The 144,179-nt window shown below is 43.0% G+C and overlaps 1 protein-coding gene across 2 annotated transcripts; it reads right to left on the reverse strand.

Annotated features, from left to right (window-relative positions):
• Positions 1–27,908: 27,908 nt before the first annotated feature.
• Positions 27,909–71,819, reverse strand: CACUL1 (CDK2 associated cullin domain 1). 2 transcript variants are annotated; one of them, XM_081193056.1, is made up of 9 exons: positions 71,246–71,819; positions 68,831–68,957; positions 61,655–61,757; positions 44,447–44,542; positions 39,824–39,926; positions 36,704–36,793; positions 35,476–35,548; positions 33,372–33,415; positions 27,909–32,539 (listed from the first exon to the last, which is right to left on the reverse strand). In XM_081193056.1, the coding sequence occupies exons 1-9, from the start codon at positions 71,613–71,615 to the stop codon at positions 32,499–32,501; spliced, it is 1,047 nt and encodes a 348-aa protein (XP_081049182.1). In that variant the 5' UTR covers positions 71,616–71,819; the 3' UTR covers positions 27,909–32,498. The 2 variants fall into 2 exon arrangements, with proteins under 2 accessions (XP_081049182.1, XP_081049181.1); XM_081193055.1 differs by having other exon boundaries at positions 35,476–35,614; positions 71,246–71,815.
• Positions 71,820–144,179: the final 72,360 nt, after the last annotated feature.

Below are 144,179 nucleotides of genomic sequence, written 5' to 3' on the forward strand. Positions count from 1 at the left end.
GCAAAGGGCAATACTAAGAGTCCATCCAAACTTGCCCACAGAATCCACATTTTATCTAATCCATTTGTTCCCTGGCAGCCCATACCTGAGCAGCTTATATCTGGATGTGATTTTAACCTGGCGCTTCGAACACCATTCTCCCCATTTTTCAGTCTTTGCTGTTTTGACCAGCCCCGCCTCTGCAGAAGCTGTTCCACATCAAAAACACCCACATTAAAACAGCAGAAAAATCTGTGCGCAGAAAGCTGGCAGGAGAGCTTTCAAAGCAGAACAGATGTCCTTTTCCTTTTATGAGTTTGGTCTAGTGCTAATAGCATCATTAAAGGATGCAGAAAGGAAACTATTAAGCCTGCCAAATTCTCGGTTGACCTCCATAGTTGTGCAACTAACAGAAGCTCCATCTACAAACATTCACAGGTTGATAATATTTACATTTCTATACTGCAAAAAGCATCATGTGCTGATTTTTGCAGCTCAGAGTTCCTAAAGGCACAGCAGGCCAGGCCATTGCTTTGATGAATTAGATGACCCTCGTGGTCCCTTACAACTCTACATTTCCATGTTTAGGCAGCACCCCTAGCAACATGTTGCGTATGCACCCCAAGCCTGATTCTACTCTTTCCTTGTGCAATTTGTGGGCCTTTTTTCTTCCATAATGCTGCACTTGGCTTGCCATGTTGCATTTCAAAGTGTCCATTTTTATTCATCCTATTGCTTTCAAATGTGCAATATTAATAACCACAATAGTCTAGGGCCCCTATCTGCTTTTAAATTTCCTCCTGTCCCAGAGGATTGTAGTGAGCATGCCGGCAGAGTGCTGTGCTTCCAGCATATTATTTAGGAGCATTTCTCTCCTTCCAGACACTCTGTGCCAGTTTTGCTGCTGAACAACAAAGATTACTTTCCTTCATATTAAGTAAGTGCTGAGGGTGACCTCCTGCAGGCTAAATAATTATGAAGAAGATGTGCCAGTCAGTGTGGGCAATGACCTCTGAAGTGAGAAAACAACAGGGTTTTCTAAATGCTTGCTTGGGTTATTAGCAGAGGAGGTGAATATACACTGAAGACTCCTGTTGTTGTGATATAGTTCAAAACTTGAAGTTGCTCTCAGTGCTTTCTCTTATCAGTAGAGAATTACAAGACAGAGGTGGCCTTGAAGCTTAAGAACACATAACTCCATTAGTGGGGAGAAGGATCTGGCACATTCTCCCATCGCTAGTGCTTATAAACTCTTATAAGTGCTTAACTGAATCTCTTTTGCTGCATCTTGTATTTTTTTAAAAAAAATAATATTTATTGCTTTTCCAACAATTTAAACACTACAAAAAAACAAAAAAAAGAATAGACAATACAGTACAATGCAAAAACACTACATAACACTAACACTAACACATAAAACTAACAAAACAAAACAAAAGCAATTTAAAACACATCAAATAAATTCAATATCTTATCTTTCATTCACTTATTTCAGCGACCTCCTCACACCTCCCTTTTTGTATTCCACTTCCGTTAATTATTTCAGCAATTCCTTTCCATCTTCCTCTGTTTTCTATCCTAAAATTATCTTAACATTCTGACCTTATTTTCCCCCTTTAATATTCTATTAATCTATTTATACTTAATTCCTTATAACATTTCTACTAAAGCCATATATCTTCATTCCAACATTCTTCTAACATTCATTAATTTTGCAGTATTTCGGTAAATAGTCATAGAATCATAGAATCATAGAATCATAGAGTTGGAAGAGACCACAAGGGCCATTGAGTCCAACCGCCTGCCAAGCAGGAAACACCATCAGAGCACTCCTGACATATGGTTGTCAAGCCTCTGCTTAAAGACCTCCAAAGTAGGAGACTCCACCACACTCCTTGGCAGCAAATTCCACTGTCGAACAGCTCTTACTGTCAGGAAGTTCTTCCTAATGTTTAGGTGGAATCTTCTTTCTTGTTGTTTGGATCCATTGCTCCGTGTCCGCTTCTCTGGAGCAGCAGAAAACAACCTTTCTCCCTCCTCTATGTGACATCCTTTTATATATTTGAACATGGCTATCATATCACCCCTTAACCTCCTCTTCTCCAGGCTAAACATGCCCAGCTCCCTTAGCCGTTCCTCATAAGGCATCGTTTCCAGGCCTTTGACCATTTTGGTTGCCCTCCTCTGGACACGTTCCAGTTTGTCAGTGTCCTTCTTGAATTGTGGTGCCCAGAACTGGACACAGTACTCCAGGTGAGGTCTGACCAGAGCAGAATATAGTGGCACTATTACTTCCCTTGATCTAGATGCTATACTCCTATTGATGAGGCCCAGAATTGCATTGGCTTTTTTAGCTGCCGCGTCACACTGTTGGCTCATGTCAAGTTTGTGGTCAACCAAGACTCCTAGATCCTTTTTACATGTACTGCTCTCAAGCCAGGTGTCACCCATCTTGTATTTGTGCCTCTCATTTTTTTTGCCCAAGACTTTTTCCAGTCTTCTTCCACCAACTCTTCTCCCTGGTCTTGGATTCTGCTAGTCATTTCCGCCAGTTCCATATAGTCCACCAACTTCATCTGCCATTCTTCCTGGGTGGGTAAATCTTGTGTCTTCCAATACTTCGCAATGAGTATTCTTGCTGCTGTTGTTGCATACATAAAAAAGTTATATCCTTCTTTGGCACCAATTGGCCGACCATGCCCAGGAGAAAGGCCTCTGGTTTCTTCAGGAAGGTATATTTGAATACCTTTTTCATTTCGTTATAAATCATCTCCCAGAATGTCTTAATCCTTGGGCATGTCCACCATAGGTGAAAGAATGTACCTTCAGTCTCATTACATTTCCAACATTTATTCTCGGGCAAATGGTAGATTTTTACAAGCTTGACTGGTGTCATGTACCACCTATAAATCATTTTCATTAAGTTTTCTCTTAAGGCATTACATGCCGTGAATTTCATACCTGTGGTCCATAACTGTTCCCAGTCAGCCATTATTATGTTATGTCCAACATCTTGTGCCCATTTAATCATAGCTGAATCCAATCCAGCCTTGGATAGTGTCCCTCTTTCTGCAGGATTCTGATTGTTGGATTACCGAGATGACAGCAAACTTCCTGCTTAGTGTGATGAAGAGGAAAGCGGCACCAACGTCTTCTTTAACACCACAGCTGCAGTCGATACGCCGCACAACCAAACGAAGTCCCAAGTACAAGGACAATCGAACTAGGACATATCTGAGGAGCTGAAGGACCCTTTAACGGTCCTCCTCCAGCCTCAACAGTTGTTGTTTTTTGTTTGTTTGTTTGTTTGTTAAAGTAATCGCCCAGGACGATATCTACCTTTACCTCCCCACCCCTATTTTATGTTGTTATCTCAATGTATATTATGCTATGGCCACACGGCTAATGCAATAAATAAAAATAAAAGATTTTTTAAATAATCATAGCTGATTTCAAAGATCTGTAATATCTTGAGGTCAAACCATCTGGTCCTGGAGATTTACCTAATTGCATATTCTGAATGGCCCCTTCCACCTCCTGATCCGTTATTTTGTGGTTCAACATTAGCTGTTTTTCCTGAGAGATTTTATGTAGTCCATTTATTTTCAAAAATCGATCAATGTCTATTTCTTTCTGCTTCTCCTGTGTATAAAGTTGTTTAAAATACCTCTGAAAACACTTCCTGATCTCCACTGGGTTCTGTATATTCTTTCCTTCCACTTCCAGATTCGTAATAGTATTGAGTTTTTGTCTTTTTTTCATTTGCCAGGCCAACAATTTTCCACACATATTTGCCGATTCAAATGTCTTTTGCCTCATCTGTTTAATCTTCCATTCTATTTCCTGATTCATCAGCTTCATATATTGTACTTGGTATAACTTTATCTCTTTCAGGATCTCCTGTGACTTTGGTTTTGCTCTCAGTTTCTTCTCTCCTTCCTTTATTTTCCCCAAGATTTTATTCTTTTTTTCATTCTGAGTTCTCTTCTTAATTGCATTCTGTTGTATTAGGAATCCTCTCATAACCGCCTTACTTGCATCCCAAATTACTCTTTTTTCCACTGTAGTATTCATGTTTATCTCAAAATAGTCTCTTAGAGTTTTTTGGGCCTTCTTGGTCACCTCTTCATTCCTAAACAAAGTATCATTCATCCTCCATCTAAAGGAACCAATTGGCGTCAATTTCATTTCCATCTTCACAGCATTATGATCAGAACAAATTTTAGGGCAAATCTCCACTTTACTGATCTTTGGAACCAATCCCCTGGTTACCCAGATTTGGTCAATTCTTGTCCATGTCATTTTAGCCTCAGAGAAGAATGTTCCCTCTCTTCCCAGAGGGTTCTTCATTCTCCAAATGTCAACTAAATCCATACTTTCAGTCATGTCAAAAAAGGTTTTTGGTAGTCTGCCATCTTTAGTGACTACCTGTCTTTGAGCTTTGTCCATGTCTGTGGACACCACTCCATTCATGTCTCCCATCAAGATCATATTGTAGTCCATGTAGTCCATCAGGGTCTCATGTAGCTTCTTAAAAAACTCCGATTTCCCTTCATTTGGTGCATAAATACCTACAATCAAAAATTTCTCTCCTTGTGATTGAATTTCAATTACAACAAATCTTCCTTGGTCATCTTTGAATATGAATTTCGGTGATAGGCTCTCCTTTGTGTAAAGGACCACTCCTCTTTTTTTAACTTTGTCTGATGAGATAAATTCTTGGCCCAGTCTTTTATTACTCAATATTTTCCTGTGTAGCCTTATCACATGTGTTTCTTGTAAACAAATCAAGTCCAAATGTTCTTTTTTCAGTAAATGAAAGACTCTCCGCCTTTTTTCAGGAGAGTTCAGTCCATTCACATTCCAGCTCAAAATCTGCAACACCATCATGTAATTACGTTGATATTCCTCCAACTGCACCCAATGCTTGCTCTTCTTCTGTTGGTGGTGGTGGTGACATGTTCACTGAAAGATCCAATCCAAAAGATAGTGTTGATATATCCAATATTCCCCTATTTGGTGATCTTCTATCCGAAGCTCTTGGTTATTTTCCAAGTTCCTTCTGCAGATCTTCTTCGTATTTATACAAAAACTTTACTTTATCTTCTACTGATCTTATTTTTATTTTCCTTCCTTTGAAACTGAAGGATAGACCTTGGGGAAACTCCCACCTGAAGATGATTTTGTTCCTTCTCAGCAGGGCAACAATATCTCCGTAATTTGACCTAAGATCCAAAAGATGTTTCGGGATGTCTTTAAAAATTTCCACTCTTGACTGATGTACTACTAAGCTCTTCTGGTAGTGCCAGCCCAAAATTCTATCTCTCTCTTCTTTAGTTTGAAGGGTAATCAAGCAATCTCTTATTCTATTCTTCTCTTTTTTCCCTCCTCTTCCAAGTCTGAAGGCCCTCACAATTCTAAACTCTTCTTGACCCAAGTCCAAATCCCAAAAGGCAGCAAATTCCTGTGTAAGAAAGTCTGTCAAGCTTTCCTTCTCCAATTCGGGTAGGGCTCTAATCCTCAGATTCGTATGTTTTTCTTTAAGTTCAATCATAGCAAGCGTCAACTTATGGTCATCAAGTTGCCTCTGCAGGGCTGGGACTCTCTCTCTCTCTGGTTGTGTTACTTTACATTCAGCAGCAGTAGCTTTCTCCTTGGCTTCCTCCACAGTCTGCCGTATCAAAGTAGATTCCTGTATCAGTTTCTGGATAGTTTCTATATTAGTGTTCACCTTTTGTCTCAGATTATTTATACTTTCTGTATTTAAGTCGATTTTAATAGTTGCAGCATCCACTTTCGCATTCGTCGCATCCACTTTCACATTTGTCGCATCTGCTTTCTTATTAAGCTGTTCCAATGAATCATTTGTCTTACTTAATGCAACCGCTAAGGCCTCTTCTGTCGACATTCCTCTTGATTTTGAGTGTACTGGTACGGAAGCAGCAGCCGAAGAAGCAGGGAGGCCTTGTGTTGAACCTCTCCTAGTTTGCTGCCATGTCTTCCCAGATCTTAATGTTTTTTCAGCAGTTAACTGGTCTGTTTTTTCCTTTCCATTTGCCATAACACTTAAAAGATTCAAGGTTAGTCCCAGAGTCTCACAGTTTTTTACCTTGCAGCTGGAAATTTCCCTAGCCCAGCTCTTGTAAAGCCACCAGTTTCAAAGGCTTCCGCTAGGGGGAAACAGTTTCTATTTATATTAGTCAGTGATGTCCTCTTTTAAACACAGTTCAAACAATCCGAAGTTAGTTTCAGTTCTCAGTTACTTTTACTTCTTTTTCTTAAAGGCAGCCGGGGACAGTAGAAACAATGTATTACTCTTATGCTAGCTGTCAATGAACGTTCTAAACACTGTCAATGGACATTCCACAAGACGTCAGTCCTGCTAGCAGCCCGTTCCCAGGGTCAGAGCGGCGGTATTTTAACTCTCTTCGCTCTCTCCTGCAGGCACACTCAGTCCACAACTCCCCCCCCCCTCTTCTCCTGCCTCTGAGGGGGGGTTTAATGTTCTTTACCGATGGAAATTTAGTCTTTTACAAAAGGCTTTCCAAGACTTCAGCTTGCAGCCTTATTGCTTCAATCTATTTACAAAAGGGGAAGGCGGACTTCCTGTGTTGAACTTCCCATTTCGATACCAAATTAAATGTTTCAAAATCCAGTTCTCCCGCTTCAACACTACTCACGGGTAATTACTTTAAAGCCAAATTGTCCACAGGAAAAAGTCAGACTTTTGCTGCATCTTGTAATAGGTGAGAGCACATTCTCAAATGTATGTTTGACTGTTTATTGCTGAATTAATTGATTGCAGGATTACATTGTGTTTTGTTTGTTTGTGTTGTTCCCCACTCTTGGATTATTATTTTATTAATAATCAGCTAGAGAAGATGGTGCCTGTTTAACTGTCTATTCTCTCCACAATGGCTGAGAAATAAAGGAGAGCTGAAATGCAAGACCATGGTATTTAAATCCTTTTCTCTATTCAGCCCTTCTTTAATTAAAGCTCAATTAAATCAGCTCTGGGAGCAGTTCAGACCACAGGGTCATTCAGAGAGGTTGCCATCCTCCTCAATTCTCAAAACGGAATAATCATAACTTTTAATGTTATGGTAATGTCATAACACTACTTCAACAGGCCAATCCTTTTGATACGGGGATAATAGTGGAATCTAAATTAAGACTTGCGGCACAATCCTAGGTGAAGCACAGTTGCTATGTGGCTGTGATGGAATCAGTTTTACCTAACCATAATACTCAGCGTAGGTAGGCTCAAAGAGCTGATCGGGACTCATTCCACATCATCCTAATGCATAAATCTGAGTTATATAGCCATTTTTCTGAAGAGGGGAAGAATGTTCTGTCCTTCAAACATGGGTGAACAAGAGGGACTGTGAATTTTACAGCTATTCTGATTAGAGGGTGAAAACAGTAGGATGAACTTTTTAACTGACAATATGCTGACCTGCTTTTGCCTCTTGCTGCTGGTAAACAGGGGCAGTTAAGAGCTCCTTCCATCTTTCTGCCAACTCTGTTCCCAGTTGAATTGCCAGTGAGGGGACTGCTGCCAATTCCAGAGGAGGATGGGAGTTGAAACAGCCAGGGCAAATTTACCTGCCTCTCAACCTACAAAGAAGTTAAGAGGGTTGCTGCCATGTGGCATGAGGCTACTGGGGAGCCAACCCCAGGAAGTAGACCCGGGAGAAACATGCTGACCCTTCAGTGCCACCATGAGGGTGCTGCCCTCTTTCATTTTTCATTGTTGAATTTACTAGCCAGCAGAAGAAAGTGAATGATGTATTATTGGGCAGTAGATAGAAGGCCTGGGTCGTAATGTTGTTATGTGTTGCAATGTTCCTTAATACCATTCAGTGGGAAAAACTGCTATACCATTAAGGCCCAACCTGGGTGGGAGACAATGAGGGAGCAGTAATGTTGCTCTTTGCATCATATTGTTTTTTCCTAGCTGGAAATGAGTGAATACCCTTGCTGTAAATTGTGCTTAATGCTTATTATTGTTGTTATTATTGAGACCAAAGTGATTAGCTTTGTTACTTGATATATATGATAATGAAGCTGGCCCTTCATAACATCCCCTTATGAATAGGAACAGGTAATGTTGTTGCACAATTATTTTGAACTCCCTTCGCAAAGTAAGCCTGCAGATCTGGCTTGAAAAATTCTAATTGAAGTAAAAAGGCTTTTTCGCAGGAAATATTGGTTCTAACAGCATTTCCACTTTTGTGAAAATTGGCTTTGCTTTTGGTGAAAGTGTTATTTCTTTTTCATCAGCACCCAAGGCAAAAATCATAGAATTACTTTTCTGGGTAATAATACGATGAGGTGGGAATTGACAGAAGGGTTCGGAAAGAAACATGTCAGTCTTTTAGCGATTTTAGCAAGAATAGCTTCATCACTGATGCAAAGAATACCTGCAAAATGAAGAATTTACGTGAAGTAGGCATTTCAGTTGTCTTTCTCATGACAAGGCAGTAAATGTTTAAAGGAAACCTAAGAGAAAAAACAGAACTGTGGGAAGCACAGTGGGGAGCAGGGATTTGCCTCTCACTCTTTTCTACCTTCATATAGTTAAGAGGAAGCCAAGTCGACTGCATTCTTAGTTGTACATGCTTTAAACATTATCAGATTCACACCAGCTTTTCTGGTAGTTGTGGTGTTGGGAGGGGGTGTCCTCCAATAGACGTTACAGTGGTACCTCGGGTTAAGAACTTAATTTGTTCTGGAGGTCCATTCTTAACCTGAAACTGTTCTTAACCTGAAGCACCACTTTAGCTAATGGGGCCTCCTGCTGCCGCCGCGCCGTGGGAGCACGATTTCTGTTCTCATCCTGAAGCAAAGTTCTTAACCCAAGGTACTATTTCTGGGTTAGCGGAGTATGTAACCTGAAGTGTATGTAACCCGAGGTACCACTGTACAAAGTAAGACTATCCTTAATACTGCCTGTGAAGTGCCGAAGAGCTCTCAGTGATTTTTCCCCCCCAAACAGAGCAGTGGAGGATTGGGAAAAAAAGATAAATTCAGCTTTTAACTTAAAAAGCAAACAAAAACGCCCCACTCCACCTTCTGCTTTTACATACAAGTAAAAATCATCTAGAGCTCTTCAGTGCTCTATAGGAAGCATTTAGCCAGACTCACTTCTTGCAAAGCCCATGAGGATCATAGAGGATCATAGAGACATAGAAAAGCAAAGATTTAGTGCACTGAAAAGTAGAGAGTGCATCAAAACAGAGTGACTGAGTAAACACACAGCTTTCTGGGGGGTCCTAATCAAACCTGGGGAATGTGTTGACATCACAGTTTGTTTCAGGGAGAGTCACTCTGAGTCAGTCCAATTTCCCTAGTTGTTTTTGCCCTAGAACTGAGCGGCTGCATGTTCCTAGCAAATATTGCATATGACAAGGAATGGGTTAGCACAGGAGTAGCCAACCTTTTTGGACCACTGGTGCCTGGGGGCACCAGTCACAAAATGACCGTTGTGGGGAGCAACATAATACAAAATTAGAGAAAGTACTGTTGCGGTAAAGCTTTCCACACAGTTGTATTTCCATACTAGAAAAGTATGAGTTCCTGCCTGCCATACAGCTGTTAAAGACACAAGAATCCTGTTTGCCAGCTCTTAACTAAAGCCTAGGTCAGGCTTCCTCAGCCTCGGCCCTCCAGATGTTTTTGGCCTACAACTCCCATGATCCCTAGCTAACAGGACCAGTGGTCAGGGATGATAATTGTAGTCTCAAAACATGTGGAGGGCCGAGGCTGAGGAAATCTGAGTTAGCCAATCAAACTGCAGAATAACAAACTGCAGGAAGCCAAATAATATACAGTAGTACCTTGGGTTACATACGCTTCAGGTTACATACACTTCAGGTTACAGACTCCACTAACCTGGAAATAGTGCTTCAGGTTAAGAACTTTGCTTCAGGATGAGAACAGAAATCGTGCTATGGCTGCGCGGCAGCAGCAGGAGGCCCCATTAGCTAAAGTGGTGCTTCAGGTTAAGAACAGTTTCAGGTTAAGAATGGACCTCCGGAATGAATTAAGTACTTAACCTGAGGTACCACTGTATTAGAAATCTTATAGTGCAAAGGAGAATGATACTATGAAGCTTTTCCAGTTAGATTTTAGCAGAATGAACAGTGGGCTGTTCAAAATAAGTATCAAATGGCTTTAAGTGTCATCTTCTGCTTTACTTGAAATAAAGTGTATACTTTTACTGAGGGTTCTCAAGAAAGAATTCATTTTTAGGAGATAAGGTTGAATCATATTATTTTCTTGAAAGAACTGAGGGAATCTCAGTTAAGTTTGTACAGACTGTTCAGTCTCCTAAATAGTTCCACGGCCTAGTGCATCTTCCCCCCTTCCCAGCTCCTGGGTTAACAAAAAACAACCTTTGGTATAATACTTTCAAGACAATGGGTGTGAGACTTGTCTAGCTGTAATATTGGCAACCCTGTAAAGTAAATCAGTATAATAAGTATCCCCTATACTACAGTTGGGGGGGGGGGAGACTGAGGACGAGCAGTTTGCCTTAGGCCACCTAATAAGTTCATAGTAGAGATGAGATCCAAACTGGGACCTTCCAATTTGTATCTCCTAACCACTAGATTATCCTACCTCTGGCTCAGCCTTCTTTCCTCCATCCAGATTCTCTTTCACCATATGCTGGTCCTTGCAACATTCATTCCACCTGTGTGTAGAAGACAAGCAGTTTACTACCTCCTGACCCACGTTTTGCCCCAGCTTTATCCATCCAACATAGCAGCCTGTCCCACAACTTGATATTGTCGAGAAGTACTTATTTAGTTATGAAAGGCATTATGACTGGACATTTTCAATCACTTAAAAGAGGAAATTATGGCTTATTCGAAATGTCAGTGTTCCAAAATAGCTCTTGGTTCAACTTTAACTGCTTCCAAGTGCACCTTTTGAACACTTTTGGTCAGAAACGGTCAGATGTTTTTGAAGAGCTCTTAATAAAATCATACATAGTGGTTCCACATGCTTCTACCCGTAATCTGCTTGCATCTTTTCTAATCTCCTCATGTTTCTTGCCCGGGAGACTTTGCAAACTGTACTGCAAATATTAATATTGTGAAGCTTGGAATAATAGGATGCATGAAAACTGACTCCTCTTGGAATAAAAATTGTTCAGGTCGATAAATAGGATTCAAAACGTTACTAACCAGAACTTTCTTCGTAACAGGTACAAAAACAGTGATACATCCAAATAGCTCCATGAGACACAAGCTTGTTAAAGCATAGGTTCATCTTTTAAGTAATATTAGATTACTGTACTCCAAACAGACCTGAAATCAAAGGTCGTTCTCTCCCTATGGCTTCCATTAGCCTGGAGTTGTTTTCTGTTTTGGAGAGACTCATTAACTCATCTTTCTCCAACTGCGGCTGGGAACAAAAGACCAAAGGCAACTCCCTTCAAAATGGCAATTTGCAATTGAATACTCTACTCACATGATCTAAAGTTAAACACCACGTGTAAAAGCAGAGAAAATCAACAGGTAATCATTAACTCATGTAGGTGAATAATAATAATAATAATAATAATAATAATAATAATAATAATAATAATAATAATAATAATAATCACAGCAATAGTAATAGTAATAATAATTTTAGTTTCTCAAAACAGAAAATAAATGTTCTTTTTTTAGAGAGACAGGGCCACAAAAGCACACAGAAACTTATCAAGTCTCTGATCCACCTTCAGATGCCTTGTTAATAGTGTACTCTGATTTGGAAACACAACTTCATCAACCCCCACCCCAATCTGCCTCGCCATTTAGAGTACAAGAGTTGATGCACACTCATAATATGTAGTAGTCACATAGACTCACTACCAGTCATGGTTTCCTCTAATCCACGGGTGTCAAACACAAGGCCCGTGGGCCGAATCCAGCCCGTCAGACCTCATCATGTGGCCCGTGTAGTCTGGTCTATATATATCTGTGAGGGAAGCTTGGGCTACGGCGCGCGCACAGGGCGCCTCGGGTCCCTTCTGCGCAGGCGCAGGCCTCCCCCTCCTCCAGCTACCTAGCCGAGACTTATTTGACACGGCGAGGGCGGGGTTGGATATGGGAGGCCGCCACTGCTGCTCTCAACTTCTTTTCGGGCTCGCCGGGGTGAAATAAGTCCCAGCGGGAGCCCAGCGCACCTGCGCGAGGTGGAACGCAGAGAAGGGCAGAGCCGGCTTCGCGCGCGTTGGAGAGAGGGAGACCGAGAGCGCGCTTGTGTTTCGGGAGCGCACCCTGTGAATACTCGGGGCAGCGTGCTTTTGCTTTGCTTTTCTTTATTTATTTCTTTAGGCGCGTTTCCGCGCTGCCCAATGAACAGCATCCTCTGCCTCTGGGGATTCGCGATTCAAAAGCAAATTTGATACGCAAGTGCATGTTTTGTAAATAACGTCAGGCGCAGCTTCCGCAGGGTGCGCATTGCAAAAATTTATATATGGAAAAAAAGCTGATAAGGAATTGGTTTATTTTTTAAGGTATTTACACATCATGCAATTTTTTCCTCAATGTTATTACAGGGTCCGGCCATCAGTTCCCACCCTCCTCAAACGTTTAGGGTAGGTAGCAAAGGGGAAAAAATCCAAGCAAATGCTCGATTAAAATTTGGGGAATGAGAAAAATTAAAACCTGCACATCTTGTGTAACTTAAACACCAAGCCAAACACGAAACAATTTTTATATTCATATATGTATTCAAATGAAATCAAGGTGTAGTGTTCCATGAGCCAGAAGCTCTGCATTACTTAATCCAGCTGTTAAAGGTGTCATGGGCTTTGAAGACACTCGAACTCGAACCGGCCCTTTGAGGGTGACCAAACTGCTGATGCGGCCCCTGATGAATTTGAGTTTGACACCCCTGCTCTAATCTGTGCACAGACATATGTGAAACTGTCACATGTATCTATCCATTATTTTATACAAAACACTATATGTATTCCTATATGAATTCCTAACTCCTTATTATAGATTGTGGCCTAGTTTTCTTACATTTTCATAACAGCAAGAACAGGCAACAGTGACACATTCAGGGACTTATTATCATGTTTGCTGCTGATATTAAGTTTCCTTTCACTCTGAAATAACAGTTTTCGTATGAAGCCCTCACCCCAACCCCTGTGCTTCTCAGGCACGCTACATTTCAGTTTCTGCTCCCTGCTCTCACCTCTGGTCTCTCAAGCCATCCTGTTTCCATTTGGCCTGTTTACCTTGGAGCTGAGTTCTTGCAAGCAAAAAAGGGGAGGGGGCAATAATTTCATTTTGCTTCCTTGGAATAACATGTCATCTGGATTTGTGAGCTGTGCAAGTGTAGCACTTAGTATCTTAGGCAAAACGGCCAGTCTAGTATGACTGAACATTTCATTTGTTTCTTTTCATTTAAGTATACTTTTACTGCAGCTTTCTCCCCTCACTGACCTCAAGGTAGCAAGCATGCTTATGGAACTCAGCTGGTCTCCCATGTGGTCTGCCCAGATCCAGACGCACTTAGCTTTTGGCAAGGTGTCTGCATTATGGTCCCTAGCCATGGTCTGAGAGCACAACTGATACCGTATCTTTCGCTCTATAAGACGCACCAGACCACAAGACGCACCTAGTTTTTGGAGGAGGAAAACAAGAAAAAAATTATTCTGAATCTCAGAAGCCAGAACAGCAAGAGGGATTCCTGCGCAGCAAAAACAGCAATGCCTCTTGCTGTTCTGGCTTCTGTGATAGCTGCGCAGCCTGCATTCGCTCCATAAGATGTGCACACATTTCCCTTTACTTTTTAGGAGAGAAAAAGTGAGTCTTATAGAGCAAAAAATACGGTAATTATTCTACTTGATTGGTATCATATGTGTGGGTAAGTGATAGCATAATAAAAAATTTCCCGGAAATTAACCTACATAAGATAAAATCTTGGAGGCATAATTGGCCAGAATTAATAAGCCTGAAAGCTTTGGCAAGGAGTTTGAAATTATTGTGTGTGGGTTTCTCTCCCCCTCTCTCTGCCTCCCTCTCATCTATGGGGGTGGGCAGAAATCAGTACAGTGGGAATTTTATATTGAGAGGATATTAATTAAAGCTGAAAGGCCATGACAGAGTATTTGTAGAAGATTCCAGGTTCAATCGGTATCTCTCTTGAGTAAAGAGAAATTCATAGGCGCAACCAGGGCAGTAATATGATATGCTGAAGTTGCTCCTCAAACACCTGTGTCCCTGTTGTGCAAACATAGACTGGTTAATACAGAGCTGTCAGTGCCAATTGGAGGGGGCCTGAGCCTGGGCATCCCTTCCTCTGCCCCAACACATAGGCTCTATGGTAAACTCCGAGGTGGTGGACTCTCCTTCCTTGGAGGTTTTTAAGCAGAGGTTGGATGGTCATCTGTCACGGATGTTTTAGCTGAGATTCCTGCATTGCAGGCGGTTGGACTGGATGACCCTCAGTGTCCCTTCCAACTCTGTGATTCTATAGAGCCAATCCTATGTTCTTTCTACAAAAGAGCATGCCAAGCTCTCTGGCTTGACCCTGTGCATCCAACAGTTTTATGAACGTTAGATTTGCAACCCTTGTTACTTCCGTAACATAATCAACCCTATAACATCTAGAAAACTATTGTCCCTATAGAACCAGAAATAATGGAATGGTGATGCTATGACAAATACCACCTGTGCATGTTATTTTGTACTATTTACTCCCAGTTCCCCCAAATCCTAGGTTATGTGACGGGCCACCTTCATCTACCTCAGTTGTTTCCTTAACCAAAATATGGCTACTTTTCTGTAGCCCCCAGTAGACGTATGCTGAAATTTACCTGGAGCAGCATTCAGCTATGTTGTCTAAACTAGGGGTGAGCACAATTAATCCTTTATACCCACCATATAAAAGCAGCTCAATTTGCTGCATCACACAGGCTAAATTTACTCAACACTTTAAATAATATTAATAATCTACACTCAAGGCACATACGTCTCTAGCATTTATTTATGATTGACTCCATACATCTGTTAGTCTTTATGCTACAGACAGCAGATGGAAGGGGGAGAAAATTTCCAAGCAGTCATATTCATGGCTGGCAAACCAAATTGTTGCAAATGTGTGGTCCTGTCAGTACATGGGTACAAGTATCATATCTGGGGGGGGGGGGGGTGCATGAGCTTTTTGTGAGCATCCTCTGAGAAAGCTCAAGCTCCTCAACTATTGAGCCAATTTGGAGTTGAGCTGAGTTCACCCAGCAGTTTTTTGAAAACTTAATCTTGACCTTATCCTTTCAAATGACATTGCATTTCCTACTGTTAAAGAGGAGCAACTGCAGCTTGAGCGTGACCTTATTAGCATTTTGAAATGCTATAGTGAAAAGATTGTTTTAAATGATCTGTCAAAAGTGTCTCATTTTCAGAAATGGCAAATGAAAATAGTCCTAAGACCAGGATTCAAGTCTCTTTCTCTGCCTTTCGGTGTGCCTGCATGCTAGATAATGGACAGTGCTCTGAAGACCAATTGCTATGGTTACATCCAAGCAGTCTGCTCAAGTTTCCATAGTTATTTTTTTTAATGCATTTATTAATTGAATGGGAACTGATCTCTGGGCAAAGCCCGATATGCTTCCCTTTTCTCTAGGGATGAAAGAATGTCCTTGGAAGTCACAAGTTTGCCTAATTACCAATTTAAAGGGTACAGATCAAGAAAGGAAAGCATACACAACATTATCCTGAATCAAAAGAGCTAAATGGCCTTTTATTCGGGGCTGGGGAAAGGCAACATGGGGCCCAAGGTAAGAGGAAATCAGCTTTTGCTGAAACCCTGCTCACCAACCTCTTTTAGCTCCTCCTCCTTTGTCACCACATCAGTGATGTGGGTGCTTCTCTGCGGACATCTTACCCATATCTCACTCTGAGCAACAGCGGGTCTTTCCTCAGAGTGAAACGCCCAGGAGAATCCTTGCAACAAGTGGAATTTGGATATAAAATTTACAGCATGTTATGGTTTAAGAGGAAATTATATGAAAATAATATATAATTGGTATCTAACACCAAGTAAACAGGCGAAAATGTATAAATCTAAATCAAACAAATGTTGGAAATGTAAAGAGAAAGAAGGTTCTTTTTATCATATGTAGAGTAAGATTAAAGCTTGCTGGGAAATGATATATAATGAATTGAAAAGGATGTTCAAAATAACTTTTATAAAAACAAACACCCAGAAGCCTTTGGGGGTGGATTATAGGGACAGAACTACCTAAATTGTATAGAAATTTATTTTTGTATGCTACTACAGCAGCAAGAATGTTACTTGCCCCAAAATGGAAAGAAGCAGAAGTCCCAGTAAAGGAAGAATGGATACAAAAACTTATGGAATATGCAGAAATGAGGAAACTTACCAGAGGAATAAGAAGTCAAGATAACAAACTTTTTATAAAAGAATGGAAATAGTTTATTGAATATTTATAGATAAATTGAAAACAGATAAAAACATTAGCAGGATTATTGTAATAAACTGCAGTTTTATAAGAGCATATATTTACAGTAGATAATTAAATGAACAAGTTAAATGAATTTGGATATGTAGAAGATATTAAAGAATAAATTTAATGAACTACGGAAAGAGGGGGAAGGAAGTCAAATTTTGAAATGTTAAATAGATTGTAAAACCAATGAAATGTATAAATTTGAAAAGTATAAATAAAAAAACTATTTTAAAAAGAAATAATAAAAAGAGAGAAAATACTTGCAGCATAACCACTTTGTGGTGGCAAATACTATTTAAAGTTTTACAGTAGTAAACTGTGAAACGTTAAAACAGGTACTCTTCTGGGATACCTTGCCCACAATGTCTCACTCTGAAAAAGACATTGTTGTTGTTTAGTCATTTAGTCGTGTCTGACTCTTTGTGACCCCATGGACCAGAGCACGCCAGGCAATCCTGTCTTCCACTGCCTCCCGCAGTTTGGTCAGACTCATGCTGGTAGCGTCGAGAACATTGTCCAACCATCTCGTTCTCTGTCGTCTCCTTCTCCTTGTGCCCTCCATCTTTCCCAACATCAGGGTCTTTCCCAGGAAGTCTTCTCTTCTCATAAGGTGGCCAAAGCATTGGAGCCTCAGCTTCAGGATCGAGAACACTGTCCATAGGGTGACCCAAAGTACCTTTTCAAAGCGCCACAATTTCACTATAGCAGAAAAGCAGCGTCAGGGCCCTTACAGTCCCAGGCAGGTGAGCTACAGTAACAAGCCTGCCCACTCAGGAAACAGCAGCAGATCATTCCTCAGGCAGATGGAGATAAGGCATGGATCACTAACCATGGCTAATCCCATAGGAGCCAATTCCGAGGGGCTGTGAGGACTGCAGCCACCACAATAAAATATTTGAGAAGGCAGGGCCTCCACAAAGTTGACGGGCCTTCCCATTCAAATGGTGTGGGTGCACTGTGTCATGTGATCGATGATGTGGGGCGGGGCTGACCTGGGCCCCCACAATATTTTATTCAAGTTGGCATCCCTGGCTAACCCTGATCCACAGCCTGAGATGAGGAGTATATCTTGGCTAATGGATGAACCAAAATTGCCTTTCTTATGTTTGTGGTGGGTGGAGAGGCAAATTTATCTGCCCATGCCCTGCATTCTAGCAACATGTAGAGAGTTTTGTGATGCTTATAGAGAATGAAAGAGCTAAGTGATTCACTGGTTCTGTTCTATACACAATGCATCCACCACTTTTAATTTTTTAAAAGCTAATTTTAATTTAGATTTTAGCTCAAGCTGCCCTGTCAGAGAGTGTTGATAGGCTATGGAATTAGGCATAATCCTTCTCAATGCGAGCAAAACCTTTACGTCATCAGAACAGAAGATTTACTGGTGCCGCTTAGTCAGAAATCGTTTATTTCAGTTCTGCACAAGAGAAATTCCACAAGCAAATTGCAGACCCCTGGGGGAATTCCAAAAGTTATTGTTTGGGGCACCATCCATCAAGAGGTTCTCATTATGCTCTGAATTGCTCGTTCTGCCCCTAAATCCAGAAGAATGTGATATTATTGGCACCATCTAGCTATATCTCACGGCTTGCTCATAACTGACATTCCTGTAACATGTGAAGTGTTGGCATAATGAAAGCTTTCTATGTTCCATTGCAGCCTGTTGACAAAACTCAAGGAAGATAAAGAGGAAAAGGGGAGAGCAAAACAAAGCTTGTGGTGCAGAGAGAATGGGGGACGGGTGAGAGAAAGGGCCATAGCGCAGTGGTAGGTTTCCGGTTCCATCCCTGACATCTCCAGGAAGGGCTGGGTGAGATGCCGGTCTGAAATCCTAAAGCACCGCTGCTAGACAGTGTAGACAATGTTGAGCTAGATGGACCAGGTAAAGGGAAAAGGGACGCGGGTGGCGCTGTGGTCTAAACCACTGAGCCTCTTGGGCTCGCCAGTCAGAAGGTCGACGGTTCGAATCCCCGCAATGGGGTGAGCGCCCATTACTCTGTCCCAGCTCCTGCCAACCTAGCAGTTCAAAAGCACACCAGTGCAAATAGGTACCGCTGTGGCGGGAAGCTAAACAGTGTTTCAGTGAGCTCTTGTTTCTGTCACGGTCCTCCGTGTGCCAGAAGCCATTTAGTCATGCTGGCCACATGACCCAGAAAACCGTTTGTGGACAAATGCCAGCTCCCTCAGCCTGAAAATGGAGATGGGCAGCGCACCCAAGTCACCTTTGACTGGACTTAACTGTCAAGGCAGGAGTGCCAACTTGACCCTGCAACTCTGACTGTCCAGGGCCATGGGTGCCCTGCAGTGTGCATGGCCTTGGCACTGAAAGTTGTGGGTGCCTGGCCCCTTCATGGGGAATTTTGTGGGTGCTTGGGCACCCAGGGCCCCAGAGAGTTGGCACCTATGGTCCAGGGGTCCTTTACCTTTAACCTTTAGATGGACCAATGGTCTGACTTGGTCTAAATCCATTTCCTATGTTGGCCGCCATCTTTTGAGTAGTCCCTGTAACTATGCCTTTAAAGACCACCTGGATGTACTGATATTAGCAGGTGATAATGCTTAGCTCTGTACTTTATCTACTGGGTTCTGCATACCAAGCAGCTGTTAAAGACTGAAGAGCAAGCTAGGCTTTTGAACATTAAAGGAAAACTGAAAAACATAAAATACAGGGGGCAGGGTAAGAGATGGGGCTGAGGGGGGAAGCCTCTGGGTGGGGAGGGAGAAAAAAGCATGCAGATTAAGGCAACCAAGATAATCAACAGTCTGGAAACCAAGTCTTATGAGGAATGGTTGTAGGGGCTGGGTATGTTTAGTCTGGTAAAGAGGAGACTGAGAAGAGGTATGATAACCATCTTCAGATATCTAAAGGGCTGTCACATGGAAGAGGGAACAAGCTTGTTTTCTCCTGCTCCGGCAGAGAGGACCTGAAGCAATGGCTTCTAGTTACAAGAAATGAGATTCCGACTAAACATCAGGAATAACTTTCTGGCAGTGAGAGCTGTTAAACAGTTGAACGGACTCCCTCAGGAGGTGGTGGACTCTACTTCCTTGGAGGTTTTTACACAGAGGTTGGATGACCATCTGTCATGATAATTCCTGCACTGGACTAGATGACTCTTGGGGTCCCAACTCTACAATTCGATGTTTCTATATCCAGCCACAAAGATACCAAAATACAATTCATCATGACAACAAAAACCAGCATCAGGACACAACTCGGGAGCAAGCAGACAGCCACAAGTGGATCTTGAGGGTTTTCCTACAGGGGCTTGTCAGCATAAAGAGAGTAGAGTGCGCCGTACAATAAAGTGCAGTGAAAAAGGGGAAAGAGCATTGATGATGTACAAGAAAAGTGGAGAAAATCTCACATACCTCATGAGGCAGAGTATGCTATAGAGTCAAAAGGGAAGGTCAACAAAAGGGTTCAGAGAAGTAGTAGAGAGAGGAATTCGTCACCACTTCTGTCCCCCGGGAAGTAACCAGGCAGTGTCTTCACTCTCACAGCCCATGGCAGGGAATTTGCTTTTGCTTTGTGAACTGCATTCATGGGAGCCACTTGCATATTAGACAGACACCATCTCTGCTCTCTTTTCAACATTTCTCTCTTTTCAGACCCTCCCTCTTTCAAGATCTTTTGAAAGATCCCTGGAATTGTTTAAAAGACATTTTATTGTTTTTTCCACTTGTTTGCTGTCCTGGGCTCCTTCAAGAGGAAGGTCAGGGTATAAATTTAATAAGTAATAAATCCAGCAGAATAAACCTGGCAGTCACCCTTGCTGTTAACCTTCAGGTATCTCTTGAATCCTTTATTATATGCTGACAAAAAGTCTTTTATAAGTTCATTGTTGTTGGTTCGTTCGTTTTTTAAGCTGGATTCAGCCAAGCTTGGCCAGAAAAAAAGAATTCAGTGCAATAATTAAAAAGAAATCGAATCAACTGTATCTCAATTGCACCTGACACACATCTCAATCGTTTATAACCCTTGTTAGGCTTTGTTGGTACAGTTATTTCATGTAATTATCCCTTTGACTCTTTTACTGTTGTTCTGTACAATGGTTGTATAAAAGAAATTTGTACAAGGAACAGTATTTAAAAAGAAAGAATTAATCTAGGCACTACTTCATTTTCAGATGTTTGTCCGAAAGCTGTAAGTGATCCAAATGCAAAGACAACATTCTTTCCTTAAGCGATGCAAGGTTATTCAAAACGTGGCAATCGTAGAATCGGAAGGGATCTCAAAGGTCATCTAGTCCAACCCCCTGCCACACATGACTAAATCATTCTGTGGATCTATGGCACAGGCTGAGGAAATGTAAAACATCTGCAGTGACTCTGCAGAAATGTCCACTTCACACTGATGAGTTGCTGAAGGTCAGACTCCTTTGAGCAAACGGTTGCTAAAGCAACCAACATTGGCCGCTTGGATGAAACCTTTTGTGTATAATACATGTTTATGGAGCGGTAATTTCATTAGTGCTGTCAAAATAGATACTTGAGAGCACACAGCTGCTCACCAAACAGCACTGAACCTTCCGTAGGACCAAGAGTTCGGTTGATAAGCCGAAGTCTTGAACAGTAATTGACATCAGTTCCTGGAAGCAAAGATGGTAGCCTGGGGGAAGCCATTTGAGTTTCTCACAAAGCCTTTCAGTAACAGATTCTTTAAAGGCGAGAGGGGGAAGTGAAGTTGATTTGGCACTAGAAGTAAATTCAAAGATAAAATGGTTTACACTGGCTATGTGTGTACCACAAATTAGAAGGTGAATTGCAGTAGTTTGGGAAAGGTTCTTGCTAGTGCTATTTTTCTGGGGGTGCACAAGGGCACTTCCTGTAACAACTTCATGATGAGTACGAGCGCAAAAATATTTGTTATTTAACTTAATTAGAAGACTCAATTAGCAAATTAATCACATCATCGAGAATTTCATAGAAATGAAAACAAAGTATAAAGATGAGCATTGCCTTGGAACTTACGATTTATAAATAATCTCCAGTGTTCAGTCAATCTATTTGTTACCCTTCAGTCAATCTATTTGTTACCCACAAATAGCATTTGTGATAAATGCTATTTCCCAAACTCTTTTATACCACTATCAGTAGTTTTGAAGATTGCCAGTTGCTAGCAGTGACTTGCCTAGCTGCTCTTATCTAATATTCTGTATGTTTGAGATCTGATTCTTCAACCATTTCTTTTAAATTGCCAAAGGGAGTGGTTTTGCTGTCCTTGGGATATCATAACCAGTAATAGCTTCCATTGTATTCAATATCTCTCGCACAAGTCTTGAGCACAAGTCCAAAATAAATGTTACAGGCTTGCAGTTGACATCTCCAGTGATTATCATCCTGAAGATTGTGCTTTCTGCAAATGGACAAACATCAGATACTAAGTTGCAAGTTATATAAATTCTATTTTAATGTCACTGGAATCAGATTTATACAACCACACCCATTCTTCTGCAATAATTGGTTTACCAAATCTTATCTCCATATACCTTCAAAACTATATGTGTGATCCTGACTTCAGCAGTTGAAGCCATTTAGGTTTATCACATTGACAGCAATCAAAACAGCATGTTACTTACATCCCTTGAGAATTGATAAGTGCGTCAGGTAAAGAAGTCAATGCAGTGGGATTGCAATGCCTAGCAAACTGTACGTTTTGTTATTTTCCAATCAACACTTGTCAAAGGCAAGAAACCTTCTAGAGGGAACAAGGAACCAGAGGAGTCAATCACACTTGATACAGCAATGTGCCTGCTTATATAACCAAACCCATGCATTTTACCTGAAATTTGTTGACAGACAATGCCATTTATCAGGTGAAGGAAAAGCTCAAGAGGCATTGTTCTGAAGCTTAGTAACTTGGGTGATGCATCACAGATTGGCTTTCTTTTCAAAAATGAATCTGTGGTTCAAGAGAAGCTACACAAACATCTTCAATCCAATGCCATTCTAATTCCACTTTTTAAAATGCCACTGCTTATGTAGCCTGTAAAGAGGAGAGGAGATATAGCCATCTTCTACACAGACAAACTCCGGCCCTCCAGATGTTTGGTACTAATAATAATAATAATAAATTTTATTTATATCCCGCCCTCCCCAGCCGAAGCCGGGCTCAGGGCGGCTAACAACAATAAAACAGTACAAAAGTACAACATAAACAACATTCTAAAATCATTCATTATAAAAATTAATTAATTCAAGCCACTGGCAACCATTGGGCCAGAGCTCTGCGAAGATTGCCGAGGGAGGGAGTCAGGCTGTGCCCTGGCCAAAGGCCTGGTGGAACAGCTCTGTCTTGCAGGCCCTGCGGAAAGATGTCAAGTCCCGCAAGGCCCTGGTCTCTTGTGACAGAGCGTTCCACCAGATCGGAGCCACAGACGAAAAAGCCCTGGCTCTAGTTGAGGCCAGCCTAACCTCTCTGAGGCCTGGGACCTTCAAGATGTTTTTATTTGAAGACCGTAGGTTTCTCTGTGGGGCATACCAGGAGAGGCGGTCCCGTAGGTACGAGGGTCCTAGGCCATATAGGGCCTACAATTCCCATCATCCCTAACCACTGGTCCTGTTAGCTAGGGATGATGGGAACAGTTGTCCCAAACATCTGGAGGGCTGGAGTTTGCCTATGCCTGATCTAAAGGGCTGTCACATGGAGGACAGAGCAAGCTTGTTTTCTCTTGCTCTGGAGGCTGGGACCCAAACCAATGGATTCAAGATAAAAGGAGATTCTAACTAAACACCAGTAAGAGTTGTTCAAAAGTGGGGCCAACTCTCTCAGAAGGTGGTGGACTCAGCTAATATAAACAAATTTGCAAAGCCATTTCCCCTAAAATAATGCATTTATGTGTGTGTGGGTGGTTTGAACTACTACAGTAGTACCTTGGTTCTCAAACTTAATCTTTTTCGGAAGTCCGTTCCAAAACCAAAGCATTCCAAAACCAAGGTGTGCTTTCCCATAAAAAGTAATGCAAAATGGATTCATTCCAGACTTTTAAAAACAACCCCTAAAACAGCAATTTAACATTAATTATATTAACATGAATTTTACTATCTAATGAGACCATTCATCATAAAATGAAAGCAATAAACAATGTACTGCAGTCACACAATCAATCAATCAGTAGCTGAACTGGGTTCCACACAGTCACAAAAACAAAACAAAAAAGCAGCAAAAACAAAAATGCAAAATAAATAGCAAAAACAGACAGACCTCAGCGTAACACTCAAAACCGAAGTGTAGCACTCAAATCGGAAGCGTAACACTAAAAATGGAGTACGTTCAGCTTCCGAAAAAAGTTCACAAACCGGAACACTTCTGGGGGTGGGTTCCAAGTTGTTTGAGTACCAAGGCATTTGAGAACCAAGGTACCACTGTATATGCATTTTTAAGTGCATGTACCTGTCAAACAGACACCTGTCAATGACTGGACTACTAACTGGGCCTTTCCAACTAATCTCAATACGTGGACTGGATGGTACTGGGAGAGGCACCTTTTATATATTACATTAGAAGAGACCCCATGTGTTTCTTAATGCCATCATAGATTAATCTTAGAGAAATGAGGCTCTGGCTTCTGTTGAGAGCCAGTGTGGTGTAGTGGTTAAGAGCGGTAGTCTCGTAATCTGGGGAACCGGGTTCGCGTCTCTGCTCCTCCACCTGCAGCTGCTGGGTGACCTTGGGCCAGTCACACTTCTTTGAAGTCTCTCAGCCCCACTCACCTCACAGACTGTTTGTTGTGGGGGAGGAAGGGAAAGGAGAATGTTAGCCGCTTTGAGACTCCTTAAAGGGAGTGAAAGGCGGGATATCAAATCCAAACTCTTCTTCTTCTTCTGTCACAGTTACCCTTGCCCCGCATATCCAAGATGTGGGAAGTTCCAGGCCACAGAACTTACCTGGAATTAGCCTTCTTCAGAGATTCAGACTAAACATCAGGAAGAACTTTCTGTCAGTAAGAGCTTTTTCAACAGTGGAACCGATTCTTGTGAGAGGTGGTGGACTCTCCTTCTTTGGTGGTTTTTTAACACAGGTTGAATGGCCATCTGTCACGTATGATCTAGTTGAGATGCCTGCATTGCAGGGGGTTAGATTAGAGATGACCCTCAGGACCCCTTCCTACAGTTCTATGATTCTAAGTCACACTAAGAATGATGCTAAGAATGGACAGGGAAACTCCCCCCAATACACACACACACACACACCAAATGGACAAGTCAAACCCTATGGGAACAGAGCATGCTCACTGGACACAGAATGCTGATAGACGGTTGAGAGGGAGATGCAGAAAAGTGGGTGAGAAAATGAAATTGAGCAACTGGGAAAGGATGATCAGGAAAGTGAGGCAAGTAGAGAGAGATGAAAACGTTCTCACTGCTGCCTGGTCCACAAGAGAAAAGGCCATTTTTAGATGCTCCCTGAGATGCCTAGAAAAATGAGAGAAATTCAGGATTTTCATTTAGCTGCCATTGCCCATTCTCACACTGAAAATGGAAGGGGAGGGAAACCTCACCAGCACCCAAATATGCTCAGTGAGCAAGAAATACTGAGGGTTGGAGAGAGAACAGTTTTAGATTTGATATCCCGCTTTATCACTACCCGAAGGAGGTTCAAAGCGGCTCCTTTCCCTTCCTCCCCCACAACAAACACTCTGTGAGGTGAGTGAGGCTGAGAGACTTCAGAGAAGTGTGACTAGCCCAACGTCACCCAGCAGCTGCATGTGGAGGAGCGGGGAAGCGAACCCGGTTCACCAGATTACGAGTCCACCGCTCTTAACCACTACACCACACTGGAGATGACAGGGAGAAACTGAGAACAAAGGGTAACAGAATGAGGTAACTAGCATTCTGAACTGAAGCTGCAGGCACTACTTTCCCCTTCCAATAGCTCATTGGCTGGCTCAAATGGGTTGGAAACAAAATGGGGCTAACTGTAAGAATACAGGTTTCTGCATATCTGGGGGACCCTGAGCCATGCAGATGTATATGGCTTCTAAAAGAAACCTACTCCGTTAGGACTATGTGCATCATGGCTGGGCAGATAGCTCACTTAGGCAGGTGCAGCAACTCAGTGGTGGTGGTAGCCCAGGTCCTGGTGCAGGGGATAATACTGGCTGCTCTGAAAGGAACAGAAGATGCTGCTATTTTGGATGACAGAGTAGGAGCATGGATTGATAACAACCCTGTGTCTGGTGGAATGCATGAAAGCGGTACCTAGAGCTTGCAAGGTGGTCCTTGTTTGACAGCCAAAGGAGGGAGGGAAGGATGGCATGTGGTGAGCGGATGCAAGAGATCCCAATGGACACAGAGAGTGGGGATGGGGGGCAGTCTGAGTTGGTGGGCAGAAAGAAATGGAAGAGGGAAAGTCCTAAGGCTATGTCTGTGTACACACAAAGGGCAGGGATGTAGTTTGGAGAGCTTCCTGCAGAAGAGCAGTGAACAAGCGTATCTGAAGGTGTTGGCTGTGGCTTTTATAAGTCTACTATTGAGCTATAGAAGTAGCCCTCGAGCAGATTCATTTCTCTCCTTGCCAACTGAGGATTTTCAGTTTATCATTTGCTGGGTTGGAAGCAACAGTGATTGACAGTATCCGGCAATTGTTTCTGACCTATGTGTCCCTCATGCCTACAAGGGAAGTCTGGTATATATGCTAAAGCTCTAAAGTTGGGTTCAGAGTCTGAAAACATTTACTAACAACCTGATCCTGTGGCCTATCTACTAGGAAACAGGCCCCACCTACTCAGGAACAAGGCACATTATAATGATTTGTACAACAAATTTTACCTACGCTGATACCCGTCCATCATCCCCCACCACTGCTTTCTCTTCAGCAGCTAATGCACCAATGCCAGTCAACCTGGCAATGAGGATAAACTTTGTGGCTCCCACCCAATATCCAAGAGCTAAGGTAACTCAATATGCATGAGACCCCGCTGCCACATTTTGCCAAAGGGCCCACCTGTTCACATCCTGTCTGACCACTGCCCTCCACCTCACTCACATTTGTGGATAGGGCCTAATGGAGCCACTGATTCTGTTGAAAGGAGAAAGGAGTAAAGAAAACTTGGTAGGAACAGTCAACCTCACCCTCCAACCCAGGATATAAAGAAGTGTATGTAAGTATGCCTGTTTATGAGGGGGGAAATTGGGGTCGTTATTAGATGTGAACGTTGTGTATGTACCATGCAAACTCCATCTGCTCTCTTAAGTTTTAAGGGCAAGCAGGAGGTGCAATCACATAATTTACATCACTAGAGCAAATTAGTAGGTTCCCTTCTTACAATAGTGGTTGTCTAAGCCAACCCACCACGTTCACAATTAATAAATCCTGGTAAAATGCCACAGCAACTATAGCAATCACTGCACAGTGGTACCTCTAGGCTAGGGAACCTCATACATGGGACTAACCCCAAGGGGACACATTATATTTTTTGCTGCTTGCTGATAAGAAATCTCCCACCACTATATGACAGATCCCTCAAGAGCATTAGCCTTCAGCTCTTAGGGGTCAGGACTCACTACTGGGTCACAGCACGATCCAAGGTGGTTTGCAACAGCAGCACTACCACAATACAAATATATGATAAACGATTAAGAAATGGGCCACCAAATCTATCTTTGAGTTAAAGGTGGGTCTCAGATTCGGAAATAGGAGGCTATTGATCTAGAGAATACAGTTCCAAGGTTACCTCATTCCATCAGCAACAGAAAGCAATCACTAACATTATATGGAGGAGAGGGGGAAGCCATCCTAATCGGCCTAGATAGATGAATTTTTTTTATTTAAAAAATTGTTTCAGAATAAGGGGTTTCTAGCCACACAATCACCCTACCCTAGCAACAAAAAACTGGCTGACAGCTTTAGAAATTAGAAAGGTTCATCCAGAGGGTGGAAATACATGAGCAAACAAGCCACTGAGCAGTGAAGTGGCTAAATCACAACACTTTTTGTGATGTCTTAAATATGAACTGCTGTTCCATTACCAGCAAATGTAAACTGGCATAATTATGTCTGGCAGACAAAATAGGGATTCAGGAAATGAAGATCAAAAGATCACTATATATGCAAAGCACTTTTCATAGCTCTCCTGCAGCCTAAAAAAAGCAGCCAGGTATAAGACTGATGCTGAAAATTTGTTCATGTCAGTGAATGGCGTGTGAAGAGTTCGAACAGCCTGCAACTCCTATGTGCACTCTGCACAGTAATATATTCAACAGTATAATATTAGGAACCTTTGCACAATAGATCTGAGATGGAATTCTCAGAGAAAATAATATCATTACTTCTCTGGCTGATTACTGCAGAAGCATCCTTCAAAAGGCAGGCAGAGTTTTCCTTGGGACACTTCTGCACTCACTGTGTAATGCCAGCACTGTTACTGGCCATCAAAGTCTCTCTCAGCTGGGCAAACCAGTATGGATAAGTGGATGCAAGTTAAAAATGGAAACTTCAAAACCAAAATGTTTGTCTAAAAATATTTTAATAGAGCAAATTTCCCAAGAAACAAATCTGATATATAAGATGACACCTGATGCATAAAATTTTGCTATTTAGGTCTCATTTGAGGGGGGAAACAAAACACACACACACACATACACATGTGTGGCAAGTTGTCTGATTCACAGAAGCACCATAGCGAAGACCATGCTGCTTTGGTTAAGTCATGGCTTTAGAGACCTGACACACTGATTGACCAAGAAAGATGTCTACAGATTAACCATTGTTTCATATGTTTTGTTGTGTTCTTTCATGCTCAGCTCACAAAGATAAAACCCTTTGAAGATAAGGAAACAAATGATTTCAGCATTAGATGCCAAAACATACAGAAATCTTAATACTAATTTACAACATAACACAACTTTTTTTTTATTTTTACAAAAAGTTTTCAGTATCCTAGTCAGGCAAGATGCTACATAGGGCTAAAACATTTTTTCCCCAAAGAATGTGTAGAATATTGACATTAGAGGAAGGCTTTGTCCTAACTTTTAGAGAAGGACTGGTTTCAAAAAGGTAATGTCCTAAGACTCAACATTCAATGACACAAATAAAATTATATAACCTGAAACAAAAGTTGCACTCTACAGGTTATTTACAAATCACAAATTAGATACGAGTTTAAAAAAAAAGCAGCCCAACATACATAATAAACCTGCACTCTTGGAAATCAAAAGGGTGTTTTATATTAACATTCTCATCCACTTGCTTCTGGTAGCTCTAGTTCTGCCAACAACAAAATATCAAATGAGAATCCCATTCTAATCCGTAGTAACATAGACTATGTGGAATATATTCAGTCTCAGACAGTACCAACACTCCAAATGAAGGGAATTCCATGGCAATGGTATAAGTCACCATGAATACTTTCTGCTTATGTTTCCTTATTGTAGGGGTATATCTCATTGGTCAAAGCAAAATGGCAGAAAGGTGGAAGATTAACTACATGGCCTTTCTAGTTAAACAAGAACCACAAATCCCAGGCATGATCGTCAACCTCCCACCCTTTCAGTGGTACCAAATATTTCACTTGTGCTTCAGATGGCTATCCTTCAGATTACTTTACCTCTGACCACTCTAAACGAAGATAAAGTGGACCAAACGGCAGAGGACCATTGGTAGGAAGTATATGATGGGTTATACTAAGCAATGTAGTGCTTTACCAGGGCGATCTGTAGTGCAGTAGCGACATTAACTGGGGAGGGCAGAACAATATGGGTTGCACCCAACTAAGCTGCCCCATGAGCACAAGGACTTCCACCTGTGCAATGGAACTTCCCGTCTCTCTCCTCGGTGCCCCTCAAATCTCTTCTGGAGGGTTGGAGGGGAAAGCCAGAACAGATTTGAAGGGGAGAAGGAAAAGGAAGGAAGTCCCACTGTGGAAAACCTTGCACTAATGAGATGACTTCAATGGATACAACTCTTAGGTTTCCATCTTTTAGAGAAGACCCAGTGCCACGGAATGGCTGTAAGCATGGTGTTCCATATGCTTGGCTCCAGTCCTCATTCACTAACCAGAGCAGGGATGAGGAACCTATAGCCCTCCGGATGCTGTTCAGACTACATGTCGGCATGTTCCCCACTCCTGCTCCAGAAGTTGCAGCTCTGCCATCTCCTGCCACACAACTAAAGCCTGAATGGGAGGGTTCTGAGGAGAATGCTACAACAATAGGAATCACCTGGATGTAGTGAAGTACCCATCCTTAAAAATAAATAAATCATAAAAATTATTTTCACAACTGCGGAAGCAAGTAGCTTTTATATCAGGGATGTTGGGTTTTGTTTTCTTCAATCTGTTTTTGTTTGGTTACTAAAACTACTAAGTTGTGCATACATTCTGCACGCTCCATTTTCCATATCCAAAGGTATACTCAGTCAACTGGTGTGAGTGGCATTTGTACAGATACATTCTGCATTAAATACAGTATTGGATATATATGACCTCCCTACAAAAGATACCCCCCAGATCTTTTCAACATCAGAAGGCCTTATGTGAACTCTGTCCTTGAGGGCAACTGAGGTCTGGTGGGTGGGGTGCCAATCTGGAGCAGATGCCAACTGGGCTAATGTAATTCTAGTGGCATGACTATGTACTTGCTCATCACATTCAATGACTGGGAGCTCAGCGTGCAAACTTATGGACACTGAGTGGGATGTCACAATATACTGCTCATGGTATCAATTTGCTGGGGATGAAACCACAAAAAATGTTACACTGGTAAAGGTCCTAGGTAGTCCATTGTTTCTAATGGAAAACATTCCACAGCAGAATCTGCTCTAACAAAATTATACCCGCCTCTCACTTAGTACTTTTAATCTAATTAATTGTTTCAAAGAAAAATACTGAACAAACCAAGAACATGCAAGGGATTAATTTTTAAAACATTTCAAAAATTAACAATCTGTAATTTCCTAGTGTCTTTCATTTGAATATCAAAAGAAAGGAGGACAGCCTATGTAAAAGTAGAAAGGAATTTTCTTGCCATATCTACTGTCATGGTTTCTTTGAAGTGATGCATAATTTTTGACCATTAACTAAGAGCCCAGTTTTCCCATCAGGTCTAAAAGATTTTTTGATATTGCAAGGGTTTTGTTGTTCTTTTTAAAACAAACCAACACTTTATCCAAGTACCATTTTGCTATTTAAGATTATGCTCTCACACCATAATGGACAAACATATCTCTCAAGAGTCCTACCCAATGAGATTTCAAAACTGTGCAGGGCACTCTGTGCACCAGATAAGCCCAGTGTGACCAGTGCACAAAAGTGGGGAAGGCATGTAATAAGATTATTTTTTTACTAATAAAGAGAGCTGCCATTTATTACTTCTGGAAATGCAAAATGCTTCCTCTCCATGGCCTTTCACGGGCACAACACTTATATTAAAGGTTCATTCATAATGAACTTCCCCTGAGCACTAACTTCTCAGAACAACTGCATCCAGTTTGGCTTTACTGTCTCAGTGGCAATCGATATCTGCACTTACCTTTTATTGCAGAGAACGACCTACTCTTTCTATTAAAAAAACCTCCTCATTGTGTGATATCCAACTAAATCCTACCCAGAAGGGACCTGATGAAATCAATGGACTTTAGTCATGACTAACAAGTCTGCTCTATGGATCTACTCTGAGTATGACCTAGCTGGTTACCACCCATAAGACACAGGGGATCCCTTAGTTCTCTATGCATGCATGGTGCTTCTTCATAGAGAACACGGGGTGGGTGGGCAGGACAGCACCTTGTGACTTGCCTCTGATCTGGGACCAGAAGTAGAATACAGGGATCCAAATTCATCCCATATGAGGTACAGATTGCTGCATATATATTCATACCCACAATGCAGTGCAATCTATTGCAGGACGTTCAAGCTTTAACAAGAGGAAAAAATCCTTTACGTGCAAATCAAGTACACAATTCACTTACCTTCTGAAAAGGGTACAAACTTTTCATGGGTGTATAAAATTGACCTAGAGTACCTTGCTACCTAGAGGTAAGCTACAAGCAAAGTTTCAGCTACGTTCTTTAAATCTATTATAGCAGTCCAATAACAAGGTAATCAAACAAACAGATTACTTAAAACCATAAAGAAAAATCTATCTGTACTGTCACAGCCCAACACGGTAGATGTGAGCCAATAACCTGACCCACAATGTCTTGTCAAATCCTTCTATCTGTATGTACCAGCGTTTCAACTCTGAATTGAAATCGCATGTGGGAACCGCTTTCTATCTGGTGTTTAAGCTTTTGCAATCATTACTGAAGCCAACAACAAAATACAATAAATGCTGAGACTTGCATTAATACTTCTCATGTGGAAGGAAACAGGGGACATAATTGCAATTTTCGTTCACTCTTGTTTTCCTAAGTGATAGGTTGCAAGAAAATCTTGCAAATTTGCAGCATGTTTAATCAAATCACAGCTTAAGAGAGACAAAGCTGCAAAGCACACAAGCTGAAAGCAAGGAGACTGAGGGCACAGAAGGACCTATTAATGGATATCTGAATAAATGGGGGGGAATAGGGGGAAGGGGGCTGAATAGGTGAACCATATAGATCTGGAATGTCAAGAGCCAATAACATAAGACTGACTCTAGGATGCAAACTTTTTGTGGAACAAAAGAAATACTGCCAAGCGATCAATTTTTATTCTTTCTAAGCAAAACATTCCAGACAAAACCTATTGGGCACAAGCTCAGCAATGTCCACACATTTAGAAAGTGCAAAGTTTCTTTCAGAGGAAGCTGCTTTTTTTTTGGCTACCATGTTTTAGTATGCACTGGTCTTTTTAAAACAGAAACAAGAAGGTCTGCTCCTCACAGGATTGCCCAAGAAGAACTTGTCAAGACTGGTCACATTGTTCCAAGTTAGCCCCCAAATAGCAGCAAACAGATATTTTATTACATGGCAAGAAACATGTCCAAACTCCTCTTGTAGGTATAGCTTGCATCAAAGAACCTGAGTATCAGTAGAGCCCAACTGGGCCTCTGGATACCCTCCCTTCCAATGTCACTCCAGTGTCCGCTCATATTGAGAATAAAATACTTGTTGCAGTCACTATCTGCATCCTCTTGAGCTTGCACACGAAGCGGAACCATCTAAAACGTTTAAAAAAAAGTTTAAAGAGAAAAATGATTCAAGGTAGCTTTGCTGGTGCCCTCCCACCTGATCCATTATCTCAAAAGACAAGCATCCCACCCATTATTCTATGTGTACAAATACCCTAAGAAACTTAAAGGGCATCTTTCCATATGCCAGAAAAGTACATAGATGGCTGTTAAGCCCTAAAGACCACCATATTATACAACACACTATAGTAGTTTCATCAGTTTGGAGCACCAAGGACTGCAGAACGACACTGTTTGGCAGAACAGACCTGCAAGATAAGGCCTAGGTATTTCTGATCCTGCCAATTCAAGTAGTATCCATTCACTGATATCATGCTGAAGGTAAAGTCAACCTACACCTACACACACACACACTTCAGTGATCCAATACTAAATTTACAACTTCTTGAATCTTGTTTTGCTCATCTCTACAAACTTTATTATGGGCTCAGGCTACCAATATTTTAGAGATGTAGAGCAGGCATAGGCAAACTCGGCCCTCCAGATGTTTTGAGACTACAATTCCCATCATCCCTGACCACTGGTCCTGTTAGTGAGGGATGATGGAAGTTGTAGTCCGAAAAAAAAACTGGAGGGCCGAGTTTGCCTATGCCTGATGTAGAGGGAAGTGGAACTACAGAGAGCCAGTTTTTCTTACTCCTCAAGGTTACATTCCAAACCTTCTGCACCCTGGCACCTTCTCTTTGACCCATGTTGCAAGTTGCCATACACAGGAACTTAACTTGTTGGTGAGAAGGAGTTGTTTGCTTCACTGCTTCTGTTGTTAATCAAATAATTTATAATGGTAATCTAAATTACTTACTGTAGGTTAATTCTTCTCCAGCTCTTTTACGTGACTGGTCACCTCTAAAAAAGAAGGTAGCAAGGGAAGGAATTATAGAAAGTTAGCATGAAGCCTGACATCAATATAGAGTTCAAAAACAATACAAGTAAAATATAATATTTATCTATGCCAGAAGAGCAACAATAACAGAAGGAACAGAATGTACCAGAATCAATTTATTCTGCCTGACAAGTATTATCCCTAATATTTAGGGCCAAGTTTTGAATTACCTGTGTGTCAGGGTTTTATTTCAGTATGGTCTTATTCCACACCAGCAGTTATTTGAAACGAGCAGCTGCAAAGCATAAGCAAATGATGTGCTTACTTCCCATGCTGGCAGCATAACGCTCTGTGGCTAGTAACACTGGCATGTGAAGCAGAGACAAAATCTACCTATCCAACACAATGGCCACCTTTCTAAATGTTACAGGGACGGATCCAACCATGCAGAAGTAGCTATCCTACCCAAAAACATAACATGCGATTGACACCTATGGCAACTTTCTTTTGGAGGTGAACAGAAACTTCAATGAGGGGCTGTTTTCATTAGGATGCCATAACCTTTCCCATCCATGCTGCTAACAGCCCAGAATGGGCTATCTAAAAAAAATAATTATAATAACCAAGCATGTTAGCAAACATACATATATTTAATGAGCCATCTAATTTTGCCTAAAAGATCTGAGACACAAGGAGCAACCCTGCCATTAGTCACAGGAAAGCAGCTTTATTTAAGCAGCTTATTTAGAAACTGGGAAAGGGCAACAATTACTAACATGGGGAGTTTCATTTGGCATTTGTGCCTCAGCCATCAGACTAGTTAGTGTCTTGATGAAATTTCTCAAATTTACTATTTCTCCAAAGGGGTTTGAACTGAGCATCTTGAAAACCACACTGATAAGCTACTGAAAGAAATGCTACCAAGCCAACATTGTTCCATTTAGTGAACAAAATGGAAGAGTTAACATTCCTCCAACATATGTATGACTCATAGCTAAAACTATTTTGTATTGTAAGTGACCTCTAGCACTACAGCTAACTTATCCTCCTGGAACATTGCTAGTGCTAAATATCAGCCCCAAGGCTAAATTTACCCAGAGTCACTGGGGAACAGCAGTTTAAAATTCAAAATGAAAATGAAACAAAGCACTTGATCAGATTTCCAGGCTAAAGTGATTAGGTGTAACTGCGCAAGAAACCTACAGCCATTCTGCAAGGGTTCAAGTACAGTGGTACCTCGGGTTACATACGCTTCAGGTTACAGACTCCGCTAACACAGAAATAATACCTCGGGTTAAGAACTTTGCTTCAGGATGAGAACAGAAATCGCTCGGCGGCACGGTGGCAGCAGGAGGCCCCATTAGCTAAAGTGGTGTTTCAGGTTAAGAACGGACCTCCGGAACGAATTAAGTACGTAACCAGAGGTACTACTGTACAACCTTTTAAGGAGGGTGTTGAGAGAACTCCTGCTTTTCCTGGCAAAAGCTGAAAGTGTGCACACACATACATAAGAAGGACATATAACAACAAACAAAGCAGAACAGTAATAATTCCCATCCACTCCGCCGTCACAACATTCAAAACTCTGGTAGCTGGTTTATCAAGGCTATCATATGGCTTTAAGCAGACAGCTTTGGGTGCTTTTGTAGCAGTTGTTCAAAAGGCAATGTCTTTGTTTTGTCCTTGTTCGCAGTCCTTGAAAACTGTCCCCATCCCTGATAGCTCCTCAGTGAACACATTCTCCACGGTCAACACCAAGGATGAGAACAAAGAAACACGTGCTCCTTCCCCAAAACATTTACAGCAAACAGACAGTACAGGGGCAGGTAATCAGTTGTTATTATTTCACTTTAAACTCAACTCTCAGGGCAGTTCATAAAATGTTTGCTTTACACACAAGCTGTTCTGACTTTTCTGGGCAAGTACAAGGACTGCTGGCAGCAATTATTCTGACTGTGGCTGCACTTTATTTCAGCTCATAGTAATAGCCATGACTGACCCCACTCCCAAACCCCAACAACATCAATTCGAGAGACTTGCTGAAAAAAACTAGGTACTAATTTTTAAATGCCAGGGTTATTACCTGGAAAATCCTTCCTGAATAAGTTCTTGTTGGAGTTTCTGGTCTTGAGCAGCATATTCCTCAAGCTCAGATTCTACAGCAGGAGGGAGGATGTTTGGAATAAATTTAGAAAATAAAGCTGGTGCCATCTGAACCCATTCTGTGTAGAAATGGAAAGCAATAGTGAATGAAACAAAATCACTCGCACACACACACACATTAATTCATATGGCAGGCCTGTAACATCCTAGCACTGAGCTTTCACACAACATAGAAAGGATAGCTCAGTTGGTTAGAGCGTGGTGCTCATAATGGCAAGATTGCAGGTTCAATCCCGGTATGAGACAGCTGCATTTTCTTGCACTGCAGTGGGCTGGACAAGATGATCCTCAGGGCCCCTTCCAAGTCTACAACTCTATGATTCTATGAAAGGGTTAAATATTATCTTGCTGCATGCTAAATGCATGTACAAGGCACCAGACTGCTTAGCTATGGAAGAGAAAGATGTCTGTCAGGGAGCAGCCTGGAGGAGTAGGTGTTCCTAGTGTTTCAACAGCAATCATAATCACAAATGTACCACAAATGCATCCAATTCCCCATGTGCCACACAGTTTAACTACACACCTTGACATTAATGGCTCTGATCTAGGACTTCACCTGCAAGTCCACAATCTGGCCAAAATAGATTATAAGAAAGGACTGTAACACAGAGAGAGAGGGGGGGGGGGAGGCGCCTTCTTGTTGATCTGGTTATTGAGACTTGCCTAAAATATACCGCTCTTGAAGGCTTCAAAGCCAAGCCCTTTCATTTTCTGCCATGCGTACATAAGCCAGGCCATGATGTCAACAGGGCAGAAGTCACAGAATCATGGAATTGTTGGAAGGGACCCTGAGGATCATCTATCCCAACCCCTTGCTATGCAGAAGAATGCAGCTGTCCTATCCAGGGACCAAACCTTCAACCATGGCATTATCAGCACCATGGAGACAAAGGAACTTGCTGCTTGATTTTCCAGGGACATCAGTCCTGTAAATTATAGACTATTCAAAAGAAAAATGATTTAGCTCATTTCCTATGTTTGTATTCCTTCTGTGAAGCGCAAGATACACTACGTATCAATATTCTTTATATCTACTATCCATCAAAATGTGATCACCAATTCTCCCTCATTGTGTTATTGTTTTCTAAACGATGTGCAAAATTAATAGAGTATTTAAAATAATAATAAAAATAACAATAATAATTTACCTGGCCTAAGCATATACAATCCTTTGACAATGTTTGCCATAGTGGAAGGGTCTATCCAAAAAGGCGTGGTCTGAGCTTCTAGGAGTAAAGCTGAAATGATAAAATAAACTCACTTAACATTAATTGTATGCCAATTAAGCAGGTAATGGTGGCATCCAAATAACCTTTTCAGAAGACAAAACTGAATGAACCATATTATCAATTGTTACTAGTTCAGAAATGAGGAATATTCTAATATTTTCCAACAACCTTTTCTGAAGATAGAGACAACTGCCTTTACCATCTTTATTAACAACAGTATGAAAATACTGGATCGTTCCAATATCTATTGATACCCCCACATGACACAGTAAGAACTTTAAAGCCTGTTAAAACTTCCCAAGATGAAAACATTTTAAGCCTCTTAAAAATAAAATCAAGTAAGATACCAGTTGGTATTAAAAACAGAGGAAAATCTCTGTATGCAATGCTAAGTTAACAGAAGAGTTTGAAGGTAACCATGGGTGGGTTACGGGTACCCCCTGGTGTCCATGGACCACCAACTGGGAACCTCTGCATGATGAACTGCATGGAAAATGTACTCACCCATTAATATAACTGGGTGGCCAAGATCTCTTTTATTATGAGAAAATGGGTGAGGAGTTGGCTAATAATAATAATAATTTATTATTTATACCCTGCCATCTGGCTGGGTTTCCCCAGCCACTCTGGGCAGCTTCCAACAAAATATTAAAATACACTAGTCTGTTAAACATTAAAAGCTTCCCTAAAAAGGGCTGCCTTCAGATGTCTTCTAAAAGTCTGGTAGTTGTTTTTCTCTTTGACATCTGGTGGGAGGGCGTTCCACAGGGCAGGTGCCACTACGAAGAAGGCCCTCTGCTGGGTTCCCTGTAACTTGGTTTCCCGTAGTGAGGGAACCGCCAGAAGGCCCTTGGCACTGGACCTCAATGTCCGGGCAGAACAATGGGGGTGGAGATGCTCCTTCAGGCCCATGCACTTTCTCCAAACCAGACATACATTTATAAACTGCTATTGTGTTTCGATTGTCTTTTCTCCATACTAGAAAACCTAGCACGTCAACCTTTTGATTGTTCCAAAAAATCCCTTATATTTACTGAGGTGACTCAGCCTTTTAATGTCTATTGATTACGCCCAATAGTAGCACAGGAAATTACTTCTTGACTTTTAACAATGCCTTTACATCTAAATGCCTTGACCTTTACACCTAAATAAAAAACTGCTGCCATATGTCAGACGCATGAGTCAGTCTCACTAAAATTATAACGTTAATGATTTAGAAAAAGTATCGGTTGCAAGTACAGTGGTACCTCAGGTTACAGACGCTTCAGGTTACAGACTCCGCTAACCCAGAAATAGTACCCTGGGTTAAGAACTTTGCTTCAGGATGAGAACAGAAATTGCGCAGTGGCGGCGCAGCAGCAGCGGGAGGCCCCATTAGCTAAAGTGGTGCCTCAGGTTGAGAACAGTTTCAGGTTAAGAACAGATCTCCAGAACGAATTAAGTTCTTAACCCGAGGTACTACAGTAAATGGAACTGACGCTGAAGCACTAAACAGCAAAAAGGTAGAATACTACAAAATGGCATTGCTGGGTGTTCATTAGCTGTGGACTGGGATGTAAGAAGTGAAGAACAGACATTTCCTTTTATTGACTATGATCAGTTGTTTACCTTGATTTGATATAAGGGAATTTTAAATAAGTGCTATTAAACTACTAGCAGAAAGCATTTAGATGCAATACTTATGGGACTTTAGGGTGTATCTAATAATTCTTACTTACACCTCGGTTGGGCCGATACAATGACAGTAACAAGTTTACCTTAATCAAAGCTGATACAGTCAAACCTCGGTTGTTGAATGTAATCCGTTAAGGAAGCCCGTTCTGCTTCCGAAACATTCAGCAACCAAGGCACAGCTTCCAACTGGTTGCAAGAGCTTCCTGCACTTAAGCGGAAGCCAGGTCAGACGTTTGGCTTCCAAAAAACATTCAAAAACTGGAGCATTTACTTCTGGGATTTTGGGATTTGGGAGCCGAAACATTCCAAAACAGAGCCGCTTGGGAACCGCGGTTTGACTGTATAGGTTCACAAAAAGCAGGTGGTGCAGCTCTCCTAAAGACAGGCATGGAAAATTGCATGGTTCATGCTTCCACACATACAAAAAAAAATGAAATATGTAACTCATTATATGCAGAAAACTGGTGACAGTTTATGAAAGTGTTCTTATTTTCTTACTGGGTTGGTTCGAATCCACAGATAGTTGCTGTTTTGCCAGTGTCAACATTGACATCTGAAGAGGACTGTTTCCATTTATAGCAAAAGATTTGTAAAAAAAGTAACAAAAAGCTGGATGTTGTAGTAAGAACAAATCAACAGTGAACTCTGTGGCTGCAGACTTCCTGGCTTACAATGGTTTTTTGTGAATGACCAGCATGCTACTGTATGCTTCCCAATGTTCCCACTAAACTCCTTTCCAGGCATGAGCAGGACAAACAAACTCGGAAGCCCAGATCTAAACTGTGGATCTCCTTAACTACCTCGATGAATAACCTTCACTTCCCATGGCTTAAGGTTAGCTAGAGATCAAGGCTTGCTAGGGAGAAACAAATCACAACCCCCTGTTCAGATGGAACAGGAAGTCTAGGCTTTCTGGTTAGTATATCCTGCTCATATCAGGGATGGAGTGCAGTGGAAGTGACTTGGCATGCTGCTTGTTCACAATAAAACCACAAAAAGCGAGAAAATCTGTGCATGGAGCCAGTTTTTCCCAGTGATGCATTATGACTGTATTTTAGTACAACTTAATACTGTCAAAGACATCTGCTTCAAACCTCTTCAGCAGCTAGCTGTATTTATTGAAATAATCAATCATATTGCATTTTCTAATATAGGCCAGGAATAAATGACATCCATCATCTGGTCTTCAAAGCCTATTTTGAAATAAGCTATTAAAGGTTCCTTGATATAATATTTGGTCTTAGAATTTTTACCTGTTCAATTTCCCCATTAATATTGAAACTTCAGCATTTTGTAACTCCACAATACAAAAGAAGCCAATTAACTTAATATTTTAGAAAACGTAAGCCCAAGAACTTTACTTACGCATTAGGCTGTAAATGTGCTTTTCTGCAACATGTTCCGTAAACAGTTTTATAAGGTCATTTTTTAAGTCTCGATTAAGCTTGGTTTCTATGTAAAACTTATTCTGAAAAACAAAACAAAAGAAACCATGTTAACTGTTTTGGATTTACAGCAACACAAAAAAAAGGCCTGTGAAAATCTTCAGAAAAGCATCATTCATCATCACTCCTTAGAACCTTTGTTGTTGTTGCTTTTGAGCACTGTATTTCTTCAGGGATAAACTGTTGGGGACCACATGGTGGTGGTAGACATGGGCTGTACTAGAGACACAAGTGGCCCAACTTCTATTATTATCCATTGTTGTTATTACAAGGTATTTATAGGCAGCTTTCCTGCATGATACCCATTTCAAGGGGAGAGAGGAAATCAACAATACAGAAGTTAAAAACCACTAGATCACCCCAAGATTTAGGAATACTTTTCTCTTTCTCTCTCTGCCACTCCCCTTTCCCTTGTTTGCCACATGCATGAAATTAGGCCAAGGGCTGCTTGAAATGAAAATGAGGACTGCATGTTGCTCATACCTAATATTAAGTAAACATAGCTTTCTTTGAAAGTGATTCTAACAACTTTTGCTACCCCATTACAGTACATAGAAAGTGTTCACAGAGTGATAAAACAGTTCAATGTAAAACCACAGTAGAGATATCTTGCTTATCAGTACTGCAGGTATCACATATTTCTACAGGAGCCATTTCCTGCTTGTATCACTGCTGTTCTTCAGGATCACACATCAGTTGCCATTATGGTCCTCCAGATAGCAAGCATATAAAATGAATATTAATGATACCTGTCAAACACCAGCTCTGCCCAGCTGTCCCCACTATTACTTATTTAGTTAATTGCATTTCTATACCACCTTCTCCCCCAATGCACATAGCTCTCCTCCTCATTTGATCCTCACAACAACCCTGTTAAGTAGGTAAGACTGAGAGACAGTGACTGGTCTAAGGTCACCCAGTGTGATTCATGGCTGAGTGGGAATTCAAATCCTGGTCTCCCAGGTCATAGCCCAACATTAACCATTATGCCACACTATATTCTACCACTATCAAATGCAACCTAGCAGATGTCAGGAGACAAAATGTGCTGGGGCTTCTAAGGTGATGATGATTTTTTAACATAGAGCAAAGAGAAAAACACATCATGTTTTGAGTCCTCCATCCAAATGGCTCCTTAAACCAAGTTACATTTACCAAAATGGAATGTCTACTTGTCATTTTGGAGCAAATCAGCTCGAAAGTCTTATTTTTCAAATGATGGACTGCCTGTGATTGATTATCTGTTAAGCATCTGGCTAGTTCAGATGACAACCTTCAGCTGGGTTAAAAACTCTGAGGACTTAAAGAAGAAACATCACTTGATCCAGGGACAGTCCACATATATATTGACCTATTCCGACCTCTTTTTCTTAATGGTGACTGCTCCTGCTCAGGCTGCACAGAAAAAGCATTTCAGTTCCTGAAATTCATTCCAAGTGTACAGATGAAATATATTTGATAGAATTCTACAGGATGTGGTATTAGGGTGTGAAAACAGTCCAGATCCAATGATCCTCAGGCTTGAGTGCCATTGGGAGATGAGAATACAGAAATTATTATATGAATTTAAGCGAGTGAAGTCTATTGGATTCAGCAGAAGCACACGGTTGATTCAGAGACAGAGCAAAACGAGAACCAAGACATTGAATCTGACTAAAGCAACAGTTAACACACTGCCCACTTCATACTCCATTTAGAATCACTACAGACCTGAACATACCACCCAGAGATTACAGCCAAATACAGGACACCTCCAAGCACTTCATTTTTTCTTGAGAGAGACACATGCTTCAAAACAACTTCAAAACGTTCCTCACAAAAGGTCAATTGTGAACTACTAGCACATGTTCTGATAACACTAAAACCCTTCAGTACCATTCAGAATTTTTATCATTTAGTCAAAAGTCATTTAAAAAAATCAAATCAAGAAATATTACAACACAAAAGAAAGGCTACATAATGACCAGCTCAGGTAGTTTTAAAGGACAACACAATAATCTTTACAACATTCATTTTAGTTGTCGCCATGGCAAATAATATAACCCTCCTAATGTGTGTATCATTATTCAACACTATGAAGGATAGCTAATGGGATGCTCTCTAAAAGCAATGGTACCAAGGATACCAGCTAATCAGTTTTCTGGTGACAGTTTGGAGATGTGCCTAGATCCAGTCATGGGAGTTACAAATGGCCTCCATGGACCAAGAGTTTTCTAACAGCTTAGCTTGGTTTGTCAGCTGAGATTTCTGGAAAGAAACATAAAAAGCACCAGAAAAAATTTTAAGTCACTGTATTTTTCGCCCTATAGGACGCACCGGCCCATAGGACGCACCTAGATTTTTTGGGGGGAAATAAAGGGGGGGGGAATAATCCCTGGGGCGGGGGAAGCCTGAGTTTCCCCCGACCACAGCCCCCAGAACGGGACCCAGAGCCATGCCGAAGCTGTGTGCAGCTTCGGCATCGCTCTGGGAGCTTGCGGGGCTGGGGGAGGGGGAAGCCCTCCGCCAGCCTCCAAACCAGGTCGGGAGACAGCGGGATGGCGCGCTGCGCCTCCCCACTGTCCCCCGAGTTTGCGGGGCTGGCGACGGGGAGGAGCAGGCTTCTCCCCCCCCCCCCGCGCCAGCCTTCTGCGCCTCCCCACTGTCCCCCGAGTTTGCGGGGCTGGCAACGGGGAGGAGCAGGCTTCTCCCCCCCGCCAGCCTTCTAACAAAGTCGGGGGACAGCGGGATGGCGGCATTCCGCCTCCCCGCTGTCCCCCGAGCTTGTGGGGCTGGCGGTGGGGCTCTCCTGAAGCCTGGAGAGTGAGAGGGGTCGGTGCGCACCGACCCCTCTCCCTCTCCAGGCTTCAGCGAAAGCCTGCATTCGCCCCATAGGACGCACACATATTTCCCCTTCATTTTTGGAGGGGGGAAAGTGCGTCCTATAGGGTGAAAAATACGGTACATATCTTTAAAGGCTCTTAATGAAACACAAGTTTGCATTGGTCCAGTGTTCTTTTAGGACTACAGATAACATGATCTGAAGTCAAAGGGTTCTAAACATTCTCTGTGGTACAGTCATTTAAATCAAACAAATACTAAGCAATAAAAGTATGGCACATATTTGTAAATCTTATCTGTGATCTGCCAATACACTTCTTTTTAAAATCTGAGATCTAGTAACAGTTGACTCTACGTGGGTAAGAGAGTTTTGACAAAACCCAAATCATAACTGTGCATAAACAAATCCTATTTTTGAGATGGTGTGTTGACAGAGGGTTGTTTTTAATTACAAGCTTATTTTGGTACATTAAAAACACAGCTAGAGCCAAAATTCAATGAATGAATGAAGTGGTCTTGCAATAATAAGCATTACAACTTCTGCTTCTCGGCATGGGACCAGCAAAGTAGATCAGAACTCTCTTGATATGCATAGTTATCAAATTTCTCAAATCGGTTTGCAATGTTTTAGCTGCAAGACATTTTAGAACAGAACCCATCTAATACCCCTTCCTCATGTAAATCACATTAACATAAGCAGTGTAAGTGCATGTTTTGAATTAAATAGTCTGATTATGTAAAAAAAAAACCCACAAGAAGCAAACCTTACTGAACCAGGAAAGATTATACAAGATACAAAATGTCTATAAATATGAAAGCCTGGTAACCCATCTGCAAAAAAATAAATGTACATACACTCTTAAGCTTAACACACCAAGCTAATGGCAAAACTGATTCTTCCAAATGAGTGCTTATACCAATTTTAGAACACTCATGAGCAATGCTTGATGCAGTACAACCATACTCAACCCGAGTGGTTGCCATGCAACTCCAGGCACTTTTAGATGAGATTAAGTTAACTGTAACCTTTGTTATGCAAGCATGCCCTCTTTGCTGCACCTTTCTGCAGTCCCTTATAAAGCCTCCCAAGCAGCCAAGGGGAAAACGGGCAAAAAACAGGTACGGACAGCTTGTAAGAGCCAAACCTCATGGCTGCATTGCAGACTGACCAATGCTGCTGGGTTTCAATACCATCAGCCATGGCACGCTTTTGGACAGGCTTTTTGGGTTGAGAACAGAATGCACCGTGTTATGATGGTTCTGTTCCTAACTGGGTGGTTAATTTCAGAAGGTGCCGCTGGGGGATAAAAGAGTGCAGCACAGAAATACCTCAGCACACTAGGCGAGGTTCTGTTACGGCCTGGGCTTTAATTAAACTGGTGGAATAAGTCCAAGTGAGCCCATGAGGGAAAGCTCAGTTGGTAGAGCATGAGACTCTGAATCTCAGGTTTGTGGGTTCAAGCCCTACTTTGAGTGAAAGATTCATGCATTGCAGAGGGTTGAACTAGATGATCATCGTGGTCCCTTCCAACTCTACAATTCTATGATTCTATTCTATGAGCAGAGAGAGGAAATCTGTGGTTCTAGCAGGAGATCATCCCACTTAACTCCCAATTTAAGTCTTCAGGAGACTCTAATTGCTGACCACTGCTATACCTCGCACCTAATCAGTTCCTTCCTTCCAGACTATGCACAATTTGAAAAAAATAGTCTAAAAACTTACCATATATATGAAAAGAGGCACAATGCTCTGTAATGCTCCCATATACTGTCCAAGTGCTATGTTAAACCTTTCGATGTAGATGTCTGGAGGGCTGGCCTGCAAGAAAGAAAACATAGCTGCCTTACTAGAATGAAGTAACCAGGTTGGACTTGCAGGTAAAAAACAAGACTAAATAAGGTGAAACAATACAATATCTAGGGTCATATTGGCTAAATGCACTACTAATTTGTCCTTAAGTGGGGGGAAAGAGCTTGCTCAAAAAGAGAAAATGTGCAGGGAGAGCCAAAAAGAGCACCACTGTATCTGCTGATATAATATCATATTAATCAGTGATGGGTAGCCTGCAGCTTGCAGGCTTCATTAGGCCAGCCAGGATGTTTTGAGTGAACCAAGGACACTTTTCCATGCTTGATATCCTATGATATCAAGTGTGGGAAAGTTCAAGAAAGAATTCAAGTCATGGCAGGAAAGAAAGAAAAAAATCTTCCTTTACTGCTATGAGTTGAAGTTTCAATTATCTGGTGCCAGGTGATTAGCAGGTGGTTGATTACGCTCACTTTTCCAAGTGGTCTGTAGAGTGCCACTTTTAGAAACCTGCTGTATACCAACAGTGAAATCACTCCATGAGTGCGTAACCTTATGTAACCAAAATGGGAAGTTATCAGCAGGCTTGGGCAAATCCCCAATGTTTGTAGGTAAAAAATGTGGTGGGCAGGGAATACTAAGGAAGGGAGAGGACCTGAAACCAAGCCGATGAGGACTGAGCATGCTCAGTAGCCACAGAATGTCAAATGTCTGTTGCAGGGGACAGGGGGATGGTATGGAATATCCCAGAAAAGGGCATGGCTCGCTGGAATCTGGATCTGAGGCAATGCACCATAGTGGTCCAGGTTCTACTTGCTCCAGGTTTTATAAAGCATGAAGAAAATCAGTACACACACATTCTATTAGACTTTTCAGGGGGGAGGGGAAATCCGGTTAAATTATTATTTATATTCAAGCAAAAGAATGTGTGTTTGTATCCTAATTTTCCTAAAGAGCATCTAAGAATTGTTGAAGGAATCATTATATCTGTACTCTATTCTGCACTAACATTACAATTACTGCAACACTTACTGACCAAGAAATGATTTTAGCAATCATAATTGGGTCTTGATGACGTCAAGTGTGGGAAGGTTTAAGAACAAATTCAAGTGATGGCAGGAAAGAAAGAAAGAAAGAAAGAAAGAAAGAAAGAAAGAAAGAAAGAAAGAAAGAAAATCTTCCTTTGTTGCTATGGGTTGAAGGATCTCTTCTTGAAAGGGACACTTCAGAATATTCCAAGAAGTCGGCATCAATTTAATGTAATTATTTATGTTCTGAGGAGCATTTGCTCTTCCACTTGTAACTGAATATGCTGAATACACATCAAAATTCAACAGTAATTCTCTTAAAAAGGTAAATCATAAAACCCAGGCCCAACAAATCCCAAGTTGCATATGCAATTCATGGAGGGAAGCTTGTCTAGCACAAACTGATTTCCACTTGCACAACAGGACTTCCATCCCTCCAGTCCTGCCCCCGTGTGCGCTCTCCTCAAATCTGTTCCAGAGGGTTGGGAGAAGCCCTAAATAATGCTGAGAGTGTATAGGGGAAGAAGAGGGGGAAGTCCCACTTTGCAAGCAGAAATTCTTGCGCAGACGCAACCCTGATGCAGTGCTATGCTAGATACAAACCAATACAACTATCTGAAGAATTCCCTAATAAGTTAATTGCTGACACTTGAGGTTTTTTTAACAAGCTGCACAATGAATTGGTGCAAAATGTTGCAACAGGCTAACACAGCTACATTAGCCCTCTGAAAATACGACTGAGAGTTAGTTTAATTTTTTTTCAATTTAGTTTAATTTTGAATCACATCTGCAAAAACCAGAACCCTTTGCTTCACACATACCCTCTGCCCGCAAAAATGTTTATCCCATGTTGTAGAAAAGATTTCCAAAACCTAATGTATAATAGAGACAATCTTTTGGCATAAAAAAATGTGATTCTCACAGTATTTCTGTCAGTTTTCCTTAGTATAGAATGAAAAGTGATTTTCCGAGACTGCTAAATTAAAAATTCATATAAACTGTGAAGAAGTTCAAAAGATACCTAGGGAGTTCTTGTATGCATAATTAAATTCATTATTAGATCAAGTGCATAGTGTAACAACTTTCAAACAGACTTGCAAGGGCAACAGGTCTTCCAGCATTATACTTATTTTTAAGCACAAACTTTTTCAGCTGATACTTTCTTATTGAAGCATGTTCCTTTTTCTTCATTATATTCCTTTTCTTTTCCAGCAACAGTATTTAAGAATTGCCAATCTGTTTGCTTGAAATTTCTCTGTATGAATTATCATTATTCTTTTTAAAAAGTTATGCTTCACTTCTACAAGCTACTACACGGGAGGATTATTTCCAGCACTATGATTAGGGTACAAAGGATGGTTTTGCACTGATGCTGGAAGCCAAACCTAAGTCCTACCATTCAGTTTCAAGTCTTAACAAGTTAAAATTACCCCTTCAGGATGAAATTGCTCAATGCTAAACTCAAAATGAAATACTGAAATGCATTCAACCATTTGAACTGTTGGAAATGGAGAAAAACACCACAGCATAAGGTAACCAGAAAAAGTGATGATTAGCTAACATTTCATCTATATAAAGAAAAGATTAGTATCACCCAGAAAAGAAAGAAACTGAGGATGGGGGAGGCACAATTTTTCCATATGAAGGACTACAGAAATACAGTGGGACCTCGGGTTGCGAACGTGATCTGTGCGGGAGGCACATTTGCAACTCGCAGCGTTCGCAACCCACAGCGCCGCGTCTGCGCACACGCATGATGCGATTCAGCACTTCTGCGCATGCGCAAAGCACAATTTAGCGTTTCTGCGCATGCACGAGCACCGAAACCTGGAAGTAACCCATTCTAGTACTTCTGGGTTCAGTGCGGTCCATAACCTGAAAACGCACAACCCACAGCATTCGTAACCTGAAATATGACTGTATCTAAAAACCTGCAAACCTCTACTAACACTGCTGCTAAGAACATCTTGCTCCAATAAACATTTTTGCTTAAGATTTTGCTTAAAGGTAAAGGGACCCCTGACCATTAGGTCCAGTCGTGACCGACTCTGGGGTTGCAGCGCTCATCTCGCTTTATTGGTCGAGGGAGCCAGCGTACAGCTTCCGGGTCATGTGGCCAGCATGACTAAGCCGCTTCTGGCGAACGAGAGCAGCGCACGGAAACGCCGTTTACCTTTCCGCCGGAGCGGTACCTATTTATCTACTTGCACTTTGGCGTGCTTTTGAACTGCTAGGTTGGCAGGAGCTGGGACCGAGCAATGGGAGATCACCCTGCTGCGGGGATTAGAACTACCGACCTTCTGATCAGCAAGTCCTAGGCTCTGTGGTTTAACCCACAGCGCCACCCGTGTCTTTTAAGATTTTGCTTAACCGAGGTTCAATTCAGCAGGTAATATTAAGAGTTTTGCAAGGCACAAGAGCAGACTTCCTCAGGAGCTTGTGGACTCTCCTTCCTTGGAGGTTTTTATACAGAGCTATCTGTCCTGGATGGTTTAGCTGAGATTCCTGCACTGCAGGCGGTTCGACTAGATGACCCTTCAGGTCCCTTCAACTCTACAATTCTGTGATTACTTTCATATTTTCAGGGGAGAATGAAGGTTTGCCTTATGCTGCTTCTTACCATAAAATAATTTAAGAGGTGGCAATGGTGGGTATTTTTGCTTGTACATTATTTAACATGCTAGAAGCTTCATATTGACTTTTGAGTGTCTGCTTGTGCTTGGAGGGAGGGAACTGCCTTCCAGCAAGCCTTACGAGGTGATGATGGCTGCGTGCAAGGCTGTCTGCAGAGTGCTGGAGAAGTTTTGGACAAATTATTTTCAAGCAGGGCAGCAGAGAATTTTTGAAGAAGTTAAAGGAAGTTTCCAACCCGCCCTTCCAACCCATCCACTGTTCTGATCTAACAACAATAAGAATAACCATCCGTTGATTTCCAGTGTTGCACAGGCAGCATTTCGAATTCCATGAACCTAAAGAAACATTAAGAAACCAGAGATACAGTTTGCAGAAAAGTACAGAGAGAGAATACCATTTGGCCAACTTAGGGCACTTGGCTGACATTTCGTTTCACCATAGTGAGGGGTAAAGACATCCCAAATCACTTGCTATTCAGCCCTAGCAAAGGTGCTGCACACCTCTAGCAAAAGTATGTGCTTCTCTTCCTTCCAAGCCACTGCATGCAGAGCTGGTGTGGGGATAGAGTGTGTTAGAATTCCTGCTCCATGATTGCAGTCATGGGATTGTTGTCTATCACATGATGGTGTATGTTTTCATTCCACAGAGTGGGAAGTGACAGAGACAGGATATTTGTGTTACTGTGTTCCGTGAAGTGGGACTATTGTCCTTTGCTCTTTCTCTTTGCTGTCTGATGCTAGAGAGAAAGGGAGCCATGTTGCAGCGCTCCGTGTGTGTTTATATGTCAATAAAGTAGATTAGCCAAAATGCTGAGTTGCTGAGGTCTGTTACGCAAACCGTGAACACTCTGCAGATCCCTAAGTGTGCCGGTGTCTGTTGGCATCGGTCACTGTGATGTTCGGGCAGAAGAAAGCTTTTGAAGCTCCCGAACGATCGACCAGGAGGGAGAGAACATGCCAGTCAGGCATGTGTCTCTACCAGGGTCCTACTTGAGAGTAGGATGAGCTCCTGACAGAGAGGGGCTTGCCAAGGACCCCCTGCCCCTGAAAAGCAGAAAGACAACCTATCTCCATCTCCCCCCCCCCCCCCACAATTTAGAGTTAGGCAGGAACGGCAGAGTTGTGCCTTATTTTGGCCTTCCACTTACATCCAGCAAGGATGGAGCCAAAGCAAATCTGCTCATCTCTGGGGCTAGGAAAAGGGGACAAGAATAATCTCTGCCCCTGCAGTTCCATAGTTTGGAGGAACTCTCAGATTTTGTTACACTTGCCTGAAGATGGCTAGGCAGTCACTATGGAAACCAAGATGGAGCCCTGCAGCTGTTTATGTATATATTTTGACAAAATGTTTGTTTCATTTTCTTTTTCCCTTAGAGAAAGGATCCCAAAGGGGAAATTTATTTATGCTGCAGACATATATGCAAAGTAAATTCAAGAAACCACCCTCATTTCCATTCTTTATAAAATGCTGAATAAAGCAGTCCTTCTATCTGAAGCAGCAGCAAAACGGAAACCTAGCATGTTCTCCTTGACAGAAAAGCCAATATATAGTTTTGTTCACTGCACTACCTTTCTGATTAAAAAAAGTGAGCAGTGTAGACAGCCATTTACCAAGCAGTATCTTATCATATGCATATATAACCATTTGGTTAGCCATTATTGAATGTCACCACATTGTGCCTGAAGGACATGATACTTCTTTGCCTGATTAAAAAAAATCTAAGAAAAAAGAGAAATTGCAAGATTCTCCCTACCTCTTGGTAATACAGTAAAACCAAACTACATGCCACGTGGATATATGCAAATAGTTAAAGTTACCAACTGTCAGGGGTTTAGGAGCAGAGGCACGGGCAAGGGAGGAAACAGAGAGCGAAGGGGAGGAGGCAGAAGAAAAGATGAGTGATGACGACGACCCGAGATCTCCTAGTCTTTCCAGTGAATCAGAGGATTCACAGAAAGGAGCACCAGTGGCCAGGGCAAGGGGGGCACCCCAGGAAGATAGAGCCAGAAGGGACTCAGGGGGGAGCAGCTGGAAATCGGGACCAGCGTCACCGCCAGGAAGCAGGGAAGAGGAAGGGAGCCAGGGGGGAAGCGCTGGCAGCTCACCACAGGAGGGAGGGCATGAGTCAGGAGTGGCCACACCTCCATCGGGGAGCGAAGAAACGGTTAAGAGGAAGGTGGAAGGTTGGGCGCGCGCGCAAAGTTCAAATGCAGAGGAAGGCGGCGCAGTAAGCAGCCCCGAAAGGGAACCAGGTCCTAAAGCCCGGCGCAAGGAGGCAGGAGGGTCTGGGTCAGCGTCAGAAGAATCCCGGAAGGAAGAAGCCCCGGGGGGTAGAGGGACCCAGAGGAGGACAGTCAGGCGGAAAAGGTGGAGCAAGGCTAGGATATTAAGTTGGTGCACACGGGGCGGAGACTCAGACGGAGCTTCGCCGATCTAGCTACTAGACGTAGAGTTTGCGCGCAGCAGCGTGAGAATGGAAACTGTAATTCAATAAAGACTTTTACTTAATGATCGCTGGCTAGCGTGATCCTCTGTGAGCTAGGATCTTCAAGCAGCTCTGACAGTAAGCTCCGTCTCACCATTGTGGGCATCTACAGCCTCGAGGAGGGGAGAGAAACAGGTGCCTACTAGCGAGCTCACGAACGGCAGACGACATGACGGCTGAGCAGCAGATAGAGGACCTCAGAAAAGCAGTGGCACAACTGAACGCCGAGGTTCTCGCATCCAGGAAGAGAGAGGAGGAGGCAGCTGCCGCCTGCAGGGATCTCCAGGTCAGGTTAGACGTGCTGACAAAGCAGACACCCCGGCAGGAGGGAATTGGGTTGGCGAGACGGACAGGCGGGCTAGTCTCTCACTTCGATGGGAACCTGCAACAGTATCCCAACTTTAGAGCCGACGTACTGTGCGCACTGCAACTGCTGCATAAAGACTTTAGAGATGAACAAGAGAGAGTGGGGTTCATCATGTCCCATCTGCATGGGGATGCGAAAGCATGGCTACGCAATTTATGGAGAGATAAGGATCCGGCGCTCCAGAATGCGGATGCCTTTATTAAAGCGATGGATGGGTGCTTTTTATCAAGTATTGACGTGGATCTTGCACGGAAGGAGGTGCATGGGCTGAGACAAGGGAGGGCCAGCGTCAGGCAGTATCATGCCCGCTTTTTCGCCTTGGTCAGTGCCCTGGAATGGGACAGAGATTCGGCTCCTGTAAGAGACCTCTTTTGGGAGGGGCTGCACAACTCGATTAAAGATGAGATCGCGAGGGGGGAGAGACCCCGAACCACCCAGGAGGTCGTTCAGAGGGCACTGGCAGTGGGGGTGAGGCTGGAAGGACGTCCGTGGAGCAAGGACGAAGGGCGTGGAGGGCGCGAACCAGCCGGGGGCCCCTCCTTCCTTCCCAGAGAAGCAGCGCGGGCGCAATCCACGCCTCCGCCAGGAGGAGGAGCCGAACCTATGGAGGTTGGAGGTGCAAGGGCTCAGTCAGCAACCAGAGCCCTAGCACCGGCAGCAGTGAAAGCGAAGCCTCCTAGAGGGACCAGGAAGTGTTACGTCTGTGAGGAACCAGGGCATATGGCAAAAGAGTGTCCCCAGAGGCCCCACAAGCTCACTGCAGCCTCAGCAATGGTGACTGCAGCAACGCAGCAAGGAGGACCACAGCAGGGAAACGACTCAGTCTGGCTGGAGGAAGAGGCACTGGGGCCCAGCCAGACGTGTTAGTGACGCAGTCCCCAGAGATTTTACAGCCCGTGAACCCCCTCCCGCCCAAACCAGTAGTGAGGCTCACAGCATCTCTCCAGCTGCCCAATGGAATCACCATAGACGTGCCACTCACCATTGACTCAGGCAGCAATGCGGACTTTATTGGGCAGGACTTTGTAGACAGGCACGCTGTGCAGTTGCTGCCGGCCACACTGCCCCTGCAGGTTGTCACGGTGGATGGCAGGGAGCTGCTCGGGGGGCAAGTGGTGAAGCAGACGCCACCAATGGTGATGCGACTTGGGAATCACAGAGAAATCATCAGCTTCAACGTCACTCAACTATCTGACACGCCCGTTGTATTGGGCATGAGTTGGCTGGACAAGCACAGCCCAACGATGGCTTGGTACCAGAGGCAGCTGACCTTCGGCTCTTCCTTTTGTGCTGAACACTGCATCGTGCCCAGGCAGGAAGGAGAGGAAGAGGAGTCACAGCTGCTGCTCGGCACGCTGCAAGCGATTCCCCACAAGTACGCTGAATTTTTGGAAGTTTTCTGCGAGAAGGAGGCAGACAGGCTACCCCCTCACAGACCATATGACTGCAAAATTGACCTGCTGCCGGGGGCGGCGCTGCCTAAAGGGAAACTGTATTCCATGTCAGAGGACGAACTGCAAGAACTCAAGGAGTTCATTGATCATAATTTGCAGCGCGGCTTCATCCGGGAGTCCAAGGCAGTGGGGGGCAGTCCCGTATTCTTTGTTAAGAAGCGGGACACGCCCCAAAAGAGACTCGTAGTGGATTACAGGATTTTGAACAGTGTGACTAGGCCATCGGACTTCCCCATGCCCCGAATTGACGACCTTCTCGCAAAGGTACGGAAGGGCAGAGTGTTCACCAAGTTGGACCTGCGGGGGGCGTACAACCTCATTCGCATGCGGGAGGGTGATGAGTGGAAGACAGCCATGTTCACGCCACTGGGGGCCTACGAATATAGAGTTATGCCTTTTGGATTGCAAAATGGCGCCCACGTTTTTCAAGCATTTATGCATCACGTGTTGGCGGGACTTCTCTACAAGACGTGCGTCTGTTTCTTAGATGACATCCTGATCTTTTCGGAGTCGCAGCAGGAGCATGACAAACACGTCCAGGAAGTGCTGAGCAGGCTAAAGCAACATAGGCTCTACGCCAAGCTGGAGAAGTGCCAATTCGACGTGACAGAGGTGGATTTTCTGGGCTACAAGCTGTCTGACAAGGGGCTCGCCATGGACAGCGCCAAGGTTCGAGCGGTGTTGGATTGGAAGAGTCCGCGCAACCGGAAGGAGGTCCAACGGTTTGTCGGCTTTGCGAACTTCTATCGCAAGTTTATCAAGGGCTTCGCGATGCAGACGGCGGCCATCACTGACACGCTTAGCTCCAAGAAAAAGAAGTTCATTTGGACAGAGCAGGCGGAGCAGTCCTTTCAGGCACTCAAGCGTCTCTTCGCGTCGGAAGAGCAGCTGCTTCATGTCAACCCCAGCAAGCCGATGAGGGTGGAGACAGACGCTTCGGACAGAGCCGTGGGGGCGGTCCTGCTGCAGAAAGACCCGCAGGGGGTGTGGCGACCGGGAGCGTTTTACTCCAGGAAGCTCAGCAAGTCCGAGCAGAACTACACCATATGGGACAGGGAGTTGCTGGCCATTCACGCAGCGTTCAAGGCGTGGAGGCACTTTCTGATCGGCGCCAAGCACACGGTGCAGGTTTGCACGGACCACAAGAATCTAGAGCACTGGCGCACGGCACAGTTCCTGAACCAGAGGCAGATACGTTGGGCTGAGTTCTTTGCGAACTTCGACTTCCGAATAGAGTATGTCCCGGGGGACACCAACATCATGGCAGACGCTCTCTCCCGTAAGCCACAGTATCTGGAGGACGCAACACCAGCGGCCGCCATGCACATCTTCGCACCGACAGTGTGGGCGTGCGCCGCGGCGACCGTGGACCTAGAGGCGGTGCGACGAGCGTTGCAGGGGGACTCCTTCGCACGAGCAAAGATGGCAGAGGTGCAAAGGGGCAAGGCAGCGGCCGACGGTTTCCAGCTAAGAGATGGATTGCTCATCCGTAAAGGGGCCATCTACGTGCCGGGAGACGAACTTCGAGCCAAGGTGCTGCAGCAGCTGCACGACGCGCCCACGGCCGGGCACTTTGGCAAGGAGAAGACGGTGGAATTAGTAGCCAGGGATTTCTGGTGGCCTGGAATGAGAGGGGAGGTCGCAGACTACGTGGCGAGGTGTGACACCTGCCAGAGGGCCAAACCAGTGCACAAACCGCCGGCCGGACTGTTGGAACCGCTGCAAACTCCGGTCGAACCTTGGGAAAGGGTGGCCCTGGACTTTGTCACGGATCTGCCCAGCTCAAGGGGCAAGACGGCAGTGCTGGTGGTGGTGGACCTGTTTTCCAAGATGGCCCATTTCATTCCGTGTGCTAAGGTGGCCACGGCGGAGCAAACCGCCAAACTGTTCATAGACCACGTGTTCAAGGTTCACGGTCTGCCACGGTCTATTCTGTCCGACCGGGGGCGGCAGTTCATCTCGAATTTCTGGCAGAAGCTGATGGGCTTCCTGAACGTCAAGATCAACCTGGCGTCGGCGAGACACCCGCAGACCAACGGGCAAGCGGAGCGGGTCAATGCCATCATGCAGCAGTACCTGAGATGTTATGCAAATCAACAGCCTGCGACGTGGGTGGATTACCTGCCGCTTGCCGAGTTCGCCTACAACAACACGAAGCACGTGTCCACGGGGGTCACGCCGTTCTTCGCCAACAACGGGAGGCACCCCAGAACCTTCCCGGGACTGGAAAGAATGGGGGAGGGGGAGCCGCAGACAGCAGATGCGTTCGCGTCGGAGCTGCAGGAAGTCCACGATCAGCTGAGGCGCCACCTGGAGCTGGCCAAGCACGCATACAAGGTACAAGCGGACAAGCACAGAAGGGTTGGAGAAGAGCTCCACGTGGGAGACTGGGTTTGGTTAGCAGCCCACGCAGTGCCGGCCAGGTCGTTGGCCAAGAAGAAACTAGGGCATAAGCAACTGGGCCCCTACCTAGTCGAAGAGCAGGTCAACCCGGTAGCTTTCAGACTGGCACTTCCGGAGGGTTCCAGAATGCATCCGGTATTCCACAGATCGGTGCTCACTCCCTACAAGGCACCGCACAGGTTCCAGGAACCCGGAACGGCGCCGAGTCCGGCCAGAGACAGAACAGGGCACGCGGGAGTGGCACAGAAGGAGCGCATCAACGAAGTCACGGAGATTTTGGACTCCAGATGGGGGGAAGAGGGGGTAGAATACTTTCTCGCCAAGGAGGGCACCCCGGCCAGTGCGAACAGCTGGGTGCCGGGCTACGCCTTAGACGAACCTCTGCTCAAAGACGAGTTTCATGCCCTCTTCCCACATAGACCTATGCCAGCAGACTTTTTCGACGACTGGCTTTTCACGCCCACGCTTTCGGCCAGCACGTTCCGGGGGTTCGACTCGGACGAGGAACCGACACGAGACGTCCGTTCCCCGGAGGGGTCACCCTCGGGATCCGCCTCAGAACCCTCGTATTGGTGGGACGATAGGCCAGAGGAGCAGTTCCGCAGAAAGTGGCTGGAATGCTCAGGACGAGCAACGCCGCCAGGAGGAAGTGAGGGAGAGACGGACATGGACATTTTCGGGGACGACCCTGGTTTCGAGCACGGCGGCACAGAGATGGAAGCGGAGGTGACCGTCGTCGACGAGAGCAGGGAGGAAGAACCGGAAGACTTCAGATGGAGGCCCGCCACGGGAAGCGACCGATATCCGACGTTCGTCCCTTTGCAACAGCAGCCCCCAGCTCCAGCACCGGAAGGAGGGGAGGGGGGAATGGGGGGCTTCGAGGGGGGGATGGATGTCAGGGGTTTAGGAGCAGAGGCACGGGCAAGGGAGGAAACAGAGAGCGAAGGGGAGGAGGCAGAAGAAAAGATGAGTGATGACGACGACCCGAGATCTCCTAGTCTTTCCAGTGAATCAGAGGATTCACAGAAAGGAGCACCAGTGGCCAGGGCAAGGGGGGCACCCCAGGAAGATAGAGCCAGAAGGGACTCAGGGGGGAGCAGCTGGAAATCGGGACCAGCGTCACCGCCAGGAAGCAGGGAAGAGGAAGGGAGCCAGGGGGGAAGCGCTGGCAGCTCACCACAGGAGGGAGGGCATGAGTCAGGAGTGGCCACACCTCCATCGGGGAGCGAAGAAACGGTTAAGAGGAAGGTGGAAGGTTGGGCGCGCGCGCAAAGTTCAAATGCAGAGGAAGGCGGCGCAGTAAGCAGCCCCGAAAGGGAACCAGGTCCTAAAGCCCGGCGCAAGGAGGCAGGAGGGTCTGGGTCAGCGTCAGAAGAATCCCGGAAGGAAGAAGCCCCGGGGGGTAGAGGGACCCAGAGGAGGACAGTCAGGCGGAAAAGGTGGAGCAAGGCTAGGATATTAAGTTGGTGCACACGGGGCGGAGACTCAGACGGAGCTTCGCCGATCTAGCTACTAGACGTAGAGTTTGCGCGCAGCAGCGTGAGAATGGAAACTGTAATTCAATAAAGACTTTTACTTAATGATCGCTGGCTAGCGTGATCCTCTGTGAGCTAGGATCTTCAAGCAGCTCTGACACCAACTAATCAGTAATATGAGTTTATTATGAATGTTCATATATAGCCACCCAGGGCTCAAACTAAAGCCATAGTATTCTGACATAGCTCAATGGAAGACCAAAAAAGGAAAAAAATCACTCACAGTAGTTCCACTATTCCTAAATTTAATGTAAAAAACAACAACAGATAAGCCTAAGTATAAACTCTGCAGTGTGTGTTCAACACTTTCAGTGTTTAAAGTTTCTGTAAAATAGCAATTCATGTATTTTTAATTATTTCCAGTTCTTGGCAAGTGACTCATAGATAGAGGCAACCTAACTGCTGTTGTCTAAACCAGAGCTTTCCAAACTGTGTGTCGCGACACGTCTGTCGCAGCAGTGTGTAGGTGTGTCGCACAAACACTACTCGTGCTCCTCCCGGGGCTGGAAAGGGGTTAGTTTCGGTTTTCTAGTAAAACTGAATCACTGTGTCGCAAATGATGCACGTCTATAAAGTGGGTCACCAACATGGAAAGTTTGGAAAGCTCTGGTCTAAACTCTGGTAACCTCTGGGCTAGACAACTGCAATGCATTGGGGCTGCCTTTGAAGACAGTTCAGGAACTGCAGCAGGTGCAGAATTTGGAAGCCAGGTTGCTCACTAGGACAAGATGGTCTGAGTACATAAGATCAGTTCTGGCAGAACTGCACTGGGTCTTGGATGTACTGTACATACAAGCCCCTGAAGCGTTTTTCTCAGGCTGTGCTTCAAGTTCCATTAACATCCATTACAATACAATATGCCAAGTAGACTTATGCAACCTCTCTATGATATTTAGACAACTGATTGTCATCCGCATCTATCTCCAAGACTTGTTGAATGCTTACAGATGCATAATGAAGGAAGGCTAATTACAGAGTTGTTACTATGCTAGACCAAACCTAGCAGTTACTATGTGACATAAAGGGGGGAGGTAATATATCAGGCATAAGCTGTATTTAGTGTAGTGCATGTGGAGGATAATAGGGAGGTTGTAAGTGATACAGGGAACAGTCAGTATGGAACAAAGCTTCAGGTTCTGTAAATCTATGAGACAATCTAATGCACAGGAAAGCTACGAGGTTTTCAAAAGAGAAAATCTATCTTGTCTTTTCTGCAGTTTAAACAGTATTCAGACAGTGAAAGAATTCTGCTGCCACCTACAGTACAATTTACAAAATGGAAAACCCTTTCCCCCCCCCCCCCTTAGCTGGTGAAGAGTCCACAGAAGACATCATCTATTCAGGTTGCTCACTGCAAGTTAAGCTCACTTGTCACTAGTCACACAAAAAGCAAAATTAGTACTTCACTGCACTATATAGAGGAATGGGATAAGAGCTGAATATTACAAAGAAATTAATCGAGTGCTAAAATAATGACAATATTTAATGTTAGATGAGAGATAGGCAAGGACTCTCTGAAGGATATGTTACATCCTGCAGAAAGACAGAACATTCCTCTGCGGCTGTCACAGACCAAGCATAAGCTTAGCTTGTGCCAACCTATGAAAGGCAAACACATTCAGCTTTAACCTGCTTATCTTATCCCTACCCTCCCTTACAAGCCTTGCTACAGTTTCACCAGTGCAAGATTGCACCAGCAACAACTCTGGCCTCATCTTGGATACTGATCAGCTCCTCCTATGATTGAGCAGACCCCTTCAGAATTCAAGCACCTTCACCAGCGCTGGGAACTAGGAAGAGGAATCACCAAAATCCTAACACAAACAGAGGAAAGGAATAAGCTACAGAAATTCTAGCATTGTTCATCCAGCTGGCAGCACTTGTGAACATTTTACACACAAACATTCTCCTGTTTGCTCAGGCCTGGCAATATGCAGTTAGTTATGTGGTAAGATCTTTAGCTCACTTTTCCAGTCTAGAAGAGAGCAATCAAGGCAGCTTCTATCTAGTCAAGAGAAATAAAAACACAATGACAACTAAAAAACGTAACAATAGCACAAGAAGGGCAGTGAATGAGAACCTGTGGCCCTACTCCACAGGTTGGACTGCAACTCCCACAATCTGACCACTGACTTTGCTAACTGGCACTGATGGAAACTGAACTCCAGCTCCAATGGGGAGTCTCACAGGATCCCAATTTGTGCCATAAAAACAAAAAATTGTTAAACAAAAAGGGAAGTCAAAAGTTTTACAAATAAAAAATGTCTTTTGGGACCTTAAGGTGAAGGGCAGGTTAATAATTAATAATAAGAATCAGAATCAGAATAGCAGAGATATGTTAGCCACTCTCTGCTATTAATATTATTAAGCAAATCACATGACAGAAGGAGTTGTGCTTTCTGGGCACCACAATGAAACAGGTGCTGTCTCATGTTCCTGCCAACCTGCATCGGATATCTGCTGAAGGAAAGGGTATAAATCTCTTAAGTAAAAATAAGTACAGTTGGGAAACCATACATACACGCAGGTTTTTCTGGTTACCATGAGTATCTCATTGTAGATCCAAGAAACATCTTGTTTAGAAATGGCTGATTATTTAACTTGTAAATACTTACAAGCGGACACTTGCTGCGGCTGCCTCAAAACATTCAGCTACCAATGTTGACATTTTGCAATGAAGTCTTTAACAAGTATAAGGAAGCACTACTTTTAATAACTAATCACGACGTTCAACCTTATTCCATAGGAAAGCAATACGCAAGTATCAGAACATTTGAATTTACTAGGGAATAATGCTTCAGAGGCACAATGTGCTATCCAGCGGCAAGTTTTCTTTTTAGCAAACAACCTTTATACACTGACACTTCACACCAGTGGAATCATTGCCAATAAAATGGTGTGATGCTGAAATTAAGGTTTACAGATTATAGAGAGAGTGTCTAAATAATTCATGAAAAAGCATCAGATTACATGTACATTATGGCATCTTCTTAAAGAAGCTTAGAAGTTGGGAGTGAATCATGTTTACTTTCCCATCTCTATCAGGGCAGAGGAGCAGGGAGAAGACTGGAAGAGGCCAGAGAAAAGCTAGCCTTCCCCCTAGTAAATGCCTGCATTTTCTTAGAGCGGCTTGCCACACACTTTTCTGTTCCTCTCATTATGGGAATATTCATTCCAAAGATTGACAAATTGAGATACAATCAAATCTGATATGTGGATCAACATATTTTGGGGGTGAGCAGGCTTCAGGGCTGCAAGATCCATCATCTGAAGGCACGTAAGACCACTACCTTGCTGAAATAAAGCAGGTACTGGTTTGGTTGGTACCTGGATAGGTACCTGCCTGAGAATCACATATTCATCACCTTGAACACGAGGGTACAAAGGTGGGATCCAAGTGTAAAGTTTTTATTCATTTATTTAGCCAGAACGTTGAGGTGTGACAGTAAAGCCAGTCACAAAGCAAAAGCCTGGGAGAGGCCAGGTAACTGCAGCTGCATGCTGGATACCACAAGCCAGACATCAGGATGACTATAAGAGGCACTACACCTGACCCCAAAAATTCTACATAAAAACTACATAAAGACCTACTGTAGGTACGGTGATTAAATGTATTAAGGCTTGTGCATTTAACATAATACAAACTTTATATGCCTATCAATCCCAGCATCCACCTCTGAAATTTATCCATATCAACCTCTGCCTTCAGGCTCGCAGAAAAGAAAACAAAGACCTGAAAACCCTGTTCCCAACAGGAAGGAAGCCTAAATTCAATGCTGATGCAGAACTCTTGCACTGCATTGCATCACTAAGGACTGAATAGTTTAATGAAATCTAATAACAGTTAAATTCAAAGATTAATCCAAGCATCTATCTGCAATAACAGAGTAGCATTTGGATGATGTTCACAGCAGAAAATGCAGATTCACAGAAGATAACTGGCGGCAGCAGCAACAACAACAACAACAAAGGCAAAAGTAAAAACAAAGCAACACAGATTTTTTAAAGGGATTTGATTTTTTGGAGATTTTTTTGAAAAACAAAGTCATTTTTACAAAGGACATTCAAAGCTAGGAGGAAGAGCAGGCAGAGACCAAGAAGAGGTGACTGTAGAAGCAGAGGGGTACAGTGGGCCATGTCTACCCTGAACCAGGTTAGATTTCCGTTATGGTGGGGTCTGTAAGCATACGCCTTTCCCCGCTCAGCGAGTACAAGCAAACAAAAGATAGTGGTGGATTAAAGGAAACAGTAGTTGCAGCAGCTGCTCTCAAGAGTCCTCCTCCATTAAAGCCCTACATTCCAGTAAAGAACCAGTAAACATGCATGGGGATAGGAACTTCTAGCCACTTCTCTCATCTTTCTACAAGCCCTGAGTAAGAAATTGACTTAACAATTTTTCTTATTACTCACTTTTATACTTGTTCTCTTAATGTACTTCTCCTTTCCTTTGCACCCTGTTGCCCAACTTTGAACCACAAGTGTAAACAGCTCTACATGTTTTAATGTGTAGCATAGAGGTATTAGGATATTTGTAGCTCAGTACTGAGGGTAGAACTAAATGCTTGCCCCCATCATCAACGGCAAGCAAGAATGAACAAAAAGAAACTTTTATACTCTAAGAGAAAGGGGAGCTCCTCTTAAGATGACAATGTCACCCACAAGTGACATTGGCTAGGTAAAAACAAATGTGTATCAGCAGTTTAAGTAAGACTCAATCAAAGCTGAAGTTCTGCAATGGATTTGTGGTCAATCCTAAAACACAAAGGAATTTACCCAGGCAAAAAGATAGTAATGTCTGCTCCTTTGGGAGGAAACAATGCACTTTTGTGCTGACCCGGGGTGGATTATGATGAACCACTAAGGAAATGTTTTTAGAAAATTTAAATATACATTAATAATTGCTCTGGTTTTGGCTCACTTTTATGTTATCCCAGAGAAGTCTGGAGGTCTAAGAGTCAAGAATATTCCATTGCATCTATTTCAACTTTTGGTTCATGACAGTTTTATAAAATACAGGACCTAAGCAAATACAGTGAAACCTCATTTTCCTAGAGGAATCATTCAAAGGTTAGTGCTCTACACTCACACATTACACAAAAGGTTTAGTTGAGTTCTACATAGGAAACAGCTGTGATAACAATCATTTCAAATGATCGGTGGCACACTACTCCCAGTAAAATGCCAAATCCCAGGAAAACAAAATTGTGCAGCTTCTTACCTGCAGCTCCTTTGAGACTCTCTCTAAGTGGTTAGTTATCTTTTTTATTAGGTCACTATACATCTGTTCCGAATGCTGCTGGCACACACATTTATACACACAACTGCAGAAATAAATACAGGAACAGTGATGAATTGACAACAGTTTGCAGCACAAGGGGGGAAAAACAAGAAATGTCAAGCCAGTAGAAATTCTGCTTAAAATTAAAAGGAAACTTCAGCAATACGCATCCTAAACAAAGACCCTATTTATCCAACAAGTTTTGTAGCAGCCTACAACCTGTGCTCCCTACAGACAGCCTTGCAAACATTGAAAAGTTAAGGCTGCCTCATATATAATGTTTGGGATTTTAATAGAATAGCTTGATTGTATCAAATTGTTATGGAAAGCCATCAAATAATTATTCACATGACTGGAGTCTGTATTAACATGGGCCACTTTCTCAAGCTTTATGCACTTTAACCACAGCTTCATCTAATTCCTTCAGAGTCTTTACAGTGGTGCCTCGCAAGACGAAAATAATCCGTTCCGCGATTCTCTTCGTCTAGTGGTTTTTTCGTCTTGCGAAGCAACTCTATTAGCGGCTTAGCGGATTAGCGCTATTAGCGGTTTAGCGGCTATTAAAGGCTTAGCGGCTAAAAGACTATTAGCGGCTTAGTGGCTTAGAAAAAGGGGGGAGCGAAAAAAATCACAAGACTCGAAAGACGTTTTCGTCTTGCGAAGCAAGCCCATAGGGAAATTCGTCTTGCGAAGCACATTGAAAAACGGAAAACCCTTTCGTCTAGCGGGTTTTTCGTCTTGCGAGGCATTCGTCTTGCGGGGCACCACTGTACTTCTGAACATAAAGGTATTCCTGTCAACTAATTTGCACTTTCCCTGTTAGGCATAGAATGCTGGTTTAAACCTACAAGGCCCCACACAGCGCAGGACCCCTATACCCAGTTCTCTCATATGAACCTACCCAGCCCCCAAGGTCATTACAGGCCTTCCTCTCTGTGCCCCACCAGCAGAAGTCTGGAGAATAGTTACAAAAGAAGAAGGGTTTTTCAGTGGTGGCCCCCATGCCAATGGATGCTCTCCCTAAAGAGGCTTACTTTGCATAGACTTTGATATTATTTTGGTGCCGGGCAAAAGTGTGTGTCATCAAGAGGCATCAAGAGGCAGAGGAAGCTTGAAAATAGGCAGGAAAGTAGAGAAAAGTACTAGTCTGGACACCCCTTCAGTGTCTTTCACTTTAAGCAAGTAATCTTTACTCCTTTACTTTACTCCTAGGCACTTAAGTGCAGATATTTTACTGCTACTTCTTGGGGGCTGATTGAGTGATCATATAACGTTTGTTGGGATGAAGATGTTTCATTGCTTGATTGCTTAAAGAGTTATTGAACTCATCGTTGTACTGAGTTCTTTTACAGTGTTTAAACTGTTGGTTTTGTATGTGATATTGTTTATAATGTATATTTTGACATTTCGACATCACCTTGAACTGTTCCATATAAGGAGATTCTAAAAATCAAAATAAATGAGGCTTAGATTAAGCTAAACTAATATTTGTTGGCTTTCCCAGCAATGCAAGCTACAAACCACAAACAAAATAAGTAGCACAGAAATTCCTGCACATTACAAGGATTTTAAGATGCTATTTCTGAATGGAAACTGACAGTTCTGCAATTAGTAGTAACCACATTTCAGCAATCATCTGTGATCACGTTCCACGACTTGCTTAAAGTGAAAGACAATGAAGGGGTGTCCAGACTAGTGCTTTTCTCTACTTTTCTGCAGGGTGGATTTGATTTAAATCAAATCAATTTAAATCTCAATTTTAAAACACTAGTCAGAAAGACTTGATTTAAATCATCCCCCCCCCCCCGAAAGACTTATTCCTGCTGGTTTAATCTTAATACTTACAACCAGACGAAGGTTTCATTTTTGGAATAATAAATTTTCAGAGTAGTTCTCTCAGTTATATAAAAAATTACTGATTTGGTTATACTATTAGAAGTACATAGACTGGTAATTATGAAATTATTGTGAGGTTTAGTAAGTGAACTGTTTATTTTTGGACAACATTTCTGCTGTACTTTATTGGAAGGAGAAAAATAATCATTTCCTTAATAACAATTTAAACAATTTATTTAACTAAAACAATAACATTATAGCATATGTATCCATGTTTAAACAAATCCCTATTTCCTGAATAGCCTTTGGACTATAATGTAACTTAAATAGAAAACTATCTTTAGAAAGATTTTTTCCTCCAAAAGCATTTTATTTTAAAAATCCAATTTAAATTTTAAAAAATCTGATTTAAATCAATTTTTAAAAAATAATCATTGATTTTATCCACCCTGCTTTCCTACCTATTTCCAAGCTTCCTCTGCCTCTTGATGAACAAATTTTGCACAACAAAACAAATGGTGTGAAAATATAAGCAAGTCCCACTGAACTCAGAATAACTTGCACGAAAAGCTACTGGTATAGATTCCACCTAAGACTGCCAACATTGGAAGTGGTTCTGTTCTGAGCACCTATCTAAAGTATGGCTGAAATTCCATCAAAGCCACAAAACCTTAAGCAGCATAAAGCTGTTCCTTCATCTTGACCTAGAAAATACCACAGATCAAGGGGCATGAAGCCACTCCAGATCAAGCCCAAGTAACAAACCAAAGAATGTTGTTTTAGAAGTATTCAGACCTTCACCAATGTGGCCTGAAACAAAAGCAAGGCTGTCTATGATCCTTCATATCCACTTTGGAGCCATATAGGATAGCACCTTCATCACAATCCCTGCTCACACTGTCATTGGCAGCAGGAACTGCTCTGAAGGCATGCATTGGGGCTCTGACAGCTACCATGATTATTCATATGCAAGTCAATGGAGACAAGAGGATCCATGCTGGGTGTGGACTTCTTCACTGTTGCCAGCTTTTTTCGGGGATGCAATATTTTTTTTCTGCCCCAATGTGCACCAGCAGAGAAACTCCTGCTCACATTGACAGTGGCTGTCATGTAGTCAGCAGGTGGACATCAAATTACTCAGAAAATCAAAATCAAGGCTGTATCCTGAGTACAAGGTGAAGCAGGTCCTACCCAAAGTACAGAAGTTGCTTCTGAAGCAATTTGTGTGTGTCTCCAGATCTCTACTACATATCGCATCAATTTAATCGGGCTCAAAAGAGAAATCCATTAAAAGTTATTGTCTACATAAGTCTTAACATCTAAAGCCTTTATTGCCAAATACTACTGCGTTTAAGAACTTTCCAAAATTGCAACAGCAGCAAAACTATACACAGGGAGTATATCTGACAATGCATGCAGTGTTCTCAGATCAAAAGTAAAATAGTAAAATGAAAACAAAATTATATTTAAATAACAATTATAACATGTGGGACTCCAAAATGCTTCATTTGAACTTTTAAGTACAGTGGAACCTCCGTTTTCGAACATAATCCGTTCCGGAAGACTGGTCAACTTTCGAAACATTCGAAAACCAAGGCACAAAGGGCGGTCTGCAAATTTACAGAGAAAATTGAAAAAAATACAGTGGTACCTCAGCAGAAGACACGTTCGAAAACAGAAGCATTTACTTCCAGGTTTTCGGCGTTCCGAGTTCCAAAACATTCATCAACGGAGATGTTCGAAAACCAAGGTACCACTGTATTAATTTCAGAAACACAACTACCACAATTCTCAGATACAAGGCCATAACCATTTTTCTACTAGTCCTTCCACGCCAAATCACCTGATTTTAATACTCGAATGTGCTCTCATGACTCAGATTTTCTTTTTAAAAAAATTATGTGTAGATACCTATGAGATAATCTCAAATTAATTTTTGTAAAAAAATTTGGTCCAAAATTAGGCACAGGAGAATTTTTTTAAAATTTTGATTTTCATACGATATAAACTAATGCAATTTCTGCGTCAGTTTAGAAAAAAACCTGCTGTTTTGCTTATTTTTCAACCAATTGGGCTTATTTTGGTATCAAAATAAAGCTAATTTTTGTCTCTTTCAAAAGAAGGTATAAAAATGGTATAAAAATGGTACTACATGCCACAGAAAAGGTTCATTGACCATTCAAAGTGAATTTTAGTCATTTTGTACCTTGGTAGGTTCAATAAGCCACAGCACATAAACCACAACTAACACACGTACCATATGTTTTTTGTAGAATGGGCTAACCATGAACTTGTTATGTTTTAAAAATCAGAAGGGTGTTTATCTGGTGGTAATAAAATATTTTAAAATTAAGTTTTATTAATTAATAAAAAAAACCCATACGTCTTGGAACCCTTGTTCATTTTATTGTGCAAAACACTTCTGCAATGATATGGTCAAAGCTCTTTTGTTTTCCATACTTGTAATATGGTCAATGGTGCTGTTTTGGCCACTGTATGCAATATGACGTTTCTGAATCACTAAGAAAAAAATGCATTTTTTTTACTTTCAGATAAAAAAATGCTAACAAGTTTCTTGTGAATGAAACCAAAGCATTTAGGAATTAAGTCTATGTGAGTGTGCCTGTCTTTAACAGGAAAAAAAACAAAAACAGCAACTTGCATTGGAATGGATGGCAACATTTTAATTAGTGAGCCTATCTTAACAGGATAAAGCAACGGAATGAAACAGCTTCACCAAAATAAATGGGACTACTGTACACCACAACTAACTTTATATTGATTGTGTATAACTCTGTATATCTCCCTCTCTTCAGCCCCATGTTAGAATTCCCAGGACAACAAAGGAAATGGAAGCACATGCATTCAATTTCTTTGACATATGGTACATGACAGTACCCTGGTTCATATTTTCAAAAAGTGAGTGGTCACCTCCGCTGTCCTTCTCAGAAAGATAATTTTACAGTGGGGCAGATAAAGCACAAGTCAGATGGTGTCAGCTTACAGCAAACAGAATGCTGCTTTTAGACACTGGGCTGCTTTTAGACAAATATTTAGGTGAGCAATAAAGAAAATTGGTTGGTCATGGACAAGACCCAAACATCTCTCGGTCTCACCTATTTCATGGAGTCACTGCAAAGCTCCCTGAGATAAGCACTGCAAAGCACTGTGTGTACACATAGCAAGTGATTGCAGATGAGGAAAGTAGAGGATAACAAAGAATTGAAGTTTAAGCGCCAGTGGTATTCTGCCAGCATTACAGCTTCTGTTCATTTCCATGGGGTCCTCAATTAACCCATGATTCTCAGTCCATTTTATTGAGGGTTCTCAACACCCCCAGTGCCAAGCTAGTGTTGCCGTTAAACCTGTATTTGCTATTTGAATCAGAGTTGAAGGTACCAACAACCCAATCCCTGCCCAAAATCACCAAGCTCCTTTTAACTAAAAAAAGGCCACTTCATATCTCTTGAGGAATTATTGTAATCCATACTGTATTTGGCTGGCCCTTCAATATTCCATAAATTTTCACAATCATAGATGATCCAGGAACTATACCTAAGACATCAACACAGAGGTTCTGAGCCAAGGAAATAAACCGGCAAGAGTTTCACCGAAACATAATTCTAAATAACCTTAATGCAGTCCTTGGAACATTAAAAACCACCCAGCAATACAAACGAAGAACCCCTGGGACAAATCATCCCTAAGTGATGGGTTGAACATATCTATAGATCTGTCCCAATGGGAGAGGGAAGAACTAGGTAACAGAGGTGTAGGGGTACATGATAGCTATTCTAAGAGCTGAAAGCACCATAGTGGAAAACATTATGCAGAGACATTTGGAGAGAGACACCATTTATAAGTGTTTATATGCCAATACTAGAAAAGTCCAAGACCAGATGGGAGAGCTGAAGTGTTTGGTTTTAAAGAACAGCATAGATATACCGGGCATAATGGAAACCTAGTGGAACAAAGAGAACCAGCAGCACAGTCATCACTAGATTCAAACCCTACAGAAAGTACAGGAAGTGCATACTAGGGAGGACTGTAAGTCAAAGAGGACACAGTCAAAAAAGCTAGAATTCCCTAAAGGGACAGGCTCCTTTATAGAACCACTGTGGCTGACACTAGTAACTTAATTGTTAGGGACATACTGTCATCTCCCACCACCCTAACTAAAATGGTGAACTTGAGATTGTGAATCCAAATCAAGGAAGCATTCTAAGGAGGAAGTGCGGTAGTAATAGGGGACAAATTACCCACACATTAACTGGGTGATTGCGGTCAGGGATGTAAGATTTCAGGGTGCCCTAAAATGTTTGCCCTAATGGAACTGATCAGATGGGAAGAGACTCAAGACTTAAATTTAAGTGGTAAAGAGGGGGTGTAAAGTGCTGTTGAACCAAATGCATACTGTATGACACGGCTATCAAGTTCAACATATATGGAAGTGGGGAATTGTCAAGGAAACTGAAAGCAGTCACACATATACTTCAAAAGAGGAACCTTCTCAAAATTCAACAGAAGTGTAAAAAGGGAAGTTGAAAGGGAAAGTCAAGAAAGTAAAAACTCTTCAAAATGCTTGGGAGTTATCTAGCTCAGCTAGAATGTATATAGCATTTCAGGAATTAGTGGTGACTGGCCAGGAAAGAAATTTTGGGGTCAATGGGGATAGCTCAATGAAAATGCTGACCTAGTGTGAAGCAAGCAGCTGTAAAAAAAGGAGAATTCTGTGCTAAGGATCATTAGGAAAAGGACTTAAAATAAACCTGCCAATATCATAACACTGTTATACAAATCCTTGTAATTCTGCATGGTTTATTGTAGAGCTGGGAAAGATGCCAAAAAAAAGGCAACCAAAATCATTAAGGGGGTGGTGCAAATCCCTTATAAAGAAAGGTAACAATAGTTGGGGTTTTTGTTTAGAGAAAAGGTGAATAAGGGAGAACAAGGTAGAGGTTATAGCATATGCATATTCTGGAAAAAGCAGCTAGAAGCTTTTTCCTCCTTTTGTATGCATAACCCAAGATTAATTGAAATTATTCACCTTACTTTCCAATAAATGAAAAAATGTGTTACCTGGTTCATTTTTTTAATCATACTTTTACCCTGTCTTTCAACCTTAAGTCTTAAAATCTAATATTAAAATGAAAATTGTTACCCAAGAATGCAATACTAGTGCATTAAAAGTAGCTTCTATGCACACAATTGATATACAGCAAACCTTAAATGCAAAATAATTTATTCCAGAACCATACAAAGCTTGTAAAATTTTCTTACCTGTATATTTGTTCATAGGAGATGGGGATGTAGTCACCAGGACACTGAGTTAAAAGCTGATCTATGGCACTATCCAACTTTGGCCAGTATGTGCTCTTATAGTCTTCTATTGTTATAACATTCATTACTATAAGAGAAAATAAATCATCTTAATGCACTTATGGAACACAATGAGAAGAATGATAAAATAATTGCACCAACATTCTTAGCAACATCTGTAAAGCTGTCTTAAATGTAAATCATCTCTATAATGCAAAAAACGTATTTTTTGAGATGCAAAAAACTCATTTTTCACTGTGATACAAGAACAAGAATTTGTTCTTATCAGTGTGCTAGAGACATTAATATGTTTATTTCAACACAAAGCATGTTTAAAGACAAGACATTATACATTTACACCTAACCCCAAGCCAAACCATGGTGAAATGTGAACAAGCATGTGGGTACTCAAAAGAAAAATTTGCAGTCATTTTGCCCTACTCTGGCCCTGCTGCTACCTGGAACAGAGCCATGGTCTGGCTTAGCATTACATCTTAATCCACGTTTATGGTCCTTTTTGCTCCAGACAAATCATGAGCTATAACCAAGGTTTGTTCTTGGCTTACTGTTCATTGTTTGTGCGGTGGGGAAAATTCAGATGTAACAGTAAGGGAATCTATGGCATGGCTCTGAACAGTGTGGCACAAGAGGACACGGGCAAAGAAGCTGACAGATGTTTGCATTCATTTGCCTCCTGAAACACACAGATGTTTACATAGTAATTTTCCCAACTCAAATATTTATACTTTTCTTAGTAAAACAATAGCGCAAACAACACGCACTTCCATAAGGATGTGTGTGCACGCATGCAAAAGTAAATGCACATTGGGTAACTTTTTATACTTTTATGTTGTTGAACTGTTTTTGTTGATTATTCCAGATACGCTTCTCTGGAAACCTACTGGTACAAGAGCAAGCTATCATTTTATATAACCCAGTTTTCCAAGCACTCCAAGTGCCTTGCACACTTGATTAAAACAATCCTTCCAACTACCCTGTAAAATAAGCCATATGCAGTGCTAAACATAACAAAATGGTTTGGGGATCAGGTTATTTGAAGGACTATCTTATTCTGCATAAATCTGGCTGTTTGTGTTCAGAAGAACTGTACAGCCAAAATGATACCCACATATGTAGCCAAACTAGGGAGGGCAGCAATTCATGCACACACTGTGATGATGTCAGGGAAACAGTTTAAGCAGTAAGAGTTGCCATCCTCAGCTGGAGAACATATGGTGACAGGCATATGAGAGCAGTCTCTAGCATGTATAAGCACACAAATTCATGTCACCAGAGATCAGACAGATGTTATCTCTTAACATTTCCATGTGTAGCACTTTTTAACTGTGGAGCAACTTGGACAATAATCATAAGCCCACAACTGGAGAGCATCAGCCGAGCCTCACCTGTTAAGACAGGTACAACCAGAATCCCATCACCCTAGGACCCTCATACTTACAGGACCGCCTCTCCCGGTATGCCCCACAGAGGACCTTAAGGTCCATAAATAGCAACACCCTAGAGGTCCTGGGCCCTAAGGAAGTTAGATTAGCCTCAACCAGAGCCAGGGCTTTTTCAACACTGGCTCCGGCCTGGTGGAACGCTCTGTCTCATGAGACCAGGGCCCTGCAGGATCTGATTTCTTTCTGCAGGGCCTGTAAGACAGAGTTGTTCCACCTGGCCTTTGGCTTAGAGTCAATTTGATTTCCCCCCCCCTTTCTTTTTTTCCTTTCTCCTCCTGTGATGAGGCTGCATTTTAATGTTTTAATGTTGTATTTTAATCTTGCTTTTAAGTTGTATTCATTCAACTTGTTTTTATTATTGCTTGTTAACCGCCCTGAGCCCGGCCTTGGCTGGGGAGGGCAGGATATAAATAAATTTTATCATTATTATCATCACCCCAGGGAGCAACTGTGGTTATTACCCGCCATCCCCCCCCCCCGCAAAAAACCCATCCTTTCACTATGATGCGAGGACAGAGCAATGCTACAGGATTTACAGGCCGCAAACTGAATGTCTGTTTCTGCGAGCCGCTCTTTGCGGAGGACCCTGCATGTGGGCATCCTGGGACATTTTTGGGTGGCCACGGTGAGAACAGGATGTTGGACTAGCTGGGCCCCTGGCCAGATGCAGCAGGGCTTTTCTGACGACCTGAAAAAAGGGCCAATGGGCCGGGATGCTCCGTGCCTGCCCCCTTAGCCGACACTCCTGGTTCTGCAATGAAAGGGGGAGCACGAACCAAGCTGGCCTCCTCCGCTCAGCCCCAACAGATCGACCGTGGTTGGGGCGGGATGGAGGTGGCGCAGAACACGGCCGCTTGGGCCACGGCCTCCCTCGGCCAGGAGGGCGGCCCTTTTCGGCCTCTCTCTCACTCACAGAACTTGGAGGCCGAGGGGTTGATGTTGAGGTTGATGCTGGAGCCCCCCTTGACCGGCGTGGCTTCGCAGCCCTTCCCTGGCCCGTTGGCGGCCTCGGACATCATGTGGATCTCCAGCTCCTCGAGGGGCGACAGAGAGGCCCTGTGGGGCTCCCCGGGGGACGGAGGGCCCGGCCGGTGCCGCGTCTGCCCGTAGCTCCCTCCTCCTCCTGCCGCGGCTTCGGCCGCAGCTTCCCAGTTGTTGTGGTTCTGGTCGTCCATTAAGGCCTCGTAGCTGCTGCTGCTGCTACTGACGCTTCCGCCTCCTCCTCCGCCGCCTCCTCCCGCTCCTCCGCCGCCCCCCTCCTCCTCCATGCTCTCCTCCTCCATCCCGACAGGCCGGGAGAGGCCCGCTCTGCCCGGGCAGGGAGGAGGGGGCGGGCACGGAGAGCGCCGCCTGTCACAATCGCCTCCCGCCCATCGCCGAACGGCGCTGTCGCGTCTCTAGGTTACGCGGAACGGCGAGCGGCGGCAACGGCTGCCTTCGGGGTGGCTCACACCGGAAGCGGATCCGGCCCTGGCAGTCGTAAAGCGACCGTCGCACGCGCACCGCTCTTTCCGACGGCTCTCCCCACCCCTATGCAGTAGTTTGCGGCACAGCCCGGCCCAATTTGCTGTCGCGGGGCATGCTGGGAAATGTCGTTTAATGATCGGCCTCCCCGCCATGGCACGAGAGGCAAAGGATTCCAGAAAACCTCGAAGCTGCTGTAGTACTTTACTGGGGGCGAGGCAGGGGCGGAAGTGGTAGAAGAAGCATTCGTCTTCTTTCCCCGCCTCCTGCTTTCCTGCTATGTTATGGGGTGCTAGATGTTTCCAAGCCCAGAACTGAATGTTTTGTTGGAGGAGAGCAATTCTGAAGAGTGAGGAAAGCAGTCTCTGTCTAACTCATCCCTTTACAGTGCAGGGAGCAGAGTTCTTTTTTAAAAAAACACAAAGCAGGTGGTCTCTCGTTACCCCTAGATCAAGCACAGACAAACTCGGCCCTCCAGATGTTTTGGGACTACAACTCCCATCATCCTAGCTAACAGGACCAGTGGTCAGGGATAATGGGAGTTGGAGTCCCAAAGCATCTGGAGGGCCGAGTTTGCCTATGCCTACCCTAGATGCTCACTACCTGCTGCAGACTCCAGTGGGTCGGCTCCCCTCCTCCATTTTACTTTCCTTGGTTGCTGTCCATATTTGAGGGCACCCAGGGCAAGTGGTGGGCTTCCTTACCCCAAATACCATCCCCCGCTAGCAGGCTTACCTCCAAGCCATGTTGGACATCTTCCTACTTACACATTTCCCACAGTGGCACTAGATCAGTCTGTGGGCAATCAAAGGGTGACTAGGTGCAGCTGCCTTTCATTGCTCAGTGTGTTAGTCTTAAAAAAAAAATTAAAAATAAAGGGGGTCCCAGGGTTGACATCAGCTGTGGGCCCTGTTGGCACTGCCTAAGTATGCTAAGCAGCCCTGGTGGCTGTGTTCAGTTGTTAAATTTATTGCCCATTCTCCAACAGCAGGTCCCAGGGCAGGTTACAGCAATTTAGAAACTCATATTAAAAACAGTTAAAACAAATTACAGTCACAGTTTCAGGGAGGGGGGGAGGCCTGCAAACACGCCTCTCAGGTTTCAAAGGCCAGAGCACAGAGATGTATCTTCTACATTCATGAGAAGCTATACAGTGAAGGTGTCAGATGCACCTCTGTACAGAAGGAGTTCTGTGATTTAAGGGCTGCCATAGAGAATGCTCTGTCATGGGGCCATGGATCAAAACTCGCAGTCTCTACCATAGACTTAACTGATAGATCACACAAGCCCTATTTAGGCAAACCATTCAGGTATTCTATCAAAATCTGATAGCGAGGGAGCTTTCACATATACAGCTAAAAGGTCCCTATTAGGCCAATGGGGATTTATTTATAATACCATTTCCTTTTAATTTGCAAGCATACAAACTTCTATACCTAAAGATGTATGCATGTATTTGTGTAAAGCATTGTTTTATCACCGTCTTGAACCAAAAAGGCTCACAGAGCAGCTTACAGTTCAATTTTTAAAAAACAAGATAATCCCTGCCCTTGGATTTCCACTATAAAAGACAAGAGAGAAAAGGCACCAGCTCTTAATGTTACATTTCTCATAATATGGTTGTTATAATTTGGATGGAAATAGTTCGGGGTGGTAGCCTGATGGAATGGGTGCTTCTCGGTGAAAATTGGGGGAAAGCCAAAAGCAACTAGTCTCCCACCACAGTGACAGAATAGCCAATTTCCTTTACCTCCCTTTGATCTGTAGCCTGCTGGAAGGGCTGGTGTTTGGAGATAGTTAGGGAGAGCCAAAGGGATCTTGTCTCTCAGCAGAGATGGAATAGCCCTGCTTCCCTTCTCTGCTGCAGCTTGACAAAGTCTGGCTTTCCCTGCTTACAAATAAAAGTCCAGATTCAGTGCACTTGTATACTCATAAGTGTAGGGGAAGCCTGTCCCCAAGTCATGTTTTTCCTCAAGACAATTAATATATCTCTAGTCATTTGAAAGAAACAAAGAAAGTAACCTTTTGGGGGAACATCTAGTGGTGCAAGATTCTGATGAGTCACATGAAGTATCAAATGGTCCTCATCAATTACTAGTGCACAGCACTGGAAAGTCTGGAGGGAGGTAGAGTTAACCAATGTGACCACAAAGTCTTGCAAAGTATGAATGAATAAAAGCAGGGACATCACATTCTGCTACATCTTTTCACACAAAAGATTACCTCAGCATGGCACATTAATTTGCTGTCTCTGCTATGGCTAGTTTTTATTGATGTCCTGCTATCCCTGGCTTGCACATGGGGGAAAAGAAACAGAGGGTTAATTTATTGCCTTTGTCTGGTATTAGCTTCACATCGCTGCTCTCTTGGTACACCAGGTGGTTTGCTGTTTTTAGCATCACTGGAGCCTATTAGGATGGATATAAAACTCTGGAACCTCGGTCAAGAAGCCATTTCTAACATAATTTCTGGTCCCTGCACAGCTCCATATGCGAATCTGCACATCATTCTCGATAGCTATTGAGAAGCATTTTATATTATTCACCAGCAGGGAAAAACGATCACCGTCCTGCAGACCTGGCTGTCAGTCTCAGTTATACAATTGTCAGGCATTTAGAATTGGTAGACATAAGGAGCACCGCAGAGGTATTTTTTTCTCTCCCTCTCGCATCCTGTTTTTTAGGAAATGGTTTCATTTGCAGCCCTCAAATACACACTGAACTGCTGAGATTCTTGGAAAAAAAGACATGGAAAACAATGTAGTTTAGAAAAAATAATACATTATCTCTGTACATGTCCCCTGGTAGGGATATACAGTACTATATCCTGACATTCTTCACTGTGAGAACAGGAGGAGCTAGAGCAGGGGTAGCCAACATTAGAGTCCAGCAATATTTGGGGAACACTAGGTTAACTAACCCCTGAACTGGAGGCTTGCTAAAAATGAAAAATGCATTTTGCTGGATTCTAAAAAGGGCAGAGAAATATGATATGCCTTCTGATCCTGTTCTTATTTGCTCATAGGTAAGCTCCCTGAATTCAGTGGGACTTACTTCCAGGTAAGTAGGGGGGAAGTCATTGCTTATACAAGAGTAGTTATGCAGGACGGAGCTGCAAGTTGCCTGGAATGTGGTGTTTGTTTTATGCCACGCACAAAAATTATCCACACACACACAAACAAACACCCATGTTGCTCGATCCTTAATCCTAAAACTGATTGTTCCATGGAAGGGGGGATTTCAGGGGTTCAGAATGCCCGGAAGAGTTGGCCCTTTCCTCCCAGCTGGCACCTCCTTAAAAACATCCACTCCCTTATGTGGTAATTAGGCTTATGAGGGAAAGCTCTAATTCAAGCAAATGATGGGGTGGGGGGGAAGGTCTAGGCTTCAATTCTGTGCAGGATCAAGGGAATAGATAGGGTCAAGGGAATAGAGAACATGGTCCAGGGTCAAAGACAACATGGGCTGCACCCAATCACAGTCTGGCAGTTCTCTACCCTTAGTTTAAATACATCAAATATGTTATATCACTTCAGGGGTTTTGTCAGATAGCAGGAATTAAGGAGTGCAAATGTCTAACCTTTTTGTCTGATTGAAGACAAAGTTTCAAGTCTAAATGCACGGGTTCCCTGAAGGTTGGCTGATTCACATCCAAAGAGGCTTATAACAGGGGGAAATGTATTCTCTTTCCTGTTTGCTGCTGACAGCTGTATTCCTGTTACTTTGCCCACTGTGTGGAGAACCTGAAAATATGATTTTGATAAAAGTAAGCCAGGATGAAGACGAGAAGTGTGAGGCCCCCAAAATACATGCAGAAAACACGAGCGGATTATGAATTTGTTAAATGTGATGATTGACAAGGAAATTGTTCCTGAACGCATAATACAATTGAAAGCCTGGCTGTAAAGCAATATGAGTGATCTTGATTTGAAGTTAAGAGGATTAAAAGAGTGTAAATAATTCAAGTCCCAAGGGCTGCATTTAGAGATTATTTTTTTCTTACAATTTATACATGCATCCACTCGGGGGAGTACTTTCAATTTGATATTCCTTTTCATGTGCTTTTCCACTCAGTGCTTCTTTCCCTGATCAGAATGTCAGCTTTCTATTCAGCAGAGAGAAGGCGATAAGAAGTAGTCAGAAAAGGAAACTTAACAAATAAGAATTATAGGAGCAGTCCTGGGAGCGGCTGCCTCAAGAATTGCTATCAGCAAAAGTGTCTCTCCAGACACTGTGGGGAAAGGGGGGGGGGAGAGAAAATGCATAAAGGCACAGCAGCCATTTAGTACTTGGTTTTAAAGCACATAATTGGAGCTAAATGTGGTATCTGCTTCCACTTGCCAGTGGAGCATGAGGAAGCCCTGCACTCCACCATATGAAGAAGAAGAAGAAGAGTTTGGATTTGATATCCCGCCTTTCACTCCCTTTAAGGAGTCTCAAAGCGGCTAACATTCTCCTTTCCCTTCCTCCCCCACAACAAACACTCTGTGAGATGAGTGGGGCTGAGAGACTTCAAAGAAGTGTGACTAGCCCAAAGTCACCCAGCAGCTGCATGTGGAGGAGTGGAGACGCGAACCCGTTTCCCCAGATTACGAGACTACCGCTTTTAACCACTACACCACATATCCACATCCTATTAAAATTAGGCTCATTTCATGAACTACTGTTCATATCACATTGCTGCAAGACAGAGCCATCCATTATTATTATTTTTTTAAAGATGATAAACTTTATCAGTTGAATGCTTACTGCTTACTAATAATATATTTTATGGATAACTCTTTGAGGCTTTGTCAATTAAAGGTATATTACGGTAGGTAAAGGTAAAGGTACCCCTGACTGTTAGGTCCAGTCGCAGACAACTCTGGAGTTGCGGTGCTCATCTCACTCTATAGGCCGAGAGAGCAGGTGTTTCTCCGCAGACAGCTTCCGGGTCATGTGACCAGCATGACTAAGCCACTTCTGGTGAACCAGAGCAGCGCACGGAAACGCCATTTACCTTCCCGCCGGAGCAGTACCTATTTACCTACTTGCACTTTGATGTGCTTTCGAACTGCTAGGTTGGCAGGAGCAGAGACCGAGCAATGGGAGCTCACCCCATCGCGGAGATTCGAACCGCCAACCTTCTGGTCGGCAAGCCCCAGGCTCTGTGGTTTAGACCACAGCGCCACCCACATCACTAAAGGTATATAAATCCTGTTAAATAAATTCACAGAATGTTACAAGAATTGCTGCATATATACTGGGTGTCCATGTGTTACATGATGTAGATAAGTCCTGTTCACAATGCAATATAGACAAAGAGCAGAGAGGGGACAGGAGACAACAGGACTTGATCAAGAGTAGTGAGGTTTGCTGCTACTCATCAATCGGAGGGGCTTGGAGTCACTTGAATTCCAATCTACAATACCTGGTTTTGATGGTGTTTGGTTACATTGCTAAAGGAATCAGAACCATGGACAGCTCTTCTCACCTTGGAAACATGCAGAGATTACCCTAAAAAGGATGAACTGTTGAAGAAGCTGTCTTGCAATGACTTCAGCAACTAAGAACAAGGTGACTGTAATAGGATTTGTTTTAATGGGTAAGCAGGAGTCAACAAACTTTTTCAGCATTGGGCCGTATCCGGCCCCCGGGCTTTAGCTTGCCTACCCATGGGTAAGACGAGTATCCAGTCACACTAAGACATCCAAAATTAGTTACTTAGATATAAGATTACAGTTTCATTTTTTTAAAAAAAGAAAAGATAGGTCTACATCTGCTTCCAAAGGATTCACAGCATCTCATTAAAGATCTGTGTAGCTGTGTCAGCACATACACAGTATCATGCACTAACATGGTTAGCATTTGATACAAATATGATGATGGCGGTGATGATGATGATTTTATTTGTACCCTGCCCATCTGACTGGGTGACTTCCAATAAATATAAAAGCATAATAAAACATCAAACATTAAAAACCTCCCTATATAGGAAGGCAGGACAGATATGTCCCCCTGCACTATAAACAAAGTTCCACAATGTCACTCGCCACAGTTAATGGGCTATTGTCCTCTGGTAAGTGCAACAAGTCCCAGCCTTGGAGCCGCAGAAGGGGTGGGAATCACTCCTGAAGTTACATGGCAAATCCCATCCAATTTCTAGCTCCAAAGTTTGGGAAAAGGCTGCATTGCCAATGCAATCCAAAGGTCACAGAAGCTCAAGTCCAGACCAACAAACCTCTACCTTTTAAGCTCCAAAGTATCTGGACTCTCTCAGCCACACAGAATCAAAAGGACAAAACCCTCCCCCATCATGCTTTCTAACTTCAGACTTGGACCTGGAGAAGGGAGGAGAGACACAAGGTCAGAAGTGGTAGAGTTCTGGTGTCCTTACATCAAAATCCTCAATTCCCCCTCCCCCCAAGCGATCCTGGTGGAGAGGGGCTCTTGCAATCAGCTCTGCACATGTGACTGTGGGGCTATAAACGTGATGTAGCACCTTGAGATGAACCCACACAAAAATAACTCCCACCCTGCTGCTTTAATATCTAAAAAAGATTACTATGAGAGAGAGAATTCTATGCCCGCTTTTCTGACAGTAAGCCCTTTTGAACGCAATGGGACTGATTTCTTAGTAGACATGTGTAGGATTGTGCTGCTGCTTATTGTCCTTGTAAAGCAAAACTTTTTAAGAGTGGCCCAGCTGTTGCAACTGTCACCTCTTACTGCCTGTCACCCCATGACAGACCTTTATTATGCCAGTTTAAATACGGCTTAACGTGCTGAAAATGAGCAAATCAAACATTTCTGTAAATCAGCGAATTCAGAGACACTGGGAGATAAGAAAGACACTCATGATATACGTTGCATTGGCTGCTTTACACTAGGCCTTTATTTTGCAAGCATTTTTATCCAACATTAAAGTGGTTATATTATGCTGCTTGCACTGACACTCAATTTTAATCAGTGGTTCTAAAACCCAGCCTGCTGTAAGTTTCTCATTTAGATTTCCACTCTACAAGGCTAGCTAGCTGCCTGTCAGAAGCTTGGCTTAGACACACTCCTGCCTGAACAAAATGAGTTGGCTGGCTTTCCCTGCATAATGCACACCACCTGTGTTCTGGAGGAAAGAACTGGCATCCATTTGTTTTCATTGAGGCTTACCTACATCTATCTGTCATTTCAGCCCTTGCATCACAAGTTCATGAGAGCTTGGCAGGTTTGTGGCGGTAATGCAAATTCAAAAATCCCAAATGGTTCTTAGTTACGCCATTATGTTAGGCAAACATCCTTCACTAGAGCAATAGCTGAGTTGTCTCCTGATGTAGACACTAGGAATGCATTCAATATTCACCATTTTTTAAAAAAAGAAATTGGGCGGGGGTATCAGAACTAATGCAGAAATGCAGTAGAAATTTATCCTGAAAATCCACTGGATGGATGCTTTTATTGTTAGGTCAATGCTTCTCACGTTTCCCCACACCCTTTCTTTTTTGCAGCATCTCACCAACATTGTTGGCATTAAAATGCCAGCCCATGTTTTTCCCCATTTAATCCAAATTTATCCTTTTAGGGGGAAATCAAATAAGTTTTAAAAATGCAGCTTGGAATAGCTCAACAAACTATTTCAAAGTTCCTATCTGAAGGAAGTCTTAGGGCACAAACTTTACCCCGGCCAGCTGCAGTGCAGCTTAATGGAGCAATGCAACTAGCACTGCACCCACTGTCTCTATGCTCACACCAACCAGAACAGAATGTGGGCAGGGGGGGAAATGCCCCTTCACTGTTTCAGATCCCAGACTGGTACAGTGAAGAGGACCAGATCAGGGCCATTGCTATTGCATGACAACAGGATGCTCAGCACAGGAGCCAGCATCCCATCTTAGCCTGCACTAGCTTCTGCCCACCTGCCATTTGGGTAGGTGGGAGCATTGGGGTGCTTCTCACTGGCAAGACATCCCCACTGCCAGTGGATCTCCCCACTACCAGAAGAGTCAGGCAAGGTTGGAAGGAGGGACATCTCAACCCTATCAAAGCCCCATTCAACCCATTGGATCAGGGTGGCTCCTATAACCTGTGACAGTTATGTAGAGGAGGGAATACTATCTAGGCACCCTACTCCTGAAGCTTTTTACCCTTATTGCTGATGTTCCTTTCTAGACTCATGACATATGTGATCCCACCCAACCAGTACCATGCCATGATTGGAATGATGGCATAATGCTACATAGCCAATCAGATTTGGATACATGTTGACATCTCTGAGGGCAACTGAGAGTGAGGGCAGGTGGAAGCAAATTAAACAAAGACGTGGGGGAAATTGCAATAAGTAAGAGAGAGGTGTACCTTGTTTTCTTTACAGCAAACTCTAACCAGCATTGGGCATGGGCAAAGCCCACCATAAATCTCTCTCTTCAACTGTCTTAGGGCTTCTTCTCAAGAACTCTTGAGCTTTGTGTCAATCCTGAACTGGAATTGCTCAAGATGCTTGAGAACTCAAACATGTAAAGCACACACTGGATTCCCTTAACACCGCAGGTTGTATTTTTAGCATGGCTTGAAATATTTGCAAAGAATAGTGAGTATTGTTGGCTCAGTCCTGGGTGGAATCATGACCATGTGAAAAAATAGCACCACGCTTTTATTCTATTGCATGATTTGGAAGCCATGATGGTAGTGGCAGCTATTTTATGCCCGAGAAAGAAGGGCAACCACAACAATATGCACAATCCCTGCTGCTTGGTTGTGCTCCTTTATTTCCTGGCAATCTTTCTTACCATCTCACTAACCCTGCATTTATGTGGCCAGACCATTGAAAGCTTTCAAAACCTCCTCCATCTCATGCAAGTCTTTCCTGATTAAAAGCATAAAAGGGAACTGAAACTTTCTCAGGGAAGGAAAGTAGTCCCCCCCCCCTCTTTATAATCTTTCAATTCTTCCTTGTTTTCTCGGTTTGTTTCATATAATAAAGGATGGGAGAGAACAAAACCATCCCAGCCAAAAAATTCCAGTGCGGGAGAAATAATCTTTAATCACATGTCAATGAAATTTTGTGTTTCTTATAACAATCTGCCAACAGGGCTTTAAAAAAAACAACCAAAATCTACAATTGCATTCTTTGGAAACAGCACAGTAACTGAAATTATGCCCACAAAAGGGAATAAACCTCTGTAATTCAATTTGGTTTTATTTATTTAAAATGTGTTTATAGGGGCTAGAGCTGGCGCAAAACTCCAGAACAGTGGTGGTTCAGATACCAGATTTTGTCTTCGAGACTGGGTGAAATGCTCAGATTCCATACTGTCCTACAAACAGCTGGATTTATTTTGAGTCTATCCCAAGGGCTGTAGGGCTGGTGTGAGGAACTTATGCTTGTTGCTGTTGTTAGACTACAACTCCCATCATCCCTGAACACTGGCCTTGCTGACTGTGTGCATGTTAGGATATTTCCGTTCCACCTTAAAAGGGAGCAGGCTTTGTAAGTCACAGAGTCTGCGCATGTCCTAGTCACAGGATGTTTATGCTTGCTGATATTCCTTTCGTTTTTGCCAGTTGGTCAGAGACGCTGACTGAGATGGACGTGTTTTCTTTTGTTCTGTTCTAAGCTAAATAAAGTCTGTAAAAATATGCTCTTCTGCGGTGCGACTTTTGGCTGTGCTTTTATCTGCTGATAAACAGTGTACACAAGCCTGGAATGTGGCAATCCGTTTCCAGAACGGCTTCGTGTCGCTAACTGCTGGATCTGCCTGAGCTACGGGAGATTGATGGACGTCCGACTGCCAGCTTGGGGGCTCATGATGGACACTATCTCCCTGGCAGTTTCCCAACAGTGCACACCTACTCATCTGTAGTGCAAAGACGATTTCCTCAAGACAGGATCATGGGTGCTGGTCCTCAGCAATTCTGCTTTCAACCTAGATCAAATCTAGATCCCGCCATCCACAAGGGTCAGTGAGTTTTCATGATGCACATTTGAAAATCACCCCATTGATTAGCTAATAATAATAATAATAATAATAATAAATTTTATTTATACCCTGCCCTCCCCGGCCAAAGCCAGGCTCAGGGTGGCTAACACCAGTAAAATTACAATAAAAACGTAATGGGGGGGGGGTCAATTTAAAATACAGGTTAAAATGCAATTTAAAATGCAATTTAAAATGCAGCCTCATTTTAAAAATAGCCCATAGATCAAAAACTGTAAGGGGAGGGAAAACATAAGGGTCAGACTGAGTCCAAACCAAAGGCCAGGCAGAACAGCTCTGCCTTTCAGGCCCTGAGGAAAGATGTCAAGTCCCGCAGGGCCCTGGTCTCTTGTGACAGAGCATTCCACCAAGTCGGGGCCAGTACTGAAAAGGCCCTGGCCCTAGTTGAAACCAATCTAACCATCTTGTGACTTGGGACCTCCAAAGTGTTGTCATTTGTGGACCTTAAGGTCCTCCGCGGGGCATACCAGGAGAGGTGGTCCCGTAGGTACATGGGTCCTAGGCCACATCAATTCCTCCCCACACATGCCCCAGCTGAATGAAGAAAGAAGTGGTGGTTGCGATCTTGGTATGGTGTAGTATGGGTTATTATAATAATAATAATGGATAGATTAGTAAATCTATCCATTTACTAATGGGTACACTGGAGAGCAATGCAGAATCAAACAGCACTGAGCTTTTACTTTTGGAATGAAATAATTGGTCTGGAAGAAACCATACTAATTTTCAGATTTTAGAAGATAGCCAGGTAGTTAATGTGCCTTTCTTGGTTTAACAATAAGATTGGGAGGGTCCGCTCATCTGTTATAAGCCATTACTTACAGTAGAATAATTGTTTGTTTGGTCTTTGTTTTTAAGAGGAAACGTGTTCAAAACAGCAACAGGGAAAACCAATTTCAACACATTTTGTTATTTCAAAAAGAATTACTGTTCCTATTGATTTCCATTTCGACATCTTCCCTGCTATTGAGCAAAACAATATTGTTCTGGAGCTTGAACCACAGGGAATGAAATTGACTAATCCAGTTTTATTTTCCATGTTGAATGTAAATAAATAGCATAAATGTTGTATTACATCCACTTTTTCAAGCTGTGTGCAGTTTCCTCTTCCTCAACAGCTCAGTGCTGATCATAGCTATGAATTAGTTATATAAGACAGCTCATGATGGACAGTTCAGTCAGTAGAGCAGGAGACTCTAAATGGGTCGTGGGTTCAAGCCCCACTTTGGGCTATTTCATTTTTGCTTATGTTCCTTTGTCTCTAATCTGTTATCTTTAAAAAGAAAGTACTTTAACAAACAATGCATAAGAATAGAGGATTCTTGTTTGAGTGTGAGGGGAGAAAGATAATAACCATGGCCCAAATACAGCAGAAGTTAGTTATTAGTCACCCAGACACCAATGAAACAAGTTAATCATGGTTGGCTTAACTCCCATTACTTTCAACGGGGTTAACAGTGCAGTCCTGTACATGTCCACTCAAAAGTTGGCCCCATTAACTTGAATGGGGCTTACTCTCAGCAAGTAAAGGTACATAGGATTGCAGCTTTAGTCATAAGTAACTCTCATTGTATTGGAGCCCATAGTAAAAAACATTTCAGTGTTGATAGTGACTGTTTTTGTAAGAAAACCTAGTCTGGCAGACTCTTATGAGCTTCTTTCTTCCATTTAATTTCCTGTGTCAAGAGAAATGATCTGTGATAATTACATAAATTAGATAACTTCATCTCACTTTCCTTGACTGACAGTGCAATTTAGTGCATTCTAAGCACAGCCTGCCTGGAAAAACCCACAAAAATATCAATAATAATAATAATAATAATAATAATAATAATAATAATAATAATAATGCATATCAATCATAACACAGACAGCTAGATTTTAATTAGATGGTCTTCTCCCTATAACAAATGGCTGAGGGTCTGCCATCCATTTAAATCTGTGGCCATGTTTGGTGTGATTATATCAAAAATTTGCTTTAACCATGTTCTGGATGTTTTTGTGACTAGAATCCTGTGTGTTTCAGGTTCTTTTTTCTTTGAATTGTAGAATCATAGAATCATAGAGTTGGAAGAGACCACAAGGGCCATCGAGTCCAACCCCCTGCCAAGCAGGAAACACCATCGGAGCACTCCTGACATATGGTTGTCAAGCCTCTGCTTAAAGACCTCCAAAGTAGGAGACTCCACCACACTCCTTGGCAGCAAATTCCACTGTCGAACAGCTCTTACTGTCAGGAAGTTCTTCCTAATGTTTAGGTGGAATCTTCTTTCTTGTAGTTTGGATCCATTGCTCCGTGTCCGCTTCTCTGGAGCAGCAGAAAACAACCTTTCTCCCTCCTCTATGTGACATCCTTTTATATATTTGAACATGGCTATCATATCACCCCTTAACCTCCTCTTCTCCAGGCTAAACATGCCCAGCTCCCTTAGCCGTTCCTCATAAGGCATCGTTTCCAGGCCTTTGACCATTTTGGTTGCCCTCCTCTGGACACGTTCCAGTTTGTCAGTGTCCTTCTTGAACTGTGGTGCCCAGAACTGGACACAGTACTCCAGGTGAGGTTTGACCAGAGCAGAATACAGTGGCACTATTACTTCCCTTGATCTAGATGCTATACTCCTATTGATGCAGCCCAGAATTGCATTGGCTTTTTTAGCTGCCGCGTCACACTGTTGGCTCATGTCAAGTTTGTGGTCAACCAAGACTCCTAGATCCTTTTCACATGTACTGCTCTCAAGCCAGGTGTCCCCCATCTTGTATTTGTGCCTCTCATTTTTTTTGCCCAAGTGCAATACTTTACATTTCTCCCTGTTAAAATTCATCTTGTTTGTTTTTGCCCAGTTCTCTAATCTGTCAAGGTCATTTTGAAGTGTGATCCTGTCCTCTGGGGTGTTAGCCACCCCTCCCAGTTTGGTGTCATCTGCAAATTTGATCAGGATGTCCTTGAGTCCATCATCCAAGTCGTTGATAAAGATGTTGAATAAGACCGGGCCCAAGACAGAACCCTGTGGCACCCTGTAGGTTTGTTTGTTTTTATATTACTCGAAACCTTGCCTCCCACACACTTTCCAGAATCATGGGCTGCTAGGCTGGAGAGCTTCTTCCTCTTTTTACATTTTATTTATTGATATGTAAAAAAATTATACTGCTGCATCATAAATATATGTCACAGTGGTTTATTGATATAGGAACTGAAGAGCGGCTTGTGAGAGCCATGCAGTCTGAACTGGAGCAACCAGTTGAGACCTCCTCAAACGCTGAGTTTCTCAGATAAACGGAGGGGGGGACAAAGGCTTGATTACCTAGTCCACGGGTAGGCAATCTAAGGCCCGGGGGCCGGATCCGGCCCAATCGCCTTCTAAATCCAGCCCGCGGACGGTCCTGGAATCAATGTGTTCTTACATGAGTAGAATGTGTGCTTTTATTTAAAATGCATCTCTGGGTTATTTGTGGGGCATAGGAATTCGTTCTTTTTTTCTTCTTCCAAAATATAGTCCAGCCCCCCACAAGGTCTGTGGACCGGCCCCCTGCTGAAAAAGTTTGCTGAGCCCTGAGTCCTAGTCCCTTCCAAGGTGAACTAAGCCTAGCAGGACAGCTTACTCTATGGTTTTAACCCCTTCATGCATTAATTAGACTTAAGCATGTTGGTTATATAAGGCTAGTTATCCCACAAAAAAGTATTTAATATATCTATTAAGAGATAGAAAAATACAGTTGTTTGGACAACATTTTACTCTTATCTTCACTCTCAACAGGAATTTAGCTACAGTTTCTGTAATAATCTTATTTGTAACAGAGAAAAGAAGAAAAATAATACTTAGACAGTATTCCAGGATACAAAGAGATTAGTGGATTAACCACCTCTTTCTGGAGAGCTTGATAAAAGTTACAAAATAATAAAAATATGGCTTACTGTTTCAATTTCATCTGAATCACAGGGGCATACCCTATTAAATCACGGGGGCATACCCTATTAAAATAGGCTATCCCATTAAATCTCTCATTGGCTGACAGTATAACACTAAAACATACAAAAGAGGACCCCCTCCTGTATTTTGGAATGCTTAAGTTTTGAGAATAGTTGGCTTGCAAATTAACAGAATAGAGTAAATGCTGAATAACAAAAGGGAGTACATCTTATTTGCTACTAAAATTTATTTGAAATTTTATATATTTGATGTTCTGAATAATACAAGACCCCAGTCCAATACAGATCATGGACATATCCCTAGATCAGCCAATTCCCTAATCTTGCCTGAATTAAAGTTCATTTTGTGGTCCATATGCAGCAAATCAATGATCTCAGACACCAGTTCAGGGATCTCAATTGCCTTCCTAGGATTTTACCATAAAGAGAAATACAGCTGGGTTCCATATGCATATGTTAATACTATACTACAGATCTGCAGGTGACCAGGTTCTATGTAGATGTTAAATAGTCTGGCAGAAAATATATAACCTTACAGTGCATTGTAGGCCATTGACCACAAGTTGAAGCATCAATCTTTTAGTACCATATTTTGAGAGATTCACTCCAGGAAGCCACTCCAGAATGGTTTCCCTCTATCTCACATTGACAAGATGATCCTGAAGGATATTCCATTGAATTGTCCAAGAGAATTAAGTAAGTCACCCTCCCCCTATTGGTCCCTTCATAAATGTCATTGACTAGGATGTACCTGTTCCAGAAAGTTAAAGTCAATTCATCATCTGTTGTGCTGTGATTCTGATAAAGTTAGCTAAATTGATGAAAACATGGCTGTTAGCCGACCTTAAAGCATTTAATTTTGGAATGTTTAACAAACAAAGACACTAACGGACACTGGCACCCAGCTGCCATTTTTTATTTGTTTGTTTGAAAATCTGACTGAAAATCTATTTGGACAAAATGTATGGTGATGCAAACTCTTATGAAGCCGATGAAGCAGATACAAAGATAAAGTATACCAGTCAGCTACCATCGCAGCGGGAAATCTAAATCAAATCTAATTACCTCTAATATGTTTTTCTTAAATTGTTTTCTGCAGAGGTGAAATGTGAAGTATCATACAGTGTGAGTGAGCTTCTACCTGCTGCTTTATAAGATAACTGTCATGCATAAATTGCTATTATGAGTTTAATTTGCTTCACACAGTTCATCCAAACACTGTATAATCAGCCTTGACACAACCAATAGAACAATTGCTGCCTATTTTGCCTTACAAAAATCGAGAATTGCTGCCTTCTGCCTTCCCTCCTTGTTCACCTCCCCTGTGTCCAGTTAGAAGAGAAATGACATACCACAGGGTATCTTCCACAAGATAAGAAATCTGAAACTCCCTACACATGAGGAAGCTTCAGTGGCATTATGGAGAGCCTGCCTACCCAAGTGATTTGCCATTCACTTCCAACAGTGGAGGAACATGCCATGTGTTCTGTGTGGAGCTGGCTGGCATGTGAAGCTACTCTTGATCTGTGAAAATGAATAAGGGAGTTTTTGCTCATAGGACATTCATGCATGTAGAAAGATACATGCACACAAAGCTTGAGATCAGGTCTGTTTTACTTGTTCAGTCCAAGCACAATGCTTCCAGCCAGTGGGAATTGGTCCTTCTCTCCAGATCCCATTATACTGGAGAAAGCTTCAGCTCACAGCACTCAAAAAGAAGCAAAAAACAAAACAACAACAACAACATTATGTTGGGCTTCCCTTCCAATAAGCATTAAATCATTGCAAAAAAATGCATATATAAATATGAATATTATCAGTATAAATATTGATAAATATGGGTTTGGGTTTTATTTCCCCAAGAAGGTGAGAGGCAGAGAGCGGAGACGAATATCTGTGGCTCTGGCTTCTCCTTCTCTAATTCAATTAACAATTGTCTTACAATTAGCTTCATTTTGACAAGTTGGCAAAAAGAAATCCTGCTGTGAGGAGGCTGATGTACAGCTTCAAATAGCAGAGCGGTTTAGAAAGGAGAGAGTTAAATCAAAAAGCCCATTTCAGAGGCCAGCAGCCTAGCAAGAAAAACAACTGACCCATTTCTCTTTTTTGTTTTATTTAAAAAGAACTTGTGGTGGTTTTTTCGCCTCTCCCCTACTGATCTAAATTTGATAAAGCATTAGCTAGATCTAAGGAAGGAAGAGATGAAAAGTGGATATTCCAGAAACTATGCCAGAAGCTAAAAATAGTTACCTCTGGTTTACTGAAAGTAAATTAAACAAAAAAGGGAACTAGCTTTGATTCCAACTGCTTTAAAAATGGCTACAACATGCTATGTTCAAATATATGGGGAATAAACCTTTCTACAATGAACTTTTAAAAAGCTATGCCAGTATGAGAGAGCTTGAAAATGCACACACAAGGAAAGAATTCTTTCTCTACCTCATGAGAATAGTTATGTAACTCATCCCACAAATTTTTGTTAGGAATTATGTAGAGTGACATTCTGGTTTGAAGAAAAGCCTGTGGACATCACTAACCATAAAAAATCCTCTATTGTCCTCTAGGTAAAGGGACCCCTGACCATTAGGTCCAGTCGTGACCGACTCTGGGGTTGCAGCGCTCATCTCGCTTTATTGGCCGAGGGAGCCAGCGTACAGCTTCCAGGTCATGTGGCCAGCATGACTAAGCCGCTTCTGGCGAACCAGAGCAGCACACGGAAACGCTGTTTACCTTCCTGCTGGAGCGGTACCTATTTATCTACTTGCACTTTGACGTGCTTTCGAACTGCTAGGTGGGGCAGGAGCAGGGACCGAACAATGGGAGCTCACCCTGTCGCGGGGATTCGAACTGCCAACCTTCTGATCGGCAAGTCCTAGGCTCTGTGGTTAACCCACAGCGCCACCTGCATCCCTCTTCTATTGTCCTCTAGCACTCTTCAAACTTTATCTCCTCCAATAGGAAAATCTGACATCAAACAAGGGCAATGTTCGTCACTTGCACAAGCAGCCTTGCTTGTCCCAGCATTGTCACTAGATCCCTGGCATCTGCACCAGAGCTCTGGATCACAGTCCAGCCTGAGTGGGAGCTGCCTTTCTCACCCTCACCCACTGGCAACCCAGAAGCAGAAAGGAACAACCCATGGTTATGCCAATGGGACTTGCTGGTAATCCCTTACTCAAAGTGGTCAGAGTTGGCTGACCAGGCATATACAGTGGTACCTTGGTTCTCAAACTTAATCTGTTCCGGAAGTCCATTCCAAAACCAAAGTGTTCTAAAACCAAGGCATGCTGACAGTCGTTGCTTGGATGGTGGGCTTTTATCCATTTTCACAGTCACACAATCAATCAGTCAGTAGCTGAACTGGGTTCCACACAGTCACAAAAACAAATTAACCGGAAAAACCTCAAAAACAAAAGTACCAAACTTAATCTGTTCTGGAAGTTCCGAAATGTTCGAAAACCAAGCCACAGCTTCTGATTGGTGCAGGGGCCCCAGAAACAATAGCCGGCAACCACATTAGACATTTGGCTTCCAAAATATGTTTGAAAACCAGAACACTTATTTCCGGGTTTTTGCCGTTTGGGAACCAAGGCTTTTGAGTAGAATAGAATAGAATAGAATAGAATAGAATAGAATAGATTCTTTATTGTCATTACACAAGTGCAACATTGTACAAAGTGCAACGAAATTGGATGCCATCCCTTAAAACATCAAAAGCAAAACAACAACAACAACCAAACAAACCACATTCCAGCCACACCCACACCACACCCATCAAACTCCCAGGTCACACTATCGAGTTACAGCATTCAAAAAGGCCACAGCTCTTGGATAGAAACTGTTTTTCAGTCTATTTGTCTTTGACTTGATGTTTCTATATCTCCTGCCAGAAGGCAGTAGTGCAAACAGACCGTGTCCCGGGTGAGATGAATCATGCAGGATGTTATTTGCTTTCCTAAGACAACGGGAACCGTACAGTTCTTCCAAAGATGGGAGAGGAGTACCAAGGCGTTTGAGAACCAAGGTACCACTGTAGATCATAGAGCTGCAGGGATAACAGTATCTGTCTAAGACATTTTTCTGCCTGAGGTGGAATAGATAAATGGTACTTCAAGATTCCAAAGCCGACCAATATATATTTGCCTTTGTAACAGAAAATCTCACAAACTCCTCTCCCCCTCCCTGGCTGTAAAAATAATGACGACGCAATAATAAGAAACAACTAGCAATTTTCTGCTCTTTCATGACATCCAAAATTAGCTGCCTGAGGCAGCTGCCTTACTCTGCCTAATGGTAGGGCCTTTTCTCGCTGGGGAGAACAATGGACCAGGACTGGGGACAGAATTGGCATGGCACTGTCCCTATTGATTGCTTACACAGGCATAGGCTTGGACGGTCTCCAGGACACTGAAAGACCATGCAAGCCGCCACGTCAAAGGGAGAGCTAGTACAATGGCGTCTACTTTATCTTCTCTCTTTGTCGGCATTCATCCCAGAATGGTTTGGTTTCTGTACATCCAAAATAAAGGCCAATGCATTTTTGAAACTGTTTTCAAATGGTTGCTTATTTCAATCAGTTCAAAAACTACGCATGCATACACACACGCGCACACACACAAACTTTGTTTAGCAATACACCTTGGGAACACAAGAATACCTTGGGGGCTATGAATGGATTGTGGTTTATGTATTTCTCATTCCTATTCTGCATTACATACTCGCATTCCCCACAACTGACAACATTCATTTTGTTGCATATGTGCAGCAGAACCAACAGCTTCCAATAAACTCAGGGGGCTTATTCCTTTTGAAATAAATAAATGAAGGTCCCTCAGGACCTATTCTCACAAACTTCATGGGATGCAGGAGCTGTGCTGACTCCCAGCCTTAGTGTTCATGGATTCAAGTACTTACAGAGATGTCAGTAGGCATGCTAAAGTCACATGGATCAGATTTGGGTGCCTTGTTGCAGGAATAGCCTTTGCACTTTTACATTAATGTGCCAAAAGCTGGACTGAACTGACTTCAGCATGTACATAACCAGTGCTACCATGATCAGAAAGTGGCATTTGGTCACTGAAAGCCATGTTCCCAAAGGATTGTGAAAACACACTCTTGTTTTCTTTGGACTCATTCACCCAGAGAGCCCTATTCCTGTCTACTCATCCTCACCCCACTGATGTCACTGCAGTTGATAAAGCTCACCTTCTCTGGGCAGAATAAAAGAAGAGGGAGGAAGCTACAGCAAGGCAAAGGCAGAGGCAGGGAATCTTTTTCTCAGCCTAAGGGCCACATTCCCTTGTGGGCAACCTTCCAGAGTCAGAGTGGGGCAGCCACCCCAGACAGCTGGTTTGGGGTGTCATGACAGACCAGCAATCTATAGTAGTAGTAGCAGTAGTAATTTCATGCCATGGTTACACTTGTGCAATTTTCTGCCTCAGGTTCCAAAACGACTTGGCCAGCCTTAGGTACCACACACCTGATTCAGGCAGGAAATGTTTGCATTTAGGGCTGATGTTTCAAAAACAACTATACTGGTAAGAGGAAGTCTAAAGATCTCTGGGAATCTGTAGCAACTGCGAGCCAACAGCCATTTGGGCAGCCAGGAATTTCTGTACAAATGGGAACTGGTTCATAGCCTCCCACGTCGACCAAGTCTGCCATATACATTCAGGTACACTTTACAAAATCTTGCAATTCAGTAAAAATATGAGCTGCGTATATCTCAAGCTGTTGTGAGATTTATTTATTAAGAAACAGTATTATACCCCTACCATACCAGTTATGTCACATGGAATTTTTGAGGTGATATGAATGGTCTCTCTGGGGGGTTTGCCTATGGTGGCTGTTTCACTCATTCTAGACATCCCTCAAAGTTACTTTCACTAACTGATGAGCAGGCATGTATGTGATCTAACATTTTCAAGACTACTATCAGTCAATGTGTTCTTTTGTCAGGTGGTTTGGAAAGATTGCTTTCTCTTCCCTCTACTACCTTTTCCTTTCACTACAAATGTCAGTTTGGCAGCTTAAATAACAGGTCCTGAAGGATTAAATGAATATTGTTATGTGCTACCCATTTCTCTAAGAGCAGCGGTGTTCGTGGGCAGCACTAAGCAGTTTAGTTTCATGTGGCTGAAAGAAAAAGCATTGCAGGCTTATGTTTTTTTGTAGCATTGGTTTGTGTACAAATAGACAGGCAGAGCACAGCTGAAGCAAATAGGCTCCTCAAGCAGGCAGCACAACCACTGATCCTGCTTCAGATTCCCCCCTAGCTTAGGCTGCAGCCTACCACCAAAAGCTTCACTCCAGTTTTCTTGCTAATTTTAACTCTGCCATGGTCTGCATCCACATTCAAACTAACAAAATGCATCTCCTTTTCCTCTTACTCATTGAATTCAGCAAGGTTGGGTAACATGGGACACAGGCCTAATATGGCTTCACTTAAAAGACTGGTAAAGGGCTTCTACAATGACATCACAGAGCCAATGCTTCCAACCTTCACTCTAAAGTTTAGAGTTTAAATAGTAAAATGTTTTCCACTCTGTTCTTAGTCTTCCCTCTGAACAATCAAACAATCACCCAAAGTAGGGATGCTTTTATGCAAGAGGGGAAAGTATTCACAAAAAGCACCCAAGTTTGGGGCTCACCCATAGTTGTCAGGTGCTGGTGGCGGTTGCTCGCGAGTAACCAGGCAGGACTCCAACCTGTCTTTTACAGGTTTTATTGGTGCAAACTATTTACAGTGCAGAACCACAAAGTTCATGTCCGTCTCAGTCACTTGCAGAATCTGGGAGTGGCCCCTTCCAGTTTCTCCCCCAAAATAAGAGCTGAGACACTCCAAATCTCCACCTCCCCTCCTTACGTTTCACCCCTCTGCACAAGCTGGGTGACGGAAACGGCATGTGTGCCCCCTGGCCAGCCGGGCTAGATGAGGGCTCTCAGCATCATTTTCGGGCCCTCTCCTCGCTTGGCTCCCTCCTTCCCTCTCTTCTCCACTGGAGGCATGGCTTTCCCCACCGCTGGACAAGGAGTTGCTCCTCAGAAGCATTGGAGGCTCTCTGTATCCCCCTGCCTCCCTCCCCTGTTCCGATGGCAGTCCCCTGACAGTAGTTATTTGAATAATATTATGAGTTTAATCGCATTTTCCAAAATATTTCTAGATAGAATTACTATGGTCAAATCTCTCCAAATTATTTGCCCAGTTCATGTGAGGCTGTATCATCAAAGTAACTATATGTGGTTTCTAAGTGGCTTCAAATGCATTTTATATTCCTCAGTATAATAGCCTGACATCTATTGTAAATGAAAACACTATATTCGAAGTGTGAGCTGTGCTAAAAGGTTTGATTATTTTGACAGTTCCTGTTGCTGAAAGATGAAAATGTTAGTTTATGAATAAGACCATGAATTGCAGGCAAATGTCTGGTTTCCAAAATTAAAAGGATGCAGATGTGTTACTGAAATTATTATGAACTTCCCCCAGTAAATCAATCCCATCATTTAATAAATTATCATCCGTGTTTCTTTTGTTTGGAAGAATTTATTTCCATAGATGGGAAAGGAGAAATAATACCCAAATTTAATGTTTTTAGCTCTTCAAATGCATAGGGATGTGAGTATGCTTGGGAACATAAACCCCAAATAGTGTTGCCTACTAACAGGGATCCTATGGTTTGGATCCTAAGATTATTTAGCTTAAGGAAGTTCACAGAAGGTGATATTTTTGTCCATCCTTCCCACTTCAACTCCCTCTGCACACACCCGCCCCAAATTCAGGGAGCTGAAGAGTCCTCCAGAACCATGTAGGAAGAGACTGTAAAAGGAGGTTCACCAAAATTTGGATGAAGATTCTCCTCCTCTAGCTGTCTCCTGTGCTTCACTCCACATTGTTCAAGAGGGTCAATCTTCCAGTGGACCTTGTCAGGGTCCACTGGCGACTGCAAGCAAAAAGAGTGGGTGAAAAAAATTCCCACTCTGGATTTCCTTAACTTATCTTAGGATCGAAGCCAATGTCTTCAACAGTCACTTGCTGGGTAGGCATTCAACAGCTGATGCTTTTCCTGGCATGGCAATACAGGGAAAGGTTTATGAGCTAGATTTTTGTCTGCTGGGCAAGTCTTGAAGATGCAAGGGCCCTGCCAAAAGAAACTCAGCAGCCCAAACCCCCAAATCAGTTTTGATTTTCTGAGTGATTCACCTTTTTTTGCAGTCCTGACAAAGCAACAGAAGCGGACCGGTGCTTTGTTTCACAATGTAAGTGTTTGCATCTGCCATTGTGGATCGGTGTCCATTCATTATGCAACTGAGAAAGTGACAGCTACAATTAATCTTCTTGCATATGGAGTTGATTGATACCAAACAAAATTCAAGGGCTGTCATCAATTTAGTCACCACAGATGTATAAAATGTGACTATAGTTGAGGAGGGAGGTTCAAGCCCATTCATAGAGCTTGTATTAGAGAAACAATGATAGCAAAATAGCAGAAGTGCATTAATGTGACACATGATTTAATATAAGTACATACACACATACAAACACACAAACACCAGAAACAGCCACACTCATCAGTCTTAGAGAAAATGACACAATGTGTTAATGTGTGCCCTTGTGGAAATTGTTAGCATGCGAGTGGCTCGCTCTGCTGGGATATGCACTGTGTTTCAAAACACTTACACAATGCAAGACCGATAAGAGTTCAAAAGCTGCAGGCTGCCAAACAGGTATAATGAGGGTAAAATACAGGTCCAGTTAGGTGTGAAAAGCTGCTCTGGGGAAAGGATATTGAAATGCAAAGCAAGGTTCTGTGAGGACAATTAGCAGCTATGGCAAAAGGTCCTCAGTGGCCTGTGTCTAATGCCATCCCAGCAGGAAGAGGAGCAAGATTGCTACATGAATATTTGATAATTGGCAAAAGTAAGTCTCCCTGAAATGTCAGAACAAACCTTTTGGATTATACTTTTGTCCTGTAGAGCAAAGGAATTCTTTTCAAGATTGATTTAAAAGGGGGGTGGGGGGAGTCAAGCAGCATTAAAAGCACTTCACATCACTGGCTTGGCTTCACCATGTTCATGGTGCTCAAACCAGTGCCCACATGTCCGGAAGTCATTGTGGCCAAAGCAGTTTATTGAGCTCATTCGGGGTTATTATTTTTTTAACACTTTGTCCCTTCAGGGAACACTTATGACATCAACTTGACTGTCAGTGATCCCGGACAGCATGATGGAAGGATTCCAACAGCCAGTCTTTAGCAGTTTACCCCTTGAGCTACTAACATTCTGGTCCCTTTGCAAACCAGAAGTATGGATAAAGGGAACCCTCTAAACTGCAGTTCTGACCTGAACATGGTCAGCTGTCAGGGACAGGCTGGGTGCTGAGGAATGATGGGAGGCAGCAGCTGGGAAACCCCCAGGGGAAGAAGGGTCAGAGTGAGGGGAGTGATGGGTGGCAGAGGAAGAGAAGGGAGCAGACTGGGAGGAGCAGGTGTCAGAAGCTGGAGAGGAAACAGGGTTTGGTGAACAGGAAGAGGCTGGGGCAGAGAGCAGTTCAGGATGTGATATAAATTCTATGAATAAACAACACTTCTTTCTGTCTCCTGTCCTTCTCTATCTTGCCTGCTGTAATCCTCCACCTTAATAGAGCTCTCTCTTAATACGGCTCTGACATCCTTTCTTCTTCACAGCACAAGAAAGAAAGAAAGAAAGAAAGAAAGAAAGAAAGAAAGAAAGAAAGAAAGAAAGAAAAGCCACAAGCCCAGTGGATTTCCTTTACTGTAATAACTATATAGGTCATGTTCATACCAGACTGAAGGAACAGAGAATATCCTTTGCTAGCAAAACTCACACATTTAATTGTGGGCATTCAAAATATGTTCTGGGCTACATGACAAGTTGCCTTCTCATAAATATTTGTGTGGCAAAAACTGGAAACTTGCATTTCTTTGTGCTCATAATTCAAAGGGAAGTTTTAGGGCTATAGAATATTTTACTAGAATGTTGCCATATGCCTGATTTTGTTTGCTGGTGTTAATCTACTAACACAAATCTGCGGTACATTTGCTTTTGGTGCATTTGCTGGAAGGATCAGAGCAGATGAATTAAACTATTAACTATGTAAGCCAAAGATCAAAGGCAATGGGTGTTAGGCATTCTCTGTGAAGATCTTGTCATGATATTTGCATGTGGTTCAAAGTGAGCAAGAATGGATCAGCAGAAGTCTATAGGAGTACTTTCGCTGTTGCTGGAGAGAACGAAGCTCAGGGCGAAACTAATTGCATGAATTTGAGGGGAAACTTCATCAAGAACATGGTGGTGAGGGAAAGGTTAGACTCTCCACTCTCCTGCGTTTATGCTACCGATCAGACCCCCTGTGGCTAATACTGACATTTTGTATTTAAAATGGCCACATTAGTTGCATTCACACAATTAAAGTTACATCTAATTTGGCCCTTAGCTTGAGACCCAAGCCTCACAAAGGTTTTATGTAATCTGTATGATTTTTAATAGTTCATTTAGCCAGGTCTATCCATAAAGTACTCTAAAACAGGAGAATACCGTATTTTTTGCCCTATAGGACGCACCGTCCCATAAGGCGCACCTAGTTTTTTTTGGGGGGGGGGAATAAAGTGGAAAAATTTATTTTCCCCCCAGGCTGGGGCAGGGGAAGCCCGAGCTTTCCCCAACCCCAGCCCCCAGAACAGGCAACTCTCCGCAAGCCGTGGGAGCCCGGCGCCGGGCTCCTGCGCCTTGCGGAGAGCCGCGTGAAGTCTGGGCGCGCTGAGCGCAGCGCCCAGCCTTCGGCATGCAGGCAACTCTCTGCAAGCCACAGGAGCCCAGCACTGGGCTCCCACGCCTTGCGGAGAGCCACGCGAAGTCTGGGCACGCTGAGCTCAGTGCGCCCAGCCTTCCGCATGCAGGCAACTCAGCGGGGGCTCCCACGGCTTGCGGAGATCTGCGCGAAGCCTGGAGAGCGAGAGGGGTCGGTGCGCACCGACCCCTCTCACTCTCCAGGCTTCAGCGAACGCCTGCATTCGCCCCATAGGACGCACACACATTTCCCCTTCATTTTTGGAGGGGGAAAAGTGCGTCCTATGAAGTGAAAAATACAGTACTTTGAGCACAGCTAAATAAAAACTAAGACGCAATTATTAAAGGAAGTCATTTTTCTCAAAAAGGTACTGAAGTACAGGTGCATTTAATATTCCCTCACACCTAACCTTCTGGTCCTGCCTTTTCTACAATGCCCTGACCAGGAATAATCCACATGCTGACATTCCATCCTCACTCAGACTTTCCTTGCATGGCACTGAAGTTTTTTGTTGTTGCTACTCTTGTTAAACAAGTCACCACAGACAGCTTTACAGTCTTCTAAAGCTGGGGTGGCTAAACTTCAGGCCTGTCCACACCTCAGTGAAATGTAGATTGCTTATCTCTTGTGTGTCCTTTAATCTCCCATTCTCCATGTGTCCTTCTCTCGCACATTTTTTTTCTCAGTAGAGCTGATGCTGAGGAAATCTAAAAGGGAATCTGTTCTGGTTTTAAAAGGGCTTTTCAAACCATCCGTGGACATCAGTCTCTAGGTTTTCCAATGTGGGCAGTCTCATCCATTCTCTTTCAATACCACCTGCAAATCACAACTTTCTCTTTTCTGTTTCGGGTTGCAGTTTCGAAACACTTCCACTTGTGGTTGGCAGCACCGATTCTGCTCCCAGCCCTTGAAATGAAAACAGAAAACAAAACCCACGAACATGAACAGGGAAAAGCTTTTCTCCATTTCTCATAATACTAGAACTCATGGAAATCCAATGTAGCTGACGTAGCGCATAGCTAAAGTATGAACTCGCTCCCACAGGAGGCAGTAAATTTGGATGGCTTTAAAAGAGGATTGGGGGGGGGGACTTATAGGATATGACTAGTGACATGGATAGATATGTTCTACCCTCACAGTCAGAGAGAGTATGCTTCTGAATGCCAGTTGCTGGAAACTGAGGAGGACAGAGTGCTCCTGCACTCAGATCCTGCTCAAAGGCTTTCCATCGGCATCTGGTTGGCCACTGTGAGAACAGGATACTGGACTAAATGGGCCACTGGCCTGATCCAGCTCTTCTTATGTTCTTAAGTGATAAGCTCTGGGTGGTGAGCATAGAATATCAGCTTTGTTGTTTAGTCGTTTAGTCGTGTCCGACTCTTCGTGACCCCATGGACCAGAGCACACCAGGCCCTCCTGTCTTCCACTGCCTCCCGCAGTTTGGTCAAACTCATGTTGGTTGCTTCGAGAACACTGTCCAACCATCTCATCCTCTGTCGTCCCCTTCTCCTTGTGCCCTCCATCTTTCCCAACATCAGGGTCTTTTCCAGGGAGTCTTCTCTTCTCATGAGGTGGCCAAAGCATTGGAGCCTCAGCTTCAGTATCTGTCCTTCCAGTGAGCACTCAGGGCTGATTTCCTTCAGAATGGATAGCTTTGATCTTCTTGCAGTCCATGGGACTCTCAAGAGTCTCCTCCAGCAATAGAATATCAGCTAGGTAATGGAATTTAAGATGGAAAGAGAGGTTTAGGAGTGGGAGGAGATAGACTAATAAGAAGAATATCACAGTAATAAATGAATATTTTTATTGCATTGGCTGTGAGAAAATAATCGACCCTAGATATACTGATAAACAAGACAGAAAGACTTTGTGACATCATGGACTTATAGAGAAAGAGGAATGGAAGGACTGTTCACCGGGAGTGATGCCAGCAGAAAGGAGGTCAGAAATGCAACCCAAATTATCCAGCAAGAATGTTGTTAGAAAGGGAGCATCTTATTCATGAAGGACTGACTCTTGACCCATGAATGAACCCTAAAATGTCTGCACCACAGACCAATCCCACTGCCAAAGCAATTAATCCGGAGACTCTGCTCAAAGTAATTCATAGCATATCTATGTGCGAGTTGTAGGAGCCACATGTTTTGCCCTGCCGGTCATGGAATCTGGACCATGTTCCAGCCACAAGCAGTGTTGGTGACCTTATGCACACGGTGACGTTTGGAAGGAACTGGAGCCACAGAGAAATGTTGGTACAAAAACCTTTTACTGTTCAAACAACTGTCTCTCACTCCCCAGTAATTCTGAATCTGTCTTCATATTGAAGACTAGATGCTGAGCCACCAAATTAATTTACTTGGTCAGCTCTATATGGTGAGGGTATGTGTGTGTGTGCTTTAAAAACACAAAAAGAAACCACCCTGCTGTTCAAACAGCTTCCTTGTTTTGAGAAAGCACTTAATCCTCACAGAAGCAATTTCTTGTCGCTTTTATGACATGAGCCCAGGCCAGTCTATTATCGTTCAGTCTAAGTACTATATTTAACACAGTCTTCTACTTTCCTAACTCTGGTCTGACTAAAAGAGGCTGTGGGTCAGAATTGCAGTCATGAATAAAATACCACAAGGGAAGTCAAATTGTTCAACCAGCTTTTAAGCAAATTATATACATAAAGAGCCTGATTTGCAAGAGGTCCTTCAATATTTCAAAAGGGTTTCCATGCCACTGCACAGTTTCAGAAATGGAATATGAAACATTAACATAACATTACGGATGTAGCATAGAATGTGGCCCTTCCCCCAACAAATGTGCTGGTAAGCACATTTATATTCTGCCTTTACTCCACCAGTATGCATGACGTTTCTCATAGCTGGTCTCCCATCCACACCTAGACCTGCTTAGCTTCAGGAAGGTGACTCCACCATATGACCTTAGATCATGCCCTAAAGCCCTCTTCTGTTCTAGATAGGGTTACATTCCTACTACCCACTTATTTGGAAGTAAACCCCATTGAACTGAATGGGACTTACTTTTGAGTAGACGTGCACGGGTTTGTTCTGTACAACCATATGAAGAAGAGGATATTTTTGTCTAAGTTCACATGCAGCCATGTTGCCAGCTGCATTGCATGGAATCCATTCTGTAGATTCATGCAGCAAGTGTATGTTGTCTAACTCTCCTCTTCCCAACACAGACTGGGCTATCACTCCAAATTCCACATCAGCTACTGGAATCTCAATTTCAGTATCCCACAAGCAGATAACAGACATGCCACAACAAGCAACAGCTCCAGATAACTGATTCAAGCAAGCAAGCTAAATAGCATGGAATCTGGTATAATAATAATAATAATAATAATAATAATAATAATAATAATAATAATAATAATAATAATAGTTGTTTAGATCTTGAGGAGTGTCAATTTATCATTGGAGACAACTGCTAGATGGATTATGTAATGTTCTCATTCCTTTTATATTATTCTCTAGTTCTTTTTCTTCAACCCAGACAAGTTTGTTCTCCTCAACACATTTTTTTTCTGCTAAAACAAATGTCACAAATTTGGTGGATGTCAACGTTCACATGTGAAATGTTGACAGCATGCCAAGCAAATTTTGCGAATGTCTGAAAGCTCAAACATATACTGCAGCAAATGTTGACAGTAATCAAAATGTAATTGTCTACAGTCACTGCTGCGTGTTTGGAAGGTGGGGAAATATATATTCAGACATGAACAAAATTCAATTGAGACTGTCAGCATACATACACAGGTGAATGCCAAACTTTGCTGCAACATATCTCCATCCGCTTTCACTGCCACCAGATAGGAATGGAGGAGACATTAGTTCCATTTGCATTTTAATGTGAACCTACCTAATTTGCACTTCCCAGACCAAGACATAAGCTGAAATGCAGCTGTCCTTCAAGTGCACATCTCCAAACAAATTTGCAGTGCAGCTCTCCAACCAAAAAAGCATATATTAGAAAAAAGGAGCCTACAAATATGAATAAGATTGAAAACAGCATACAATTATATTAGGGGAAATTGTTTCCAAAATATGCATATTAGGAGAAATGCACATAAAAATGCATACAAATCTTCACGTGGACTTAAAAAAAGTTTCAAACTGATGTTGAACAGCAGTGAATGGAAAAAATGAGAAACTAAGATAAATCAAAACCTGCAGATTTGTGAATACCTACAACCACCACAGCCCAGAGTGCCCAGTTGAGTACACAAGGTCAAATTATGCTTTAGCATATTATGTAGTTTTAAGATGCAGTTTTGCATCTTAAACATACCCTCCAACATTCCACTGATTAAAATCAGGACATGCATCTTGCGGTGCCATGCTCCTATGGGAGCCAGCTGGGGCTTCCCCGCTCCAGCTCCCTGTTTTTGTTACCAATAGCAGCTCCCTCAACAAGCGCCGCATCTGCACCTCCAGCTCCTCCTCCATTTCCTCTTCCCCATTGGGGTTCAGTTGTTGTTTTGTAGGCAGTCCCTGGAATCACATTTTGGGATATTATACTCTTGGCAGCAAGTGAGATTTCCCCCTGAACGTCTTCTCTTCCTGGGGTTGTCAAACCCATCCCCATTTCCTTCGTTCCCTTCCTCCCACTGTCGGCTGAATGTTCCAAACTGTTTATGAGGCTATGGTTTTGCCCTGCTGCTGATATAGTATATGCCAGAGGCCAGTTCAAAGGCTACCTAAATGATAACTTGTATTAGCAGAGGCAAACTTGTCATTTATATACCAAACCAAAAAGGCTTTAAGTGAATGAAAATATTTATTAGGACAGCATGTTTGTCAGCTCTTTCATAGAGACATCTTTTCCCTTGTAACTGGGGAATGTTTATCTCACTTTGGAAGCCAGAAGCTATGTGCTATTGGACGGTTTATCACTACAACACATTCCTGTCAAAATATTGTGGCCTTGCTGACACCTAGAGTGATTTTGATAAGAACGTGTGACCATAAAAGCATTAGTGGCTTATCAAAAGATGATTTCTGCAGTTAGAATCATTTCCTTGCCTTTCCGAGATGAGTTTTACCTCATATGCTGCTGTCAAGGAGTGTTACATTTTACTTATGGGGGCCTTTATCTCACCAGACTGGCATATGATTGCATCTGTGTTATCTGAAGAAATTACACAGCGGAAACAGCAGCCAACCGACACTCAATCGACACGTTGATTATACTTGCTGCCTCATCTCTTGGATCGTCTTCACAGGAGTTTACTGCAAGTTTCAGCAGGGTCTTGGCTGAAGAAGTGGCACGTGCTAATCATATTGTCTGAGTCCTGGCAAGATGGAAGCACTGAGGGCGAGCAGTTCCCAAGTCCGCCTAATTGGTCACACTCCCCCTGAAGGAGCAGATTCATAGCCTGGGGCTGCACCTAAATTTGGAACTTCCTCCCATTACTGTAGCTCAACAGTAGAGCATGTGTTTTGCATTCAGAAGGCCCCAAATTCAATCCTTGGCAGCTCTAGGTAGGGCTAGAATCTTGCAAAGCCCAGTGCAACAGGCAGCCATCTGGCTCCTGCCCCACCATCACCCTCCCTCCACCCTTAGGCCAACCCTATCATTAGGCAGGACTCAGGCAGCTGGTTTTGGGTGCCATGAAAGGGTAGCAAATTGAGGTTTTACTTTCTTTACTGCTAGGAATGGTTTTCTCAGGGCCCAAGCAAGTTGGCCAGCCTTGGGGAAAGGGGGTCTGTGCACTTTCAGCAGGGCTGGCCCAAGACATTTGCGAACCACAAAATGGTGCCCCCACCACCACTGCCAAGGAAGAAGGAGTGAGTGAAGATCTACATTGGCAACAAGGGAGGGGGGCATCAAATCAACCTTTCTCAGTGGTTGAAGTGGGAATCAGATGCCATTGTGTGTGGGGAAGGGACTCATTCTGAATCACATCAAACAGGTACAGACCCCAGGAGACCCCAGAAGGCAGCTCCCGCCATTTCCTCCCTGGGGTGGAGAAGAACAGCAGTGCTTCCTATTTGCCAAGAGCCTGCTATAGAGGGGGCATTGGGAGGGGCTGCCGAGGAGGTGGCAAATCCGGTCTCCAAGGAGTATGCTGTGGCCATGAGGCATCAGGCATAAGCCTGCATTTTATTAATGTTTGATCAGGACTTGTATATTAAAGAGAGAGCCTAAAAGATTTTCAAAAGTTTCATGCCAGGCAAGAAGGCTAGCTGCTTAAGAAAACACTGGCAATGTTTTTCCTAGACAAAGGGGCCCCTTGATTGATAGCAGAAAACAATTCTCAAAGTCGTAAAAGCTGAAATTACAGACTGAGTAAGGCACTGACCCTACATGTTATAGAAGATAAAAAAGGCAGAGATAAACATAATTAATAGTTGGTAAATAGAAAAATAATGCCAATGTGCCTCCCAGTAAAATGAGCCAGATCTTCTAAGGTTAAAAAGGCCAAGACCAAATGGAGAAGCATCTAGCTGGGAAGTCTTTTAAAGCTGTTTCTTTCTTAAACTGAGAGAGTTTCAATAAATGTTGGGAAGAGCTAATGGAAACAAAGCAGCTGGCTGAAGCAGCTGGCTGAAGGGGGGGGGAATGTAAACTAAAGAGGTTTCTTCTGAAACTGTTTTAAACTGAGTTCTCTTTTTAAAAAAGGCCTTATTCTTTTTAAAAGGCTACCTATGTTATGTATTGTCTTAAATGTAATTATGCAAAGGATTTAACAAATGCTAGAAGAGTTGTATTTATCCTGGAATTAAGTCAGCCAGCAGCCTAGCCCCCTACCAGACGGCAAGACGCCATCAGAGCTGTCCTGATATATGGCTGTCAGACATTTGTTTGGAAACCTTCAAATGAAGGATATCTTTCAATGTTGATGTGAAACTCAAGATCCTTGACATATGTTTAAGATAAAAATTTAAGATTAACCATTTGTTTTAGAAGGCAATAGGGCAGGGAGGGCAAGAGGTGAGCTGGTAATTAAGATTCCTTGTTGAGACACATGTAAGATATATTACTGCTTATTTGTCATTTATAGATGTAACAATATATAGCTCTTTGTGTTCCTTATAAGGACAGGAGGATATGGGTGTATCTTTTAGGATTGGATATAGCAATCAGCCAATAGGAAATTCAACCAGGCTGATTGGACAGAGGCAGCCACAGGAGGAGCAAAGGGGGCTGGATTAAGGGAATATAAGGGCTGGCCATAATGGCAGGAGGCCAGGCCAGAGCTTGGTAACCACATACCACTGTGCCTCTCATTTATTTGTCTGACAAATAAATAATTATTTTAATTTCTCTATTGCTGCGTTGAATATTTCATTCCAGCTAAGCGTTAACCACAAGCAGGGTGCTACATTTTATGGTGCTCCTGTGACTCGGATAAGTGGTCTGCTGGAACGCAGCCCCTTCGCCTCACTGGGCGGGGTACAAGAGAGAAGACAACTGATTGCTTACCCAAGCGCGCACTGGTAAATTTTTCCAGGGGGGACGCAGAAGTCTCGTCTGTCTGATACCCTGCCCACCGACGGCGACGGACCGGGGGGGACCAGAGAAATAAACAGGGAACCAGCTAAGGGTAAGTGCACTAAGGGGTTTTGGCCCTCCAATTAATTGGGAGGAAGAGAAGTCCTGATCAAACTTCTGCGTCTCAGTAAAGGGGAACTGAGTACGCTAGGTGGCTGGGTATATCAGATGGTGGTCTGGTGGGGGAAAAGGGAAGAATGGGAGGTAGTGTGTGGTGAAGTATCTAGCGCATTGTATGTGTGAGAAAGTACAGAGCAATCTGTAGCTGACCTGAGTGTGGAGTGGGCAGTACTTCGGTTCCTGGTAAGGCGACTTCACCAGGCAAGGAAACCCACGAAGCGTGTGTGTGAGTGACTGAGTGGATACTTCACAGGGCCATACAATGGGAGTTGGGGGTTCAAAAGGGGAAAATACACCTCTTGAATGTATGTTAAATAATTTTAAGAAAGCCTTCTCAGGGGCATATGGAGTCAAAATGACGCCAGAGCGCCTGAGAACGTTATGTGAATTAGAGTGGCCAAAGCAAAATACTGAATGGCCATCTCAAGGAACCTTTGATATAAATTTAGTAAGCAAACTTTGGTCTAACATCGCCAAAGAAATTGGAGGGTGCCCAGAACAATTTTCATATATAGATTCCTGGCTGAGCACATTAAATAAAAATCCTCCATGGATAAGGGAATGCAAAGTCCAACGATGCAAATTATTGGCTGTAAAAGCCGAAGCTAGGAAAGGAATCTTGCCAAATAAACTCAAACCCATTTTTGAGGGACCAGAGGAAGAGCTGCTTCCACCTCCACCCTATGCTCCACACCGAAGGGAGCCTAATCCAAACACTCCACCAGTTGTAACCCCAAGGCAAGAAAGTGGAATGAATAATGGGGCTGGAGTCACAGAACTTGATTCCTTGATAGATTATGATAAATATCTTCAGGAGGCATTGGAGGCCTATAATAAAGCCCAAGCAGAAGCGGTTATTCCATCTGTGAGTCCCAGTAGAACTCCATCTACAGTCTCTTTTAGTGAAACAACTGATTGCCTACCCCAAACTCCTGTACATCCAAATCCTAGAGAATTATTACAGAAGTTACAGGGAGACCTTAATCGGTCAGCAAGCAATACAGCCAGGCGTATAAAGCTGCTAAAAGAACGCCTTGGGACAAATACCATCCCCTATGATTTGAGGCCCCTAGAGCAAAGCGAAGAGAAAGATCACGTAGTAGCCCCTCTCAGAAGAGTATTTGATGCACTTGAGGAGCCTGTGCTGGTTAATGGGCAACCCAGACCACGGCCACCTCGAACTTCGACCCTCCAGTACATTCCATTCACAACTACGGATCTGATGAATTGGAAAACACACACCCCATCTTTTGCAGAAAAACCTCAGGCTATGATGGACTTGGTGACTTCAATAATAAATACTCATAGTCCTACTTGGACAGATTGCCGCCAGCTCCTGAATACTCTGTTCACCACTGAGGAAAGGAGAGACATAATTGAAAAGGCACAGATATATTTGCGTGAGCAGGCCAGAGTGGGAAATATTTATAATATTGACCGTCATCTCCAGGACAACTTTCCCTTGGAAGATCCTAATTGGGATCCAAATAATGCAATTCACCTGGCCAGGCTTACCACCTACCGCCAGACGCTTGTGCAAGGTATCTGCAGGGCATGCCAGAAGCCCACTAATATGTCTAAAGTCTCAGGAGGGTAGACGTGTTACCCATAACACTGTTTCGTGTTCGGTGCACACCCACAAAAAGACTTAAGTTGTCACCTTTTGAGCTCCTGTATGGGAGGCCGCCCTCCTTTGTTCAGGATATTCCAACTGACCTCCAACAAATAGGAGACCATGCGACACAGGGACAAGTACAATCTCTCTCCCGTGTTTTTGTCTCTCTCCCGTGTTTGTTTTTTTATCTTAACAGGTGGGCCCTCGAGCGCACGCCGTGCAGCATTGCCGAGCCGATTCATCAGTTCCAGGCTGGCGATAGCGTATGGGTGAAAGAGTGGAAACGTGATCCACTTGCACCTAAGTGGCGTGGACCTTACACCGTCTTGCTCTCTACTCCAACAGCGGTGAAGGTAGCTGAGGTGACCCCCTGGATTCATCACTCCCGTTTGAAGAAGTCCGAAGGCAGTTGGACGTGCAAAGGTGACCCCTCTAATCCTTTAAAACTGACTCTCTCCAAAAACCCCTGTATCTAGCCCTACGGGGAACGGGCTAGGTCACGGGCAACATTAGACGACCGGCCTGCTGCAGCCACACCCTGGAAGCTGGCTGACTTGCGCACGCCTGAAGCTTGAGGAGCGTCTGAACCAGCGACTGTGAAAGGGAAGATTCTCTTATACAATTGATTGACTGCCCCCTTGTGGAACAATTATCAGAGATATTACACATTGGGGATCCTTGGGATATATGTTTTGGTCTTGGTGGTTCCCCATTTCTGTCACTGGGGGAATTATATAGGGGCTAATATTTTTATGCTATCACAATAAGGTAATCTTTTGTGGAAGGAATGCATATGCTAGACATCAACATGATTTTATTATTAATCCTGATCCCTTGGGAAGGGGAAGGGTCCTTGAATCTGACCAAATTGACTAAATATGGATTCCGCCATGACCACAATATGTGGGTAGGTTTAGCTGAAATGGTAGCCAATGTTGCAAATAGGACCAATTGCCTTGTTTGCTCTCTTGGGCCAGATGATTCAGAGGGAGGTATGCCCTTATTACCGATACCATTAGATGCCATTGGTATGGTAAGCGAAATACCACACCAAACAGAAGTACAGAATTTCCCCGGATGGAACTCAACTAAACCATTACGAGTTATACCTGTACAAGGGGAATTCTGTGTACATAAATCATCAGATGCAGCTGATTCTACCATGATAGGCTCTTCTCATTGTCACTATACTTGGGATAATATTAAGAATACCTGGGCAAACGGTACTACCTATCGAACTCGGAATACCTTGCCCTGTGCAACCCCTTTTATTCATGCATGGAAAGTGGTATGGAACATAACTGTGACAGAAAAAGGCAATCTAACATACTGCACTGTGAACTCTCTACCTCTTTTGCTATTTCGCCTTCTGTACTCCACGTACCAAAGACCTCAGACCCGATGGTTGTGGTGGATATGTGGAGAATGGGCATACAAGAAACTCCCTTCCAAATGGAGTGGGACTTGTTTCCTGGGATGGGTATTACCACCAATGTGGATTATGCCCACTAGTTCAGCTAAGCGAACACGAAGAAACGCTGATATTTCTCATATAGCAGGAGGAAGTACCCAAAGTTGGAGCGGTACTGATGATTGGCCACCAGAGCGCATTATAGCCTATTATGATCCTGCCTCCTGGAATCCTGGTGAGCTCATACAAGGGGCACGGGATCCTATTTATAATCTAAACAGAATAATTCGATTGCAAGCAGTAGTGGAACTTGTAACCAATGCAACGGCCCGGAGTTTGAGACTTATTGCACAACAGTTGGATGAAAGTAGAGCCGCATTTTGCAGCTGAAAATGGGAATGGATTATGTACTTGCCAAGCAGGGAGGCCTATGTGGAGTCTTGAACTTGACAGGGAATGCCTGTTGCTTTAACATTTCAGATAATGGTGAGGCAATCCGTGTGTTGGCCACAAAGATGGAGAATATAGCACATGTCCCAGTACAAACATGGGAAGGATGGGATATGGGATGGCTCACCAATTGGTTACCTAATGTCACAGGACTCAAAGGGATACTATTGTCTTGCTTGTTTTTCTTGACAGTAGTGGTAATGGTTTTATGTATGATGCCATGTATCATTTCATGTTTTAGAAGTACAATTAGCAAGATGGTTTCAAATGAAACTCTACCTCATATCATGGCCCTATACAGAGCTTTACCTCAGGAATATGATGAAGGTCAAGCTATCAAGGACACTTGGGACGAAGGTCCTTGAGCTTGAAAGGGGGGAATGAGGCATCAGGCATAAGCCTGCATTTTATTAATGTTTGATCAGGACTTGTATATTAAAGAGAGAGCCTAAAAGATTTTCAAAAGTTTCATGCCAGGCAAGAAGGCTAGCTGCTTAAGAAAACACTGGCAATGTTTTTCCTAGACAAAGGGGCCCCTTGATTGATAGCAGAAAACAATTCTCAAAGTCGTAAAAGCTGAAATTACAGACTGAGTAAGGCACTGACCCTACATGTTATAGAAGATAAAAAAGGCAGAGATAAACATAATTAATAGTTGGTAAATAGAAAAATAATGCCAATGTGCCTCCCAGTAAAATGAGCCAGATCTTCTAAGGTTAAAAAGGCCAAGACCAAATGGAGAAGCATCTAGCTGGGAAGTCTTTTAAAGCTGTTTCTTTCTTAAACTGAGAGAGTTTCAATAAATGTTGGGAAGAGCTAATGGAAACAAAGCAGCTGGCTGAAGCAGCTGGCTGAAGGGGGGGGAATGTAAACTAAAGAGGTTTCTTCTGAAACTGTTTTAAACTGAGTTCTCTTTTTAAAAAAGGCCTTATTCTTTTTAAAAGGCTACCTATGTTATGTATTGTCTTAAATGTAATTATGCAAAGGATTTAACAAATGCTAGAAGAGTTGTATTTATCCTGGAATTAAGTCAGCCAGCAGCCTAGCCCCCTACCAGACGGCAAGACGCCATCAGAGCTGTCCTGATATATGGCTGTCAGACATTTGTTTGGAAACCTTCAAATGAAGGATATCTTTCAATGTTGATGTGAAACTCAAGATCCTTGACATATGTTTAAGATAAAAATTTAAGATTAACCATTTGTTTTAGAAGGCAATAGGGCAGGGAGGGCAAGAGGTGAGCTGGTAATTAAGATTCCTTGTTGAGACACATGTAAGATATATTACTGCTTATTTGTCATTTATAGATGTAACAATATATAGCTCTTTGTGTTCCTTATAAGGACAGGAGGATATGGGTGTATCTTTTAGGATTGGATATAGCAATCAGCCAATAGGAAATTCAACCAGGCTGATTGGACAGAGGCAGCCACAGGAGGAGCAAAGGGGGCTGGATTAAGGGAATATAAGGGCTGGCCATAATGGCAGGAGGCCAGGCCAGAGCTTGGTAACCACATACCACTGTGCCTCTCATTTATTTGTCTGACAAATAAATAATTATTTTAATTTCTCTATTGCTGCGTTGAATATTTCATTCCAGCTAAGCGTTAACCACAAGCAGGGTGCTACAGCCATGCCTGCCACCATGGCAGAGCAGCAGCCATGGGTGATGTGGAGCTTGGATCTGCTGCCCCTGTGGATCCTGCTGCCTGGGGCAGTCGCTTTACATTGCCTCATGCGTGGGTCGGTCCTTGAGGCAGAGGATTTGCTGCTCTGCTGCCTGCAGCAAAACGTCTCTTGGGCTACCCTGTGCCACTGTGCATTGAGTGCAGGAGAAGGCACTCCTCTTCTCCACCACCCATACCATCTTAATGCACTTTTATTTTATTTTTTAGTAAATGGCATTCTTCAGCAGCGCTAAATCAAGCAGTGTTCTTGGACTGGAATACAAAGATTAGAAAGAAGCACTGACACTTACAATAGGCTACCCAAGGAAACTGAGGCCTTCCATTTGGTTTCCTAGTAGCAGCATCTCACATAACACACACACACACACACACACGCACACACACACACGAGTGCCACTCAAGCTGACCTGAATAGCCAGACCATCTTAACAGCCTCCCTTTCAAAGTGCAGCATTGTTTTCCTTCCGTCATTGGATACATTCATATTTGAAGGTGAATATGCAGAGAGCCAAGAGTCTGAGCCCCTCAGAGCCACTCTTGTGTGTCCAGCAATAACAACTCTGTTGTGGAGAGGGAAAGGGAAGCTGTTGTGCTTTGCTAAGCGGCAGGGGAGTTGGCGCTGCGCCAGCCTGAGTATTCTTGGGTGTGGGGGAAAAGGCCGTTCACAAAACCTTTTTATTTTTTTCGAGAGGATGGTGGGAGGGGGTGGCACGGACGATATCTACCTTTTCCATTACACCGCCACCTGGTCAACAATGGGCATTTCCTTCTCCCGTATTATCAAAGTTCCATTTGGGGGCTGCGGTCTCAGCCAGGGCTCAATTTTCAAACGGCTCTCGTTTGGGGGTAGCCGGCTCCCTGAATCCCGCCCCCTCCAGCTCGGCGCCTAAATAAATAAATAAAAAGGGCAGAAATGGAACAATTTTCACCCACTGTTAAAAAGCCATCTGGTTACGTAGCTCTGCAAAGTGAGATAGATAAGGAGCTGCATGATACCCATGTAAGGCAATTTGCTGGCCTGTTCATCATACCTGACTCTTGGGTGCACGGCTTTGTTTACGATTGGCTCGAGAGAGAGGGAGAGAAAGCTGTACAGCTGCAGCACGCGCTGCCGAGGCCAACAGATGGGCATCACTGTAAGAAAGCCACATGGCATTTTTTTCCCTGTTGTTGTTGTTAAATTCAGCTCATTAGGTTTTATCTGCAATATGTTGCTGTATTGGCAAAAAACAGTGAGCGAGCTGCTGCGGCGTCTGGTGATTTGTCAACAGCTCCACGCAAGATTTGGTTGAGGAAAAAGTGTATTTGCACAAGTGAAGTTTGATTGCTTTTAAAAGCCCAGAATGAAAACAACGACACACACACACACACACACACACATCCCACCCTAGTCCATTCTTCAAACTTTCTCTTAAGTCACCCTCTATAATGTGTATCGAAATGGCAGTCCTGACCAGCATATTAATTGGATTGCTATTCAGCCTTTACAATTGCTGGTGCACTTTGGATTTGTCAGCACAAAAAAGGAGAGGAGGGAGAAAAGAAAGTGAGAGAGTTTTCTCTCTGCTCTTTCCATGTAAGGAGAAGCAAAAACACCTCACAGATTTAAGGTTGCTAGATGGCCCTGTGTTAAAAGAATATGGTAGGGCTGTTGTTTTTGCTCTAGGCAATGCCTCTGAAACACCATGGGGAGAAAAGCTGCTGGATGGGTGGGTGATTTGGAGTGAGGAAACGGTAGGGAAAGGGTTGTGCTGCCACCTCCCCACACTATCACTCTGCTTCCAATTGCCCCTACCCTACTTCTACTGCTTGCTCAGACCTCCTCTCAGGTCAAATTAAGCACACAGTCAGGAGGCAAATGAAGTACCCGTATTTTTCGCTCTATAACACGCACCAGACCATAACACGCACGTAGTTTTTAGAGGAGGAAAATCCGTAGGCATGCCACCCGTAGGCATTCCCTCCATAACACGCACAGACATTTCCCCTTACTTTCTAGGAGGAAAAAAGTGAGTGTTATGGTGCAAAAAATACGGTAGGTTGACTTTTGCTTCAACCTGAGAGGCAGCAGCAGGCAGCATGATGGGGCTGCACCACTCACCTGACCTCCCTCTGACTGAGTCCCTGCTGCACACCCGGATGGAGAGGTGGAGGGCTCAGGCAACGACAAATTTGGTGAGGTGCAAATGTGCTGGCAGAGCCAATCCAGTGCTGGTGTGCTTCCACCCCACCATGCTGTCTGTTACTGCTGAGAATATGGGTGATTTTTGCCTGGGAATAATAATTTTTTTAAAAAACCCCTCAGGCCCATCTAGAGGTTATTGAAAAGAGATGACATTGCAGGGCTGCTGTACTCCCTCCCCCAGAACCATCCTCCAAGCTGTAATATAGGTATATAGTGGTACCTCGGGTTACAAACACCTCAGATTACAAACACTTTGCGTTACAGACTCCGCTAACCCAGAAGTAGTACCTCTGGTTAATAACTTTACCTCAGGATGAGAACAGAAATCACACGGTGGCGGTGCGGTGGTGGCGGGAGGCCCCATTAGCTAAAGTGGTACCTCAAGTTAAGAACGGTTTTAGGTTAAGAACGGACCTCCAGAATGAATTAAGTTCGTAACCAGAGGTACCACTGTAATAGTGAACTACGCTGCAGATGGTTGCACACTGCTCTCTCAGGCCAACACTCAATGGGGGAGAAGAGCAATGAGTAACACTGCAAAGTTGTTGTACCCAAGCTGCAACATAAATGCCTCAGATTGCTCCACTGATTTCTATAAACCACTCTCACCTGGGGACATTTTGAGAGTGACAGGAGATTACATTTCCAGACAATGAGACGGTTCTCTTTATTTTAATCTCTGTGTGGTCTCTTCCCATCCCTCCCATTTCATTCACCTCTCTCACCTGTTGTCAATTTCCCCCCTCTCTGTCTCTTACCATTCTGCACTATTGAGCCTACTGATCTCTCCCTTTTGCTACATAACCACAAGCATGGAATGACTTGAAGCAGTTTTAAAAGGAAGAGTGAAGGCCATTGAGACTGAGAGGGGTGTAGGGAGGCTCACAACAGGTGGTGGCAGAGCCAATGGCAAGCAATGATAGATGGATCTAATTAGTTCTGGTTTTGTCCCATCCTCCTTCCTGCTGAATTCTGCAAAGGCAACACTGAGACTATGGGGGAGGCAGGTAACACAGCCAAAATCACCCACTGGACTAGTAAGTAAGGAGCCAGGCAGGTGGGAACTGGCTGAGGACAGATAAAGCTTGGTGGGACAGTGCCCCATTTCCCCTAATGCACCAGTCTCCACTGTCAATGGGTTATATCCATGACTTTATGGGATATGACATCTAAACATCTAGACATTTTGGGTGCTGTTGCAAAGAGACCCTCTGAAGGCAAATGCTGGTTCCATCTACAGAAGCAAACAGTTTTCTTTTATCATTTCAGCCTTTTCAGTGTTGAAATGCCCAGACATTTTACAAGGAATGGCAACCGACACAAAGCAGATAATAAAATAAGAGAAAGGTTTATCCTCTTGAAAAATATTCCCATTTCCTAAGAGTGACTCTTGTCACTTTTGACACAGAGCCTTTTCCATCCTCCCTGAAACATATGCTCCCCACCTTTGCCTTTTTCTATTTTGCTCTGGATGTCAAACTGAAACTATATCTGGTCACACATGAAAAAAGCCAAATTCCCCTAGTAATTGAACTCTGGGCACCTTCGTCTCCTGCCAACATTCAAAGTGTATCAAAACATTTCTGCGAATGTTGCTAAACAGACGAGGGAGGAATTCCTCCTTCCAAAAGGCACTGTATTTACAGATGCAAAAGAAAAGCGAATGCACAACAAGGGGCTGGGGGAAGCTGGCAGGTTTATCCTCAGGAAGGATTTCAGATTAGATATCAGCTCTAGAGAAAACTCAGAAAGATCTTCTGGAATCCAAAGTGCAATTGTTATTCATGAAGATGTATGTGATCGACATACTGCACATTCCAGGCTGGCCTTGGCAGTGAGTGCAGTCAAAGCCTAGATGGGAAAGAATGAAGGGCAAGGGAGGGAATATCAAAACACCTCTTGAAGGAAAATAGAATGCAGTGGAGAATCAACAGTTACCAGGAGAAAGGGAGGGAGGGAGGGAGGGAGGGAGGGAGGGAGGGAGAGCAAGAGAGCATATTTCAGCACTCAGTGAGGGTTTTGTCATGGTAACTATGAGTAGCTACAGAGGCTCTGGTAAACACAAGGCTGAGAACTCCATCCACCTCGACAGAGTGAGAGCAGAGGGGGTGATTTGTAGTGAATAAGCAGCATGAAGAAGGAAGCGCTTAACCCATTCAATGGCTCCCAGAACTGGACACAGTATTCCAGGTGTGCTGCAGCTGGATACAGCCCTACGTTTGGAGTTCAAATCTGATTGGGGTATTTCACAGCCCGTCTGTCTGAAATCTCAAAATGCAAATGTGGATGATTCAGATTTCTAAATGTGAAAGTTTTGAAATTATGAATTTTAAAAATGTTCTGGTTCAATTCATCCCATTTATTACTCAAACTGAATTCAGTGATAACAAATCATACTGAATTTTTGGATTTTGATATCTTTAAAGAGTCCCATCATCTTTCGCAGAATTATTTCATGGGGAGCATTGTGTGAATTTAACTAGAAACATAGATGTGAAGCTGAACATCTTCTGATCAGACAGAAACTGAGGAACATGAAAGTTATGAACTAGGAGATAAAAGCTATGCAGATCTTCAAAGTAGTCAGTCTTAAAGTATGTTCTTGAAAAAGAGAGCATCCATTTTAACAGAGGCTACATAGTAAATATTTGACTTTCTGCTGCCTGGTACAAGTCCCATCACCCCTGACCATGGATCATGCTGGCTAGGGCTGTTAGGAGTTGAAGTACAGCAACATTTGGAAGGTGACAGCTTTCCAAGTCCACTCACCTTCCTTGGACCATGCAAGTGATCCAAAGAATGGCAGACTGGATTGCTCAGCTACTGGCTACTGGCCAATGCCAGTAGACTTTGGCCGGGCATTCCCTGGTGGTGGACTCATCCAACCAATGGGGACGCTTGGGCCTGCTTCCAAGGGAGTTTAAATTGCAGCTGCCCAGCAACCTTTCCTCTGCCTTTTTGTTAGATCTCCCACTTACCTCCCTTAATTTTGACTACTTTTACTTGTGCTATGAGCATGCGATGGATCAAGTCAACCACAGTATTCAGGACTGGGCAGGAATTTTTCTATTGGGCAAATTGGTACTGGCCACCTGGCTTTCACTTACCTCATAGCAATCGTCACAACTTTGTAAAGCAGTCAGGCTTGGGTAAGCCTAGATTTTGGCTAGAAGGGAGGTTGCAGCCTCTTCCTGCCTCTCCTTGGATAAGTGTATCCTGTTCAAAGGATGTGAGAGGAGTGGCTTCTGTCCAAAGCTCAGGCAGGGGCTAAGACCATTCCACTCTTCCAAGGGGGGTGCCATGGGGGTACTCCTATTTGATGTAGGTCATAAGCCACCACCACCCCATGTGGATTACCCCTAGATGCACTTCCAGCAGACAGGCTGGAGTAGAATAGCAATGACTTTACCCAAAACCATTCTCTACTGTAACCAATAAAGTTGTGGCCTTATTCAAGCCAAACTCCAAAACCCAGTATGGTTATTCCTTTCCCTGGGGAACTGTGGGGTCACAGGGCCTTGGTACACAATATCTACTGCTGGAAAACTTCATTCATAGTTTATCTTCTTCATGGGTGTTATTGATAGGTGTGGTTCATAACAATCTATGGTAAGGCTAAGGACATGTACCTGTTTTACATGTTTATTTAGAAAAAAACTCACTGGGTTTTGAGTGGTGTAGTTCAGTTCAAAGTTTGGTAAAGTTTCCCTTAAAATTTCAACATAAATGCACAGAACCATAACATCAGTTTGAACGATATACCACCACATGTCCCAAAAATATAAATTTGACCTTTTCTCTCATGACAAAATGACTTTGTGGGGAAAACCATCTTTAAAAATCGGGAAAGAAATGGTTGTATGGAAGAGGTGGATGAATTTGGGTATATTAACGTTAGACCAGCTGATAAACGAAGAGGATGAATTTTATACATATTCCATCTTAAGAGACAAATACAGATTACTTACAAATGCTCAATGACAATATTTCCTGATAAAACACCTGCTAACCACCATCTATGGACCAGCAGCTTTTACATCCTTGGAGATCCCAGAGATATTGAAGCAGTTTATTAATTCTTATACAACAAAAAAACTGGCCATCAGCATATATAAATCTGTGTTACTAGCAAACCAATTTGATATACAGGTATTGAGGGAGGAAGGGAATAAAGAATTAGAGGTCTCAATTTCAACCACACAGTGGGAAACTGTTTTATGTGCTATAACAAGGGCGTCTCTGGGCCTTAAATTGAGGCTCATACAATAAAAAATAATATTTAGAATATACTGGACCCCATTACATTTGTTTTAAAAAGAGCAATCTAAGGTATCTAACTGTTGGAGATGCAATAGGGATAATGCTTCTCTAAAAATATTTTTTTCATTGTCCTATATTGGAAGATTTTTGGCAGAAGGTAACTGAAATTATCAACAGAACTGTATGGAACAACCTTACATTTACAGAGCAAAAGATCCTTTTGAATTATATGCACAGTGCATGGAACCTTACAAAAGGATAATGTGAGTGGACACTCCACGCCCTTACCACAGCAAAAAGACTGATACTGATGAATTGGAAAAATAAAAATGTGGCTCCCTTCTACAACTGGATTGAAGACTTATACAAACTCACAACATATGAACAACTTGCATATAAACGCAGACTTGCTGTGGACAAATTCAATGATACTTTGAATCCATTCTTACAAATACTGTAACAGGTTAAGTAAGATCTGGTGAATTACAATAACAACTTTGTAAAGTATACAGTTTTGGGTCCCCCACCCCTTTACTTTCCCTTCTACATGGGTGCTGTTTCTTTTTTCTCGTTCTCTCTTTTCTTTACATCTCACCATGTTTAATGCACATATAATTACAGTGGTACCTCGGATTAAGTACTTACCGTATTTTTTGCACCATAACACTCACTTTTTTCCTCCTAAAAAGTAAGGGGAAATGTCTGTACGTGTTATGGAGGGAATGCCTACGGGTGGCATGCCTATGGATTTTCCTCTTCTAAAAACTACATGCGTGTTATGGTCGGGTGCGTGTTATAGAGCAAAAAATACGGTAATTCGTTCCGGAGGTCCGTTCTTAACCTGAAGCACCACTTTAGCTAATGGGGCCTCCTGCTACCACTGCGCTGCTGGAGCACGATTTCTGTTCTCATTCTGAAGCAAAGTTCTTAACCTGAAGCACTATTTCTGGGTTAGTGGAGTCTGTAACCTGAAGCGTATGTAACCTGAAGCGTATGTAACCCAAGGTACCACTGTATGTACTTTTTAACTTTCAGTGATGTGGGGGGCGGGCGGGATACCCATAAATGCACAGATCACATCCCAGTTTTAATCAATAAATGTACTTCTGCACTCAAAGTTCCATTACAGAAATATAGCAGACAACAGGGAGAGAGAGAAAGAAAGAAAGAGATATCACATAAGCAGCAATGATACTTTTGCCCACTGGAGCCTCAAGCCTTCTCATTGTGCTTGTCAGGTCAGTGAAAGGAATGTACAGGATTAAATGCCTTGGAAAGAATGATGGGAACTCAGCACCAAGCAGGAGACAATGCAGCCTCTCGTCTGAATGAAGCCCCTGCCATTGTCCCTACAATAAATATTTATTTGTGCCTCTGAGAAGTAGGTCGCAGATAACCTTTGCATCTCCCCCTTTTTAAAAAATGCACCATTTTGCTGTTGATGTGGACCAGCAGGAAGCAGTTCCCTTTGTTTCATTGTCAAATGAAGATGATTCAAATTGTCCTCCTTGCAATTAATTTCCTTCAGAAGACAAAAAGGCAGCATTTCTGCCTGTCCTCGTCTATAATTTTCATCTGTAAATTCTCAGTGGGTTATTAACACCTCCCTGCCAAAAGCAGCGTGTCACCAAAGCATCCCTTTGTCATTATGAAGTCAACCGACTTCCCCCACTGACACCAAATATCCTGGGAGAAAGCATTTTCTAACCTATTAAGTAGTTTCTGAACAGAAAAGATCGCCTTTTCTATTTTTGTCACAACACTGCTAAGCAAAATTGATAACTCCCTTTAGGAGAAAGGAAGGAAGGAGAGGGTTTTGCTTAATGCCTGGCGTAGACCTGCTGAGTTTCCCCTATTATCCAGGGACAAACATGGCCATTTCTCTTATTCCTGGGTTTGTCTCGCTGTTTGTAGCAGCTACTGTGCTACACTTCAGGTGGTGCACCTAGCTGAGTGAGTGCACAGGGACCACTGTTGTCCAAACTCATCAACACCAAATCAATCCCCCGGGCAGCCTTTTGTGTGTTTGCGGTTTAATTGACTTGTTCTGTCTCCGAGAATTGTATGGGCCAGTTTAGCTTATCTCCAAAGCAACACTGCATGTGTGCAATAAAGGCATTCAGACTCGGCTTTGAGAACTTCTGTGCTAACCTGCTCTGCCTTTTTCGGCATCTGCAACGCTGCCATCACCATGGTGTTTTCTATGGTAGAAAGCTCCATGGGGCCTCTCAAGATGCAAAGTATGATGTACTCTTCCTTTTGATCTTTGGCTTCCCTCCCAGGCAGAGCTCTGTGTCTTCTGTTTCCTTATTCTCACAGTGCATTAAATAAGCCATAGAATGCCCTGCTTACTCCAGCTGCCTGGTATCAGGCCCAGTTCACACATGCATAACTGTCAACTGTCCTGATTTGATCAGGACATCCTGGGATTACAGACTGGATCCTCGGATGTCCTGTTTTGGCTCCTGTGAGAGTATGAACCCAAAAAGAGTCATCAGCCCAGGCCATGCCAGCTCCTTCATGCCTTTCTTGTTGCCTCTCCACAGCAGCTATGGCCAGAGCAACGACAGAGGCACCAGAAATGCATGGGCATCCCTCCTTGCCTGCCCACCTGCCTGTCTCCCTCCCCCTGATGCTTGCCCACCCCAAAGTGGAAGCACACCAAGCACCACTTCCAGCTCCTCCTCTATAAAGAAATATAGAAGAATGTATAGTGAAGGGCTCCTAGCACCTCTGGATTCCAATTAAAAAAATGGCTTTCTGCTCTTTCGGAGCAAAAGTTTGCCTCAGAGAAGGGGATGAGGGTACATCATCGAATGGCTAAGAGCCAGAGTAGCACAATTCTGCGCCATAGAGATTCAAAGTCTTCCACTGGTTACCAGAAGTTTAGGTTGCATTGTCACTCTACACCTTTCCCCATATTTATGTCCGTCCTTCTTCTCACCCCTCATCCACCAATGAGCCTGCTGCTGTCTGGAGGCCCCACCTTTTTGCCCTCTATAATGAGTTCCTTTGGTGCATCATTGTGCTAAATGGCTCACTACTCCCACAGGCTAACACCTCCAAGGAAATCAGTCTGAGTTAACTAGCACCAGCTTGGCCTAATGAGCCCTTAACACATGCTAATTCCAGAGGGTTTAGGAATGTCCAGTACATACATTGAGACACAAAGGTCTGACTTCCCATTTCAGCACACAAGCTCTAATTAAATTCTAATGTTTACTGAACCCAGGTTTTAGCACCCACAAGTGCATAACACTGCCAATGCATTGAGCATGAACATCTACAGAGAAGGGGTGTTTGTGGGAAGGGATCCTCACAATCTGGAGTCCCCAGTCACACAGGGTTCCAGATTCTGTGGATGCTCTCAGGCACACAGCTCCATGCACAATATGGCTTCCTCAGTGCAGACATACACATTTCACGTGTGGACACAAGAGGGCAAAGCGAGCACATTGTCAGGGGAGAGAGCTTCTCAGCGTGACCCCACTGCCCACTCATCATGAATTCAACACATGAGCTTTTCTTCAGAACAAAACTGGAGCTCTTGGGCAAGAATAAAAGCCTGGATGCTGTCTCCTGTCTTGTCTTTCTTCTTTAGGGCCATTGGAATGAGACCAAGTTCCACAGCCACCTGCACTATCGACTGAGCATGCCCATTCAATGACAAACACTTTTGTTTTCACATTTAAATTGGCAAAGATTATTCAAGATGAACATTGCCTAGAGGCTCTGAGGAGAAAACTCTTGTGCTGGAAATGTGTTGAGCAGAGCAAGGCTGGGGAAAATATGGGAAGTGGCATTTAAAAAAAAAAGAAAAAGGTTTCATGCAAATTGGGGGGAAAGAACAAAGTAGGAAGACTGGCTCTTCAGCCCCAGTTGGCATCCTTAGAATCTGTTTCCTAGGATGCTTAGGGCACAATCTCCTGGGATGAGAAATTCTCCTGTGCAAACTCAATGGAAATGAATTGGGGTAGTGGAAGAGCAAAGCAGAATGGAAGCTGTGCAGATGAGTTTACCTGTAGACTTTGTATTCCCGAAAACATAAGAATGCTAATAGTTTGTGGCCAAAGTTGGTGCCCCATTCTCCCCAGAGCTTCTTTAATTCCCTCCAGATTTAGAATTCCCCCCATGTTAAAAGGTTGGTTGGGGGATAATGCTATACACATCAGCATGTAATCTCTAGCTTGGCACTAAGAAATCAATGGTGACTGGAATCTGGTGAAATAATCCAGCTAGTTAAGGACAGCTACCTGTATTTTCACTATAATAGCATTCACAATAATAATGAGTGGAATCCATTGGTGCACAAGTGGACTTAAGCTTGCACAACAAGGATTTGCCTTCTTCTGTTCCACAGCTCCCTATGCATTCCCCAAAAAATCCACTCCAGAGGGTTCCCCAACCCTTCCAAGCAAAATTTGAGGGTGCGCAGAAGGTTACAGGAGGAAGAGAAGAAGGTGAAGTCCTGTTGTGTGGGCAGAAGTTCATTCTGCTCACACATGTAACATGCATTGCATCACTGCCTACTCCCCCCAGTTAGTAACGACCTATTCTTCACTTCTTCACTGACAAAAATCCGTATTCCCAGGGGACTTCACTGAGCTAAATCCACTCCCCTTTTAAATTCCTGCTCAGTGGAAATTGGGTGAGCTCAGTCAGTTCCTTCTGTTTTTCAAACTAGGAACTCCTGATCTAATTGGCTGCGCTAGCAGCTAGGGGATGAAAGCCAGGGATATAATGTTGGAGCAAAATAGCAAAGGAGCTCGTTCCACTTGTATGAGGCAAGTGCCAGCTGATGAACGATCTCAGCCCCAAGAACAAAGTGTCAAGGCCCTGCTTGTGGACTTCCCACAGGCAGCTGGTGTGCAATTGTGAGGACAGGATCCTGAACTAGATGGGCCTTTGTCTGATCCAGTAGGGCTCTTATGTTTTGACAAAATAATAATAATAATAATTAATAATAAAAATACAGACATAATCCGAGTTCCCAGTACAAATCGATGTAAGGGAATCGCACATGCAGGGAGGAGCCGAAGCAGCAATGAACTCAATTGACCCTCTAAGATTTATTATTAATTTCTGTGTCCTGGTGGGTTTTGTAGAGTACAGACTTTGTGGTGGATGTTGCACCTCTTTTGCAATAATTGCATACTCAAAAAACATCATGAAATATAATCTTTTAACAAAATGTAACTTAAACAGCTCTCTCACATCATAAAAGAGCAAGATGCATTCCTAATGCAATGGATTATGACTTTGTGAAATACTACAGTTTTCTTTATTTGCCTTTGCAGCTAGTTAAATTTAAATGCCACTTACAGCTTTCTTCTCAGATTTATAATGTAATAAATAGCTTTAGTGGTTTCAGTTCCTTCTTCTCTGGAGAGCCAAACTGATTGTTTAAATCACAGAGAAATAAATTCTGCTATGGATATTGAAGGATCAATTTATCTGTCCATTTCACTCCTTTCATTTCCTGCTCTACACCTTTGCCAGTTAAGAGACCTCAGTTGCAACACCTTGCCTCCAGGAAGGCTCAGGAAGAAACCGAGATGGAGCCTACAGAAACAAACACTAAAACTCTTCTTGTGCTGGAGGTTGGATGTTGATAAGGGCAGGTACGTGAGCAGCATTTTGTACCCTACTCTGTAGCGTGACATGGGAGTAAGAATTGAAGATCAGAGGGATAAAAGTATAAAGAAGATCAAACTCAACACTGTCATTGGAAAAATGAATGAGTCATATTCTAAAAAGAAAACTTTACTTTTTATCTAACATCAGCCTGGTTTTTTTCAGTCTCCTGCCCTGGGGAAAGTTTTCAGCTTAAGTAAGTATACATACAGTGTACTACTCAGAGCAGTCAGGGAAATAACATGAGTGCCTATGAAATAGGAGGAATAAATCACAAACTACTTTTCATCATGGTGTTTGCCTGTTCCAGTCTCAATCAGTTCACTATATGACACAAGGCTCTGTTGCTCAGAAATTGAAAATACACCTGGGTTAATATAAGCCCTTAAACTCACCACAAAGGAGGTCTTTAAATTCAAACTTCTGAGCACAATGCACAGAAGGCATAGTGGCTGGTGTTTCATCATTTTAGCTAAATTGTACTTTTAAACTGAATTTGATTGTACAGTAACTCTTGCTGAGCAGAATCCAACACTGCACAAGTCGATTTGCACTTATGCAGTGGGACTTCTCCTTCCTCTCCTTCTCCTGCCTGCTCCCAAAATCTGCTCCAGAAAGACTTCCCCCCCCCCACGAGAGAGGGATAAATATGTCAATTTTGATTTCTCTCAGTTTCTCATTTTTCCAATCTTAAATTCAGTTCTCCACATTTCTTCATTGATTGGTGGATTATAATCTATCAAAATCCTCATGGAAATTCTTCGTAATTTTAGTATGCTTTTCTCCTAATATACACATTTTTGTATACAATTTAGCCTAATATACATGTTTTTGCAAAACAATTTCCCCTAAAGAAATGCATTTTGTATGCTATGTTCATGAATATATGCATTTTCTAACAGTTTACCTCAATATATTCTTTTTTTTTCTTTTTTACACAATACTCAGCTGGAGAAATGGCATTGCAAAATTCAGAGAAGTAGGAATTTTAAAGGATGGCTGCGTTTCGGTTTTCATATCATTTCAGAAATTGGGAATTAGCTAGGTTCAGCTTTAAATGTGAACTGCCTTAAAATTCCCTTGAAATTCTCTTATTCAAGCGTGATATATAAGCACATAAAGAAACACTATTAGGAAACGAAAAAACAGACATGCTGAAACCCAAGTAAAACCAATGGGCTTTAACCATTCAGTTATTGAGTTCGATAGGATTAGCCCTGCTATCCTAAGCATCCATATTTGGAATTAACGCTCATTCAGATCAGTGGGACATACTTTTAAGGAAACTTGTTTTCCTCAGGATTGCACCTATTATTAGTTCCATGGAAAGTGATAAAACTTCATTTCAGACCCTATCTATAGAACTATGCTAGTGCTGCTGCTGCTGCTGCTGCTGCTGCTACAGTCAATAGATACATTTCCCACAGCTTTCTCAGGCAAAGGCCATTTTGAAAGGGAAAGGTGTTTTTCTCTCACCATGGTATTTTGTTCAGGGGACAAAAACGACCCTATTATATTTTGTGACTGTTCTAAAACAGGTAGGCAAGACAGTTGTACACAATTACCTGCTCAGGACAAATATAGGGCAGCCGTTTTTTTTTAACACCTGGGACTCAGCCCTCTCATCTGTTGTACAATGACAGAAAGGGAGCAAGTTGAACCAAATAGCTTGTTTTTAATCGTATGGGCATTTTAGCAAATATGAACATGGCTCAACAATGCATTATTTTTCAAAAATGCAAACAGCATTTTTATATGCATTTCTGTTATGTATCGAGTTGAATAGGATCCAAAATGCAGCAGTCTGATTGGTCCTAGAACAATAGGATTCAGAATGCAGCAGTCTGATTGGTCCTAGAACAATGCAGCAGTATGATCGGTCCGCTGGAGCCACCCAATCCAGCTCCAGGTAGAAGTGAATCCGCAACCTGATTGGCCTACAGGAGAATCCAGGAATTAGCCAATCACATGCGGCCCATTGCGTAAATAATGTATATAAAGCAGATATTTTGGGGGAACTTTCATTCCTCACTACTATGAGCTGAATAAAGAGCATGAAATCCACACTCGACTCCGAGTATATTTCACATTAGAGAAAACATGTCAGAATCATAGAACTGTAGAGCTGGAAGGGACACTTGCGTTTATCTAGTCCAGTGGTTCCCAACCTTTTTTTGGCCATGCCCCACTGAAGCATCTCTAAAATCCTGATACTCCCCCCCCACCCCCGGTGACATATAATTCTTATTATTCAAAATGTGAACTCCTATTCATGTGGAGGAAGCTTAGAAGGCCATTAACTGTTAATAACTCATTCTCGAATTGCCCCCTTAAAAATCAAATTGCCCCATGTTGGGAACCACAGATCTAGTCCACCCCCAGCAATGCCAGAATATGCAGCTGTTCCATACGGGGATCAAACCTTCAACCTTGCCATTTTCAGCACCATGCTCTAACCAACTCTCCAGTGTTGAATAATTCAGAACTCTCAAAGAAAACTCCCAGTGTTCAGCAGGGTACCTGGAGACTCCAAAGCTGGGGGGGGCACCAGGTTGGCAAAGGCTGTCCTAAGAAGTCTTAAGACCTGTTCCAGGGTATGGTCTGAAGGCATATAAGAACAGAAAAAAGAGTCTGTTGGATCATGCCAATGGCCCACCCAGTGGCGGAGCAAGCCAATCGAGCACCTTGGGCGGCACGTGTGCCCAGGGGCAGGGCTAGCCACCCGCGGGGGAGGGCTAGCCAGGGCAGGATGCTCTGTGGGGCCTCTGAGGAGTTTGCGTGCCTCCTCCCACTCAGCTGCCCTATAGCTGAGGGAGAGGCAGCGGGCGGACTGTTTGGGGCAGCGCAGAGCCTGCAGGCGCCCAAGCCACCGTGTCACTCCCAGGAGAGATGTGGAGCTCAGGCGTGCTGCAGGCCCCACGGTGAGTGCCGTCCGGCATCTTGTCACCCCCCAGTGGTGACACCTGAGGTGGCCCACACACACCACACACACCCTTCCTCCGTCCCTGGGCCAATATATTCCAGCTTCCTGTTTTCACAGTAGCCAACCAGACGCTTGTAGCAAACTTGCAGGCAGGACCTGAGCAAAAGAGCCCTCTCCCCTCCGGAAGTTTCCAGCAATATGAGGTGATCACCTAGCTGAAGACTACCAGGTTTGAGTCTGGTCATTGCCTGGATGGGCAAGTGGCTGGGAAGTACGTGTGTGTTGTACATGATGGAGGAAAGATGAGGGTCTAAATGTAAATAACTAAATACTTTAAAGCAGCAAAGGATCACACAGTGGATAAGCAGTCCAACTAAGTATACAGTGGTACCTTGGTTCTCAAACACCTTGGTACTCAAACAACTTGGAACCCAAACACTGCAAACCCGGAAGTAAGTGTTCCGGTTTGCAAACTTTTTTTGGAAGCTGAATATTACCCTGAGGTCTGTCTGTTTTTGCGTTTTTGTTTTTGTGGCTCTTTATTTTTTCTCTTTTTTTTCCTCTTTTTTTTTTTTTGAGACTGTGTGGAACCCGGTTCGGCTACTGATTGATTGATTGTGTGACTGCAGTACATTTTTTGTTGCTTTCATTTTATGGATCAATGGTCTCGTTAGATAGTAAAATTCATGTTAAATTGCTGTTTTAGGGGCTGTTTTTAAAAGTGTGGAACAGGTTAATCTGTTTTGCATTGCTTTCTATGAGAAAGTGCACCTTGGTTTTGGAACACTTTGGTTCTGGAACGGACTTCAGGAAAAGATGAAGTCTGAGAACCAAGGTACCACTGTATACAACATTCAGTATGGAGGAGTGATGCAGCAGTGCTTCTTCTGTATCTTTTATATTTAGGGATGATCATTACACACTGACCATATTTAGGACACGGATGATCACACAGTTGTTTTTCGTCTAGCGCATTATTGGTGCACAACACGGTGCTCAGCTAGAGAGAAAGTCAAAATAATAATAATGCATGGCTTTAGCAGGATCAAAATAGGACTACTGGGGTCACATGGATACCTTGTCAGGGACATCAGACTCAGAACTGGAAAGAAACTATCATGAAACATCTTATTAGGGCAATATGCATTTTTATTGTTGCCTTGAGTTGGTCTTTTCCGGCTCTTTAAGAGCAAGATGAGACAGCTCATTATTTCACTGTTCACGTGGACTCATCGGCTGGAAACATTTTTTTAAAAAAGAAAAGAAAAAAAGCAATGTTTAATCCATTATTCAGTCCCTCAATTTTCCTGTGATGCTGCTGGATCCTATTCCAACATACAAAAGAAGATTCAGTTGTCAAAGAAAGAACTAGAGCTATTGTAGGGTTGGATCCTAAACATACACGGGGTCTTTTCTTGCTCTTATGGGACAGGAGGGGGTCTCCCCACTTGGTTCAGGTTTGTATTTTAAAGATAAGCTTTAACCACAGATTACATTGCAGATCTTTTGCAGCCTCCCACTGCACAGCACAGAGGAGGTTTAGAATATGCGCTGCGAGCCTGTTCTTGCTAGCGATGAAGATGGCTGGCTTAAGCATCATTAGCATATTTTTATTACTTGTCACCCTGATTAGCATTCTCACTGTAGCAACTTTCTCCATTGCTAAAACAGATTTCCCTGGCAAAGAGAGGAAAAATCTGTAACAGCTGGAAAGACAAAAGGCAGGGAAGATGGCCATCGTTATTTGGAGTTGGCAACATGAGATATAGCCTGCAAGTGCCACCCAGTGAACCAGGTGCCCCGAGAGGCACAGCATTGCCATGGACGGTGGGAAAGAGAAATAATTAAAGAGATACCACGACGAGCATGACTAACGATGGCTTGGCACTGAAGCGGATAGAATCAAGAGGTGCTCCTGCAATGGGGGAAGTCAAAATGTTCAAAAATGCATCGGAGTAAGATAAATTGGCCGTAACAATGGACTGAACTGTTAATAATGTTCCTATTACAGAAGCAGGGATGAGTAAGGGCCGTGCTAGATGCATTCCATGTAATGTGCATTCATAATCTGGAATCTAGACAATGGAGGAACAAAATCCATAGCCATGAGAAAATTATTTAAGGCAGAAGCCGAGCTGTAAAGTTGGAAGAAGGGACACACAAACAGCAAGACTGGCAATAAAACAGCAGATTAAAATTGGAGAGTGCAGAAACAACAAAGGACCATCTGGCACCTTAAAGATTAGCACATTTGTTATAGCATGAACTTTTACAGACTAAAACCCACCGATCAAACTCCGCCTGCAACTTGGTTAGTACTTAAGATGCCATTTAACCTTGTTTTTTGTTGCTTACCCTTCCTGACTAGGTACAAAAGATTAACCTAACTAGCTATACATATTATTTAGTTATAAAATAGTTGGTGTTCATTTTTATTATTTTTATGTAACAAATATATACGCCCACCTTCCCTTTCAGTTCATGGTGGCTCATAAAATACAAAAATTATGACCAAATAAGCACAAAAAAATAATGTTACAATTGAGGAGGATCTTGTGGTCGGTTGCATCTAACTCCACTGGAGTGTTTTGGTCCTCTGGGGTGTATTTTGGAGGAAGGAACAGGACATACCCTAGAAATCAGGCTAGGCAACAAAAGTATTGCCAAGCCAGGTATATGTGACTGAACTCTGCAATAACAGGAGAAAGGTTGAGGCCGAGTTGGAGCTGCTCTCCACTCTTCAGTGATGCCACATATTGGAATGTGTGTCTTTTCAGGCAGACATGAGGACTCTGAAACATCAGGTGGAATTCAATGTCACACTCTTCCATTCGTTCCATCTGGGCAAGCATTTCAGCTTGCCAATCAAAACAATCCCAATTCCCCTCCCCCATGTGCTGTTCTGGGGATTCTCCTACCATAAGCCAATTGGAGGGGGCCGGTATGGGGAGAGGTGGGGAGTCCCAGTGAGCAAGCAGAAATCATTGTGCAGGGTTTTGAGGGTGGGGCTCATTAGATGACTCCCACCCTTCCTCTATTACAGGGGTGGCCATCCCCCAAGAGACTGCGATCTACTCACAGAGTTCAAGACTGGCAGTGATCTACCCCCTTTCGAGGGGTTCAGGTCAAAGTTACTGAGCTTTTTTGAGGGAGGAATGCCCTGTTTGGGGGGGGGCAAAAATGTTGAGCTTTTTTTAGGGGAGCCAAACTTGCTGAGCTTCTTTGAGGGTAGCCAGTGATCTACCAGTGATCTACCTCAGACGTCCAGTGATCTGCTGGTAGATCACGATCTACCTGTTGGACGTGCCTGCACTATTATAATAAACATTTGCAGCAACATGTTGACATGTGGGTAGGATGCTCACATAGCTGCTTCATTGAATGTATACAATGCAGGCTGGCAAAGGTAACAAGAACAACTGAAAATAAGCTGGAACACTAGCCATGTCTTGGGAGTAGGGACGGAGGAGAAATTCAATTCAGTTTGCACTTAAAGGTGAACCTACTTAATTTGCACTTTCCAAAACTTGATGCAAACCAAACCACAGCCATCCTTCCAAATTCACACTCATCTGAATTCTGCTCTGCGGTTCTCCAGACAAGTAATGTGTACAAAAATGCATAAAGTGCATGCATAACATACAAAAAAGCATTATATTAATGTAATTGCTTTGCAAAAAATTGCATATCAGGTAAAATTGCATAGAAGAATACAAATATTAGTAAAAATTCATCCAGAAATGCTGATGACTTTTCATGAGGATTTTTTTTTTTAAATTGTATTTTTTTCTGGAAACGGGGAGAACTTAATTTAAGACTGGAGAATAAGAAACCGAGAGAAACTGAAATGGACAGATTTGCCCATCCCCACTTAGGAGTCGAGAGGAAAACAACCTCAAAATTAATGGCTACATTCCTATTAATGAAATAGCCATCTTTCGTCCTTTCTGTTTCCTGATCATGATTTTGCAGACATCTGTGGTACACCCCTGAGAAGATTAGGTTAACATGTGACAATCATTTTTACTTCCTTCAAAACACATACCAAATATTTGCTTCACCAAGACCAACGAGTTAATCTTAAATTTAAGAGAAGCCTCCTGAGAAATTTCTTGGGAATCCCGCCAATTATTTTTTACTTCTCTCAAAAATTCTACCAAGGAGCAGAACCTTTCCATTCTCACCTCAAGTTTTGCTTCAAGTGAAATTTTGCAGCACCTCTTGTAAAATTCCTTGAAGGGTGGGGTTAGCTAGATACAGAGCGAGCTAAACAGCCAATTTGTGGGCTGTTTCTGTTGCTGCTTGAGACCTGTAGAACACATAGTGTTAATGCTGGAAGCAGATTCCAGGTGGCAGCATAATCAAGGCAACAACTGCAAAGCCCCCTGGGCTCCTGTGTGGCAGGTTCTCACAGGTATCTAGACTGCTTCATTTGAGGCTGCAGCTGGAAATGGTGTTGCAGAGCCACTTGTTTGGAAAGCTGGTTTCTGTGTCTCCTCTCTCTGCAGACAGTGACTGAGTTATGGCTTCAGGCTTGAAGTCTGCTTTTCCTTATGCGTTTTCATTTTAGTTAGCTGGATCTAAATTTGTTTCTATTAGTCTAGCAAACATGCAGTCCTTTTTATGGAACCTACTAAGCTCTTTGCCACTGATATCAATGAAAACGGTTCCAGCTTATCTTACTACTGCATTTGTTTGCGAAGGACTTTGAAGATCAGTGGTGCTGTAAGCCCTAAGAGCTATTATTCTGCCAGTGCTTTCAGCTCGGAGACACTCAGGGGGGTTCACCTGAGCACCTCTCACTTACTGGCTCTCATTTTCAGCATGGGGGCAGAATCAAGGTGAAACTGCAAAGTGACAGTGGTTTGTGAAGCGGGGAGCAATCCCATGTCTCAAGATGTGCTGATTGTTGCATTGGCTCTCCTTGTGCATGCATGTTTTGGGCAGTATTCACATAGGCGCCAACTCCATGGGGCCTGAGGGGGCTCGAGCCCCCTCAAAAATTTTTTTGGGGGGGCTCAGCCCCCCCAATAATCTCGGGCGCCCTTCCAGCAGAGCGCCGCCGCCGTCCCCCGCCTCCTCCCCACCTGCTCCTTCGCCAGCCAGCCAGCCAGCCGCGCGCCCTAATCGGAGAGCCCCGGCCGTCCCCCGCGAGATTAGGGAATCCCCGGGGGCGGGGGCTCCTGCCTCGCTGCTTCGCAGCACCACTGCCAAGGCACTGCCGGAAATCCCGCGAGAACAGGGGAATCCCGACTGGCCACACCTCCCAGCCAGCCAATCGGCTGGCTGGGGGGCGTGGCTTGCCCTATTTAGGGCCGGAGCCACTTTATTTGCATATTCATGAGCTTATTTATTATTCATGAGCTTTCCCGGGCCCCCCCAATATTTTTTATAAGTCCGCGTCCCTGAGTATTCATGGAACATCATTTTCATCAAAATGGCAGTCCGCTACAGTGGTACCTCGGGTTAAGAACTTAATTCATTCTGGAGGTCTGTTCTTAACCTGAAACTGTTCTTAACCTGAAGCATCACTTGAGCTAATGGGGCCTCCTGCTGCCGCCGCGCCGCCGCAGCATGATTTCTGTTCTCATCCTGAAGCAAAGTTCTTAACCCGAGGTAATATTTATGGGTTAGCGGAGTGTGTAACCTGAAGCGTATGTAACCTGAAGCGTGTGTAACCCGAGGTACCACTGTATTCAGTAATTCAAGGGGAGACTGAACTTGATTTGTTTGATAAAGAATTGTATCTCTGTTTTAAATTTATTAATGAAGGGGGCAGATTTAGACAGCCTGCAGCGATTCAGTCATCGTCATGGCAAGTTATTCCAAAATATAGCAGTGTAGTTTGGGCTTTTAGATGTATAGCAAATGTAATATTTTGCATAATCCTGATGTACTCCATTGTACCAAAGTTGTCCATGATATTTGTCTTTTGTTACTGGTGAAGAGATATGTAAATCGGGTCCTCCTCCCAGAGGGCACATGTTGCAGTGAGATCATCAGGACTGACCTCATTGTTGTGGGTGGGAGTGATTGGACAGCCACAACAACCCGATTGGAGAGCCCTCAGTTGCTGGGCAGATCTGGCCAATGGGAATTTTGTGGATTAACCAAGGGATCTTTATATACTGCTGCACGTTGCGTTGAGCTTCCTTTTTTTTTGCTTCGTGCACCAGTTCACCCACCCACCCATCCCTATATTTAGGGCCTTGCTTTGACCTTGCTATGCCATTGTGGGTCGTCTGCTTTTGGGGCAGGGGCCCGGTAGGAATTTTCCCATTTGGCTGATTGGCAGGTGCCACTTGGGTTTCGCCTGCCACATAGCAAATCATCACAACTTGTAAGGTTTGGCGGTTAGGCATTGGTTAAATGGTGGTTTGGAGGGGTGGTTTATGAACCTGTAACCCTTCCAACAGGGACACGGGTGGCGCTGTGGTCTAAACCACAGAGCCTAGGGCTTGCCAATCAGAAGGTCAGCAGTTCAAATCCCTACGACAGGGTGAGCTCCCATTGTTTGGTCCCAGCTCCTGCCCACCTAGCAGTTTGAAAGCACGTTGAGTGCAAGTAGATAAATAGGTACCACTCTGGCAGGAAGGTAAACAGCGTTTCCGTGTGCTGCTCTGGTTCGCCAGAAGTGGCTTAGTCATGCCGGCCAATAAAGCGAGATGAGCGCCGCAACCCCAGAGTCGTCCATGACTGGACCTAATGGTCAGGGGTACCTTTACCTTTTAACCCCTCCAACGGCAAGAGGTATTCCGTTAAAGGAATCCAGGGACTCGCCGTGCTTGTCGGCCCCTTTTTGTGGGGGGTTGGACTATGCAAGAGTCCCTGGGAGCATTTTTGGGGTGAGGTTGACTCACAGAGCTGTACCAATGCTCCCCCATGGTGTTTACCTACACTGATGATATGGTGGGGCCCAGTCATCAGTGCTGCCTCCTGCTGACGTCACACACAGCCTAGTTGAACCAATGCCTAAACAAACCACTCACTTTCAGTAATCAATAAAGTTGAGGCCAAAAGTATGCCAATAACCTAAAAATAAATTCCATGTCATGTGTGAATTTATTTATTATTGGGGTAGCTCCTGGGGGGTCTTCACATGCAAATACTATTTACAAAGTTGCTTGTACAGAGACGAGCAACTTTACGCCAATCAGCTTGCTAAATGTCATTGGCAAGATTTACTCGGGGTACCTGCTAAACAAACTATCGAAATGGATGGAGGATGACAATATCATTGCCGATGAACAGGCGGGTTTTCGCCCTGGAAGATCTACCACAGACCAAATATTAACCTTGAATCACCTGGCGGAAAAGTATTCCGGCAAAGCCCCAAAGGTTCTTCATGTGGCTTTTATTGACCTTAAGCAGGCATTTGATCGAATCTCTAGAAATCAGCTATGGACAAAACTGGCTGCTACAAAGATCGATCGTCGTCTCCTTCATCTGATTATCAGTCTCCATACAAACACCTTTCTGAGAATCAGGCTAGACAATAAAGGCCTAGTTTCCAACCCTGTTACCACCACTAGAGGGGTAAGACAGGGTTGTCTATTGGCCCCAGCATTGTTTAATTTTTACATTAACTCACTGGTGACCCACATGGCCAATGATGCTTTCCACCCCCCCAAATTAGCAGGCCGATCTCTGAATGTTCTTCTGTATGCGGATGACGCCGCACTTCTTGCCAGATCCCCTATTGGACTGAGGAGAATGTTGCAAGCTCTACATGAATACTGCGATCAGCATGAGCTCCAGCCCAACTATGCTAAGACCAAGATCATGGTCTTCTCTGCCCAACTGAGACTCCATCGATGGTCGATGAACGGGATCCCCTTAGAGCAGGTTAACTGCTTTAAATATCTGGGACAAGTAATACAGTCAAATAGGTCTTTTCTGGCCCATAGAGACTATATAACAACTAATGCATCTAAAGCAGCCATCCAGATTAGATCCCTATATGCTAAGAATCAGGCTCAATCAGTGAAGATAGCTTTGAGACTCTTCCAAATGAAAGTCCTCCCCCTTCTTTTGGTGGGCATCTCTTTAGGCTCCCATAGGGATTTTTTGAAATTGGATTCTATCCAAACGCGATTCCTTAGAGCCATCCTTAGGATTCCCCCCTCGGTAGCAGGTGCGGTTATGAGATTAGAGGTCGGCTGGCAAGCTCTACGGCATGTGGCCTTGAAGACGAAGCTCTGGCTATGGCTCAAGCTTTGTTTTAAACCAGTGGGTATTGCCCCCTTGATATTGAGGGACGATTTCCAATCATCGTGGGAAAGGGAGGTCACTAACGAGGTTCAATCCTGCGGATTGTCTCACCTTTACTTTGAGTCTATGACGTACAATCAAGCTAGAGCTGTGATCTCCCGGAGACTGAGTGACATTGCCAGACAAGAGGACATAGCCCAGGTAAAACCAGGGATGTTCCTAGGGGACCAGATTTATCGGACCAGACCAGCCCCCTACCTTGCAGAAATTCACTATGTGGAATACCGTAGACTTCTTACAGCGGCTAGATTAAATGTCATTGACTCTGCGATATTGTGGGGAAGGTACAGGGGAGTACCATACGCCCAGAGAACCTGTCATTGTGCCATGGGTGTGGTTGAGTCCACCGAACACATCCTCTTGACTTGCCCTTCTTATGCAGAGCTTAGACAAAACTTTATAGACCCACTCCTATGTCAATCTAGCTTCCTATCCGGAGAAAACCAGGTTTTACACTTGCTGAATAACGTCACTAGAGCTATACCTTCCTTGGTGGCCAAGTTTCTTTTTTTAGCTTTTAAGCGTCGCAAGACTATAATTGACTGTATTGATATGGGGCTATCTGTTTAGCCCATTTTAGTGTTGGCTAAGTTCTAAAATCTTCCTGGAGCTCTTAACTGTGTATTGACAAATGTACTTTTTTCTGACTGACGGCTGAATAAAAGGTTGATGATGATGAAAGTCCATGCCCCCCATTTAATCTAGGGTGACTCTTTCCAGGGGGAAATCCAATATGTTAAATGTTGCCAGCCAGCCATTTACAATTTCTCAACAAATGGTTTACAGTATTAAGCTCTGTCTTAATATGAAGCATTGAACCTATCTAATAGTGCACCTGATTCTTCTTTGGAAGTTTGTATTCCTGTGTTTATTAAAAAGTATGAAAAGGCAACTAAAATGATGCTCTAAATATACACACAGTTGGCTAGTGGAGTGGGGGAGGGAGGAGTTGTCAAGTCTGCCAAGAGCCAGCACATCTTACCACAGATGTCCCATTTCCCTACCCCTGCATTTCACAGCATCTAATGCACTCTTGTTCTGACAAGACATCACTGGTGTTTTTTCCAGTCACAAACATTGTGCCATTGGCCACGAAAGAGTTAAACGTTCCATAGCACAATGGCTTGATGCTATGGAAGTATTTCAAATGATGGTATGTCATTTCAAAAGGAATTGCAATACGCCGGTGTCTTCCAGCTCAAACAGTGTAATTAGATTCCCTCAGCTACAGTCTGAAAAGAACCTGATTGTGGCAATAGCTAAATCTAAAGATGAATCACATATTGCCAGCATATGCTCCAGGTGGTTTATCACAGCAGCAAGCCAATTGGCTTTTTGGACAGGTGGCATTTCTGGGGAGCGAAAGCCTATTTTTCTGGCATTTGCTCAAGCACAAAGTATGAAATCTCAGCCGTTTCAGTCTAACTGAAATAGCTCTCAAAATGCTCATGAGACAATATTACGTGCCCCACCAAAAAAACACAAAAAAACAACCTTCACAAACCCAATATACTTTGCCTTTCTCTACAAAAACCATGAACACATTTTCAAAGCAATGTAAAGGTGACTAGTGTTATAGCCTTGCTGACCTCATTAAAGCAGCTGCTCCACTGATTGTAATATAAAAGTCTTTATGCGATAAAGGTCCCAGTCTCATCAAATACCGTTGCAACCATGAAGCAGCAGAATAAGATCCAGCTCTTTAGGCAGAATTCCACGAAGCCTGAAAGAAATGTGTGTCCCTTTGAAAGCAAAATTTTCTAGATCTTGAGTTGAGTTGCATCAAAATCTGAATTGTGACTATTGCTTCAAATGAGTTCATAATAAAGTGAGCTGAAAAATAATAGTTAGGTCCCGTATTATCCCCATATTACTTGTGAAAATACACACTGATCATTTGGAAAGGGATTGTGGTCACATACGTTCTATACATTTATAGCACATGAGTTTTCCCAAAGAATCCCAGAAACTGTAGTTTGTTAAGGATGCTAGGAACTGTAGCTCTGTGAGGAGTGAACACAGTTCCCAGTATTCTTCAGATACCCTATCCTGACACTGCCTCTCACTTCTTTAAACTGGTGTGCATATTTATCCACCAGGATGGACTGAATATTTGATTGGACTTGGGCTGCAATCCTATGCACAATTACCTGGGAGCACACCTCAATGGACTCAGTAGGGTTTACATCCAAAAAAAAACAGCAGCAGAAGAATGAAGGTACTGCACAGTCAAGGAGAAGCTCACAGACCTGGCTGATGTTCAAGAGAGCAAGATGCAAACACACTGCTTCTTGCATTCTTTTTATTGATTTTTACAGAATTGGCTCTCTGCATACCTGGTAACTGACTAAAAAGGAAACCCAGAGCTCTCATTGGTTGGCAGGTCATATCCGACATTTGGACACTGAGGATAATGGAATTACGCATTTTATTTATATAAAACCATTCATTCCTTTTTTTTATAAGATTTTTTTTATTATGAATTTCAAACAAAAAAAGATCACCAACATTTACAATCCCTTCACCAAGACATAACAAACAAAGAAAATATACATAAACAAAAACATAAATCTGAGATAGAAAACATCTTAACTATTCATAATTTATTTTCCCACAACTTACTGGACTTCCTCACATCTCCCTTCCCTGCATTCTTAATATTAAAATTATAGACAGCAATTTATTACCTTATTTCAATTCTTAATTTATACTTCTCAGATATTATATCTCAAAGTTCAAATAATTTTTGTCCAATACTTATTAATTTAGTTCAGATATCATATTACTTCAAATTTCATTTTCTTAGACATCACTTAGTCTCATATATCTTTCAACTAAGTTGCTGGTACCAAGCTCTTTTCAATCGTGCAATTTCTTAACATTCATGCAGTTTGTACTGTTTTTGTAAATAGTCCTTAAATTTTTTCCAGTCCTCTTCCATTGTCTCTTCTCCCAAATCTCGGATTCTGCCAGTCATTTCGGCCAACTCCATATAGTCTATCAGTTGCGTCTGCCATTCTTCCAGTGTGGGCAAATCTTGCATTTTCCAATATCTTGCGATGAGTATTCTTGCTGCTGTTGTTGCATACATAAAAAAAGTTCTATCCTTCTTTAACACTTTCTGGCCGACAATACCCAAGAGGAAGGCTTCTGGTTTCTTGGGAAAGGTATACTTAAATACCTTTTTTAACTCATTATAGATCATTTCCCAGAAAGCCTTCACTTTTGGACAAGTCCACCAGAGGTGAAAGAATGTCCCTTCAGTCTCCTTACATTTCCAACATTTATTATCATGCAAATGGTATATTTTTGCAAGCTTGACTGGGGTCATGTACCACCTATATATCATTTTCATAATATTTTCTTTCAAGGCATTACATGCCGTAAACTTCACCCCGGTGGTCCATAACCGTTCCCAGTCATCAAACATAATGTTGTACCCAATGTCCTGAGCCCATTTTATCATGGCTGATTTAACTGTTTCATCCTGAGTATTCCATTTTAACAGCAAGTTGTACATTCTTGAAAGTACCTTAGTCTTTGGTTCTAACAATTCTGTTTCTAGTTTCGATTTTTCCACCTGGAATCCTGTCTTTTTATCCAAATTAAAAACCTCCTTAATCTGGGCGTAATGTAACCAGTCTCGCACCTTGTCCTTTAATTTCTCCAAACTCTGCAACCTCCAGGTATCTCCAACCTTCTCTATTATTTCCCAATATTTCGGCCATACGGCCTCCATATTGAGTCTTTTCCGAGCCTTAGCTTCCATAGGTGATAGCCACCTTGGGGTTTTGTTTTCTAATAAGTCTTTGTATTTTGTCCAGACATTAAATATTGCTTTCCTGACAATATGATTCTTGAACGCTTTATGAACCTTTACCTTGTCGTACCACAGATAGGCATGCCATCCAAAAGCATTATTGAACCCTTCCAGATCCAGGACATCAGTGTTCTCTAGCAGTAACCAATCTTTCATCCAGCAGAAAGCTGCAGCTTCATAATATAACCTTAAGTCCGGCAGGGCAAACCCCCCTCTTTCCTTTGCATCAGTTAGTATTTTAAATTTAATTCTGGGCTTTTTGCCCTGCCAGACAAACTTAGAGATATCTCTCTGCCACTTTCCAAAACATTCCACTCTGTCCACAATCTGAAGGGTTTGGAACAAAAACAACATTTTTGGCAACACATTCATCTTTACAGCAGCAATTCGACCCAACAAGGAAAGTTTCAATCTTGACCAAGTTTCTAAGTCCTTTTTAATTTCTGACCAACATTTTTCATAATTATCTTTAAATAAATTCAAATTTTTGGCAGTCAAATTAACCCCTAGGTATTTCACCTTTTTAACCACATTTAAATCTGTCTCTTTCTGAAACCTTTCTGATTCCAAAGGTGTCAATTTTTTTTCCAAAACCTTGGTTTTTTGCTTATTTAATTTAAATCCCGCCACCCGACCAAACTCATGAATCAATTCTAAAACTCTTTTCGTACTAGATTATGGCTCCTGTAATGTTAAAACCAAGTCATCTGCAAAAGCTTTAAGTTTGTACTGTTTCGCTCCGACCTGGATTCCTTCAACCAACCGGTCCCCTCTGATCATATTCAAAAGCACCTCCAGGACCGAGATAAATAACAGAGGGGATATAGGGCAACCTTGTCGTGTTCCTTTTTCAATTTTAAACTCTTCTGTCACCACATTGTTAACTATCAATTTAGCTTTTTGCTCTGAATAGATTGCCTCTATCCCATTTTCAAATCCCCGTCCCACTCCCATCCCTTCTAGGTTTTTCTTCATAAACTTCCAAGAAATGTTGTCGAAGGCCTTCTCCGCATCTATAAAAATTAACACTGCTTTTGTATTGATGTTCGTTTGCAAAAGTTCCAAAATGTCAATGATATTCCTAGTGTTATCAAACAAATGTCTACCTGGAAGAAAACCTGCCTGGTCTTTATGAATTACTTCATTTAACACCTTTTTAAATCTACTTGCCAAAATATCTGCAAAGATTTTGTAATCCACATTCAGGAGTGAGATGGGACGGTAGTTCTTAACTTGAGTCTTTTCAGTTTCCAGTTTAGGTATCAATGTGATGAAAGCTTCTTTCCACAATTCCGGTGCCTTCTTCCCCTCCAAAATCTCATTACAAACCTCCATTAATGGTTGTGTCAAATAATCTTTCAGTATCTTATAATACTTGGAGGTAAGTCCATCTGGCCCTGGAGATTTGCCGAGTTGCATATTCTGAATGGCACCTTCTATTTCTTGTTGTGTTATTTTATAATTCAGGATTGTTCTCTTTTCCTGGGATAATTTTGGTAGTCCATTTATTTTTAAAAATTGGTCTATCTCAATCTCTTTTTGCGGCCCTTGCGTATAAAGTTGTTTGAAGTATCTCTGGAAACACTTTCTAATTTCCTCGGGGTTCTGAATGCTTCTCCCTTCAATCTCTAAATTTGTAACCGTGTTCAGTTTTTGTCTCTTTTTCAACTGCCATGCAAGCAGTTTCCCACATTTATTTGCTGATTCAAATGTCCTTTGTTTCATTAGCTTAATCTTCCACTCAACTTCTTGGTTTATAAATTTAGCATATTGTGCTTGGTGAAATTTAATTTCTCTCAGGATCTCCTGTGATTTTGGTTTCAATCTTAACTTTTTCTCACCATCTCTTATTTTCTCCAAGATCTTATCCTTTTTCTCATTCTGTATTCTTTTCTTTATCGTATTCTGTTGTATCAAGAACCCCCTCATAACAGCTTTACTTGCGTCCCAGATTACTCTTTTTTCCACTGTGGTGCTCAAATTTATTTCAAAATAATCTCTTAAAGTCTTTTGGGCCTTCTTGATAATCTCCTGATCTCTGAACAAGGTGTCATTCATCTTCCATCTAAAGGAGCCGGTTGGGATTAGTCTCATTTCCATTTTCATAGCGTTATGGTCGGAGCAGGTTTTTGGGCAGATTTCCACTTTTCTGGTCTTAGGTGCCAGTCCTCTAGTTATCCATATTTGGTCGATTCTTGTCCATGTCAGATGGGCTTCAGAAAAGAATGTTCCTTCTTTCCCTAGGGGGTTCTTTGTCCTCCAAATATCAATCAAGTCCATATTGTCAGTTAGCTCAAAGAAAGTTTTAGGTAGTCTGCCGTCTTTTGTCAAATTTTGATTTTGTGACTTATCCATGTTTGTAGAGACCACTCCATTCATATCTCCCATCATAATGATGTTGCTGTAGTCCAGAAAGTCCAGCATTGTCTCATGCAGCTTCTTGTAAAATTCTGATTTCCCCTCATTCGGTGCATAGATTCCTAATATCAAAAACTTTTCACCTTGAGTTTGTATCTCAATTGCCAAAATTCTTCCTTGCTCATCTTTAAATAGGAATTTTGGTGATAGGCTCTCCTTTGCATAGATTCCCACTCCTCTTTTCTTAACTTTGTCCGATGAAATAAATTCTTGGCCTAATCTTTTGTTGATTAACACTTTCCTGTGGAGCCTAGTCACATGCGTTTCCTGCAAGCAAATAATGTCCAATTGTTCTTTTTTCAATATATGAAATATTCTTCTCCTTTTTTCCGGGGAATTTCCACCATTAATGTTCCAACTAAGGAGCTGCAGAGACATCCTGGACAAATCCGCTATTCCTTTGCGGGTGGCGTCTCTTTCTTTTGGTCCTCTGGTCCCGAAGGTGTAGGTATAGGCGGTGGCGGTGGCCAAGACTCAGGTCCTGCAATCCCTTTCTGAAGGTCTTCTCCGTGGTTGTTCACAAACTTTTCTTGATCCTCAGCTGTTTTGATTTTAACTTTCTTCCCTTTGTAATTGAAGGATAATCCTTGAGGAAATTCCCACCTAAAAGGAATTGAATTGCTTCTCAATAATCTTGTTAGTTCTGTATACGTAGATCTAAGATCCAAAAGTTGTTTCGGGATGTCTTTGTAAATTTCTGCTCTGCTGCCTTGAATTACAAGTGACTTTTCAAAATGAAGGCTTAATATTTTATCTCTTTCTTGCTTGGATCTCAAAATAATCAGACAATCTCTGGATCTATCTTTCCTTACCACTTTTCCCAGTCTGAAGGCACTTACAATTTTGAAGTCCTTATCTTCCTCAATAGACCAGAACTTTGAAAATTCTTTTGTCAAATAGTCAATTAAGTCCCCTTGTTCAAGTTCTGGAATCGCCCTCAGTCTGAGATTATTTTCCCTATTTCGTAGTTCAATCATAGACAGGTAGGCCAGCTGTTCACCAATCTGCTTGTGCAGTGGCTTTACTTCCACCTGTAGTGCTTCAGCTTTTTGATTAGCTTCCACAGCTAATTTACGATTTTCTACAGTAGCTTCCTGAAGATTCCCAATTGCTTGTGCATGCTGGGCGACTTGTTCAGTCAATTTATTGACACTGGCTGTAGCTTGGTCAATTTTGGCCGAATGCTCATCTGCCTTTTTATCTAAACTTTCCAGTTTTCCCAAAATTTGTTCTAATACTGCTGCGGATCCTCCCGCAGCCATGCCTTCTAGAGAAATCTGCTCAGCCTCTTCTTCTTGTAACCCTAGAACAGTAGGGACAGATGATCTGCGTAGCTGTGAAGTCAAGGTTGATTGCGTTAATTGTCTAGCTTTCGCTTTAGCCGATCTTGTTTTCCCAGAGCCACTCATTCCACTCCTGTCTACGTGTCAAGGTCAAACCGTGTATGCTCCCATGGGAATCCACGAGTCCAGAGAGTAAACAACAAGGCAGGAGAGAATAGAAACAAAAAGCAAGTCCCAGACAGCTGTAAATCCAAGATCCTCTAGGGGGAGTGTAGAAATATCTCAAAGGAAAGAGTAAAATTGTTCCTCCATTAATATCCCAACAGCTTTAAAAAAAGACCTTCGGCTCTCTTTTAGCAAACAGAGCTAGCCTTTAAAATGAAACAAAGTCTCTAAAAGGTGTGAGCGACAATGTCTCAATTGTATCCAGTCCAATAATGCTCCAATGTAGCAATTCCAGTAACTAAGCAAAGTCCGCAATTTGACAGTTCTATTTAACTTGGCAGCCCGAGTATTTGGGCTTCTCAAGTATTTGTAAATCCACAAGGAAGAGGTAAAGCCAAGTCCAAAAGCGAAGAAAAAAACATATTAACGTCTCTTAGTCTTTTTAAAGCAGTTCAAATATTGCACAGATAAAAAACTTCTAATGTCACTTCATAGGTTCCAGCTTGTCAAAGTCTGTTGCTTTAAATCTTTAAACATAGCCGGGAGACGGACTTCCTGGTTGCATCTCCCGCTTTCGCCAAATTTGAATCAATTTAGTCCCCAAATTCTTTAGTCCCTCTTACTCACGGGTTAGTAGTTTCAGATCAAATGTTCCAGGAAAAAAGGTCGGCGCTCATCGGCAGCAGCTTAGCGGCTTCACTTCCGCAGAAAGAGCGATCGACTCACAGCACTGCGCCAGCCCTTCCACGTTCCGGAGCCCCTTACGGGGTTCCTTCTTCATTTCGGGGGGCGCTTCTGGTGCCCGCCAAGTCCCACGGCCACAGGCTCACTCTACCTGTGGTTTTTCGGAGTGGGTCTCCACTTCGCCGTAGCGGACGACCCGTTTCTGCAGAGCTTCCCCTTCACAGCGCAAAGGGGACCGCCATTACCGTTTCACGCCGCCTCCGGAAGTCCTAAAACCATTCATTCCTTAATGGCATTTCATTTCAAAGCAATTTCTCCGAGCAGCTTATAGCAATAAAGTAACACTACCACCACAACATTGCAATAAAACAACACAACAAAACAACTCATCATCAACATAATCCGGGGATAACAGCAGGTGGGAAATCCCTGGCCAATGAGATGTATTTGTTATGAACAGCAAAAATAAGAGTGGAGGACGTTCTATGATGTAGGCACCACTACAGAGAAGCCCCGTTGCTTCCTCAGGTCATGACACAAATTTTGCCACATGTGAGTTCCTATATATAGATGATGAGGTGACAATCCTACGTGATTAAAACCTGGGACTGAGCTAGATTGGTAAAGAAAAGGCGTTTTATATGTGTTATATCAGCATTATAACACTGTGACACCAGATGGCGTTGTGGTGTTCCGTTTTTGCCAACGCAATTTCTCATACAAAGTTTGCAACGCGTATTCCTGAAGCGCTTCTTCGATGTGTCTAGATCCATCCCTTCTCTAACTTTACCTCTGTACAGGGAAGTGTCTAGCATAGCCCGAGTGTGTTGAAGATTAAGAGGAACATGGGTTTGGGTGCAGACCACTGAAATTCTGAGGCCACTCAGTGGAAACTGGCCCAATCAAGATCCTTTCCCACGTGGACGAGCTCCGCTTGCATACATCAGTATGCATGGAGAGCCCTTCCCCATGCTGTCTGAATGGGGAAACACTGGGAAGTGTTTGTGGCTGCATACAGAGTTCCGTTTCCTCTGTGCTCAGTGAGCTCCTATTGCTGGTTTGGGTACACATGATGTTAGCCACAATTCGTATCTGTCCTTTTATTTTCTTATGAAATATTGTGTTTTGATGCACCCCACCCCCAAAAAACAACAACACCCAGCTTTGATCTGAACTGAGAAACAGAATGGCTTTCTGTTTCTTAAAGCATTGCTGTGCTTTAAGCCAGTAATGTGTGCACACTCTGTTATACACCCCAGCAAAGGAAGGTTGTGTGACTGTGTTGCACATCACCATCAGGAGGATAGACCTAAGCCCACAGAGGCCCCAAACCCCTTCACCTGTTTATTTCAACATGTGGGGAGATTGATGAACAGCCCACAGCCAGGTGAGGTGCATAAGTGGCTAGAATTCAAACCTTACATTCATCAAAATGTCTAAACATGTTAGCATTGTTCACTAAGTGGAAAGCTTCCATTGAATTCTGATCTGAAAATAACTCAAGATTTCATCGATTAAATGTTATGACTTTGGAAGAGCTGAAGAGTGACATGAGGCTCCTCGTGGGCGCAACTAAGGAACTTGAAATACCCGACTCTTTATTTCCACAGTCTTTTTGCCATTCCTTAACGACAAAGGCTTCACAATGTCGCTGTGAAGTTGTGAGGCATTTAGTGTCCTCTTTTCACAATGGGGCCTAGAAAATCTGCGGCGGTACTTATGTCTGAAGTGCTGTTGAATTCAAGAATATCCTGGCAAGATGTATTCATTGTGAATTGGAGCTGCAAAATATGGCCCCTAGTGGGGTGGAAATAACCATGTTTTTCTCCTTATATGACAAAAGAAACCTTGGCAGCAGAAGAGCGGTTGTTGTTTCCCCCCATCTTTCCATGTCATGCTTTAAAGCATATCATGGTAAGTGAAACAGGTCTCTCTCTCTCTCTTTTCCCCGCCTGTGCAAACAGCTGATACAATTAAACACGGGCAAGCTTAAGTCATGCTCAAAATCCATTCTTTTAAAAGACAAAAAATAATAATCATCTTAAAGAAAAGGAGAGGAGTGCCACTTGTTTACTTATCTTGCATGCTGGCCTTTGACTGGCTTGCCAGCCATGACCCACTGAAAAAGGGATTCCTGGCATTTTGCATCTTCTTTAGTTCATTTTTTTTCTTCCTTTGCATCCCACCACACTGTTTTCCTATTTTGTTTCAGCAGTCTGAGGACTCGGATATTTCAATCTTCACCCTTCAGTCTTAATACATTTTCCAGGCAAAATTTCAAAGCGAATTCCAACGTGATTATGTAAACGCATGCATGTTGTAGATTTACCTCATACAATGCCCGCCTTTGTTATTGTTGTTTTAATTTGCAACAGCTTCTGTATGCTTGGTTTGCTCCTACCAAACAGTAACTTATTACACCCTGCTGTGGTAAGAAGGTACTTTATTTAATCCCGTGGCAGTTGGGAATTCATTGGCAGCGGTGTCTAGCTTTTATTCATAAAGGGAGATTCACAAAAGGAGGATTGGGGGTGGGGAGGGTATAAGATTTTTTATTGTTGTTATTATTTTTAATCATCTAAATCTTCCTGTTGATTAATGCATGCAATTAGCGGTGAGGAGAGTAAGCAGGTTGATATGTTCCAGTCCATCATGGCTGTAAAATTGAACTGTAAGTGGTACCTAGTGCACTCAAGTGAAACAGGCCCCATGCAGCGAGTTAATAGAAATGCAGAGAGCCTTTCTTTTTAACAAAGTACTTCAGCAATTATCTCTGCACACCCATGGTAAAAATGAGATAAAGTTGGCCTGAGCGTTACAAAGGCTGTTTTAGTGGCAAAATAAATTTACTGCCACTGCCAGTCACTTGGAACCTGTCGCTCATTGTTCCGTTCTCTGCACCTATTAGCTAAAAGATGACAAGTGGTGCATGTCAGAACAAACAGCCAGCATGCTTCAAAGATGGCATAGCATTTATTAAGGACTCCATGCTAGGAAGACTGCAAAAGGCTCACAATGAGGTCCGTTTTGAATCAGAGGCTCTTCCTATCGCACAACTAATGAAACAGTAGTGACGCAAGCATCTGATGTGGTTCTTGCAATATGGAACGCAGGGCTTATTGTGTTGCAATGTGTTTTCCCCTCCAGAAGAGACTCCAGGAAAATATGTTGCCCAGGTTATAGGAAATCGCAGGGTTGTTATCTATGAGTTTTGTTTTGATTTTTTAAAAAAAAAAATTCTTATT

Source organism: Podarcis bocagei (genome assembly GCF_964188305.1).
Source record: "Podarcis bocagei genome assembly, chromosome: 4".
Lineage (NCBI taxonomy): Eukaryota > Metazoa > Chordata > Lepidosauria > Squamata > Lacertidae > Podarcis > Podarcis bocagei.

What these genes read in the sequence shown, in the direction of transcription:
- CACUL1 (XM_081193055.1), bottom strand. Translation starts at nt 71,615, where the DNA reads ATGGAGGAGGAGAGCATGGAGGAGGAGGGGGGCGGCGGAGGAGCGGGA. An exon ending in GCACATTTACAGCCTAATGC is followed by an intron (nt 36,794 to 39,823) that starts GTAAGTAAAGTT and finishes TTATCATTTCAG; the next exon opens with CTTTACTCCTAGAAGCTCAG. An exon ending in ATTCAGGAAGGATTTTCCAG is followed by an intron (nt 33,416 to 35,475) that starts GTAATAACCCTG and finishes CTTCTTTTTTAG; the next exon opens with AGGTGACCAGTCACGTAAAA.